The 144,179-nt window shown below is 41.7% G+C and overlaps 3 protein-coding genes across 11 annotated transcripts in view; all 3 read left to right on the top strand.

The window, feature by feature from the left end:
- Window positions 1-36,195: 36,195 nt before the first annotated feature.
- Window positions 36,196-70,367, top strand: LOC134508547 (long-chain fatty acid transport protein 6-like). Of its 8 annotated transcripts, none has more exons than XM_063320344.1 (13): window positions 36,197-36,487; window positions 37,086-37,127; window positions 40,643-41,121; window positions 42,037-42,249; window positions 43,347-43,505; window positions 45,202-45,326; window positions 48,837-49,031; window positions 50,372-50,462; window positions 52,648-52,846; window positions 53,231-53,328; window positions 55,166-55,296; window positions 63,896-63,991; window positions 64,918-70,367. In XM_063320344.1, the coding sequence occupies exons 3-13, from the start codon at window positions 40,644-40,646 to the stop codon at window positions 64,975-64,977; spliced, it is 1,845 nt and encodes a 614-aa protein (XP_063176414.1). In that variant the 5' UTR covers window positions 36,197-36,487; window positions 37,086-37,127; window position 40,643; the 3' UTR covers window positions 64,978-70,367. The 8 variants fall into 8 exon arrangements, with proteins under 8 accessions (XP_063176409.1, XP_063176411.1, XP_063176410.1 ...); XM_063320346.1 differs by having other exon boundaries at window positions 36,198-36,487; window positions 64,539-70,367; XM_063320345.1 differs by having other exon boundaries at window positions 36,198-36,487; window positions 69,426-69,452.
- Window positions 70,368-79,226: 8,859 nt separating this feature from the next.
- SLC27A6 (solute carrier family 27 member 6) lies at window positions 79,227-121,139 on the top strand. The gene is made up of 11 exons (XM_063321103.1): window positions 79,227-79,746; window positions 80,079-80,660; window positions 89,694-89,900; window positions 92,087-92,245; window positions 93,272-93,396; window positions 104,086-104,280; window positions 112,987-113,077; window positions 115,026-115,224; window positions 115,827-115,924; window positions 117,918-118,048; window positions 120,065-121,139. Exons 1-11 carry the CDS (start codon window positions 79,692-79,694, stop codon window positions 120,239-120,241), a joined length of 2,019 nt encoding a protein of 672 aa, XP_063177173.1. The 5' UTR covers window positions 79,227-79,691; the 3' UTR covers window positions 120,242-121,139.
- Window positions 121,140-139,324: 18,185 nt separating this feature from the next.
- ISOC1 (isochorismatase domain containing 1) overlaps window positions 139,325-144,179 on the top strand; it is a 16,141-nt gene continuing 11,286 nt past the window's right edge. Inside the window, exon 1 of one of the 2 annotated variants that reach the window (XM_063320736.1) lies at window positions 139,325-139,857. In XM_063320736.1, the coding sequence (XP_063176806.1) occupies window positions 139,561-139,857 (297 nt within the window). In that variant the 5' untranslated portion in view covers window positions 139,325-139,560. The remainder of the gene's footprint in view (window positions 139,858-144,179) is intronic. The other variant, XM_063320735.1, reaches the window with a different exon arrangement.

The following is a 144,179-nucleotide window of genomic DNA, read 5'->3' as shown; positions in this document are numbered from 1 at the left end:
GGGTTGCGAGGCTGGAGTGCTGAGAAAGCCTGGGAAGTGGTGCCTCACGGGGGGAGTTGTCTCGTGCAACTCTCCACAGCTGACCAGGAGCCACCCGAAGACTTGCCCCGGCCCTGCCAGGTTCCGGCAGCCGGGGCACCCAGGAGGCACGCTCGCAGCGGCAGAGGTGAGCTGGGAGGGGAAACCTCAGCCTGGGCAGCTGGGAGGCTTTCCTTCTTGGGGGACCTGGGCATTTCTTCCACCCCGGCCCGGAGCCAGCAACTGACTGTGGCCTCTCTTCCTTTTCTAGCGTGACACCGGCTGCTGCAGGGCCAGTGGGCAGGGGCAATTTAACATCCTTGGCTCCCCCCAGCCCACCGCAGAGCGTGGAGAGCATGGCCACGGAACTGGAGGACCGCTGTCCCATCTGCCTGGGCAGCTGGGAGGAGCCCAGCTACGTGCTGCCATGCCTCCACCGGTTCTGTTACACCTGTATCTTGCGGTGGGCTGAGAACAAGCCCGAGTGCCCCCTCTGTAAAAGGAGGGTGAGATCCATCTTGCACTCGGTGCGGGCGGACGACGACTTCCAGGAACATGTCATCTCACCTCCTGTGGCTCCATCAGTCGTCGTCCGCCACCAGCGGGGAGGAGCGTCGGCACAGGCAGCCGCCCACCGCCCCCGTCACCCGGCAGCACCCCGGCCTGCAGCTGCGTCGCCGCTGCCCTGGGCTCCAGAGGGGGGCTTCCATGCCCTCCTCTTCCGCCTCTACCCGGCTGCCCTCCAGCCCCTGCTGCCCTGGCTGCAGCAGGAGCTCGGGCAGCTCTTTGAGGACGCCCAGCAGGCAGCAGCAGTGCAGAGCCTCATCACGTCCAGCCTGCGACACCTTGGGCTGGATGAGGAGGCTCTGGCCCAGCGGCTGCAGGCCTCCCTGGGCTGGCGCACGAGGGCCTTTGTCAGCCGGCTGATTGAGGCCGTCGTGCGCCGGTGCAGTGGGGTGGCCCCACGTCGCGTGGGCCTGGGGGTCACCCGTGCTGCCGGGGGGCGGGAGGACAGTGCCACGGCTGCCCCTGTCCCCGCTGCCTCCCCAGGGGAGCCTCCTGCCCCCAGCCCAGCTCCCCGTGGGGGTCCCGGGAGCCCCCCCTCCACCACCGTTCCCACCCACGGGGAGCAAGAAGAGCAGCCGGAGGAGGCTGTGCCAGGGCCCTCCAGCCACAGCCAGGGCACGGACCGCTCCCATGAGGAGCCCCGGCGAGCCCCGAAGAGGAGGGCCGGCACCCCTGAGGACCCTTCCCAGCCCCCCAGGAAGCCACCCCGCCATCGGTGAACCTGGGAGGGTGCCTCAGGGGCTGCCAAGGCAAGGCCGCAGCTGGGGGACGTGCTGACACCTCTGCGGCAGAAGAGCTCCCCAGCACCTCATCGGCTGCTGTTGGTGGGGGTCCTGCCAGCACCCCCGACGCCCCCGTTCCCACCCACGGGGAGCAGCAAGAGTTCCCAGGACTCTTTACAGCCACCCGAGACCACGACGCCCCGCCAGCAACACTCGAACCAGGCCCCAGGAGCTGCCACAACCGGGGCCAGGCCAGCAGCTGGGGCACGTGTCAGCTCACAAGCCAATCGGCAGGCAAGTGCTGCTCAGCAGTCAAGTGCCCGAAGGCGGGACAGTGTCAGATGCTCTGCATGCCTCCAGGTAGATGACCTCTGTTGCTTTCCCCTTATTCACTCAGGGTGCAGATAAAGCAAGGCTGCAGCTGGGGGACGTGCTGCTGAGGAATGGGAGGAGAGCCCCGCGGCTGCCCCCGTCCCCGCTGCCTCCCAAGAAAAGTCTCCTACTGCTCGCCTCACCCACTCTGACAGCGTGGAAGCAATCAGCATGGATGACCTCCCCGGCACGTCAGCAGCTGCCCTTCATGGGAGTGCCACCAGCACTCATTCTGCCCACGTTCCTGTTGCTGGGGATCAAGAGGAGCCCCAACAGGAACCCGAGGATGCCGTGGCAACTCCATCTACTTCCCGTGGCGGCAGGGAACGCTCCTCTGCGGGGCCATAGTGTTCTCCGAAGAGAAGGAATGGCAGCCCCAAGGCCTCTAACTCTAATTAGCAGACTGTAAAGCAAATAAAGGCCTTAAGACTGCAGAAGATGTCTTGGTGCGTCACTAACTGTACAGGTGGCGTTGCTATCCCCACCCGTGTTACTTTCTACCCCTTTTCCTGGGGCTGTGCCCACCCTTTCCTGGGTGGACAAACACTGCAACAGGCTTCCTAGGGAGGTGGTCCATGCCCCCAGCCTCTCAATGCCTTAAAAGGAGGTATTTGGACAGTGCCCTTAACAATAGGCCTTAATTTTCATCAGCCATGGAGTGGTCACGTACTTGGACTCCATGATCCTTGCAGGTCCATACCAACAGGAACTCCTCCTTTCCATTCCATTCCATTCCATTCCATTCCATTCCATTCCATTCCATTCCATTCCATTCCATTCCATTGCAACCAGTGCTTGTGAAAGCTGCTGCACCAACGGAAACAGGAAAGTGGTTTTTTGACATTGCAGCTTAGGGAAGCTGCTGCACCTTTAGAAACCTTTGCTCCCTTTCCCACTGGCAATGCGTCTCTGCCAGTACTTCAGTGAGCATCCCTTCATGGGCTTGTGACAGTTGTGCTCCGGCTTGGGGACACTCAGGTCTTGAAGACCTCCAGGCTCTGGGATCCCACCTCCTCTCGGGGCAACCCTCTCCAGTGCTTCACGATCCTCGCAGGGATTTGGAGGTTCATTGCTTATCTCCAGCCTGAACCTCTCCCGTCTCAGGAGGTGCCACTGTCTCTCACCCTCCCTCCAGACAGGGCTGGCAAGCGCCTGTGCCCATCCCCTTGATGCCTTCCCCATAGGCACTGGGGTGCGCTATGAGGTGCCCCAATGCCTTCTCTGCTCCATGCTGAACCAGCCCCAGCCCCACAGACCCTCCTTGCCTCCCATGAGCCTCCCCTCTGGCTTCCTGGCCTCCCTCCTGCCCAGGACCCCAAATGTCCTCTGGCTAGGGAAGAAAGAGAGGAGAAAACCCATGAGAGTGAGCCAAGGGCTGCCTGTGTCCCAGCACGGGAGGAATCAGGGCAGCCCAGAGGGCTGGCCAGCAGTGCTGCGGTGTGGGCAGAGCTTGTGGGATGTTGTCCTGCAGCCTCCCAGGGAGGCACGAGGTGTCATCCAATGAACCCTCGTGCCACGTGTGCCTGGAGACATCTGCCACAGCCAGAGCTACCTGAGGGTGACCTGGGAAGACATGGCTGAGGCCTTGGTGACTGAGCGATGGGTTCTGATGTCACCGAGGGCTGAACTGTGAGGTCAGCTAGTGATGGATTGTGACCAGGTGCCCCTCACTGCTTATATGCGGGCACCGAGGCCCAGCCAGCCGGTTTGTGCCCACACTCCAGCTGAGCAAGTTGGCGAGGCCGGAGTGTTGAGGAAAGCCTAGGAACTGGTGTCGTGCTTGGGGAGTTGCTTCTTGCAACTCTCCGTACCTGACCCAGAGCCACTCAAGGACTTGCCCCAGCCCTGCCACGTTCCGGCAGCCGGGGCACCCAGGAGGCACGCTCGCAGCGGCAGAGGTGAGCTGGAGGGGAAACCTCAGCCTGGGCAGCTGGGAGGCTTTCCTTCTTGGGGGACCTGGGCATTTCTTCCACCCCTGCCCGCAGCCGACAACTGACTGTGGCCTCTCTTCCTTTTCTAGCGTGACACCGGCTGCTGCAGCGCCAGCGAGAGGGAGCCACTTAACATCCTCGGCTCCCTGCAGCCCAGCGCAGAGCGTGGAAGGCATGGCCGCCGAGCTGGAGAACCGCTGTCCCATCTGCCTGGACAGCTGGGAGGAGGCCAGCTACCTGCTGCCATGCCTCCACCAGTTCTGCTACCCCTGCATCCTGCGCTGGGTTGACACCAAGCCCGAGTGCCCCCTCTGCAAGAGGACCATCTGCTCCATCTTGCACTCGGTGCAGACGGATGACGACTTCCAGGAGCACGTCGTCACAGCACCTGCGGCACCACCTGTCGTCGGCCACCAGGCAGGAGGAGCTCCTGCACATCCAGCTGCTCACAGCCGCGCAGCAAGAGAGCAACAGCCTGTGGGAATGGTGCCCGGGGCTCCTCTGGGCGGACTCCAGCCCAGCACATGGGCATCCCTCTTCCAGAGGCACCCAGCTCTCCTCCAGCCCATTCGGACCTGGGTGCGTCAGGAGCTGCGACGCATGTTTGGGAGCCGGCGTTCACGGGCAGACATAGCGGAGGACATTCTCATGCCCTTCCTGGCCCTTTTTGGCCTGGATGAAGACATGATGGTCCAGCTGATGGAAGCCTGCCTCCAAAACTACGCGGCAACATTTGTCCGACGGCTTATTCACGTTGCCGTGCAACGGTGCAGCGGGGAGGCCCGCCGTCTGCTGGGCCTGGACAATGGCCATGCTGCGAGGCAGCGGGAGGAGAGCCCCACAGCTGCCCCCGTGCCCGCTGCCTCCCAAGAAAGGTCTCCTACTGCTGGCCTCACCCACTCCAACAGCGTGGAAGCAACCAGCATGCATGACCTACCTGGCACGTCACCAGCTGCCCTTCGTGGGAGTGCCACCAGCCCCCTTTCTGCCCCCGTTCCTGTCCCCGGGGATCAAGAGGAGCCCCAGCAGGAACCCGAGGATGCCGCGGCAATTCCATCGACTTCCAGCGGCGGCAGGGAACGCTCCTCTGGGGGGCCACGGTGTCCCCCAAAGAGAAGGAGCGGCAGCCCCGAGGCCTCTTCTCCAGCCAAGAAGAGGCCACCCCACGGGAGGCACTAGCAGAATGCCCCAGGCACTGCCGATACCACCACCGGACCAGCAGCTGCGGCATGCGCTGGCCCTCAAGGGCCCCTGGCCCTCTGAGTCTAAGTAGCAGGCTCTAAAAGCAAATAAAGGCCTTAAGACTGCAGAAAATGTCTTGGTGTGTCACTAACTGTGCAGGTGGCCTTGCTATCCCCACCCGTGTTACTGTCTACCCCTTTTCCTGGGGCTGTGCCTACCTTTTCCCGGGTGGTCCAACACTGGAACAGGCTTCCTAGGGAGGTGGTCCATGCCCCCAGCCTCTCAATGCCTTAAAAAGAGGCATTTGCACAGTGCCCTTAACCATAGGCCTTATTTTGGTCAGCCATGGCCTGGCAGGGAGCTACGAGTAGTACCTGCTCGGCTTGTCCCCCTGCCAGTGCAGGAGGCTGGCCATGGAGAGGGCCCGCAGCCGGTCGCCGCAGCACCGCTACGATCTGCGCAGGCGGCCCACCGACAACTAGCCCTCGGCTGGTAGCAGCGGGCCTGCCGGGACCAACCGCACAGCTCCCAGCAGGCTCCCGCACCCAGCACTTCTCAGGAGCCAACACCGCTGAGCGCAGGAGTGCGCCCACCTGGCCCTGCTCCTGCTCCGCACACAGGCAGTGGCACAGTGTGGCTGTGGCCCCTCACCATCCCCCTCTGGCGCCTCCAATAAAGACCTCGATGCTTTCCAGGGCGTGTGTGCGTGTGTGTTTCTCGACCGCAGAGCAACCTGATGATTAAGGAGCCGGAGCATCCTCTGAGCAAAGGCTGAGCGAGCTGGGACTCTTTAGCCTGGTGAGGAGAAGGCTCGGGGGGGACCCCATCGATGCCTAAAAACGCCTGAAGGGAGGCTGCAGAGAAGATGGAGCCAGGCTCTTGCCGGTGGTGCCCAGCGACAGGAGACGGCATATCGAAGAGCACTCTCGACATGATCCTGGATAAGTGGCTCTAGCTCAACATCAACAGCAAGATCTCCCATCTCTACTTCCATGATTAGAAATACTAACATATCGAGGCCAGCCGCATAAGCTGTTAAGAATGCCTTTGGTACAGACGATGTCTATTTCTCTGGTATACATTGCTGACAATCCACTTCTGGAAAAACAGTTTCTCATATACTTCCTCCCATCCAAAAAGAAGTTCTGTTCACTGGTTCAGTTAGGGATGCAAAGGCCGGGATTCCAAATAAATTGTGCGATTATGACTGTATACATCACTTAATTCGAACCCGTTCTGCATTTGTGCTGAGACAGCTCAACTGCATCAGATAGTGATGTCCTGCTTTTTCTGTACTCTAGAGAGACTGTGGGTGTTAGAGCACCATGGTGGGTTTGGCCAACTAGCTTGATACTAGTCGCACGCACCTGCCGTACTTTTTGTAAGGCAGTTTTATAAATGCTCTCATAAATATAAATATAATGCTCTCTCATAGAAATGCTGTCCAGGAGGTCAGACCGTGTGGACAGGCCCTGTGGCCTATGCTAAATGGTCCAGGCCACGCCTGGCATTGATGCTTGCTGGTGTTTATTTCTCAGCATTCAGGTATTATATATTCTCACCACCAGTGCGACGCAGTGCAAGAAGCATTCGGCCTAGGTTCGTGCCCAGCAGATCGATATTTGGGCAACGTTTGTCAGCGGTTTACCCTCAGTTTGTTTGACTTAACTTGTAACGGGACTGTAAAGAATGGGTGACTACACATTTTGCTACGGACCACTTTTGATAACAGCCTGGCATGCACGCAATCGAACACATACTGAGAGGTCCATGTCAAGATATGCACACGAGAATACACCCTATAATATATTTGGGTTTTTAGCACCAAGGTTACGCACTTCAATGTTCATTGTGATGCCTCCGTAACTTTGGAACACTTACTCTTTTAACTTGCTTTCCCCCCCAAACTCTGTACATATTTTCACTTCAAATAGTGCGGCCTTTCTTCTCGTGTGGAGCTATTAAAAAGAGAAAGAAGAAATACTGAATCGGGAACTTCTCTTGCTAGTCCTGTGAAAAGGCTCTGCAACCTTAAAAAGGAAGAAGGACCGTCCAGAATCTGGGAACAGATCCCACAGACATTCCTACTTCGTGCACCTGAAGACGTTTCCTGCGTGATTTTTCTTTACGTGTGAGAATCAGACTGACTATCAGGATACCCTTCCCTTCTACAGATTGGCACTGGGATCAACTGCTTTCTGCAGTCATGCTACATCTCTGCCTCAATGTTCGCGCAGGCCTGGATCCCATAAACATGGCTCCATCGTGGGTATGCGTCTTTCCAGTTTATAGCTGAAAACTACGCTAAGGAAACTTGGCAGGTTAGCAAAAACATACACACGTTTCTTGTAGTGACAAGGAAATGGCAGGTATGTACTTCGATATAAAACGATAATTCGCTATAACAATGACAATGAGAAAAAAGCACGAACCAAATGCCACTCCTTGACCCTAGCACCCAAAGTGACGCTTTCAGAAATTGTGTCTTTTTCCCTGCAAGCAGATGTATGTCTGTGACTAACTGACCCTTCGAACCAGTGTAGCTCCAAAGGGGCGCAGGACTGGATACGTATTCGCAGAGATGTGTGCACACAACACACATGCATAATTTTGGGGCCAGGCTCAAACGGCATTTTCCGACTCAGGGTACTTCTAAGTGCAAGCATAGTGGAAGAGTCAGTTCCAGGGTATTACAACCTTTTGCATCGTCCCATACCTATCTTTGCTGAAGTACAGCTCCTGTACTTGCACAAAACCAGTAGACCATCAGCCATCAGGTGAGACGTTTTACAGCCCCCAAACGTGAAGGTTTATAAATTAGATGCATTTCTATGCAACTGCAGAGAATAGTGAAATATCCTCCAGGACATTATCTTTTTGAATGGGAGGTGTTGTGGTTGAAGCTATTCTTTTTAATCAGCTGAAGGAAAAATTTGTTTGTTACTTGTAAAAGTGCCTAGATCATGCTCTGGAAGCGAAACGGTATGCAGAGCTGAAATGCACCCCCTCATCAGAGAGTGTTCTGAGGGCCCCGCAAGCGGCACCACTCACTTTTGAGAGGACTGAAAGCTGGGAAACTCTTTGTCGACATCGAGGAAATACTGCCCTCTTCTGATTCCATTTGATCTAGAGGTGGCTGCACTTGCGACGAGAGAAAAGAGATCTGAAAAAAGAATAAGCGGACTAGAGATGTGGCTTGGCAAAGGGATGAACCTTCTCCAGTGGTTGTTTAGCGGGGAACCTCCGCCATTTCTGAGTGGCAAAGACAGCATCAAAGCAAGGGACATGCACAGCCTGGATAAAAGCCACATGCGCTGCGCCTGTACATTCTAGGATAATAGCGTAATGAAAAGAAAGGTGGCGTGAAATGCAAGCAGCCGACAGATGAGTTAAAGCAAGGAGGAGGAGGGGCTCCTGTAAGTATGCAATGGAGCTTCTTGCTGCCCAGTTCTGCGCATACTGAGCTTTTCAAATGTTCAAAAGCAAGGAACCCAAGCCCAGAAAGAAAAGCACGTTGGAGAGCTATCAAACATCGAGACACATTCGGGAAGCCTCGGAGCTGCAAACCCCTGAGAGAGTGTGCTGCAAAAATATCACCATTTGCTTCCCTTTTTCTCGTGCCCTTTCCTAGATATTCTCTGCTGGCAACTGCCACTGGCTCCTTTCTGGTATCTTCTGGGCTCTTCTTGGAGAAGCATGCCATCTTTAAGTGCAAAGAATGAGCTTCACACTAGCCACCAGGTGAGGCATTTTGCAGACCTACAAGCAGAAAAAGCTCCAAAAATAAGAGGCAGTCGTAGGGAAATCTGGACACGGTGAACCACTTGTCTGATTAGTTTGACCGCTTCTACGATAACTTCCTTACAGAGAATTTCACACCAGAATGATACGCAACCTTCTCCCGGCTGCAAACCGCCACACACTATGAAAATCGCATTGCTTTTCAGAGCTGTCACAAAGGAGACTGGCACAGAAGGATCTTAGCTTCATCGAGCATCTGCACAGCTAAAAGTCTGGGAAAGAGCTTTACCCGTTCACAAGATGAGGCCTAACCCTTCTCGCGTGTCCTGCAGCTTCTGCTGCGTGGATGAAAAGTGCTCTTGTTCATGCTTTCCTTTTTTTTGATTTGTCGACAATCCCATGGAGAGAACTGAGGAAGTAATCCTTATGCCCCCGTCCTGGGAAAACCCACAGCCCCATTCAGCTTTTACACGCGTGCAAAAAAAAAAAAAAAAGAAATCACCGTTTAGGGAAATTTCTGCTTTCTCTCCACCACCGTGGACTAGCATGGATGCAAATTCCATTTTGACACAATTTTACAAGTGAAAGAATGCTCAAACACAACCAGTTGACAGACAACAAAAATGGTTTGGTACTGAAATAATTTATTTGTGTTTGTACAATTGTATTGTAACAAATCGATCTGTAAAATACATGTACCGAACAAAAATTTAAATTATAGAAATTGTGTCACGTTTTAATACCTGTCAAACTCAGTGCACTTTTGTGCAGAATGTGTAACAGCAGGTGATCTGCTGTTCACGTGCATATTTCTTAATTGTGTCTTATAAATTTAAGTGTAAGCAAACCTCTTCCCACTGGAAAAAAGAAAGAAAAGGAAAAAGGAAGGTTTTTGGAAAGTAACATTGTGAGCGACATGCTCCATTCCGCCCTCAGGTGCCCTGTTGTGAGTGAGAGCAGAATTCCCATCACAGAATTTTCAGAGTCGGCTTGGTATGAAAGCTCACTTGCAAAGGAGCCAACCTAAGTGGCACCGTTCGAACCACTTCCAGGAAATGCCACACAAGGAAGAAATATTACCTTGCACCCAGCTACGTTTCATGAAGTGGGCACTTAAGAAGGTCTTGTGTGTCGCGTTAGAATGATCAGTTACAAACCCGTGAAAAAGATGTTTTGTGGCCAAATGTTGTCAGGGTAAAAGAAAACCACGAAGCTGTTGAGTTAGGCTTTTGTAACTTGGCGTGAACTACTACGCTTATAGTCTACACTGGAATATTGAGACCTTAACTTATGGAACGTATGTGTAGAATATGTGTGGCAGTCTAAAATATTCCATGAGATATTCCAGCAGTAGCTCCTAGGGGAGATGGGAAGAAGAAAGCGTCAGTGTTTCCCCAGGCCATTCCTGAAATGCACGCCATGCAATTTAACCGGATGTCCTATTCTTCAAGGACACATAAGCTTCCTCAGTTTTCATTTTTGAACTTCAGAACCTCTGAAGTTCTGACGACTCGTGGATATTTGAAGAAACTCATTGTCCTTATACGACGCAACTCGCGGCCTTCTTATGGGTACACTGCAATCTCTATCTCTTCTGTCAAAGGGTCTACGGGCCCGCCGTATCCCCCAACAATTCCCCCTTCTTGTATTTGTGCTACAAATGCCGCCCCCATCACCCGCTGCAGGGCCCTTTGCAGTAGGGAGATGAGACATGGCACCATCATTAGCACAACTACGACTATCAACAATATTGTTAATCCTGCTTTGACTATTGAAACCAGCCATCCCGAGAGTCCCCAGTTTTTGCAAAAGGTGATCAAGAGAGAGGAACCCACCCTCTTCCTTTAACTTTTTCGTTCGTTCTGTCAACTCTTGTATGCGTGCATGAATAGATCGAGAGTGGTCTGATAAATTCATGCAGCACATCCCATCAACATCTTGGCAGCCATGACCTTGAGCCAGCAACAAAAAATCTATTGCAGCTCGATTCTGCAGTGTGGCATGTCTAACTGAGTCTACATCTAACAGTAAACTACTCAAAACTGGAGAAGTAGCATTAGATTGCTTAGCCAGCCGACATCCAAGCTTGTTAAGCGTAGCGAGCGCTTTAGCTGACGCCACCCCGGGGGCTAAAAAGGATGCCGCAATTATTTCTCCAGGGTTCCAAAATTGTACATTGTCATCGCAGCTATTTCTGAATGCGTGAGCACTTCCTTTTGGGCGCCTATAGCGCTGCGCAATCATAGATGTATTTGGTGTTAGTAGGGTTAATCTTCCTAAACTACAGGGGCCCCCTTTAATGTGAGAGGGGATACCAGGCCATGCCCTATCTCCGCAGATGAGAAAGCTTCCTGCTGGCAAGCTCAGAGGGTGATTAGTAGATTTAGAGACATTGGCTGATGTGTAGGTGCAGCAAACACATTCATTTCTATAAACAATCAGGCTAGAATTAACACATTGAATGTTTGACTGATTTTTGCCACTATCATTAAAATATAAGCACTAATCCATTTCAACAGAACCCAGTAATTCTAGTTCTTGTGGTTCGAGGTTACTGTGTTGCAGATAGGGTACCCAAGCATCCCAATTATCAGCTACCTCACCCCCTTTTGTCAAGTGCTTCTGAAACTCCGGCACAGGCCAGGCGTCTAAGGGCTGTCCCACCAGACACGTTGAGAATGGATTCTGCGGTGATGAGGTTGACAAACAAAGCGTGTCCTGGCCCGTTAAGTTAGCCAGGGTGACCCATACATTATTCTTTGGTTGAGGTGGAATCCAAACCCTTGAGGAGAGTGCAGTAAATATCTTAAGGCAGATGGTGAGCAAGATAGCCGGACTCATCATGCCCGTTCGCTTTGTTCCCCCGTCCCGGTTATCTTCAAATACGGGCGGACGTATCTTGCGGGCACCCGCCGTGGTCCATGATCTGTGGAAACACAAGCATAGCCCCTTCCCCACGTGACCAAGTCACGCGGGCCCAACCACTGTCCTGTCCTGAGGTCCCGCATCAGCACTTCTGCTCCAGGACCCACCCGTTCCTGGCTCACAAGAGAACCAAAGTGCCGAAGGAGGGGTGGCATCGCAGCAGCAGTATCATCAGCAAGCTGCAAAAAAATTCAAGACATATACAGCTTTAGCTAATCGTGCTTCAGGGGTTTCCCCTAGCATTCCCCCTTTTTGTTTGTGTAAAAGGCGTTTCAGGGGACCGTGTGCACGCTCAACAATACTCTGACCCGTGGGTGAGTGGGGGATGCCTGTGACATGTGTCACGCCCCAGAGTTGTAAAAACAAGCTACTTTTTGTGATACATAAGCAGGACCATTATCAGTTTTGATCTGTTGTGGGACACCTGAAACAGAAAATGCACGCTGCCAATGGCGTAGGGTGTCCCGAGCTGATTCTCCAGTGTGAGCAGTGGCAACGAGGGCAGAAGAAAAGGTATCAATTGATACATGTGTATCCCTCAAGCGGCCGAATTCAGTAATATGTGTGACATCACTTTGCCAAAGCTGTAAAGCACGTAATCCTCGTGGATTGGTGCCGTAATATACAGGTACTTGTTGATCTTGACAATCAGGGCAGGCTGCAATAATATTGCGAGCCTCAGCGCTACTAAGATTAAACTGACGTTTTAAAGCACGCTATCCCTGATGACAAAAACTATGCGATGCTATCGCTTGCTGTTTAACATTGGGCACAGGTCCCAGGGCCACTGCAGACACTAAAGCATCAGCTTGTGCATTGCCTTCTACAATAAATCCTGACAACCGGGTATGACTTCTAATATGCATGACGTAATATTCTTGCTGTCGCTTTTGTATTGTTATCCCTAACAGTTTCAATATGCCAAACAGCAACTCACTGGTTACACTCCCTAAAACAGCCTTATCTAAACGTTAGTACCAGTCCAGCCACAGAAGCCGAATCTGTCACAATGTTGACAGGGCTGGGGAAGTTCTGAAACACCATGGTCTTCGCCCGTAATTCTACGACTTGGGGCAAACCTTCTTGATGTTCGATCTTATGCTGCCATTGTGTTCCTTGTCTCCAGACAATGGCAGCTTTTCCAGTTTTTCCTGATCCATCTGTGAACACCGTGGGGCCCTCCACTGGGTTTCTGCAACTGAGATTTTTCCGTGCAAAGGCCATTTGGGTGCCCAATTTGATCAGTGGGTGTGAAGGCAAATGGTAGCTCACCTGCCCTGTATAATTGGTCGTGGCTGCTTGTAGGGCAGTGCTGTTAGCTAAGCACCGTTCAAAACAATCACTCTGTACAGGGACTACAATCTGTTCAGGGTCTCTTCCCATCAGTTCTGAACATCGAGTTCTAATTTCTATAATAACTTGTGCTATTAGCTCAAATAGACCAGGGGCTGTTTTCTTTGTCTTGTTAGGCAAAAAAAATTCATTCTAAAACACGTGAGGGATCATCCCATTGTTCACACCATTGAGCAATCATAGCAAATGGCACTAATTGATCTACTAACACAAAGGCCTGCACCGAAACCGTTAAGTCAAGTCTCCATACATGTTTACTACTAATAGCTTGTTCTATTTCAGCTACCACTTTTTTTGCTTCCTCAGTTAACGTTCGTGGGGCTAAAATGTTAGTGTCACCTTTTAATAGCTCAAAGAGAGGTTGTAATTTGGTAGGCTCCATGTTATTCACAGACGGAACAGTAAATGCAAATTTTTCTTTGTCTTGTTCCGCCAGAGGGATGGTAAAAAAACAATCTTTTAAATCCATTACAACAATTTCCCACCCCATAGGTATCAGAGTAGGCGAAGGTAATCCCGGTGCTAGTGCTCCCATTGTTGCCATGACATCATTAATCTTTCTCAAATCATGCAACAACCTCCATTTCCCCGATTTCTTTTTCATAACAAATACTGGGGCATTCCAAGGGCTATGTGAGGCTTCTATGCGTCCTGCAACAAGTTGTTGCATTACCAGAGACTGCAGGGCCGTTAATTTCTCTTGGCTAAGGGGCTACTGACCAACCCACACTGGTTTTTCTGTTAGCCATTTTAGAGCTAAAGTGGGCCGAGAAACGCCCCGCAATACAGTGGCCCCGACTAAAAATCCGTAGTTATGCGAACTCCCCATTGGCCTAAGCAGTCCCTTCCCCAGAGGTTTAAAGGAGTTGAGGTCACATGTGGCCGCACTGTAGCCCTTTGCCCTTCTGAGCGTACAATCACAGTAGGGTTAGTGGACATATAACTATTGGCAACCCCTCCGAGTCCTGCCACTCCCAAGGCATTGGAGGTTAATGGCCAAGCAGCAGGCCACTCCCTTAAGGAAATGATCGTCACATCTGCTCCAGTGTCTAATAATCCAGACAGTCGGACCTTCTTGGGAGTGCCAAGGGACCTTCTTGCCACATGTGCCTGGGGACATCTGCCACGGCCAGAGTGACCTGAGGGGGACCTGGGAAGACATGGCTGAGGCCTCGGTGACTGGTGTGAAACACTGATGCCGAGCACAAGACAAGGGAAGAAGGCGACGGATGGAGCGGGCAGTGGCACTGCAGTAGCCCCAGACGTGTGTGCTGTGGCCACAGCACTCCTGGGGTGAGCACCATGGTCGAAGATGGCCTGCTGCAATGTCCCTGAGTGATGGGTTCCACTGTCACCAAGGGGTAGACTGTGAGGTCACCTAGTGATGGAATGTGACCGGGTAACCCTCGCTGCTTATATGCGGGCACCGAGTCCCAGCCAGCCGGTTTGTGCCCACACTCCAGCTGAGCAGGGTTGCGAGGCTGGAGTGCTGAGAAAGCCTGGGAAGTGGTGCCTCACGGGGGGAGTTGTCTCGTGCAACTCTCCACAGCTGACCAGGAGCCACCCGAAGAATTGCCCCGGCCCTGCCAGGTTCCGGCAGCCGGGGCACCCAGGAGGCACGCTCGCAGCGGCAGAGGTGAGCTGGGAGGGGAAACCTCAGCCTGGGCAGCTGGGAGGCTTTCCTTCTTGGGGGACCTGGGCATTTCTTCCACCCCGGCCCGGAGCCAGCAACTGACTGTGGCCTCTCTTCCTTTTCTAGCGTGACACCGGCTGCTGCAGGGCCAGTGGGCAGGGGCAATTTAACATCCTTGGCTCCCCCCAGCCCACCGCAGAGCGTGGAGAGCATGGCCACGGAACTGGAGGACCGCTGTCCCATCTGCCTGGGCAGCTGGGAGGAGCCCAGCTACGTGCTGCCATGCCTCCACCGGTTCTGTTACACCTGTATCTTGCGGTGGGCTGAGAACAAGCCCGAGTGCCCCCTCTGTAAAAGGAGGGTGAGATCCATCTTGCACTCGGTGCGGGCGGACGACGACTTCCAGGAACATGTCATCTCACCTCCTGTGGCTCCATCAGTCGTCGTCCGCCACCAGCGGGGAGGAGCGTCGGCACAGGCAGCCGCCCACCGCCCCCGTCACCCGGCAGCACCCCGGCCTGCAGCTGCGTCGCCGCTGCCCTGGGCTCCAGAGGGGGGCTTCCATGCCCTCCTCTTCCGCCTCTACCCGGCTGCCCTCCAGCCCCTGCTGCCCTGGCTGCAGCAGGAGCTCGGGCAGCTCTTTGAGGACGCCCAGCAGGCAGCAGCAGTGCAGAGCCTCATCACGTCCAGCCTGCGACACCTTGGGCTGGATGAGGAGGCTCTGGCCCAGCGGCTGCAGGCCTCCCTGGGCTGGCGCACGAGGGCCTTTGTCAGCCGGCTGATTGAGGCCGTCGTGCGCCGGTGCAGTGGGGTGGCCCCACGTCGCGTGGGCCTGGGGGTCACCCGTGCTGCCGGGGGGCGGGAGGACAGTGCCACGGCTGCCCCTGTCCCCGCTGCCTCCCCAGGGGAGCCTCCTGCCCCCAGCCCAGCTCCCCGTGGGGGTCCCGGGAGCCCCCCCTCCACCACCGTTCCCACCCACGGGGAGCAAGAAGAGCAGCCGGAGGAGGCTGTGCCAGGGCCCTCCAGCCACAGCCAGGGCACGGACCGCTCCCCTGAGGAGCCCCGGCGAGCCCCGAAGAGGAGGGCCGGCACCCCTGAGGACCCTTCCCAGCCCCCCAGGAAGCCACCCCGCCATCGGTGAACCTGGGAGGGTGCCTCAGGGGCTGCCAAGGCAAGGCCGCAGCTGGGGGACGTGCTGACACCTCTGCGGCAGAAGAGCTCCCCAGCACCTCATCGGCTGCTGTTGGTGGGGGTCCTGCCAGCACCCCCGACGCCCCCGTTCCCACCCTCGGGGAGCAGCAAGAGTTCCCAGGACTCTTTACAGCCACCCGAGACCACGACGCCCCGCCAGCAACACTCAAACCAGGCCCCAGGAGCTGCCACAACCGGGGCCAGGCCAGCAGCTGGGGCACGTGTCAGCTCACAAGCCAATCGGCAGGCAAGTGCTGCTCAGCAGTCAAGTGCCCGAAGGCGGGACAGTGTCAGATGCTCTGCATGCCTCCAGGTAGATGATGTCTGTGGCTTTCCCCTTATTCACTCAGGGTGCAGATAAAGCAAGGCTGCAGCTGGGGGACGTGCTGCTGAGGAATGGGAGGAGAGCCCCGCGGCTGCCCCCGTCCCCGCTGCCTCCCAAGAAAAGTCTCCTACTGCTCGCCTCACCCACTCTGACAGCGTGGAAGCAATCAGCATGGATGACCTCCCCGGTACGTCAGCAGCTGCCCTTCATGGGAGTGCCACCAGCACTCATTCTGCCCACGTTCCTGTTGCTGGGGATCAAGAGGAGCCCCAACAGGAACCCGAGGATGCCGTGGCAACTCCATCTACTTCCCGTGGCGGCAGGGAACGCTCCTCTGCGGGGCCATAGTGTTCTCCGAAGAGAAGGAATGGCAGCCCCAAGGCCTCTAACTCTAATTAGCAGACTGTAAAGCAAATAAAGGCCTTAAGACTGCAGAAGATGTCTTGGTGTGTCACTAACTGTGCAGGTGGCCTTGCTATCCCCACCCGTGTTACTTTCTACCCCTTTTCCTGGGGCTGTGCCCACCCTTTCCTGGGTGGACAAACACTGGAACAGGCTTCCTAGAGAGGTGGTCCATGCCCCCAGCATCTCAATGCCTTAAAAGGAGGTATTTGGACAGTGCCCTTAACAATAGGCCTTAATTTTTGTCAGCCATGGAGTGGTCAGGTACTTGGACTCCATGATCCTTGCAGGTCCATACCAACAGGAACTCCTCCTTTCCATTCCATTCCATTCCATTCCATTCCATTCCATTCCATTCCATTCCATTCCATTCCATTCCATTCCATTCCATTGCAATCAGTGCTTGTGAAAGCGGCTGCACCAACGGAAACAGGAAAGTGGTTTTTTGACATTGCAGCTTAGGGAAGCTGCTGCACCTTTAGAAACCTTTGCTCCCTTTCCCACTGGCAATGCGTCTCTGCCAGTACTTCAGTGAGCATCCCTTCATGGGCTTGTGACAGTTGTGCTCCGGCTTGGGGACACTCAGGTCTTGAAGACCTCCAGGCTCTGGGATCCCACCTCCTCTCAGGGCAACCCTCTCCAGTGCTTCATGATCCTCGCAGGGATTTGGACGTTCATTGCTTATCTCCAGCCTGAACCTCTCCTGTCTCAGGAGGTGCCACTCTCTCTCACCCTCCCACCAGACAGGGCTGGCAAGCGCCTGTGCCCATCCCCTTGATGCCTTCCCCATAGGCACTGGGGTGCGCTATGAGGTGCCCCAATGCCTTCTCTGCTCCATGCTGAATCAGCCCCAGCCCCACAGACCCTCCTTGCCTCCCATGAGCCTCCCCTCTGGCTTCCTGGCCTCCCTCCTGCCCAGGACCCCAAATGTCCTCTGGCTAGGGAAGAAAGAGAGGAGAAAACCCTTGAGAGTGAGCCAAGGGCTGCCTGTGTCCCAGCATGGGAGGAATCAGGGCAGCCCAGAGGGCTGGCCAGCAGTGCTGGGGTGTGGGCAGAGCTTGTGGGATGTTGTCCTGCAGCCTCCCAGGGAGGCACGAGGTGTCATCCAATGAACCCTCGTGCCACATGTGCCTGGAGACATCTGCCACAGCCAGAGTGACCTGAGGGTGACCTGGGAAGACATGGCTGAGGCCTTGGTGACTGAGCGATGGGTTCTGATGTCACCGAGGGCTGAACTGTGAGGTCAGCTAGTGATGGATTGTGACCGGGTGCCCCTCACTGCTTATATGCGGGCACCGAGGCCCAGCCAGCCGGTTTGTGCCCACACTCCAGCTGAGCAAGTTGGCGAGGCCGGAGTGTTGAGGAAAGCCTAGGAACTGGTGTCGTGCTTGGGGAGTTGCTTCTTGCAACTCTCCGTACCTGACCCAGAGCCACTCGAGAACTTGCCCCAGCCCTGCCACGTTCCGGCAGCCGGGGCACCCAGGAGGCACGCTCGCAGCGGCAGAGGTGAGCTGGAGGGGAAACCTCAGCCTGGGCAGCTGGGAGGCTTTCCTTCTTGAGGGACCTGGGCATTTCTTCCACCCCTGCCCGCAGCCGACAAATGACTGTGGCCTCTCTTCCTTTTCTAGCGTGACACCGGCTGCTGCAGCGCCAGCGAGAGGGAGCCACTTAACATCCTCGGCTCCCTGCAGCCCAGCGCAGAGCGTGGAAGGCATGGCCGCCGAGCTGGAGAACCGCTGTCCCATCTGCCTGGACAGCTGGGAGGAGGCCAGCTACCTGCTGCCATGCCTCCACCAGTTCTGCTACCCCTGCATCCTGCGCTGGGTTGACACCAAGCCCGAGTGCCCCCTCTGCAAGAGGACCATCTGCTCCATCTTGCACTCGGTGCAGACGGATGACGACTTCCAGGAGCACGTCGTCACAGCACCTGCGGCACCACCTGTCGTCGGCCACCAGGCAGGAGGAGCTCCTGCACATCCAGCTGCTCACAGCCGCGCAGCAAGAGAGCAACAGCCTGTGGGAATGGTGCCCGGGGCTCCTCTGGGCGGACTCCAGCCCAGCACATGGGCATCCCTCTTCCAGAGGCACCCAGCTCTCCTCCAGCCCATTCGGACCTGGGTGCGTCAGGTGCTGCGACGCATGTTTGGGAGCCGGCGTTCACGGGCAGACATAGCGGAGGACATTCTCATGCCCTTCCTGGCCCTTTTTGGCCTGGATGAAGACATGATGGTCCAGCTGATGGAAGCCTGCCTCCAAAACTACGCGGCAACATTTGTCCGACGGCTTATTCACGTTGCCGTGCAACGGTGCAGCGGGGAGGCCCGCCGTCTGCTGGGCCTGGACAATGGCCATGCTGCGAGGCAGCGGGAGGAGAGCCCCACAGCTGCCCCCGTGCCCGCTGCCTCCCAAGAAAGGTCTCCTACTGCTGGCCTCACCCACTCCAACAGCGTGGAAGCAACCAGCATGCATGAAATACCCGGCACGTCAGCAGCTGCCCTTCGTGGGAGTGCCACCAGCCCCCTTTCTGCCCCCGTTCCTGTCCCCGGGGATCAAGAGGAGCCCCAGCAGGAACCCGAGGATGCCGCGGCAATTCCATCGACTTCCAGCGGCGGCAGGGAACGCTCCTCTGGGGGGCCACGGTGTCCCCCAAAGAGAAGGAGCGGCAGCCCCGAGGCCTCTTCTCCAGCCAAGAAGAGGCCACCCCACGGGAGGCACTAGCAGAATGCCCCAGGCACTGCCGATACCACCACCGGACCAGCAGCTGCGGCATGCGCTGGCCCTCAAGGGCCCCTGGCCCTCTGAGTCTAAGTAGCAGGCTCTAAAAGCAAATAAAGGCCTTAAGACTGCAGAAAATGTCTTGGTGTGTCACTAACTGTGCAGGTGGCCTTGCTATCCCCACCCGTGTTACTGTCTACCCCTTTTCCTGGGGCTGTGCCTACCTTTTCCCGGGTGGTCCAACACTGGAACAGGCTTCCTAGGGAGGTGGTCCATGCCCCCAGCCTCTCAATGCCTTAAAAAGAGGCATTTGCACAGTGCCCTTAACCATAGGCCTTATTTTGGTCAGCCATGGCCTGGCAGGGAGCTACGAGTAGTACCTGCTCGGCTTGTCCCCCTGCCAGTGCAGGAGGCTGGCCATGGAGAGGGCCCGCAGCCGGTCGCCGCAGCACCGCTACGATCTGCGCAGGCGGCCCACCGACAACTAGCCCTCGGCTGGTAGCAGCGGGCCTGCCGGGACCAACCGCACAGCTCCCAGCAGGCTCCCGCACCCAGCACTTCTCAGGAGCCAACACCGCTGAGCGCAGGAGTGCGCCCACCTGGCCCTGCTCCTGCTCCGCACACAGGCAGTGGCACAGTGTGGCTGTGGCCCCTCACCATCCCCCTCTGGCGCCTCCAATAAAGACCTCGATGCTTTCCAGGGCGTGTGTGCGTGTGTGTTTCTCGACCGCAGAGCAACCTGATGATTAAGGAGCCGGAGCATCCTCTGAGCAAAGGCTGAGCGAGCTGGGACTCTTTAGCCTGGTGAGGAGAAGGCTCGGGGGGGACCCCATCGATGCCTAAAAACGCCTGAAGGGAGGCTGCAGAGAAGATGGAGCCAGGCTCTTGCCGGTGGTGCCCAGCGACAGGAGACGGCATATCGAAGAGCACTCTCGACATGATCCTGGATAAGTGGCTCTAGCTCAACATCAACAGCAAGATCTCCCATCTCTACTTCCATGATTAGAAATACTAACATATCGAGGCCAGCCGCATAAGCTGTTAAGAATGCCTTTGGTACAGACGATGTCTATTTCTCTGGTATACATTGCTGACAATCCACTTCTGGAAAAACAGTTTCTCATATACTTCCTCCCATCCAAAAAGAAGTTCTGTTCACTGGTTCAGTTAGGGATGCAAAGGCCGGGATTCCAAATAAATTGTGCGATTATGACTGTATACATCACTTAATTCGAACCCGTTCTGCATTTGTGCTGAGACAGCTCAACTGCATCAGATAGTGATGTCCTGCTTTTTCTGTACTCTAGAGAGACTGTGGGTGTTAGAGCACCATGGTGGGTTTGGCCAACTAGCTTGATACTAGTCGCACGCACCTGCCGTACTTTTTGTAAGGCAGTTTTATAAATGCTCTCATAAATATAAATATAATGCTCTCTCATAGAAATGCTGTCCAGGAGGTCAGACCGTGTGGACAGGCCCTGTGGCCTATGCTAAATGGTCCAGGCCACGCCTGGCATTGATGCTTGCTGGTGTTTATTTCTCAGCATTCAGGTATTATATATTCTCACCACCAGTGCGACGCAGTGCAAGAAGCATTCGGCCTAGGTTCGTGCCCAGCAGATCGATATTTGGGCAACGTTTGTCAGCGGTTTACCCTCAGTTTGTTTGACTTAACTTGTAACGGGACTGTAAAGAATGGGTGACTACACATTTTGCTACGGACCACTTTTGATAACAGCCTGGCATGCACGCAATCGAACACATACTGAGAGGTCCATGTCAAGATATGCACACGAGAATACACCCTATAATATATTTGGGTTTTTAGCACCAAGGTTACGCACTTCAATGTTCATTGTGATGCCTCCGTAACTTTGGAACACTTACTCTTTTAACTTGCTTTCCCCCCCAAACTCTGTACATATTTTCACTTCAAATAGTGCGGCCTTTCTTCTCGTGTGGAGCTATTAAAAAGAGAAAGAAGAAATACTGAATCGGGAACTTCTCTTGCTAGTCCTGTGAAAAGGCTCTGCAACCTTAAAAAGGAAGAAGGACCGTCCAGAATCTGGGAACAGATCCCACAGACATTCCTACTTCGTGCACCTGAAGACGTTTCCTGCGTGATTTTTCTTTACGTGTGAGAATCAGACTGACTATCAGGATACCCTTCCCTTCTACAGATTGGCACTGGGATCAACTGCTTTCTGCAGTCATGCTACATCTCTGCCTCAATGTTCGCGCAGGCCTGGATCCCATAAACATGGCTCCATCGTGGGTATGCGTCTTTCCAGTTTATAGCTGAAAACTACGCTAAGGAAACTTGGCAGGTTAGCAAAAACATACACACGTTTCTTGTAGTGACAAGGAAATGGCAGGTATGTACTTCGATATAAAACGATAATTCGCTATAACAATGACAATGAGAAAAAAGCACGAACCAAATGCCACTCCTTGACCCTAGCACCCAAAGTGACGCTTTCAGAAATTGTGTCTTTTTCCCTGCAAGCAGATGTATGTCTGTGACTAACTGACCCTTCGAACCAGTGTAGCTCCAAAGGGGCGCAGGACTGGATACGTATTCGCAGAGATGTGTGCACACAACACACATGCATAATTTTGGGGCCAGGCTCAAACGGCATTTTCCGACTCAGGGTACTTCTAAGTGCAAGCATAGTGGAAGAGTCAGTTCCAGGGTATTACAACCTTTTGCATCGTCCCATACCTATCTTTGCTGAAGTACAGCTCCTGTACTTGCACAAAACCAGTAGACCATCAGCCATCAGGTGAGACGTTTTACAGCCCCCAAACGTGAAGGTTTATAAATTAGATGCATTTCTATGCAACTGCAGAGAATAGTGAAATATCCTCCAGGACATTATCTTTTTGAATGGGAGGTGTTGTGGTTGAAGCTATTCTTTTTAATCAGCTGAAGGAAAAATTTGTTTGTTACTTGTAAAAGTGCCTAGATCATGCTCTGGAAGCGAAACGGTATGCAGAGCTGAAATGCACCCCCTCATCAGAGAGTGTTCTGAGGGCCCCGCAAGCGGCACCACTCACTTTTGAGAGGACTGAAAGCTGGGAAACTCTTTGTCGACATCGAGGAAATACTGCCCTCTTCTGATTCCATTTGATCTAGAGGTGGCTGCACTTGCGACGAGAGAAAAGAGATCTGAAAAAAGAATAAGCGGACTAGAGATGTGGCTTGGCAAAGGGATGAACCTTCTCCAGTGGTTGTTTAGCGGGGAACCTCCGCCATTTCTGAGTGGCAAAGACAGCATCAAAGCAAGGGACATGCACAGCCTGGATAAAAGCCACATGCGCTGCGCCTGTACATTCTAGGATAATAGCGTAATGAAAAGAAAGGTGGCGTGAAATGCAAGCAGCCGACAGATGAGTTAAAGCAAGGAGGAGGAGGGGCTCCTGTAAGTATGCAATGGAGCTTCTTGCTGCCCAGTTCTGCGCATACTGAGCTTTTCAAATGTTCAAAAGCAAGGAACCCAAGCCCAGAAAGAAAAGCACGTTGGAGAGCTATCAAACATCGAGACACATTCGGGAAGCCTCGGAGCTGCAAACCCCTGAGAGAGTGTGCTGCAAAAATATCACCATTTGCTTCCCTTTTTCTCGTGCCCTTTCCTAGATATTCTCTGCTGGCAACTGCCACTGGCTCCTTTCTGGTATCTTCTGGGCTCTTCTTGGAGAAGCATGCCATCTTTAAGTGCAAAGAATGAGCTTCACACTAGCCACCAGGTGAGGCATTTTGCAGACCTACAAGCAGAAAAAGCTCCAAAAATAAGAGGCAGTCGTAGGGAAATCTGGACACGGTGAACCACTTGTCTGATTAGTTTGACCGCTTCTACGATAACTTCCTTACAGAGAATTTCACACCAGAATGATACGCAACCTTCTCCCGGCTGCAAACCGCCACACACTATGAAAATCGCATTGCTTTTCAGAGCTGTCACAAAGGAGACTGGCACAGAAGGATCTTAGCTTCATCGAGCATCTGCACAGCTAAAAGTCTGGGAAAGAGCTTTACCCGTTCACAAGATGAGGCCTAACCCTTCTCGCGTGTCCTGCAGCTTCTGCTGCGTGGATGAAAAGTGCTCTTGTTCATGCTTTCCTTTTTTTTGATTTGTCGACAATCCCATGGAGAGAACTGAGGAAGTAATCCTTATGCCCCCGTCCTGGGAAAACCCACAGCCCCATTCAGCTTTTACACGCGTGCAAAAAAAAAAAAAAAAGAAATCACCGTTTAGGGAAATTTCTGCTTTCTCTCCACCACCGTGGACTAGCATGGATGCAAATTCCATTTTGACACAATTTTACAAGTGAAAGAATGCTCAAACACAACCAGTTGACAGACAACAAAAATGGTTTGGTACTGAAATAATTTATTTGTGTTTGTACAATTGTATTGTAACAAATCGATCTGTAAAATACATGTACCGAACAAAAATTTAAATTATAGAAATTGTGTCACGTTTTAATACCTGTCAAACTCAGTGCACTTTTGTGCAGAATGTGTAACAGCAGGTGATCTGCTGTTCACGTGCATATTTCTTAATTGTGTCTTATAAATTTAAGTGTAAGCAAACCTCTTCCCACTGGAAAAAAGAAAGAAAAGGAAAAAGGAAGGTTTTTGGAAAGTAACATTGTGAGCGACATGCTCCATTCCGCCCTCAGGTGCCCTGTTGTGAGTGAGAGCAGAATTCCCATCACAGAATTTTCAGAGTCGGCTTGGTATGAAAGCTCACTTGCAAAGGAGCCAACCTAAGTGGCACCGTTCGAACCACTTCCAGGAAATGCCACACAAGGAAGAAATATTACCTTGCACCCAGCTACGTTTCATGAAGTGGGCACTTAAGAAGGTCTTGTGTGTCGCGTTAGAATGATCAGTTACAAACCCGTGAAAAAGATGTTTTGTGGCCAAATGTTGTCAGGGTAAAAGAAAACCACGAAGCTGTTGAGTTAGGCTTTTGTAACTTGGCGTGAACTACTACGCTTATAGTCTACACTGGAATATTGAGACCTTAACTTATGGAACGTATGTGTAGAATATGTGTGGCAGTCTAAAATATTCCATGAGATATTCCAGCAGTAGCTCCTAGGGGAGATGGGAAGAAGAAAGCGTCAGTGTTTCCCCAGGCCATTCCTGAAATGCACGCCATGCAATTTAACCGGATGTCCTATTCTTCAAGGACACATAAGCTTCCTCAGTTTTCATTTTTGAACTTCAGAACCTCTGAAGTTCTGACGACTCGTGGATATTTGAAGAAACTCATTGTCCTTATACGACGCAACTCGCGGCCTTCTTATGGGTACACTGCAATCTCTATCTCTTCTGTCAAAGGGTCTACGGGCCCGCCGTATCCCCCAACAATTCCCCCTTCTTGTATTTGTGCTACAAATGCCGCCCCCATCACCCGCTGCAGGGCCCTTTGCAGTAGGGAGATGAGACATGGCACCATCATTAGCACAACTACGACTATCAACAATATTGTTAATCCTGCTTTGACTATTGAAACCAGCCATCCCGAGAGTCCCCAGTTTTTGCAAAAGGTGATCAAGAGAGAGGAACCCACCCTCTTCCTTTAACTTTTTCGTTCGTTCTGTCAACTCTTGTATGCGTGCATGAATAGATCGAGAGTGGTCTGATAAATTCATGCAGCACATCCCATCAACATCTTGGCAGCCATGACCTTGAGCCAGCAACAAAAAATCTATTGCAGCTCGATTCTGCAGTGTGGCATGTCTAACTGAGTCTACATCTAACAGTAAACTACTCAAAACTGGAGAAGTAGCATTAGATTGCTTAGCCAGCCGACATCCAAGCTTGTTAAGCGTAGCGAGCGCTTTAGCTGACGCCACCCCGGGGGCTAAAAAGGATGCCGCAATTATTTCTCCAGGGTTCCAAAATTGTACATTGTCATCGCAGCTATTTCTGAATGCGTGAGCACTTCCTTTTGGGCGCCTATAGCGCTGCGCAATCATAGATGTATTTGGTGTTAGTAGGGTTAATCTTCCTAAACTACAGGGGCCCCCTTTAATGTGAGAGGGGATACCAGGCCATGCCCTATCTCCGCAGATGAGAAAGCTTCCTGCTGGCAAGCTCAGAGGGTGATTAGTAGATTTAGAGACATTGGCTGATGTGTAGGTGCAGCAAACACATTCATTTCTATAAACAATCAGGCTAGAATTAACACATTGAATGTTTGACTGATTTTTGCCACTATCATTAAAATATAAGCACTAATCCATTTCAACAGAACCCAGTAATTCTAGTTCTTGTGGTTCGAGGTTACTGTGTTGCAGATAGGGTACCCAAGCATCCCAATTATCAGCTACCTCACCCCCTTTTGTCAAGTGCTTCTGAAACTCCGGCACAGGCCAGGCGTCTAAGGGCTGTCCCACCAGACACGTTGAGAATGGATTCTGCGGTGATGAGGTTGACAAACAAAGCGTGTCCTGGCCCGTTAAGTTAGCCAGGGTGACCCATACATTATTCTTTGGTTGAGGTGGAATCCAAACCCTTGAGGAGAGTGCAGTAAATATCTTAAGGCAGATGGTGAGCAAGATAGCCGGACTCATCATGCCCGTTCGCTTTGTTCCCCCGTCCCGGTTATCTTCAAATACGGGCGGACGTATCTTGCGGGCACCCGCCGTGGTCCATGATCTGTGGAAACACAAGCATAGCCCCTTCCCCACGTGACCAAGTCACGCGGGCCCAACCACTGTCCTGTCCTGAGGTCCCGCATCAGCACTTCTGCTCCAGGACCCACCCGTTCCTGGCTCACAAGAGAACCAAAGTGCCGAAGGAGGGGTGGCATCGCAGCAGCAGTATCATCAGCAAGCTGCAAAAAAATTCAAGACATATACAGCTTTAGCTAATCGTGCTTCAGGGGTTTCCCCTAGCATTCCCCCTTTTTGTTTGTGTAAAAGGCGTTTCAGGGGACCGTGTGCACGCTCAACAATACTCTGACCCGTGGGTGAGTGGGGGATGCCTGTGACATGTGTCACGCCCCAGAGTTGTAAAAACAAGCTACTTTTTGTGATACATAAGCAGGACCATTATCAGTTTTGATCTGTTGTGGGACACCCGAAACAGAAAATGCACGCTGCCAATGGCGTAGGGTGTCCCGAGCTGATTCTCCAGTGTGAGCAGTGGCAACGAGGGCAGAAGAAAAGGTATCAATTGATACATGTGTATCCCTCAAGCGGCCGAATTCAGTAATATGTGTGACATCACTTTGCCAAAGCTGTAAAGCACGTAATCCTCGTGGATTGGTGCCGTAATATACAGGTACTTGTTGATCTTGACAATCAGGGCAGGCTGCAATAATATTGCGAGCCTCAGCGCTACTAAGATTAAACTGACGTTTTAAAGCACGCTATCCCTGATGACAAAAACTATGCGATGCTATCGCTTGCTGTTTAACATTGGGCACAGGTCCCAGGGCCACTGCAGACACTAAAGCATCAGCTTGTGCATTGCCTTCTACAATAAATCCTGACAACCGGGTATGACTTCTAATATGCATGACGTAATATTCTTGCTGTCGCTTTTGTATTGTTATCCCTAACAGTTTCAATATGCCAAACAGCAACTCACTGGTTACACTCCCTAAAACAGCCTTATCTAAACGTTAGTACCAGTCCAGCCACAGAAGCCGAATCTGTCACAATGTTGACAGGGCTGGGGAAGTTCTGAAACACCATGGTCTTCGCCCGTAATTCTACGACTTGGGGCAAACCTTCTTGATGTTCGATCTTATGCTGCCATTGTGTTCCTTGTCTCCAGACAATGGCAGCTTTTCCAGTTTTTCCTGATCCATCTGTGAACACCGTGGGGCCCTCCACTGGGTTTCTGCAACTGAGATTTTTCCGTGCAAAGGCCATTTGGGTGCCCAATTTGATCAGTGGGTGTGAAGGCAAATGGTAGCTCACCTGCCCTGTATAATTGGTCGTGGCTGCTTGTAGGGCAGTGCTGTTAGCTAAGCACCGTTCAAAACAATCACTCTGTACAGGGACTACAATCTGTTCAGGGTCTCTTCCCATCAGTTCTGAACATCGAGTTCTAATTTCTATAATAACTTGTGCTATTAGCTCAAATAGACCAGGGGCTGTTTTCTTTGTCTTGTTAGGCAAAAAAAATTCATTCTAAAACACGTAAGGGATCATCCCATTGTTCACACCATTGAGCAATCATAGCAAATGGCACTAATTGATCTACTAACACAAAGGCCTGCACCGAAACCGTTAAGTCAAGTCTCCATACATGTTTACTACTAATAGCTTGTTCTATTTCAGCTACCACTTTTTTTGCTTCCTCAGTTAACGTTCGTGGGGCTAAAATGTTAGTGTCACCTTTTAATAGCTCAAAGAGAGGTTGTAATTTGGTAGGCTCCATGTTATTCACAGACGGAACAGTAAATGCAAATTTTTCTTTGTCTTGTTCCGCCAGAGGGATGGTAAAAAAACAATCTTTTAAATCCATTACAACAATTTCCCACCCCATAGGTATCAGAGTAGGCGAAGGTAATCCCGGTGCTAGTGCTCCCATTGTTGCCATGACATCATTAATCTTTCTCAAATCATGCAACAACCTCCATTTCCCCGATTTCTTTTTCATAACAAATACTGGGGCATTCCAAGGGCTATGTGAGGCTTCTATGCGTCCTGCAACAAGTTGTTGCATTACCAGAGACTGCAGGGCCGTTAATTTCTCTTGGCTAAGGGGCTACTGACCAACCCACACTGGTTTTTCTGTTAGCCATTTTAGAGCTAAAGTGGGCCGAGAAACGCCCCGCAATACAGTGGCCCCGACTAAAAATCCGTAGTTATGCGAACTCCCCATTGGCCTAAGCAGTCCCTTCCCCAGAGGTTTAAAGGAGTTGAGGTCACATGTGGCCGCACTGTAGCCCTTTGCCCTTCTGAGCGTACAATCACAGTAGGGTTAGTGGACATATAACTATTGGCAACCCCTCCGAGTCCTGCCACTCCCAAGGCATTGGAGGTTAATGGCCAAGCAGCAGGCCACTCCCTTAAGGAAATGATCGTCACATCTGCTCCAGTGTCTAATAATCCAGACAGTCGGACCTTCTTGGGAGTGCCAAGGGACCTTCTTGCCACATGTGCCTGGGGACATCTGCCACGGCCAGAGTGACCTGAGGGGGACCTGGGAAGACATGGCTGAGGCCTCGGTGACTGGTGTGAAACACTGATGCCGAGCACAAGACAAGGGAAGAAGGCGACGGATGGAGCGGGCAGTGGCACTGCAGTAGCCCCAGACGTGTGTGCTGTGGCCACAGCACTCCTGGGGTGAGCACCATGGTCGAAGATGGCCTGCTGCAATGTCCCTGAGTGATGGGTTCCACTGTCACCAAGGGGTAGACTGTGAGGTCACCTAGTGATGGAATGTGACCGGGTAACCCTCGCTGCTTATATGCGGGCACCGAGTCCCAGCCAGCCGGTTTGTGCCCACACTCCAGCTGAGCAGGGTTGCGAGGCTGGAGTGCTGAGAAAGCCTGGGAAGTGGTGCCTCACGGGGGGAGTTGTCTCGTGCAACTCTCCACAGCTGACCAGGAGCCACCCGAAGACTTGCCCCGGCCCTGCCAGGTTCCGGCAGCCGGGGCACCCAGGAGGCACGCTCGCAGCGGCAGAGGTGAGCTGGGAGGGGAAACCTCAGCCTGGGCAGCTGGGAGGCTTTCCTTCTTGGGGGACCTGGGCATTTCTTCCACCCCGGCCCGGAGCCAGCAACTGACTGTGGCCTCTCTTCCTTTTCTAGCGTGACACCGGCTGCTGCAGGGCCAGTGGGCAGGGGCAATTTAACATCCTTGGCTCCCCCCAGCCCACCGCAGAGCGTGGAGAGCATGGCCACGGAACTGGAGGACCGCTGTCCCATCTGCCTGGGCAGCTGGGAGGAGCCCAGCTACGTGCTGCCATGCCTCCACCGGTTCTGTTACACCTGTATCTTGCGGTGGGCTGAGAACAAGCCCGAGTGCCCCCTCTGTAAAAGGAGGGTGAGATCCATCTTGCACTCGGTGCGGGCGGACGACGACTTCCAGGAACATGTCATCTCACCTCCTGTGGCTCCATCAGTCGTCGTCCGCCACCAGCGGGGAGGAGCGTCGGCACAGGCAGCCGCCCACCGCCCCCGTCACCCGGCAGCACCCCAGCCTGCAGCTGCGTCGCCGCTGCCCTGGGCTCCAGAGGGGGGCTTCCATGCCCTCCTCTTCCGCCTCTACCCGGCTGCCCTCCAGCCCCTGCTGCCCTGGCTGCAGCAGGAGCTCGGGCAGCTCTTTGAGGACGCCCAGCAGGCAGCAGCAGTGCAGAGCCTCATCACGTCCAGCCTGCGACACCTTGGGCTGGATGAGGAGGCTCTGGCCCAGCGGCTGCAGGCCTCCCTGGGCTGGCGCACGAGGGCCTTTGTCAGCCGGCTGATTGAGGCCGTCGTGCGCCGGTGCAGTGGGGTGGCCCCACGTCGCGTGGGCCTGGGGGTCACCCGTGCTGCCGGGGGGCGGGAGGACAGTGCCACGGCTGCCCCTGTCCCCGCTGCCTCCCCAGGGGAGCCTCCTGCCCCCAGCCCAGCTCCCCGTGGGGGTCCCGGGAGCCCCCCCTCCACCACCGTTCCCACCCACGGGGAGCAAGAAGAGCAGCCGGAGGAGGCTGTGCCAGGGCCCTCCAGCCACAGCCAGGGCACGGACCGCTCCCATGAGGAGCCCCGGCGAGCCCCGAAGAGGAGGGCCGGCACCCCTGAGGACCCTTCCCAGCCCCCCAGGAAGCCACCCCGCCATCGGTGAACCTGGGAGGGTGCCTCAGGGGCTGCCAAGGCAAGGCCGCAGCTGGGGGACGTGCTGACACCTCTGCGGCAGAAGAGCTCCCCAGCACCTCATCGGCTGCTGTTGGTGGGGGTCCTGCCAGCACCCCCGACGCCCCCGTTCCCACCCACGGGGAGCAGCAAGAGTTCCCAGGACTCTTTACAGCCACCCGAGACCACGACGCCCCGCCAGCAACACTCAAACCAGGCCCCAGGAGCTGCCACAACCGGGGCCAGGCCAGCAGCTGGGGCACGTGTCAGCTCACAAGCCAATCGGCAGGCAAGTGCTGCTCAGCAGTCAAGTGCCCGAAGGCGGGACAGTGTCAGATGCTCTGCATGCCTCCAGGTAGATGATGTCTGTGGCTTTCCCCTTATTCACTCAGGGTGCAGATAAAGCAAGGCTGCAGCTGGGGGACGTGCTGCTGAGGAATGGGAGGAGAGCCCCGCGGCTGCCCCCGTCCCCGCTGCCTCCCAAGAAAAGTCTCCTACTGCTCGCCTCACCCACTCTGACAGCGTGGAAGCAATCAGCATGGATGACCTCCCCGGTACGTCAGCAGCTGCCCTTCATGGGAGTGCCACCAGCACTCATTCTGCCCACGTTCCTGTTGCTGGGGATCAAGAGGAGCCCCAACAGGAACCCGAGGATGCCGTGGCAACTCCATCTACTTCCCGTGGCGGCAGGGAACGCTCCTCTGCGGGGCCATAGTGTTCTCCGAAGAGAAGGAATGGCAGCCCCAAGGCCTCTAACTCTAATTAGCAGACTGTAAAGCAAATAAAGGCCTTAAGACTGCAGAAGATGTCTTGGTGTGTCACTAACTGTGCAGGTGGCCTTGCTATCCCCACCCGTGTTACTTTCTACCCCTTTTCCTGGGGCTGTGCCCACCCTTTCCTGGGTGGACAAACACTGGAACAGGCTTCCTAGAGAGGTGGTCCATGCCCCCAGCATCTCAATGCCTTAAAAGGAGGTATTTGGACAGTGCCCTTAACAATAGGCCTTAATTTTTGTCAGCCATGGAGTGGTCAGGTACTTGGACTCCATGATCCTTGCAGGTCCATACCAACAGGAACTCCTCCTTTCCATTCCATTCCATTCCATTCCATTCCATTCCATTCCATTCCATTCCATTCCATTGCAATCAGTGCTTGTGAAAGCGGCTGCACCAACGGAAACAGGAAAGTGGTTTTTTGACATTGCAGCTTAGGGAAGCTGCTGCACCTTTAGAAACCTTTGCTCCCTTTCCCACTGGCAATGCGTCTCTGCCAGTACTTCAGTGAGCATCCCTTCATGGGCTTGTGACAGTTGTGCTCCGGCTTGGGGACACTCAGGTCTTGAAGACCTCCAGGCTCTGGGATCCCACCTCCTCTCAGGGCAACCCTCTCCAGTGCTTCATGATCCTCGCAGGGATTTGGACGTTCATTGCTTATCTCCAGCCTGAACCTCTCCTGTCTCAGGAGGTGCCACTCTCTCTCACCCTCCCACCAGACAGGGCTGGCAAGCGCCTGTGCCCATCCCCTTGATGCCTTCCCCATAGGCACTGGGGTGCGCTATGAGGTGCCCCAATGCCTTCTCTGCTCCATGCTGAATCAGCCCCAGCCCCACAGACCCTCCTTGCCTCCCATGAGCCTCCCCTCTGGCTTCCTGGCCTCCCTCCTGCCCAGGACCCCAAATGTCCTCTGGCTAGGGAAGAAAGAGAGGAGAAAACCCTTGAGAGTGAGCCAAGGGCTGCCTGTGTCCCAGCATGGGAGGAATCAGGGCAGCCCAGAGGGCTGGCCAGCAGTGCTGGGGTGTGGGCAGAGCTTGTGGGATGTTGTCCTGCAGCCTCCCAGGGAGGCACGAGGTGTCATCCAATGAACCCTCGTGCCACATGTGCCTGGAGACATCTGCCACAGCCAGAGTGACCTGAGGGTGACCTGGGAAGACATGGCTGAGGCCTTGGTGACTGAGCGATGGGTTCTGATGTCACCGAGGGCTGAACTGTGAGGTCAGCTAGTGATGGATTGTGACCGGGTGCCCCTCACTGCTTATATGCGGGCACCGAGGCCCAGCCAGCCGGTTTGTGCCCACACTCCAGCTGAGCAAGTTGGCGAGGCCGGAGTGTTGAGGAAAGCCTAGGAACTGGTGTCGTGCTTGGGGAGTTGCTTCTTGCAACTCTCCGTACCTGACCCAGAGCCACTCGAGAACTTGCCCCAGCCCTGCCACGTTCCGGCAGCCGGGGCACCCAGGAGGCACGCTCGCAGCGGCAGAGGTGAGCTGGAGGGGAAACCTCAGCCTGGGCAGCTGGGAGGCTTTCCTTCTTGAGGGACCTGGGCATTTCTTCCACCCCTGCCCGCAGCCGACAAATGACTGTGGCCTCTCTTCCTTTTCTAGCGTGACACCGGCTGCTGCAGCGCCAGCGAGAGGGAGCCACTTAACATCCTCGGCTCCCTGCAGCCCAGCGCAGAGCGTGGAAGGCATGGCCGCCGAGCTGGAGAACCGCTGTCCCATCTGCCTGGACAGCTGGGAGGAGGCCAGCTACCTGCTGCCATGCCTCCACCAGTTCTGCTACCCCTGCATCCTGCGCTGGGTTGACACCAAGCCCGAGTGCCCCCTCTGCAAGAGGACCATCTGCTCCATCATGCACTCGGTGCAGACGGACGACGACTTCCAGGAGCACGTCGTCACAGCACCTGCGGCAGCACCTGTCGTCGGCCACCAGGCAGGAGAAGCTCCTGCACATCCAGCTGCTCACAGCCGCGCAGCAAGAGAGCAACAGCCTGTGGGAATGGTGCCCGGGGCTCCTCTGGGCGGACTCCAGCCCAGCACATGGGCATCCCTCTTCCAGAGGCACCCAGCTCTCCTCCAGCCCATTCGGACCTGGGTGCGTCAGGAGCTGCGACGCATGTTTGGGAGCCGGCGTTCACGGGCAGACATAGCGGAGGACATTCTCATGCCCTTCCTGGCCCTTTTTGGCCTGGATGAAGACATGATGGTCCAGCTGATGGAAGCCTGCCTCCAAAACTACGCGGCAACATTTGTCCGACGGCTTATTCACGTTGCCGTGCAACGGTGCAGCGGGGAGGCCCGCCGTCTGCTGGGCCTGGACAATGGCCATGCTGCGAGGCAGCGGGAGGAGAGCCCCACAGCTGCCCCCGTGCCCGCTGCCTCCCAAGAAAGGTCTCCTACTGCTGGCCTCACCCACTCCAACAGCGTGGAAGCAACCAGCATGGATGACCTACCTGGCACGTCACCAGCTGCCCTTCGTGGGAGTGCCACCAGCCCCCTTTCTGCCCCGGTTCCTGTCCCCGGGGATCAAGAGGAGCCCCAGCAGGAACCCGAGGATGCCGCAGCAATTCCATCGACTTCCAGTGGCGGCAGGGAACGGTCCTCTGGGGGGCCACGGTGTCCCCCAAAGAGAAGGAGCGGCAGCCCCGAGGCCTCTTCTCCAGCCAAGAAGAGGCCACCCCACGGGAGGCACTAGCAGAATGCCCCAGGCACTGCCGATACCACCACCGGACCAGCAGCTGCGGCATGCGCTGGCCCTCAAGGGCCCCTGGCCCTCTGAGTCTAAGTAGCAGGCTCTAAAAGCAAATAAAGGCCTTAAGACTGCAGAAAATGTCTTGGTGTGTCACTAACTGTGCAGGTGGCCTTGCTATCCCCACCCGTGTTACTTTCTACCCCTTTTCCTGGGGCTGTGCCCACCCTTTCCTGGGTGGACAAACACTGGAACAGGCTTCCTAGAGAGGTGGCCCATGCCCCCAGCCTCTCAATGCCTTAAAAGGAGGTATTTGGACAGTGCCCTTAACAATAGGCCTTAATTTTCGTCAGCCATGGAGTGGTCAGGTACTTGGACTCCATGATCCTTGTAGGTCCATACCAACAGGAACTCCTCCTTTCCATTCCATTCCATTCCATTCCATTGCAATCAGTGCTTGTGAAAGCGGCTGCACCAACGGAAACAGGAAAGTGGTTTTTTGACATTGCAGCTTAGGGAAGCTGCTGCACCTTTAGAAACCTTTGCTCCCTTTCCCACTGGCAATGCGTCTCTGCCAGTACTTCAGTGAGCATCCCTTCATGGGCTTGTGACAGTTGGGCTCTGGCTTGGGGACACTCAGGTCTTGAAGACCTCCAGGCTCTGGGATCCCACCTCCTCTCAGGGCAACCCTCTCCAGTGCTTCATGATCCTCGCAGGGATTTGGAGGTTCATTGCTTATCTCCAGCCTGAACCTCTCCTGTCTCAGGAGGTGCCACTCTCTCTCACCCTCCCACCAGACAGGGCTGGCAAGCGCCTGTCCCCATCCCCTTGATGCCTTCCCGTAGGCACTGGGGTGTGCTATGAGGTGCCCCAATGCCTTCTCTGCTCCACGCTGAATCAGCCCCAGCCCCACAGACCCTCCTTGCCTCCCATGAGCCTCCCCTCTGGTTTTCTGGCCTCCCTCATGCCCAGGACCCCAGAAAGGCATGTAGTGCCTGGACGAGGCCTGACGGATGCTGAGAAGAGATGATCTCCGTTACAGCTTCTTGAATATTTTCCTCCAATCAATCAGGATGATTGTCCATTATTTCTATAAAGTGCCAGTGTACCATACGACCAGCCCATAATTATGTCCTCCAAAGAGAGTAAATATAATAAAATATTTATTTTGTGATTCGAACAATGTTTGTAAACTTAAATAATATATTCTAATTTAATTATAGAATAGAATCTATTAAGTATTCAATGAAATAAATTGTATGAAAAAATGGCTTACAGATTTTCTGAAAAATTAATACCATATTTATGCCTCAGAAAGTATTCATGTAAATACAGAATACAAATTTTATAAAAAATTAATAAGTACAAAAAAGGGAATTCAGCCAACCCACGTGTATTTCATAACTTTTTTAAAAGCTATTCAGCTGGAAATTTTAAGTTCAGAAATTAAAGGCTGGTTTCATATGATTGAAATTTTAATTAGAAGCGTATATGCCTTCATTATATTCATATAATCTTATCTTCTTCTTCAACCAATGAGGCAGCCAGTGACACATATTACAGTGTCCTTTTTCAGCATTTACATTCTATAACAAGAATGTACTCTGAGATTTGGATGACTAAGCTTAAAAAATCTGTTGATCAGAAAATATTATTCAATCTAACAAGGCCTTTGTATGTATTCCAGAGAATATATGACAATGTGAGATAAATGCTATAGAAATCACAGAATCACAGAATGGTAGGGGTTGGAAGGGACCTTTGGAGATCATCTAGTCCAACCCCTCTGCCAGAGCAGGGTCACCTAGAGCAGGTTGCACAGGAACGCGTCCAGGTGGGTTTTGAATGTCTCCAGGGATAGAGACTCCACCATCTCTCTGGGAAGCCTCTTCCAGTGCTCTCCCACCCTCAAAGTAAACAAGTTCCTCCTCATGTTTAGGTGGAACTTCCTGTGTTCAAGTTTGTGCCCGTTACCTCTTGTCCTGTCCCCGGGCACCACTGAAAAGAGCCTGGCCCCATCCTCCTGACACCCACCCTTTAAGTATTTATAAGTGTTGATAAGGTCCCCCCTCAGTCGTCTTTTTTCCAGACTGAAAAGATCTAAATCCCTCAGCCTTTCTTCATAAGAGAGGTGTTCCAGTCTCCCAATCATCTTTGTAGCCCTTTGCTGTCCCCTCTCCAGCAGTTCCCTGTCCTTCTTGAACCGGGGAGCCCAGAACTGGACACAGTACTCCAGGTGCGGCCTCACCAAGGCAGAGTAGAGGGGGAGGATGACCCCCCCTCAACCTGCTGGCCACACTCTTCTTGATGCACCCCAGGATGCCATGGGCCTTCTTGGCCACAAGGGCACATTGCTGGCTTATGGTCATCCTGTTGTCCACCAGGACTCCCAGGTCTCTTTCAGCTGAGCTGCTCTCCAGCAGGTCAGCCCCCAACCTGTACTGGTCCATGGGGCTATTCCTCCCCAGGTGCAGCACCCTACACTTGCCCTTATTGAACTTCATAAGGTTTCTCTCTGCCCAACTCTCCGGCCTGTCCAGGCCTCTCTGTATGATGACACAGCCTTCTGCTGTGTCAGCCACCTCTCCCAAACTTGCTGAGAGTAGACTCTATCCTCAGATATATCAAATGTTTGCGGTATACTGAATGTATTGTATTTAGGAGTATACAAAACATCGCTAAGCTTCTTCTGTTACACTGAAACAGTCGCTTCAACAGATTAGTAATTTCCTTGCTCTATGTCTTGCTGCTTATGGTCCTTTTAAGCATATAAACTAGCAGACAATAACTGACTTCTTTCTCTTTTAACAATTAACTCTCAATACAGTCAGCGAACATACTGTGTTCCAAGATACAACGTCCGATTCCTTTTCAGTCACATGCTCAAAGATAGCAGCAAAGTTGAGGTACTGGAGAACAGGAGACCTGGGACATCCACGAGACAGAAAGGAGTCTTCAGTTGTATGTCTAGGCATGCAATCACCAGTCAAACACCATGGACATGGAGCTTCAAGAGAACACCTGCATGGATAAAATGAACATACTCAGATCACCCATGCAACCTTCCTATGAGTGATACACAGAGGCAGAAAGCATCCAACTGAACACAGGACACAAATCAAAATATAAAATCAAAAAGTTGGTAAGAAAATATTTTTTACTTATCATTCAGATGCTGGAAAAAAGCACTGGTTATGAACTTAGCTAAATTATAATGTTCAAATTTCTTTTCTAGGTAATTTCTTTTTACACAAAACAATGTTCACTGTATGCATCTGAAGCCATATCAGACTGATTCCTTAGTTCGCTGGCATTATACTTTTCTGAAGTTGTCTTCTCTGTCTTCTCTGCCTCAGTCAGATAAACATCTTAATCCATTCCTATTAATTAAACAGTGTGGCGAGCTTCACAACTGAACTTTTGCTGACCAGTGATTAGATCGTTTTTAGCAAAGGTAGCACATTGTTTTACTGAAAAAGCTGGTAGATTACTTGGAAAACAGAATATTCACTTAAATTCTTAGTGAAGGTTTGGGTTCATTGTATTCAGAAACTTTTCCTGTTTGTCATTATTCATGTTGTTGCCCAAATACTGCAAAATAGTTAATCCTGCATTTCCATACCATTGACTGCTTTCTAAGTCTTTTGTGTTTTACTTCAAGCTCAACTCTAAATAAACAGAGATACTTAAGAATTTCAATTTTTATTAAAAGGAAATGTTTTCAATCCTTGTGATTTCAGAGGAAAAGCTGAAAAGACACAAAGAGGAACAAAGCAGAGAGAGTAAGTAAGCAAACCTCCACATTTCCCCAATTTCTGACTCCATAGCAAAAAAAACCCCAACAAAATCAGTGAGTTTGGTGACAAATTTTCTTGAATTCAACTACAATTTTTTACTTCCAAATTTCAAAGCAGAGGCTATGGAGCAACTGTTGAAAAAACTAAGGCTATTAAAAGGCTACTTCTGTCTCAGGTATTTCAGAGACACCTCAGATACCTCACAGAACTAGGACATGAACTTGACATCAGGGCCAACACACAGGCTGGTTACATTCCCCTGGAACTGGAGAACATGTCTGGATAGTCTTGCCTCCTCTTTAACCGACTGCATGCCCCCTGAGTTCTTTCTCTCTCCAGTACGTCCCCTGCCTCCCAGAGCATGTGCCCAAAAAGCTGTGGATGTGTAGTAGCTCTGTGTCTGAGGTGGCAGCTCTGTTGTTTTGTTTTCCCTTTTTCTAAGAGAATAACCCCAGACCAGAGCCAGGCAAAGAGAAAAGGCGTTCAGACTGAGAAGAGCTAGCAGTCAGTTTTCATTAGAGTAGTACTTTTTGGCATAGAATGACTCTCATCAGATAAACAAATGAAGACTGAGGACTGGAAATACCAGTTTGCTCATTAATTAAAACAAGGCTGAAGGAATTACTCAGTTATTTCAAGCTAATTGCTTGAGATATCTTGTAGAGATACAAATCTAGATACACAGGCAGCAAAATTCCACTGTGTCAAGCTCAGTGAAATGAACTCAAAGGAGAGATAACACAGTCAGATTTCAAGCACTTATCTTTTCCTTTGACAGAAGACCTTCACAAAGAATACCCCAAACCAAACCATGACAAAACTTGACAGTAGATGATATTGTAGGAAGAATACAAAGGTTTTGCTTGGACTGCAAATTAAGCATGCATTTGATAAGATTGGTAACAACTGAGTTGTTTCCATTTACAGCTAAATTCCAAGTTATTCATCACAGTGTATAAATAATTACTTTTTTCAAAATGCCTTGAGTTTGTCTAGATTTAAGAAAATATTTCACTCTTCTGAGCAGCTCCTTTGTTTGGAGTGTGGATTAAATTCCTGTGCATGTGTCCTTTTGGGAATGTTTTGGAGAATCTTAAAGTCCAGTATCAAAAGTAAGCTAGGTGGTGCCGCCAGGGTACTGAAGACAAAAGCAGGTGTCAGGCGTAGGGCAGGTCACGGCAGGATGGCTACAGGACTGCAGCTGACTGTACGTAGCCGCGCTCAGAGAGGTGCATACTCTTTCTTAATAGTCACTTTTTCCTAATATTCATTCCTTCTATTGAACATTCTAATATTAGAAGAATATTCTAATGAATATTCTTCATTTTTTCATTTCCTGTGTTTAAGTTACATTTTTCTGTCCCATAAACAATATTTTGCTCGAACAATTCTAAAACAACGGATTGGTGGGCCTTTCCGTGCACATTCAAGTATGAAAAGGGTGAACCTAAATTAATCCTGAAATGACTCTGCAGACCAAAACTCTTTCATGTAGCCTGTGTTAGTCTTTTGTATGTTTTATTCTACTATGTGTTCTCACTTATCCACCATGGCTATATTTGGCAATAGAAGTAATATAAGAATGATATAACCAGCCTATTATTTATGGAGTTTACTTCTGTTCTTGCCTAAAAGAAAACTAGGGCTGAGCCAAGTCTTACATCATCATCCTTTTTTTATTATTATTTTGTTTTCTCTTAAGAGTATGCCTATGTGTTTTTTGGTTCTGTTTATAAACTCTGCCATTTAGACTTCCCCTAGAGCTACATTTACTGTGTGGAGCTACAGTGAATCTTGCATGCTTGTACATGTGGCAAAGAAAAACTGGTAAACATTTCCAAGTCATAGTTGAGAAGAATTTAATACCCACGAAAGTCATGAGGTCTTCTGTTTGTGCTCTCGGCCAGTAAATAACATTCTGAGAAAGCTAGAAAGTCAAAGAGGGAGCCATATGCAGTGAAACACAAGGTATTTTAATGACACATCTATTGTAAGAGTAAACTTGTAGCTACCTTCATTTTTTTAATATATGAAAGAAAAAAAAATTGCCTGTGACATGACATAATAAAGATAAATAAGATGCTGACTTCAGGATAACTAAGAATGTCACTTTACAAACTAGAGAGTTCAGAAAGTGATGGGTTTAAAAATTTTGTTTAGAATGTTAAAATCTCAGGCATTACATACTTTAGCCTGATTTATACATTTGTATACAATTAATGCTACAACGCTTTTGTTTTTTAGCTGCTTTTTTACCCATACAATATTATATATGCTTTACAGTACATACAAGTTCCTCCTTGCTGCAAAAAATCCACAAGTTAGTATATTTACTGAGTATTGTTAAAAATGGAAACAAGCTTGATGAACATACCACAAGTACAGCTTGTCAGTAAAATATTTCTAAACAACAGTGGAGGCAACATCATTTAGAAAAGCCTCCCAGACTGCTGAAGTGTTGCTGAATCCTAGATTGTCACATAAGATGTTTCAATTATTTGTAGTAATGATGGCTGAAACTTTAAAAAGGAGAACAGTCAATGTTACACATATCAAATTGCAGGGATCCTGCATGATCTTCACAAGTTCTCCTCTATGACCATTTGAAAATATGGCAATTAATGGTTGCCTGAAATACATTAACAAGGCTAATAATTGTTATGCTAGAAAGGCTTTTTGACAAATCTTAGTAAGTGCTTGTGCATTTTGTTTGAGACTTCAGGGTATTGTTGTAAATAATGAAAATAATATAAATAATGCAAAGTTATTAAACATTATTTATTGCAAATGCCAAAAAATACTAAGGTGAAAACTGTCTACTTCAGAAAATGCAGAAGGTTCACACTAATTGCCTGAAATTTGTGTATGTTCATCAGACTGTTCAAACCTATAGAGGATTAGATGATGGTCTCAAATTCTATTGGACCAAAAAAACAACTCAGGCAGCAACGAAAAACATATTTGGTGCATCTTACAGATGCATGATATTTAACACACTTTCATAATATACATACAATACTATACGATTTAATTGTTTGTTTCCATTTTTTTTAGGATTTGTCATAGTACAATAAACAATCTAGCCAAATTTTTTACTCCAAGTTAAAAAAAGTGCCAAATTGTTTCCTGCATTTATATCTTCTTTTCTTTGTTATTTGTATACTTTTTAAATTTCTAAATTTCCTTCTTGTATTTAATTGTCAACGTCTTTTTCATTCTACTGTCATCCTGGACACATTCTTTACTCTGAATGAACTCCTCTGTCCTTATGGACTGCACAATCTTCTTTGCTCTTCACTCCCTTTTTCTTTTTCATATTGTTCTGGTCCTTTGTAGTCTAGTAAACTTCAACATGGTATTTTTAAAAGTTCTCAGATTAATTGGTGGAAATGTAATTAGCTTATTAACTTCCAGTCTCTGTCTTAAAAATAATTATTAATTATATTAATGTACTGTATTTTATATCTCTGAAATACCTAATCTATTATTTCCCCCCCAAGCATGCTATGCACGTGGCTTTCGACAATTGCTGGAGGAATAGTGGTGCTGTGTGTCTCTCTGAAGATCTTTTTCCCGTATTTCTGGGAAGATCTGATTTACTTCTTGAGGCGGAAGAGATTAAAGGCAATGGTAAAGAAACGGGCAAGCCATGGAATTCTCTCCATAATTGACCTTTTCATGCAGAGAGTGGGAAAGATTCCCCACAAGCCATTCCTCATCTACGAAGGGAAGGTGCACACCTATCAGGATGTGGACAGGAGGAGTAACAGGGTAGCACAGGTTTTGCTACACTATGGGAATCTGAAAAAAGGTGACACTGTGGCCCTGCTGATGGGTAATGGACCTGACTTCATCCACGTCTGGTTTGGGCTGGCCAAGCTGGGCTGTGTGGTGGCCTTTCTTAACTTCAATGTGCACTCTAGATCTCTCCTGCACTGCGTTGATACATGTGCAGCAAAAGCATTGGTGATAGGAGAAGGTAAGTTCTGTACCATGTTTGACTTAATACAGAATTTCTACTGCCTTATGCTTTTTATCAAAAATGGAAAATCAGAGCCATTTAAAGCTGCAAGCACTTCATATATACATACGCAGATGCTGGCTAAAACAGTTCTGTTTAAATTTCAAGTGTATCTGCACCAAAAATATGTGGAACTAATTAGTATAATAAAAGGGTTAAATCTGAAACTCTCCAAATACTGGACAATATACCAGCAGAGAGAGTCATGCATCAGCAAGTGAGCAGCCTGGGGAGATACTTTAGAATTATCTCATTTCCATCTATTGGCTTATGTAGATACAAACCACTGACTACATGAAGACTCAGATTCCCTTTCTTGGTGGTGATTTCCTTCAGCTCAAAATTTTCACATGCAAATTTATGTTTACTTTTTAACTACTTTAAAGTAGTGGTCCCAAGGTAGCATTGCTTGGAGGAGGGAACAGTGTGCCGAGCTGTAATTTTGGCCCTCTTACTGGCATATTATGTAATACTGGGAAATTTAATCAATCTTTCTCCTCCTCTTCTCCTATCCTTAATGCAGGTTGGCAATACTTCCATAATTCTGTATGAACCCATGAGGGCTCATCAGTTGGTATGTGTACCAAGCTTTAAAATGTATGTTGTAGCATACCAATTAAATTAAATCCTATATATTAGTGTCACCACGTAAGATCAGGGAGTTTTACCTATTACAATTAAAGCCATGTGAGAAGTATAGGGAAATTAAACATCGTGATTTTTTTTTCACTGTCCAATAGGTGTGTTAGTCCTGCTGCAGGCTGTGATAGGTTCACTGTATGCAGTGGTAGGGTATATAATTCCAATGTAGGCAATCAGGTCTTTAGTTCTAATTATTTTAATATTAAGCATATATTTTTTTTAACTTGGCAGATTGTTTGGCATCAACAGAGAAAGAATTTATTTTTCATCTCTTGGAAAATAATGTTGCTGTCTGGCTGATGAGCACCAGTTCTCCTTTCCAGCATGTTCACACTATACCAGACAAACTAGACAAGGTGCCAGACCACCCTGTTCCATCTCACCTTAAAGTTGTCACTAACATAAGAAACACAGCTATGTATATCTTCACATCTGGAAGTACAGGTGAGGATGTGTACTAACAAAGTACAACTGCAGCTCTCTGAAAACAAAGGTGGTATAAATCTAGCAATAAGGCAGGCACACATACAGGCAGAAATTTAATTTTTAAGTTTAGATAAGGAGGAACTCATTTAGTTACAAGCGTAGTACACTTTAAACCATTTTTGCCTTGTCATAACAAGGACGTAATTCCAGTTAGCAAACTGTCACATAGATACTCCATGGTTGAGCTTTATTTCTTAAATATAAGGCCAGTAAAGTCAGCCTCTAACAGCAGATCAGAGTCCACAGTGACAGGATTTTACAGGTCTATCCTAAAAAGAAATATGGCCAGCACAACTGCTTGGGCTTTGGAAGAAAACTTTTCCTCTGAGACTGGTGTGAATAATGAGGTTTCACCTTCCCTCACTGGGAAAAAAAGGAGAATCCTTCCTCTAGCCAAGCCAAACAACCTTGTAAAAGTCATTCCTATTGCAAATAGATGAGTGGAACAGTGGCCACTCAGAAGCTTTCCCATTCTCACTTTGTGGCAAGGGAACACTGTGTGCACAGTCGGTCTGTGCTCGCCAGTGAAGGGTATGGACTTTCTCCTCAAGATGACGCAGAAAAGAAGATTAAATAGAATCATAGAATCACAGAATGTGTTGGGTTGGAAGGGACCTCTTTAGATCATCTAGTCCAACGCCCCTGCAGCGAGCAGGGACATCTTCAACTCGATCAGGTTGCTCAGAGCCTCATCAAGCCTGGCCTTGAATGTCTCCAGGGATGGGGCCTCCATCACCTCTCTGGGCAACGTGTTCCAGTGCCTCACCACCCTCATTGTAAAGAACTTCTTCCTAATGTCTAACCTAAACCCACCCTGCTCTAGTTTAAAACCATTGTCCCTCGTCCTATCGCTACATAAATAGCCTTACAGGCAAAAAGACTGAAAAAGCTGAGAGACTAAGGAGCTATACTCGTGAGATAAAGACTGAAGGACAGGACAAAGACTCAGAAGAAATGACATTTCTCCCTGTACATTCCAACCATAATACTATTTGCAATAAAATGATTAATGCAAGCAGTACATTTATAATTTTTTGCTCTTCTCCCTTTGACAGGTTTCCCAAAAGCTGCTATCATCACTCATCTAAGAGCTCTATCTGCCAGCTTACTATTTACTCAGTGTGGTGCGGTTTCTCAGGATATTATGTATCTCACTCTTCCCTTGTACCACATAAGTGCTTCTCTTCTTGGCATCAGCGGATGCATTGAATTAGGTAATATTTACCTTCTAGTGAGGTTTCATTAACTGCAGAATGCTGTAACATTTTATTATTTGGTGAGTAATTCCATTTGGTGAATAACTCAAATATTATGTCTACCAATAGACTTTTGTCATGTTCTCATTTTTATCACCTTCTCCAGCCTGCAAACAATATCTAAGATATATGCATAATTTTTGAAGCTTAGAACAGACACCAATTGTTGCATAGATCCAATATAACATGACTTGAGGTCTGTGTATCACAAACACCACATATGTTCTGTAGGCTTAACCTGAAATCACATCTGTATCCTACACCAAGAGTCTAAAAGGGCATTCCCATAGGCATCTGAGAAGTCCAGCTTGATGTCAGAAGGTACAAATGCATTGTGGAAGCTCTAACTAACCTTCAGAATAAAGTTAACTAAAAGTGTTTTGAAGCATTTTGAGTCACATATTTGAGCAGCACATACAGAATTAGATTCATGATATAAAATTGAAGGAAAGGAAGAATGATGTAGCCTCCCTATTTGATTCTGATAATGGGAGTTACTTGTAGAGGGCTAACAATAAGGTATTTTTTCAGATATGTCCTCCTTTCCCGTTTTTAGAGCCTTACCCAGATGTTGGTTTTGGTATGATAAGTATATACCTGGACTGTTTTAAAAGCCATTTCAATGCTTTGTTTCTTCAGGAACAGCATGGGTAGGCATGCTGGGCTACAGCAACTGATAACAAGACTGCTGCTGCCTAACAGGAACAAAAAAGGGATGGGAATAGTAGTGTATAAAAAGGTTTGAATCTATGATTTGTCTTGGAAGAGAAAATGTAGAGTAACAGCTTTCTTGGGTGGGCCATTGAGATGGGGGCTCTGGGGAGCCTGAGATTCAAATGACAAGGCTTGAGGTGAGTGAGGCTGAAGAGCTCTTGAGAGGGCTTCAAGTCTTGCATAAGACAGTACGTGGGTCAGGGAGGAACTGGCAAGCTAGGAACAAGCAGACCAGAAGGGATTCAGAACATGGAAGGCACTGGTAAGCTTTATGTGGGACAAACAGGAGGATCCAGGCAAAAACGAAATTTTGGAAAGAATAGAAATAGGGAAATTTGTAAATTCTTGGCTGACTTATAAAGTTTTCAGTTTTTTCATTTATAAAAAACTGTGAAAAAGGGACAGGGTGGCAGACAGGAGAGGTCTAGGATGTGGTGACTTTTAGAATGGAAAGGTCTGAAGGAACTTCAGGGCCACACAAACAAAAGATTGAGGATGATGAGTTGACATGAAACCGTAAAAGGGGAGTGAGACAGACTTTGAGCCGGTTTCCCTTCCACCACTTCTCACATAAGTAGAGGAGCTGTGAGCTCCATCCGAAGCTCTCTTTTTTCAGAGTTACAGCAGTCACCATCTTGACAGAAACAAAATGGTTAGGCTTTGCCCTATTCCTAACAGCTGGAGATGACTAAAAGGTTTGCTTCTGCTGCTTCTGATACTTTAAGTTACTATTCAGAAAAAGAAGCAAGGCTCCATTGTGCTAGTCACACTTAGCAGAAAGATCTTGCCAGAAATAACTTACAATTTATTTAAATAGCTGAATTTATCATTAGTTGAATTAAGAGAAATACAACTTCTTTTTTTTTTTTTAACAATAGTGGTAAAAGATAAGAAAGCTTTTAAAGGTTATTTTGAATTTTCTTGTGTTTTCATCACCTAGGAGCAACTTGTGTTTTGAAGAAGAAATTCTCTGCCAGTCAGTTTTGGAATGACTGTAGAAAATACAATGTTACAATGTTTTTGTACATAGGAGAACTCTGTCGCTACCTCTGTAACCAGCCCACTGTAAGTTATTGTTTGCAAATGCTGCTTGAAAATACAGCAAATCTGTATTTTATAAGTCATATAGATTTATCCATTTCCCAATTATATAGTATGTTTAATGTTTGACAGTTTTTTTCCAGTGTATGTAAAATTCAGGTCTTGCGTTCCTTGTAGTTCTATGATAGCAATCAAGTTTATATCAGCAAACATAGTGGTTACACAGAAATAAGCATTGTAGGATGGGACAGCCATGCCCAAACAATAACAAAAATTCTTCTGTAAAGCCAAGATTGTTTGCTTTTCATCCTAGTGATAGGCAAGACGCAGGTCAGCAAGGAAAAGCTATAAGCAGTAAAAGATTTGTCGTACTCAATGATCAAACAAGAGCCTGAGCAAGATTAAATGATTAACCACCACCACTGTACTGTTCCAAAGTAGTTACTTATTAAAAGAGACTACTCTATTCAGTACTTAATGGCTGATAATTAAATTTTGTATGGGTCTGAAACTGCTGAATTCGTTTTTGTTTGTTGAAATTTTTTTCTGAAGAGGTGTTCCAAAGGCACATTTTGGTCCATGGCTGTGTATATGACGATAAAATTACCTGTATAAAGCCGAAGTACTTTGGCTTTACACAGATACTTTTTTTACTTTTTATACTTTGGCTTATCTGTATGAAGCCAAAGTACTAATAGTGTGGTGCAAAATCTTGGTCACCCATGGGATAACAGTCAGAAGAACACAGGAGCTAAATCATGATCAGATTTAGGGCAAAAGCAAGATGTCACCACACGGAGCCGCAGCAGACAATCAAGTCTGAAAATATTTATTATATTGCAACACTTGTTTTTCGATCGTGGTAGAAAATGTTGGTTAATTTTCTTAATTTTATACTTGGGAGTTAGGAAGTTACTGAAGGGAGGCGACAAGAAGTATTCCCACCTACCACAGAAAACATAATGTACCACAGAAAACATCGTGTACCATAGAAAACAAGGTTCAAACTCATTGACCAATGCTCCAACCACATTGGTCAGACATTGGCGCAAGAACTAGCAACAAGGGAACATCTGAGAGAATCCACCAGCTGGTTTGAACAGAGACCTATTACTGTGTGGTCCGGACGTAGGAGAGGGGTCAAAGACAGAAAGGTATTAGAGGGAACAAGCCAGGCAAGCTGTTGGCCAGAACTCAAGTCTGTACAAACATTATGTCAGTAGTCCATGGACCAAAAACACAAAGGAATAATTACCTAGGCCAAACTAGTTGTGTAAAGGTCTCTCCTGCAGTAAAAGGCAGGAAGAACTTTGTTTACTTGGCTAAACAACAAGAATTTAACAGAGAAGATAGTGATATTTAACTGGCAACTCATATGATGAAGGAAAACCAGAAACATGGCCTAGCTGAGTTGCGGAAGCTGAGGATGCCAACAGAACCGGATCAGGATAAACGCGGAGGCCTGTTAAGATCAGATACCTAACTGAAGTATAACATATATAACCTCTAATGTACCACACAGGTTCTTCCACAGTGAAAGAAACCTGTGCAGGCTAATAAGCCAGCCAGCTACATCTCACCCGCACTCCTTGTACTGTGGCATGCTAGAGCACAGCAGTTCCGGTCTCGCCCAGGACTAGGGCTACCTAGGATGAGGGACCTGTTGGAGTATGACCTGTTAGGTCATATCCTGGATGTCTGTCCTTACCTCCTTTCACAGAGCATGCCTAGGTCTCACATTGAAATTGAGAAAGAACATGGATTTGGGAACTAGGAGACACTCCTGGATTTCTTGATAGACAGAAACTCTAGACACTGCTCTCTGACTAAATGTGTCAACAGGAAGCCTACCCAGCATCCGTGTATCTATCAAAATTAAATTTTAAACGTGGTACCCCATAGAAGTTAATAAACAAAACAGAATTTATGTCAAGGAATGTTTTTAAAGAGAACCACACAACTTCTAAAATGAAGATATTTTAAAATTCAAGGTAATGCAGGGAAGTCCTGCGGATTGTTATACCAGGGATGAAACAAGGTAAGCATAACAGTTTCTCCTACACTTATAAACTCTGAAGCTCCTGAGATTTACTCTAAGTCCAAGAGTCTCACCAGCTGTTTTGAAAAAAAAAACAACAAAAACCAACTGAAATCCATTATTTCATCCTGAAGACCAAGTGCTGAAGAAGGGACAATATTAGGCTTGAAGTAACTCTCACAGTCACCCTCCCAATCAGCCTGTGATCATATATATACATGTGATCAAACCATGCTATTTTGGTTTACCATTAAAACTACAAAAGAAAACAGAGCTCATTAACCAGAAGCAGGGAAGTCTCCACTCTTGTTTTTATCAGCTGGAGTTTAATCTGTATTAGAGCCGATCCTATTGTGGTAAGTAATTTATCTGCCATAAAATGGAGCTCTGTATCGAATGAAATTGTCTGTTTGAATCCAAAGTTCACAAAATAATTTTATGTGGTATTTTTAGAAGTGAAAAAGTCGAAACACTGCTTCTGCTAAAACATTTCAGTGTAATTCTTACGCAGTGTTCCATTTTGAAATCATTTTAATATTACATAGAAATAAAATATATTTTTACAATTTTTAAAGTTTAAAATAACACTGAAATGGAAACAAAATGCATTTATTTGGTTTGAAGAAACCATTCCTGTGGACCTGAAATAATATTATTTTCTGCTGTCATTCAGCCATGGCAGTAATTTAATTACTCAGTCCCAACTACTCAAAAAAAATTGGGGGCTCTTCCATAGGCCGAGTCTTTGACTATAGGCCTATATATATGATGCTAAGCAGTCTGGCCCAATGCAGAAAATATTTACGTAAGCAAGTACTTGAGTAGTTTGCCACAATAATGACATAACTGACATGTAACAATGACAAATTAACAACTACATTTTAACTGCAGATTTCATTACCATCTTTTCTGAATTTGGATTTAAGATTAAAAACTGCACCTAATCATATGAGATATGGTGAGGAGCTTTAAGTCATTCTGCTACTTTTTCAGGTTCTTTAGGCAACCTGTCAGATGTGTAAAATTTACTACCAAATACCATTACATGTAGAACTGACCATAGCATATCACAAGCGTTTTCTAAAACATGATTTTATTTATGCAGAAAAATTTCTTTCTTTGGTTCAGAACGGAATTTCCATTCTATGGGAAATGGCACTCATTTAAAACCTACTTATTTACATTTTTAAGATAAATTAATTATTTTAAACTTTGTAATATATATCTCAGTTATAGAACTTAGAAGTGAAAACAAAAAGAACTACAGAAATAAAATTTTCACCTTATAAAAATCCTTCTACCTCAGACTAACAAGAATTCTAATGATTATCTGTTTGATTTTTACAAAACAAATACCATTCTGTGAAGCATTTTAGCCAAAGTAGCAGTTTATAAAGGAAAATTGTTCTAATAGAAAATTTTAGATCAACTCAAGGTTGAGTAGGTTTAGACCTACTTTTCTCATCTGCAGAATGTTTCTTTTTGGCTGTTCACAGAAAGAAGAGGACAGAGTTCACAAAGTGCGCATTGCTCTAGGAAATGGTATCAGACCTGCTGTCTGGAAAGAATTTCTGATGAGGTTTGGCCCAATTAAAATATTTGAATTCTATGGATCCACAGAAGGGAATCTTGGTTTCTTGAACTATACTAATAAAATAGGAGCTGTGGGCCGTGCTGGCGTCTTCTCAAAGGTAAATGTAATCAAATCAACCAACCAACCAGTTAACCAGCCAACCAAAAAAAAGCATATGAAAGGCAGAAATTATAAAAAGCAGGAAAGTGTACGAGGAAGAACCTCCTTACTACAGTCCAGATGTAAAAAAAATTGATTCATGGAAACAGAAACCTTATTAGCCTCTTACTTGACTCTATTCACTGTACACATACTGTGAAGCTAGAATAAATACACAGAACAAGTCCACAGAAACTGAAATTACTGCTTCGTGTATGCAACTTTCCCCCCAGAATATAAAAAAAACCCAACCCTGACTCTGTATAAGTGCCTATCCACAAGACTAATTCATGATATTTTTGTTGAAGTTTACTTATCATTCTGAAAACTCACAGATGTTGTGATGAGGCAGAAATTAGTTTTGATTTTACTTTTATTACGTTCCAGAGCAAATTTATTCATTGACTGCATTTTCACTCATTAAAACCAATGTCACACTTTCTTCTCTGAAATAAACAAAACAAAGAAATTCAAAATTCTCAGCAAATAAAGGAGAAAACTAAAAATCTCAAGATATCTGAACTATAAAATTTATATATCCACCCATAAAAATGCCTTGACAGTCTCCAATGTTTTTCCTATTTGTACAGGTGCTTTGTGAATCATGAATATTATACTACAATAAAATACTGTTCAAATGTTACTAAAGATTCAGATCAGTTAACATCAAAACCAGATTGATTACTTCCAAATGACTTCTGCTTTTAATCTGAGACACTGAAAATGCCTTCCCATGGCCATAAAAAAAACTCTGCAATGCTTTTCATCTTTTAGCAATCTTAACTATGCGGACAGGGGATGAAGGGAGGAAAGCCTAAATCAAACTGTTCAGTTGTAAGTTTCCACTTGGATGTGGCTGGAGTAATCTTTGAGATGTCTGTAAATTTAATTTGGATTTTTTGTCAGAGAATCTTCTTGATTTGCATTCCAGTAATGCCAAGCCTCTACTTAGAAATGTATGGTAGTTTTAAAGAAAAATTGACAATTTCATCAAAAGCACTGTTTCGGTTTACTTTATATAAATTATTTGAAACTGACCATACTCTAAAACAATGGGTTTCTTTTTATCAATAAAGGAGATGAACACTTCACCTCTATATGTATACTTAGTGTTACCATGGTATGAACACTTTCTGATAATTGCTCCTCAGGATACTGTCAGTATATTTCAGGCTCTTCCAAATCTTTCAAATTCAATTGGGTCCTATCCATTAATTCAAAACAACTTTAATCAGAACAACTGAAAAGTGAGTAAGACAGTGCGGTTTTTAAGGATGCATATGCACTTTCTTTGTTTAGTTCCTACATTCTTTTGAGTTGTTGAAATATGATGTCTGGAAACAAGAACTTATGATGGATGAAAACGGAAGGTGTAAGAAAGCACCCACAGGTAAGAAAAAATATTAGTTATCTATTAACTAACAGATACCTCAGTTTAGATGGTGATATTTTGTGACAGGGATTAACGCTCTATTCTGTGAACAACAGGTTCTTGATATACGCTTGGAACTTGAAAATGACACAGGAAAAATATATGATCAATATCCAAATATGGATCTACTGCTAATATATCCAATAACCTATCCAAATATTTATAATAGACAAAAATATCCCAAAATACAACAATATAAGAACAACATCAATATTCTGGGCTAAGAATGTTTTTATTCTCACCTGCAAAAACTTGTTCACATTCCTGAACAAACCCGATTTCTTAGTGCTGCTTTTTTTGCAAATAAAATGGACACAGTAATTCCTAGATATGCTGTGTTCTGAGATTAGGTGTTTACACATGCTTTCTGAATTCCAAATTTCAAGTTCCGAGGAAGAACAGTACCATTTCAAAATCTGGATAATATTTTTCATATTTTTACATGTAGTGACCAAAACAGATTTAACTATTTAGTACCTAGAGTTGCATAGAATCTCTAAATTCCTACTTAGAATGGAATACTCTACTCAAATTGCTGAAAGTCCCAGGCTGAAAATAAGATGGCTTCACAGCTGAGAATATCTTTGAGACAAATCCTGAAAAGTGACTCTCACAAAAGGCATAGCGCTGTATTTTTCTAAATATAAGATAATAAATGACTTACTAAAGTCACATTAAATATCTGTGTGTCTGGGCACACAAACATGAATCCATGGGTGTCAAAGTTAACAGTTCTGGGAAAAAGGTCTTAAACATCGCTAGTTTTAGCATGTAGATTTAACTATCATCGAGACAAAATTCCAGAAAGCAAAAAAGAGGTTTGTACAGCTGACTAAAACAATAATATTTTTCATGCTAATGTCAGGTCTCAATGACACATAGCAGTATTGGTCACCAAAGCAGCAATTATTATTACTTATTTCTGAAAATAAATTATATTCTGGTAGTAATACTGGAATATAAGTACCAACTATTAATTATTTCTAATAATACATTATGTGCTGATAATATCTAAATCAAGCAAAACAATGATATTTTTTTTCTTGAAAGAAGCTTGCTTCCTCACTACAGTTAGATTATAAACTGGACAAAAATTCTTGGTTTTCAGGGAAATTGATAAAATGCCTTGTTTCATGACACAATTAGAAAAATTTTGCAGGTTGTTAAACATTTTTTTAGATAACTCTGAAGCCATCACTGGATGTAATGTGAGACAGTAATGACACCAAATTCCCAAATTGGAATAGAGAATCATCCTGTAACATTGACTGGGGCTTAGGACAATTCTCTTTTAAAGTCAACATTTTGGGTTGCTTTTTCTTTTCTTATAAAGCATGCATCCTATTTGCAGCAATGCCATCTCCTCTTCTGAAGAGTAACTTGAGCTTTCATTCCACATTGGAGTTCGAAACGATAAAGAGGATTTAATAGAAGAGGCAGACACACAGCTATGAAGAAAACTATTTGTTTGAAAACATCTCCATACCTCTGTTGTAGGAAAGACAATAAAAATCTTTAGAAGATGGAAATGTCATTTAACCTCAGGAACAGACTGAGTAATAAGCAAGTACCTATCATAGATACAGAATAATAAAATAGCATTTTAAAAGGGCATCCTGAGCCAATTCCAACGAAGTCAATGGAAGTTTTGCCCTTGATATAAATGGGACTTTTACCGTCAGCAACAAGGAGTGATGGCCAGTAGGAAAACTCCAGGGACTCCTTGATGTTCAGAGGCCCAGGCACATTATGGCTTACAAAGTGCATTTCCACACCAGCACAGAGCTGAGATCAGTAGCAATCCTGACCTCCAGAAAAACAGAAAGCACCAGAGGTTAGGCACTGTGTTTTTCCCCCATGTGTATTGGTTGACTACCAGCACCTTTTTAAAATGACAAAATAGTCACCCTTTCATTTGGCAAATGCTTTTTCAGGGTAAGTGATGTACACTGCACTGCAAAAAGGTCTAGCTTTTCAGAAGAGAAGGAAGAAAAATTATGTGTTCCCTCTTCCACTCACCTATTTCTGCTGTTCAGGAAATAGTTATGGAAATGTAGCAATAAGATTTTTAATATGATACTTTATGTTCTAAATAGTTCACTGTATATATGGGTTTTTTGCATACCCGTTGCATGGCCTGCAGGTAAACCTGGTCTTCTAGTTGTCCAAGTTACTCAGGATGCCCCATTTTCTGGATATGCTGGAAATAACGAAGCCTCAGAGAAGAAACTCCTGCGTAATGTGTTTGTGGAAGGAGATGTGTATTTTAACACAGGAGACCTCCTAGTGATGGATGAAGATGGCTTCCTCTACTTCACTGACCGGGTGGGAGACACTTTCAGGTACGAAACAGAGTTAACAGTAGATCCAGTGAACTTGCAAGAAATCATGCATAGGAAGGACTGGATGACATGAGTCAGACTTGAACCTGGTAAGTATTAACTTTGTTTTAACAGAAACATTAAGGATTGCAATCAAAGTCCACCAAAGGTCACACCAACACAGTAGAATTTTTTAAATTCGAGTCAAGTGGCACTTTTGTTTCTTTTAAGTTTGTGGTCTCAAATGACATGGCACTAAATCAGAAAATAATTTATCTGTCTAGACTCCTCAGTTAAGAATAACAGTAGTCCAGATTAAAAGTAGTGCTCCATCACATAAAGCCATGTATAGAATAAAAATTTGTTAGCTAATATCTATGTTATTTTAAAAAATATTTTCAACAGGTGGAAAGGAGAAAATGTTGCTACTGTAGAAGTCGCGGAGATCATTAGCATGATGGATTTTGTCCAAGAAGTTAATGTTTATGGTGTAAGCATAGAAAGTAAGACATTCCCTATAGTTTGAGAATACAAAATGAAAATAGTAATTTCATACTCTATCCTTTCTGTTATTGCAACACAATGCATACTTATATATAAGGAAATAAATGGTATCAACTTGGCAATTCAGGCTTTCCTAGAACACTTTGAAATTTCAGTTTCAATAAAATGCTTTATTTAATAAATGTGATATGCTGAAATTTTGTAATGAATGGCAGAAACATCAGGGTGAAATAAAACTCGTAACAGACGTGACAAGCACAAAGATAGAAACTACACAATACTTCTCTTAGGCTACAGGCTTTCATCTGAAAAATAGAAAATGGGGCATAATAAAAGATGCCACATCTGAAAACACCTATCACTATCTTGTAAGAACAGTCCTAGAAGATATGTATTTTTTCAGAATTGGAATGTTCCAAATTACATATGGTACTTCATAAAAATATATAATACCATGCTGAGCAACTGTACCAACTAAATTACAAGATGAGGCAGAAAATTGCTCAGAAGATGCATCCATTGAGTGAATGGGTTGAGAAAGGCAACCTTCTCAGCTGAATAGCTGTTCTATGTTTCCTTTGGATAAATGCAAACAAAGCCTAGTATTATTAAAAGAAACTAGTCGCATGAAGAAGAAGCTATCAAGAGACAAGCTGCTACTTAGCACTAAGAGATGAAAGACAATGGATTCAAAGAAAGAGGAAATATGAAAATAAATATGAAAATAAAATAAACAAACGGCCATAATCGGAATGGTTGATCAGCAGTTGCTGTCAAATGCCAATATGTTCATTTGTGGGAGATAACATCCTCAAGGGCATGCAACTAAAACTGTAACCTCACATGGAAAGTATATCTCATTCTCATCTACAGTTGGAGCTGACAAGAAGGGCTACTGCAATCTCAGGCAGCGAATAGCACATCAAAACAAAACCTCAAGAGATTAAGAATCACATTCATTCTTGGTTGTAGTGTTAATAAAATCTAAATAGCATAGTCTTTCATATTTCTGAATTAATATTGCCAAAACAAACTACATAGCATATTACCAATTAAACAACTGAAAGTTAATTTTCATGAAGAGGGAACATCCATATTTTATCTTCCCAGTGTTGTGGCCACACCTCAAAGCTTCTCTTTCATTCTGGACAGATTTAACTGTGGCAGCCCATTTCTTCTAATTCAGATGTTTTGTCCATTTGGAATTTTCATTTGTGTTTGAATAGAAAAAGCAGGAACTATGTTTGATACGTCTTTTTTAAAAGAGTTTTGTTTCTATTTTCATGTCAAACATAATTTGCTGCTTGTAATTTACGAAGAGGCACTTCCCCTGTTTGTCACTAATTTGTCTGTGGAATAGAGCAGAAAACACTCAGCACTGCTTATACAATGTACAATAGCCACTAGACTTTATACAGACAGAGCACAGTCTCATACATGTCTATGTCCATCTTTCGCACGAGTCTTTGTGCAGGTGCGTTCAGCTTTTTATGGAACTAATGGTCACTCCGTATTTTATTAGACCACTGTGTTACCAATGTTAAGATAGAGCAAAGCAGGAAGAGAACCTAGCAGCCAGCTCCCAGCCATACAGAATTCCTAATAAAAAGAGGTCGGTGACATTTTTAAAATTGAATAAAAACACTGAAAGTAACTTCTAACATAATGTCTTCCAATATACTGTGTATCTTATACTCAGTGATGTCTGAAGGGATAGGGCAGGTTTCACAGTATCAAAATATTTGCTCTGACCAATACTAAATCCCTCCAAATGTCATATGAGACTCACATACACTCTTGTGTATACTTGTCGTATTATTTTTAATTTTTGTTTAGACTATGAAGGAAGAACAGGGATGGCAGCTATTGTGCTTAAACCTGACCGATCTTTTGATGGAGAAAGACTTTACAAGCATGTTGTGGACTTTCTTCCAAGTTACGCCCAACCACGCTTCATAAGAATCATGGTAAGACAATCAGTTGCCTCCTGCGTGTATTTATCTTCTGTCTGACCTGAAAATTGGTCCTTATAATCATGGAACGCATGAAGTAATTTACAATCAGTTTCAAGAATAGAAACACAAAAGGTAATTAACTAGTCTGAATTATGGTTGCTTTTATAATTGTAAATTTAAGCAAATACTTGATGAATTGAACTTATATTCTGCTTGAAGGATCCATTAATACCTAAAAATCCTAGATGTGATTAATAACTTGGCAAATTTGCATATTTTGTCAAAGCTCTTCATCTTTAACAAGTGTGTTCTTCCAGCCAGTGAAAGACTAAGCAGATGCACGTGGGTAATATTACACATAAACGGCATCCTCTTATAAAAGGATGACATGGTCCATTTAAAACCTTTTCTTAATATGGCTGTTTTTGAAGGGATTATTATTCACTGTTACTGACAAAGCATCAAAGAAATATCTAGTTCTTTGTAACAGATAGTAAGATTAATACTTTACAGCGAAGATCTCATGATCTGAGAACTAAAATGTACCCACATGCTTTAGAGTACAAAATCAGAACTGGGATACAATTCTTTTTAACCGTGCACCTTAAAAGTGCAAGGATTACACCCCTTGTGTACTCCCCAAAGGATCACCTTCTGCAACAGGACATAAGAGCATGAACTGCAAAGAGCAGGAAAGGTCCCCATATTACATCTTCTGAAAGTTTGTAGCAGATGATAGTTTTCTGCTGTTAGGGAATGCCAAGAGGCATTCTGCAGCTTTGCCTCTCCCTAAATATTGACAAATTGTCTGAGAGGCACAAATTTGTTTGAGAACAAGATGGGAACACAATAGAATGAGTGAGGCTGTAGAGGAAGAGGAGACAAAGAATGTATACATTTAGAGAGAATTTAAATTTTTAAGAGAGTTTAAAGAACTGAGGACAACATTTTTTTCACTACTAGGTTACTTGTACTAAGTAAATGTATCTTAAATGCAATTACCATAGGTTATATTATCTATGGTGCCTCAGGAGAGCAGTGCCCTCTTCTGGGAAAAACCTTTGGAACAGATTTGTGTTTATGGTTCCACTAGATGGAGAAAATCTATATGGAGCTCTAGAGTCTATATATGTGGAACTGATTAAACCTATTTGCATTTATATCTTCTCTGACTAAAGCTTTTCAGCTGATTGAAGGGAGCTTACTACCAAAGATACTATCAGTACTAATTAATGAATATTTATACATGTGTAAATTCTTATTAAAGGAGATAAAACCAATTTTATAAAAAAATCAAAATGATAAGAAACATGTTACTTTAAAAAAAATCTTAGGGGAAGATAATAGGATGAATGTTGAATTCACAATTTTCTGAGTGAAGAGAAAATGAAATCCCTTCTGAAAAAAAATACACGTCTTGAGAAAGAGTTCATCCTAATCAAGAGTGACAAACAAAAATATGAAATTCTCACACAAAATTGGATTTAAGATAAAATCAGTTTTGAAAATTTTTCAGCAGTCCATATGTAGGCTCTTTCTAACATAACTTGCAGCCATGGTTGACTGATTTTATGAAAACCAGACAGACTGAGAGTTGTTCCTCTCAACCTCTCCTACTTGAATCTGGAAGAGCAGAGGCCCAGCAACAATGATCCAAACAACCAGGGTACTCTGACGCTCTGAGATAGTTTTTTCACTGGACTTTTGCTAAATTCATTTCTTCTTTGCAGAAAGATATTAGGAAGACGTTTCTAACATCATCTAGGGAGTGATTTCTGTTTTGCATTATTTGTGTTCTGCTCTGTTTCAGGGGTTTTGTTTTTATTTTGTGGTGGTTTGTTTTTTTTTCAGAACTCATATTTCCATGCAGAAAAATATGACTTTTTAAAATAACATCAGGGAATCACTTAAATAGAAAATCTCAGCAATCTGTATTCATAATACACATTGAAAATCTTTAATATCTGTCTTTATTAAACTTTTAATCTTATAATTGCAACTTTTTAAATAATTATGAAGACAATTTCGTGCTATCTATTCAATTTGAAGCAATCCCACTTGGTAATGATTGAACACTATTACCATCTGGCAGCTATTTACTGTGTGTGTGAAATGACTTGGTGGTCTAAGTGTGGTTCCTATCATAACTGCTGCCAAAAGAGAGAATGAATTGGCAAACTTACTAGGAGTCTCAGCTCAGAAGCCAAAGACTAAATGATCTGGGAGTTGTGGAAATGGAGTACCAGTGTGAAGAAGAAATCAGGCATGTTACAGATCAAGAGACAAAAAAAAAGAAAGAACTGAAAAGTAGCCTGCTTCAGCATGAGAATTAAAAGAAAATGTTGACTACATTAAAAACACTGTACAAGTAATAACAATGCTTGAGAACAGTGTGCTTTAAACTTTTCCCTTAATGTGACCCACATTTTAAATGAGATTATTTTATATACCACTTCTGCTCTCATACAGTGACTATTATTGTGTGTAGACCAACTTGTTCATGAATTGGCATTTGAATAACTGCTGTACAGCAACTGCTTACACAGAAAAATAACACAGGAAGGCATTTAACATATTTGTATTTAATGTCTTAAATGAAGTTCAGCAGTTGGAAATCAGAGGAGATCCAGTACTATAAAATCAGCCAGCTCTCTGCAGAGCATCACCAAGTGTCCCATAAACTACAGATTTTGTGATCAGCTGCATGAATGAAAGTTAAAGAAAATGCTTTTTTTGAAAGAGAAATTTGCAAGCCTGCATGTGGCTTTGATAGAGAAACGAATTAGAAATAAAAATTCCATTTAAATTTAGGTTTCACTGCACCTGTGAATCAGGTCATTCTGTCTAACTGAAGATATTCTATAGTAAAACTGTATGATCCATTTTATTCAGCAACTGCATCATATTTTCACTGATATAGGCTGAAATGTCATATAGCACTTTAATTATGTCTTTTTTAGGATGCTATGCAAATTACTGCAACTTTCAAGCATCAGAAAATGCATCTGGTGAATGAAGGATTTAATCCAGAAACTATATCCCAACCTCTGTACTTCATGCATGAACCTGCACATTCCTATATTCCTTTGACAAGAGAGATATACAAGAATGTAGTTTCTGGTGAAATACGTTTATAAAACACACAAATAAACTTAGTCTACAATACAGAAAGTAAATTTCAAATATACTCCTGCCATTATTTCAACAAAAGCCAGTATGTATCATTTGTTCTAAAAACATAAGATAATCAGATTCATCTTGCTGTGATAGAATTTGTCTCTTCGTAAGACAGAGACACAACTCTGCACTGCATCTGCTCATATTACTTCCAGGGCTCACATATGCAAATTTTTATTTTAAATTTCTCACTGATCCAAATTATTTTTGTCTAAGACACCAGTATCTTAACTTAGTTGAATATTTTACTCCTTTAGATCAAAATACTGATTCTGCTTCTAGAATGTATAAATGATTAGATGAATAATGTCATAAGCATTAATGAAATGTAAACTGGGCAGTCAGAAACACAAGCAAAATACTTCACAAGCACTGCATGTAAACTTCAGTTCAATGTTTGTTAATTATATTATGTAATATTTAATTGCAGTATTTTAGGAGATGGTCAATTTCAGATTTTTATGGAAAATAAACATTCATCATTAAAATACAGTCGTAGTTCTCAGTGGTCATTAGTTTTCACAATTTATGCTAGAACTAATACAGGTTAAAAACAGTTTCCCAAGTTCTTACTCTTAAGATTTGGCTGCTCATGGACTAGGAGAAATACTAAGCACAATATGGGTTTGAGGAGGGCCCAAGGAATTCCAGTGGTGTGAACTCAAGATGTGACTGTCTGTAGATCACCCAAAGAACTCTTTTGACTGAGGCAATGAACTTCTTACGGCTTGCTAAGAGCTCTCAATTTCTGGGTATCCTAGTGTCAAGACAGGAAGGGATCAGTTACTCATGACTCTTGAATATAGTGGTTCCTCCAACTACTTCTGCTTTGGTCTTCTAACACACAAAACAACAGGGCGCATCTACAGCTCATCTTATAAACTGTGACCTTATTTCCAAAATGTCAGTAATTTTCAGATCATGACATGGTATGGAAACAGCTCTGAACTGGCTATTGTAAACAAAATATTTGTATTTTTCATACCACCTAAAGTTTTATATAAATACACACACATGCACCCCCTAAACATGCATACTATTAAGCTTTATGATGACTAGCCCTATATAAACTGCTGATATCAAAACACTCAATTAAGTTTGCAACATATAGAGAGCTCCCGAAGGCTCAGACAAAAGTCTTGTCACCAATCTGGCTTTGTTTTTATCATGAAGATGAACTACAGAACACTGTCTGTTATTTCCTCCTTTCTCCCTCACCCTTTTCCTCTGCACATTCAATTCCTTCCCAACATTTATTCTTCAGAAAAAATTAAGATAAGGAAGAGCCCAAGACCACAATTCCATCCCTGGCTGCACAATTAAAAGTCAGTAGCTTATTCACTTGCACATATGACAACCAGAAAAAAGTTACCTAATAGAACTGACCATAAGCATAAAATATAACTGGAAGTATTCACACAACGTATCAAATAAATGTTTCGCAGAGAGATACTTGAAGGCCTGTGACATATTTGTAGCCTGATTTTAAAAGAACAATAATATTTATTACATTATTCATAGAAACTTGCTATAATTGTTTCAAATAAACTTGCTATCATCATTTACTAATCTCAAGAAAAAATACTTCAAGGTCTACAGGTGACAGTCATTTTTAAAAAGTAGGCATCATTTTGTGTTTATGAAGCTATAGAAAAAGCTTCTAAAGTAACACAGTTTTGTAGATGTAATAAATGATAAATAGTGCATCTAATACAGCATACTGCTTTCAATAAACTATTCTGCACATTAAGCAAGTCAAACAAATGGCCAGCATAATAATTGTATATTAACTATAAATCATATTTACCTGTAATATGTTAAGGGCTAGGAAGATGGTAAGGGGATTGGAACACCTCTCTTATGAAGAAAAGCTGAAGGATTTGGGTCTCTTCAGTCTGGAAAAAAGACAACCGAGGGGGCATCTTATCAATGCTTATAAATACTTAAAGGGTGGGTGTCAGGAGGATGGGGCCAGGCTCTCTTCACTGGTGCCCGGTGACAGGACAAGAGGTAACGGGCACAAACTTGAACACAGGAGGTTCCATCTAAACATGAGAAGGAACTTGTTTACTTTGAGGGTGGGAGAGCACTGGAAGAGGCTGCCCAGAGAGGTGGTGGAGTCTTCGTCTCCGGAGACATTCAAAACCCGCCTGGACGCGTTCCTGTGCAACCTGCTCTAGGTGACCCTGCTCTGGCAGGGGGGTTGGACTAGATGATCTATAGAGATGCCTTCCAACCCCTACATTTCCGTGATTCTGTGATTCTGTAATATTAGAAGCTTTTGGCTTAATTTTCTATACATTGTAATCAAGAACCTCAAACATATTGTAAAATACTTTTTTAATTATCTTCTCTAATGACATAAAGAAAATCTCTCTAGTAACTGAGAACAATAATGTAAACAGATAAAGGCATAATAGTGACCGAGGAAGTGATACTTAGAACAGTCAGATGTCATTTGACACCAAGGCATGCTGGTGGAAGAATAAAATCAATGGGGACAAAATCTTTACCAAGCATTATAACAGACATAAGCTGCTATTAAGTCCCTACATTCATATTATCATGTAATGTTAAAAGGAGCACATCAGTTGTAAGCTCTCCACAGCAAAGAATCTTTTTATTCTGCTTTGAGGGTCTTCCTGAGGGTCACAGAACCCTTCAAAACCACCTTTTGTTTCATAAACAAGTCCTTTATATGCCACTAAGCCATAGATCATTTGTAATCTTTACAATAATTTGTTGCAAAGTAATTAGAAGATTTTTCATTTCAAAACCAAAACAACCTAATCCGATGAAATAAATTACTACAATGGTACTAAGGAATCACAAAACTAATTTGAAAGTTTGTTTTAGCAGGTATGTAGACACTACATGTCATTATATGCTATGTGGGTAAGGAGCTGATTGTGCAAGTGCTATCAGTATATTCGGTCATTTCAAGCACCACAAGATGGTAGCATTTCTGAACATTACTGGTACTTGGTTTCTTCTCTAGTGTTTCAACGCACAGAATTTTACAAAGCAGCAGTAGTCTGATTTTTAATCACAGAATGGTTGAGGCTGGAAGGAACCTCTGGAAGTCTTCTGGTCCAACCCCTCCACATCAGCAGAGATGCCTAGAGCCAGCTGCCCAGGTGGCTTTTTAATATCTCCAAGGAAGGAGACTCCTCACCTCTGTGGGCAACCTGCACCAGTGCTCGATCACCCTCACAGGAAAAAAGTTTTTCCTGATGCTCAGAAGGAACTATCTTGTCACTGGGCACCAATGGGAATAGCCTGGCTCCACCTTCTTTACACCCTGCCTTCAGGTATTTATACACAGTGATGAGATCTCCCTTTTCCTCTCTACATTCAATTCCTTCCCAACATTCATTCTTCAGAAAAAGTTAAGGTAAAGAAAAGCACAAGACAACAATTCTATCCCTGGCTGCACAATTAAAAGTCACTAGCTTATTGACTTGCATGTATGTACAGGCAGCAAATTATGTTCGGCTTCACTCCACCTAAAAGTGTTTATCCTTAATGTTTTCTAAAAGCCCTGGAAAATAAATAGAATTTATTTCATTTCCAGTTAAGTTCAAAATTGTAATTTAATCTCTGGTTTAAGGAACAAAAGATATACTCCTAAATTTCTCCCATCAATGGTGGAGCTACCAGTACTTCTTTAGCTACCAGTACTTTTTTGGCTACCAGTACAAGCGGATTGCAAAATAGTCTTGATAAACTGCAGAAGCAGTAAGATAAAAAACATGTAAAGAACTAAATGCAAGAAGGAATGAATTGTACCTACACAAAAAGAAAAATACTTAATCAGCAACTTTTTGAAGAGGATGGTGTATTGGTTAGAGTGATTATATCAAAGGACATGCCTTCCAAAGTAGGTACAAGCAGACCAAGGCTGTTCATTCCCCAGCAGGCCATGTAAAGCAAGCTCCAATCAAAAAAGCATTCAGGCTACTCTGAGTACAAAGCACAGTGGCCAAGATAATTTCATCTGCATGAAAGCTTGTTCCTTCTGCAAGGCTAACATGGTTACATCACTTCCAGACAGCTCAGAGCACAAAGGAATTCAGCTACGAAGATCCAACCAAAAATGCTACAAGGCGATTGTAATGACCTCTAGCACATATCACCCACCTAATTAAGCATGCAAGCTGCCTCTGAAAGTGCCTATCTCTTCCTACTAACAATAAAGCTTTCAAACCTGGGTGCTTTGAGTTGCACCTAAATTAGATGTGCACAAAACAGTGAAGTAAAAGTCCTCTTTAAAATGACTTAATTTTCACGAGTGCCCCTTCATTTTCCCCTGGCCCTGCAAAGCCACGGAATGAACACACACTTTCATGAGCAGTAAAACAGCGGCATAGAAGCTACCTCTGGGTGAAGAGCTCTCAGTGCCTGAACACTGAACCAAATGCTGCTTTCAAAGTGAGAGAAGAGGCAGCTGGGTATTACAAAACCCTTTCACATACTAATATAAACTGGTAGACTGATGAGGAGGCTGTGAAATATATGTTGTTGGAAGCTTTAAAAAAAAAAAAAAAGCTAAAAAAGCTCAGATGTGCCCTAAGCTTCTGGCCAGGGTATTTCCAAAAGCTTGTTAGGGATTTACTTGAGATTATTACACTATGACTCAAAAAAGCAGCCATCCAGCCATGATGAGCATTCACAGGAGATCATGTGTCTTCATACAGGCATGTGGCGTATCTTATTCTCATAAACTGTATCTCTTAGTGAGATAAATGTCAGGAATACTTTATTTACAGTTGAATTTGTTTTAAAGTGAAGATGTACTAGATCACAGAATGGTTTGGGTTCGAAGGGATCTTAAAGATCATCTAGTTCCAACCCCCCTGCCATGGCCAGGGACACCTCCCACCAGACCAGGCTGCTCAAAGCCCCATCCAGCCTGGCCTCGAACACTTCCAGGGATGGGGCATTGACAGCTTCTCTGGGCAACCTGTTCCAGTGCCTCACCACCCTCACTGTAAAGAATGTCTTCCTGATATCCAATCTAAATCTCCCCTCTTTCAGTTTGAGGCCATTACCCTGTGTCCTATCATTACACTCCCTGATAAAGAGTCCCTCCCATCTCTCCTGTAGGCCCCCTTTAAGTACTGGAAGGCCGCTATAAGGTCCCCCTGGAGCCTTCTCTTCTCCAGGCTGAACAACTTCTTGGGGCATCTCCCTGCTTTACGCTTTGCAATTTTTATTCAAAGACAGGAGGAGTTTTATCTCAGGACTCTGTATGCACCAGTAAGGTCTGGGTGACCTGCCAAAATTCAAGATCTGTAAGGTTATTGTGGTAACAATAGAAACAGATAGCAGAGTCGGTTACTTTTCCATACGCTTTGATCTGCTTCACAGTTCAAAGCCTTTAGTCATCTCTTCCAGTGTTAACCTTTCTTTCATGTTTTTTGTTTCTCCTTAGGTACTTTCCACGATCATATCAGACTTCAGCATCTTGTCTGTTTTCTTGCATTGTTTCTTTCTCGTATCAGCAAACACCCAGTTGAAAACAGTATCGGTAACATCTCTTCATTTTGTTATTTCAAATTCCTGTATGGATGACTTTGCTTATGTTTTGGAGGAAGACATGCACTCAATTTTGAAAATGATATTACCTAAGAAACTTACTTTCCTAGAATTCCACTAGGGACTGTACCGCAGCCTTAAACAATGACAACAGCTGAAACTCAGTGTTTAAACCAGAGTCAAATCACCATTATAAAAATTTATTTAAAATAATACAAGAATAATTTTTAGTACAGAAAAGCTTTTAAATATATGATTTATTAACGTATGTCACAGACAGGTATAAATGAGTGACCTATAGAATAAGAAGACCCTTAAAGAAATAGAAAGACAGAATATTTCATATGCAGACCAAAATGTTTCTAGCAATAGGAAAGAAATCCTGTAAGAGACAAAAAAAAATCCTTAACACATTAATAATTTCAACAATAAATAGAGAGGGCACTAATTTCTTTATTCAAAACCTGTAATCCTTTTAGCTGCAAGGATACCAGGACTTTTATTTGCTGGTAATGCTCCTTTTTTAATTTTTTTTCAAGATTTGAAGAAAGTAGGTGATACTTACATGTTTTTGCCATGCTAGAAGCAGAAAGAAATCACCTCTGGAAAGAAGTTCAGAAGACGGTGTGTTCATATATGAATGTATGTGCTACAGCTCTATTTGCACAGAAGTGTACATACATACTACAAGTGATTAAGTTTGTATAGGCTTGATGCTGCCTTGTGTTAATGCTGTGTACCAGTAAAAAGGACACAGAGAGATATCTATGATTTGTATGTAAGTAAACTATTTGGCAAAGACATGCATCTTGTAATTTGTTTACACTTTTGAGATATAGAGCTTGTTACTGTCACTGATCTTTTTTCTCCAATATAATTCTTGGGCGCTGATCAGATTCTGTGGTCTGTTCCACACAGCAGCTGAATACATTTCTTAACATCAAGGATCGGGCCCATGTTGGGTGGTCACAAACATAACAGTCCTTCAGCCTCCAGAGAATGTTTCTACTGGCCTGATGTACAGCACCACAAATTCATCATTCTGCTGTTCATGTACATGATTTAACTTGTGCAAGAACCTACCTATGAATAAATCTGGGTTTTTTTTTTAGTTGAAAAGCAAGTTAAATATTCAAAATATTCCCTGTGAGACCAGCTCAACAAGAGAACACATACGGGAGGGAACTCATTAAAAAGAAAACCCAACCCTCCCACTGCCTCTTTTGGAAGAAATCGAAGTAGAAGTTTCTTGATATTCAGCCACAAATCTTTGGAGTCTTGACAGCTAAGAAGCACAGGAACCTGGAAACCTTGCACATCCAGAAACCTGAGAAGTTTTACCCTGTGAAGATAGCAGGCAGTGCAGGAGCTCCAAGCCTCAGGCAGGCAGGTAAACAAACTGCCAGAAAGCAGCCTGAACAAACATTCAGGGGCAACTGAAGCATTGCATGACATTCTAACTCACATTCTACATGCTGATTTTAAAATGTCGCCGTGGTTCTACATGGCACTGCTAATTTTATCTGGCATCGCTAGTGTTCTCTTAGACTTAAAAGCACTTGTTTGTATGTTTTCTTTGATAGGACTAGATTAACGATAAAATTTTTAGACGTCAAACAAGTTTGACATCTTGTAATATTTTCTACAAATAGTGATTTTAACTAAAATAACACAAAAATCAAATTACCTAATTCTGTAATTGTTGGCTTATTACACTAAACACCCTGCTTTAAGTCAACAGCAACAAAAATACAGACCATTTTACAAGCTTAAAAGAAAACATAAATCTCATTAGCAGAAAAAGGTATTTATATTGAGAAGAAAAATCTAAAAGGTTCATTTGCATCCAGTTAAAAAAAAATTATAACTGCTGTTTTGAAATATACAAATAAGGCAAACTTTAACACATGCATCATGATTAAACTTCGACAGTCGACAACAAAGGAATGTCACATCTGCTGAAAATATGCTAATATCCTTCACACACAGCAGAGAGGGGTAAGCAAATTTTAGTCCAAGTAGTCTGAGCTGCTGACGAGTCCTCATGCAATATAGCAACATGAAGACCAGAGTCTGGTACCTAAACATACTGAAATTAGACAAAATAAAGAAATAAAAGTTCTAAGATGAGGGATCATCTTTGCTTAATTGCAGGAAAGATTGGCTAATCCCAAATGGACATGAAGAAAAATCTTTCCAGTTAAAGTCTTTGATATTGCCTTACTTTAGTTTGACTTTTATTCAAGAATCATATTTATACTATCTTCAGAGGTCTTACAGATAAATCAAAATTCTCAGAGGCCTCAAGTCAAGGAGAAAGGAAGGTGCTTACAAAAAAGACTAAATGAGAGTTTTAAACTGTTTCTTGGGATCTTAAATAACAGATCTCTAAAAAATGAGTGAAGCAAAGTGTTATGAAGGAATTTATAGCCTTTTCAATAACAGAAATATGATAACAACATAGCTTCTATTACTTTTTACTACACTGGTATATTGACAAAAGCATTTATCCTTTTCATAGGAATTATAAAATTTCCCTAAAACAGCGACTTTCTGAAAGCAACACTGGTGCCAACTTAAGAAAGTCTGACAAAATAACTAAATTAATTTCAATTGTTGTCTTGACCATTATCATCATAACAATTGTCGTATGAAGGTATGGGCCCATTTAATAACAGATACTGGTACGGTCGTTTATATTGTCTGCATCTTAGAGCTCATTCATTCCCGCATATGATGACAGTTGTAGCTCTTCAAATAAGAGCACTGAAGAAATCTAGATTATGTTCTAAAATAATCTCCAGTGTAGGCTGCTTCTTGATCTAAGACACATAATACGCTACAGTCCACAACTGAACTTTAAAGAATAAATGGAATCACAAGAATTAGCAGCCTGAAACTCCCTACATTTAAAAAAAACACCTGTTCTTTACTTGTACAAAGTAGATGGTATAAAATTTTCACCTGTTCTCACTCTGTATGTATCCTTATTTTTTTACATACTTTTTTCTTTCTGTTAAGTGGACATCTACACTGACACATAAATACTAACAATATGTATGCATTTCACATGAATTACAATATAGAGAATCCTTATCCAAATTCCTCTGTACTTTTACTCCAGGACATAAGTAAAGCTAAAGCTATAGGATTGATCTACTTTTCTCAATAAGGAAATCAGGAAGATAAGAAGATAATAATGAGGAAAAATGTCAATATCAATAAATTGGGAGTCTCAGCCACCTTCCCCAAAAATGACAGAAATACAAGGACCCAGTAAAAATGAACAGAGTTAGATAATCTTAACACAAGTACCACTTCCACTGTAAAAACCCCTAAACATTCTATAGTATGCCTTGAGGCCTGGGTCTTTTTTTCAGAAAGAAGAGCAACAACAATATGGCAAAGGTATTAAAGACTTTCAGGGACAGAGATACTAATGCAGCCTTACAGGGGTGTTTGTGAGAGAGCTGAAAGGGACAATGATTTCTGTGGTATTCTGCTTCTGAATGTTAGAGACAGTAAAAGAACAACTGAAGTCTGCCTTTTGAGAGGAAGAACAGAAAAAGGTATTCTGTAGCAACAGGTTTTTATAGTAATTTTTTTTCTGCCAGCCCTGTCAAATGGCTTTTCTACACATACAGCAGTATTTAGCAATTTCGACTGACAATACTTTAAAAAAAATGCTACGTTCTGCGTTGAAAAACTGTTTAAAAGTAACAGAACTCTTGATTGTGGTGGAACATTTAATGGAAAATTCTATTAATTGGTTATTCTTTTACCTAGATTATACTTAGCGATACCTCTCATATAATTTTTCTGATCTGTTTTTGAAATTTTAAGGAGATGATTCTTGAATTTTTACTAAAAATCAACTATGGCAGCCTTTCTCAAAATACTTCACTAGCCCGTAATTTCTGAATATGCCATTTGCAAAGCATGCAAATTAAGTAATTTTGTTATTAAATAAACACAGATAAATATGGAGTAACCAAATACTGAGTATTCTCAACAATCATTCAGAAATGGATTTTTAGCAACTCCCAGATGGAACCTTTACTCCTTTCCAACGTAAGAGCCCCAAATAAGTAATAAGGCTCTAAAATCCTTCATAAAAACTGATATGAACAAAGAATGTATTTGTTAAATATTTAGGCATAGCAAAGACTTCTGAACTTTAACTTCAGAAAAACAAAGAATCACAAGTGAGAGTTACCATCAGGTCTCGTGACACGTACTGTGGTGTGTTGCTTCTCTCCTTACCAGCACAGCATTTCCTCAACCTGTGACAATGCAAAGAGCATATACCCACCTTTGGAAGCCACTGTAGTGCTGCGGGACAGGAAGGGGACAAGATAAAGCGTGCAGCATGTCATTGGCCTCTCTATCCTTCCTGCTACCCTTTACCCCACGTCTGCCTTCATTCTTTCTTGCCACCATTGCCAGAAGAAGTCTAAGGCAAAAAAACCCCAACCCTTGCTGTTTTACTGGGTGAGAGATCTTCACTAAGCTACTTAGAGAAGAGAGTGCATGCGAAAAGTGACTTATTGCCATGCCTGAGCCTGTGCTGTCTAGGCAGATTGCTGCAGTCACTCCTGTCACAAATGTGAAATTCTTCTGCTGTCTGTGTTTTTTTCTTCCTCCATCTAGGCAATTCTCTGCTTTGCTTAGCCCCCAAGCTAATCAGGCTCAAACCTTCCTGCCTTGGCATTCTGTAGCAATTGCAAAAGCAACTCTTAAGTTCCCCAAGTTGTTATTTTTCAGCTATCATGGTTTACAGACACAGGGAAACATAGGAAGCCATACTAACCACAAATTATTCCAGTCAGACCATGTTGGCTGGTCATCTTTGCACATCTCTGGATGGACAGCTGACCTTCTGAAAGCTTCCAGAATTCCTTTTGCTTTCAGTCGTAAGCGGAGCTGACTTCCTCATGTTAAAGCAATTTTCAGTGCTGTCGGCACAGCAGCACCTGAGTAGACAGTGTGCTAGCCCAGAAAATACAAAATGGGAGTACCTCAGCATGTATTAGTACTTCACTGACCACTAACACTCATGCATTAAGGGGATTGTTAAGACTGTTGAGCCAGGACTACGAAGCTGCAATATGTTTAATGGACTAGTGTACAGTACAGGTTACTAATGTTCGTTACAGTAAGCCCTTTAAAAAAAAAAAAAATTGTCCACTGTACACAGACATATCCTTGAAAATTACTTTTTCAACACCCTGGCATGAAAGTTACATTTTGCAACAAGATCATTCATATAGATATAAAAAGTTATTAAACTGCATCCAACTGAAGTTTTTGGCAAGGAAATCCCTTTCAGAAACAAAAGCATAGTTATTTGCTCACATAAGGCTGATCTTTTATAAGTGTCTGTACTTGCCTTGTTGTTACTACTTTCTTTTTTCTTTTATTGCCAGGCCAGCATTTGAAGATACCTACATATTTACCACCCCATTTTTAAGATAACCACTTAATAACATAGACACACCCCAGGCAGCTAGAAACTACGAAAATGGACAATTTGTCTGAAATGGTCATGGCTTACAGCTTAGAAACACCACAAAATGACAAACAAAAATTATTTTCTCTGCATGTAGTACTGACTATATCAAATAAATGCAAAGTTAATGACATTAAACTATCTTGATTGAGTCACCTTATTCGTTCCTCATTAACTTCATGAGGTTTATCAATCATGGTGGCTATCAAATCAATGTTTTCAGAAATCTGCTGAAGACATAAGGCTCCAGCTGGAGTCAGAGTGCACTGCAGCATCTTAGAACCTGTGAGAATCAAGTCCCAAGTGTCACTAGCTGGCCTTAACGGCCCTGACCAACAGGCACCTGGGATCTCCTCCCCTCCACCCAAAGGCTCTATTTAAGCTCAGGCCTGGGCAGCCACTCCTACCTGAACTATGCTGTTCTGTGGATGGACCTTGGTGTATCCTCATCTCTAGTCTTACCTCTGGCCTCATCTCCTGTCTGGACTCACTGGATGCAGCCTGGACCTGATTCACCCCTGTGCCTTGTCTGGAACTGCTGACAGCCCCTGTGTTGATGTACTCCAGACCCTGGTGTGTTCAGGTGCAGCAGGACTGCTCTCTGGTCAGGGAGGGCGCTACCACCTGTGTTGTGGGCATCCTCAGCACCTGTTTTGTCCCACAGCTTGTTGGATAGCCCTTCTATTGCTTCTTGGTGACACTGACTATATGAAATACAGCCACAGTAATGTGAAGTGTGAGTTTTCTCTTGAGTCATCTCTCAGAGTAAGCTGCCTTGTGAAGGGGGAAAGGAGATTAGCAGGAAAAAAGGGGAACACAAAGAGCATGTCCAACATTGCCTCAGGCAAGCCTGAAATTCACGTGTTAAAAAACCACGCCAACTCAATTCAGAAGACTTAATAGAAGAACAATTTGCCTTACAATCGCATTTACCAGGATCTAGGTAGAAGATGCTTGAGGAATGAGTCTCTTGCACCACAAAATGACTGTGGTTTCAGGATTAAGAAGAAATGGCCCAAACATGTGCAGAGAAGTACAAGTACCTGTAACTCTTAAGCGTCTAAAATTCTTTTCTCCCTTGCCCATTCTAAGTTGGTTCTTGGGCTTTCAGGAGCTGTTTTGCCTCTTCATTTCCATACAACAGAAAAGGAGCTGGCGACGAGAAAACTAAGAAAACAACCAAAAGTTTTTGGTACTGAATTTAAAGAAATACAGCCCAGTTATACTAGATGACAAAGTATTTCTGAAAGTGGTGTTCCATATAGAAGACACAATTTGTTAAAACATAGGGACAGATTCAGAAATGGGAGTACAAGTACTGCTAGCAAGAAGATGCCATAGTAACAAACTGTTGTATCAGCTAACATGGATAATACTATCTCCAGAGTCATCAGGTAAAATTTCTAATGCAATCAAAGTACAAAATAATGAAAGCACAAAAAAGGGACAGATGTTCTCTGGCATACCGTTTAACTCTGTGATGGAAACATGAAAGCTCAGAAAACAGAGGCAAGTTGAAAACTATCTTAGGCATGCCTGAAGGCACAGAAGGCAAACACCCTGTTCTAATTCTTTGAAGGATAATTCCGGCAGCCCTTTCACCTAGAAATTCACAGGATAATAAAAAGACTGAACACTTCCCACAGGTAGCTATTCAAAACACCCTGATTAGAAAGATTTATTTTTTTAAGTTAACTTCGGTCTCCCTAGCACATACCTGCAAAGCAGAAGCAAACAGAGTAGAAATGGTAGGTATCTAGCTCAGAGATGATTTCTTAGAGACAGTTTGTTATATTTACTCATCGTAGCAGTTTTGCTCAAGATCCTCATGCCTTAGATCTGCTCCACACCGTTTTGACACAGGCCAACATGCCAGACAATTTCCCTGGTGATCACTGGAAAACTTTCTGCCAGACTCCTGTGTTATCCTATTCCAAGCCAACATAAGATGACATAGAAGTATGTTTTTCTTATTTGACACCTCTTAAAAAAATGGATTGGGATGCTATGCTCTGCATTAGCAGTCTAGAAAAACAATTATAAGAATAACCAAAAATAAAGGCGCAGAATGCCTATTTGTTAGATACCTTCAAATCACCCACAAGTTAAGTCAAGTTAAACTAAAAAACGAATAAAGAATCTATTTAAAGGATGTGAAAATGATGGCACTTCATTCTAAGAAGTCCGTTTCCTTCTCCATTCAGTTCATGTCCTGAGTTTTCCCTAGGCTTTAAAGACTCAGTCCTCTTGCATACCTTACACCTGAAACTGCACCAGAATATCCTCTACAAACAATTAGCTATCCTCAAGAGTCAAGTAAGCTAAGCGTTCCTTTGACAGGTCAGTACCATTCCCTATACTTGATTAGCAAGGCAGGAGCTGTGTAAGGAGTAAAGTCAAAAATGTTGGCTTGAGTCTATCAGAGTAAAATGTGAAACTCTTCCATACCATTATTATATTTAATCTCAAATGTATAAACTGGCAACTAAACAAATTTAAAAAAAAAAAAAAGAAAAAAAGTGGGATTTATATTCACAGGTTGCTATCGGTTCTTAATTCAGATCACTTCTATATGACAGTGAGACTGAACCTCAACTCTATCTTTGCAGGATAGAAAAAACTCACCATTTTGAGCTTATTCCATCAGCAGTCAACAAAGTTGTTCAAGGAGTGAGAGAATCTTGAGTATTTCAGTTCACTTCTGTGGGAGGTTATGGCTAAACTTTACTGGAGTACTAATACATTAGCATAATATAAAGGCAAATGGCTCCTAGTGTGAACACAGTTTCATGGATTCAGGCAAAACTACAGATTTACCCATACAGCTAATTAACAGACAACAATAAAGTGGTTGTGTTTTTTTTAATGATCTACTATATTAATAGTAAAGCTTTCTGTTAATAAAATTACATTTACCGGAGACGATATTTCTCTACATCCTTGAAAGGTTGACACAAGTCTGCAGTGTTGACATGCTGTAATGAATGACTTGAGACAAGACACTTCATGTAATATAAGTATTTTAAATGAATGTCCTCATAGAGCTATAGAATAAAGAAGCATTCCAAAATATTATAAAAATGATTTTTCATTTCTTATGGATTGGAGTCCTAGACGATTTCCAATGATCAAAAACTTCCATAATATCCTATCCCTGCCACCACAACTTTAGTCTTTACCTCCTCAGGTCCTGCCAATAACTCTAGTATGACTACACCACTCATTACCCAAATCCCCATGTGACGTTATTAGTCAAGAATTAGTTTTGTGTGGCTGTTCCAGCGCTACAACTTGCTGACTGGGCCACTCAGCCCCCCATTCTTGGTTTCCTTATTACTTTTCTAGTTTTAGATTTAAGATTTTAGACTTTGCTAGACATAAGTTTCACAAATAAATGGTGAAAATTAAGAGACACGATTACTTAGATATAATTATGTTACTTTAATGGGGATGTAGTTGAATAGTGAGATGTGAAGAGCTGGGAACTGCATTTTCAAGGTATGCTTATTTTTATATAGATTTTCAAGACTATAGGTTTCTATTTTTTAAAATATAGAAGAAGATTCAGATACTAAGGAAGAATTCAATAGTGGGGGACAATCTGCAAGATGATCTTCAGACTATGAAGCTATTTTCTTCCTTTTCTATATCACAGCATAATTTGACAATCTAAAAAGCTATCTGTCTATTTTTAAGTCATGGACACTCTCATCTTCTAGGAATTTCTATTTCACCTTTTTCTGCTGTAAAATTCAAAACTTCTATTCCAGAAGAAAAGCCACTACTTTAAAATTACTTTAAGAAAAACTTGAAATAAATAGATGACACTTAAAAATTTATGCTATTGTTTTCCCTGGGAAAAAAACTTCATACATATAAAATACTGAAATGACAAGTCCTTTTTTCCCCAAAATCAGAGTATTTAACTTTGTTGACGCTTACGCTACTAAAATAGCACAAGCTAATTCCCTTAGGCATATTAATCAGGTTCAGAGTTAACGCAAATATACTTGCAGCACTATATTGTGTTATCTGGATATTGAAAGGCATAATATGTCAAAATTATAATATTGAAACTATGTGTTTTTTACACTACAGAAGCATTTCAGTAATTTGTGTCTATTTTCTTGCTACATTGAGATGTTACAGGGAAATGTTGTACTTTTATGTAATCACATTTTTTCAAAAAGAAATTTTTTTTCCATCTGAGTTCCACCAGAAGAAAATTAAACTCCTTTATACTTCATTATTGGGTCATACCATACTCTCGGGCATCCAAATGTTTTCTGTTGAAGGGAAATTGAGCAGAATAATTACAGCATACTAAATAATTCAGGGCTCAGTGCTTTGTCTGTGGTATGAGTTTATGAGTTCTACGTAACATCAAGAGTAAATTCCAGCTCTTGACATGCAAGAAGAGGAGGATTAACGGGTAAATTTCTTGCTGTTCTTTTGGGGGTTTATTTACTGAAAAATAAATATCACTACACTTAAAATATAAGGTGCTTTAGAGTTTTTTTAGAGTTAACCTTTGGAATAGCCTTAATGAAGGTTTCTTCACAATATGAATTTACCATTTGCAAGTATGTGTTATGTTAGTAATTTTAATCTCATAATGACATACAATTTTTCCCAGAAAACTAGTGCTTTATTCCATGCACACAGTAGCTCATATTTACTTAACAACAGTTCAGTAGTTTGTGTTACACTCATTGACCCATGCATGCAGAAAATTTTATCTTCACTGCTGATACTAAGTAGTTAACATGAAATAAAATTATTAATTTCTTTGTGAACCTTTCAAACCTTATGCTATTTACTTTAAAAATATTAATAATTGTGCATGTATCTCCATTGGAAAAAAAAATGAAACTATAGAGACCAAAAATACTAAGGGTAAATTTAGCTCTCCTAACTTTAGGGGCTAGACCAGCTATAGAAACTGAGGCATGTAAGTGCCACTTGGGATCCCTAAGACTGGCAACTATGACTCAGAAGCTCAGCATCTTCTCCAGAGGCACCTAAAGGTCAGGCATTTATTGCCAAGGAATATAAAACAGTACTAGATCCCTAATCATGGGCAACTGATTCAAGCCCACCGTACAGAAAATGCCTGTATATAAGCTGCATTCTTACACTGCTGTTACAGTTAAGTTGAGACCTTATCAGTATAGTCAAGCAAGCAATTCAACTCATCCCAAATTAGACATCAGCATTTGGTCAGACAAGCAACCCTAAATTCCCTTAGTCACACTCAGTCTTCTTTGGTGCAACCTCCAATTATAACCAATGCTTACATCTAGACACCCATCTACCTCACAGATACCTATGAGCTGAACCTGACTTAGAATAATTAGCCAAATATACTTGGTAATTTTTAAGGGTTCAATTTTTCACCATTCCACTTAGCATGGCATACAAAGCATGGCTCCCCATGTCTTAATCTATAGTTGTTTGAGTAACCACAAAATCAAGAATATAAGAGGATCTTAAAGTCTAAGGTAAGGCATAGAGCTTGCCCAAATCACCCAGTTTGGGGAGGGCATGATTAATCCAGTATCACACAAGAATTCCGGAACAGGCAGGGATCAAATCCGATTCCAGTATTGCTTCACCTGAATTCTGTTACTCTTTCATTGTCTACTGAAATTTCTTGCCTCAGCTTATCCATTTTTATAACAAATGAGAAAATTACTGAAAAACAACTCACACACCATAGAAATTTTCTTCCTCCCACAAGGAAGACAACAAGAAGTAAATTAATGTTAATTTTACAAAGAAACTTGGATATGAGTACAGAGGATCAATATCATTTCTGTGCACAGCTGAGAGGAACAGGGACAATTCAAAGATCACAAAACCACAGTTTTCCTTTGAAACTGAGTATTTCAGAGTATCAGAGTTTTTCTGTTAGGATCTTGCTCATCATTTCTGTTCTTTGGAATTAGCAACGCTGATAACATCTAAAGCACAAAATTCTTCCTTTCTGTTCTCATTGACTGATGTCTTTGGTGATGTGCTAGTCGTTAGTCACCTTAGTAAATGCAATCTCCTGCTCATTTTCCTGTCTGATTTTCAGCTCACAGCACAGTATATTGAAAATACATCTCTCTCATCCACAGGCCATTCTGTATTTACCTTCCTTTTGTGCTCTATCAATTATCTATCACCTCCTGCTTTTCCTTTCACTCTCATCAGTATACCCTGAGCTTTTCATAGATCTGACTCTTCGAGTATTTTTGTTCTCATTTCTTGTCACATCTGCACTTCAGGGCAGAATACTTCTCCTTCTGCTTTCTTTCTGCCTTTTTCAAAGTAATTCTTGCAAACAAGAGTATCTTTCAACCTCCCTCTGTCTTCTTTCAAATCAACATGTAAGTATACATCTTCCCTAAAGCTCACAGTCTTTCCTGTTACTCATTGTTTATGCATTTACATAGCAGTTAACAATGCCAAACTCCAGTCAACCAAATAACTCTATAGTGTTTCTTTTACATTACTTTAAGTGCAGACTATTGTAGCATTTAATTTACTTATTATTTATTAAAAATAAATTAAGTTACCTTCACCTAAGAAAAGCAAGCTGAAATTCTATCTCCTCACAAAATGTCCTTCTGGAAGAAGAGATGCTCACCAGCTGAAAGACTAAATACTTCTGTCTTCCTGTAAATGTATACCTATATAGGATACAACATATACAGATACCTCCATTGCACCTTACAAGTAAGGAACACTACCACATCAATAAAAAACTATCAGCCTACTGCCACTATCGCCTTTAAGGAGACATGAAATCTATCTGTAATCTAGTTTTGCACTATTTAATTTGCTTGAATTTGTTTCCAATGGACGTCCAGCCAGTAGTCATATAACAAAGCTGTGTCTCTGTGTATTCTTAACCTAATCATGCCTCCGTGTTAGTGGTAAACCACAAAAATAACAGTACTAGAGCTAGCGGAGAACACAGCTCAACTCTTCAAGCACGTGTTCTCCTCCATTCCTTCAAGACAAAGCCAAATGAGTTAGCCTAGATTAAAAACTTTATGATAAAAATTAGTCAGAACCATACATTTTTGAGCTAAACTGATTGTCTCTGCAGATGGAGGTGACAAAGACCGCTCATGATTTAACATAGCTTGACTACGCAACAACCTAAAGGAGAGATGTCCCACTAGTAAGAAGCATTCTTAGTATTGAAAAGTGGTGTAATAAGCTGCTGCCTGCCACTTCTCAATGTGTTTGTTGCTGCCTCTGCCCACCTTTTTCCCTGATCCTCTCATGCAATTCTCAGTGCATATGGGGCCACAGGAAAGACAGTTCATGAGATTCCCTGGGTTTTAAGGCAAGAGCTAAAAAATATTTCAAATGGCATGAAGAAATAAGCTTGAAGCTGAGCTTTGGCTTGAGTCAAATGTTCAGAAATAAATTTCCATTACTCCTTGTGTTTCTCAGTTTCAGGGGCAGAAAAAAAAACCCCACAAAACCAACCACAAAATAAACTGAACTTCTCCTGTTAAGATTAGTGGGGTATTGGTACAAGATCTACCTTCAAAAGCTCTGGATGAATCAAGTCTTTTCACTCAGCAACAAAGTACCAATTCTCCAACTGCACGATGTGGAACATATACCAAAAAGCCTGAGAAATCAGTGAACTGTTGTTTCCATTATTATCTTTCTGTAGTCATTTTTTCAAACACTGAGGAAGACAGTGTGCACTGTGATTTAGAGTTCGAGTTTGTAGAACAGAAATCTGTATCACATTTACCGTGGAGGGAAAAGTCTTCTTGTAATAATACAATAATTTGAGGAATCTATTTGCAGCATTTGCGTTACATCTCTTGAGTTCTTTATTAGTTCCTTGAAGGTCTTCCTACCCCCTATTGGGAAACAGGACAGCAATGGCATATGTGATATGCTGCAACCTTGTTGTCATCCTCCTCTGGTCAGAGGGCAGGTTGTGCTGTGGTTTAATCAGAGCGTGAGCCTCCTGGGTTTGCCAGAAACAATACATTCCTCAATTTGATTGCCTGGAAACTGCATTCTTCATTATCAGTATGGATCATCCTTTCAGATCTTTTGCAGCTGTTGCTTCCTCACCCATAAATTTCCATTGACACTTCACTGATACCAACTTTCTTGCTTTTGTCACAAGCCTCTAAAAGAGCTAAGAAGATCCTTAGACATAAAGAGCAACACTTGGTCAAAAGAGGGGAAGAAGCTGACAGGAGTTTCTTGCTGAGCTTAGCTAAGAAACCCACAGAAGTTAGACAAAGCAAACTTTGCAGGAAAAATGCCATGGTTCAAAATAAGTTATAATTTTTATAAGGAGCCTGGACAAATCTAGGTCATTTGCTTAACATATGAAATGTTTAAACTGCAACTGTCACATGTATTTCCAATATTTAAAGGTTTTAAATTGCCATATGCAAATTGCCTCTGCCCTAGAAAGAAAAGCTGTATAGCATAGAATGATTTACAGGCTGAAAGAGTGGCTGATATTCATGCAGAAGAGAAAAGAAAGGGGGTAAAGGAAGGGAAAAAAAAAAAGAGAAGAAGCTGTAGACAGTAGCAAAGGGGAACAGCTGGGGATTTAGCAGATGAGCTCACAGGGCCAATGGGCTAGATGCAGGCTGGATGAATGGGATATCAGGTAAGTGTTTTAGAGAAGCAAAGGTCTGTCAGGGCTGTTACATTCTGAGCATGGAAGCATGAGCAGTGACCGGAAGACCTGCAGAGCAGAAATTGTGAGACGCTGCCTGGATGTAGTAAGGGAGGATACTAGAAAGAACGGAGTAACAAGTTGCTTTTACTGTTCAGGGTTTCTACTGACACTTGTGCTAGACAGTCTTAAAAAGAAGGTTAGCGTATCCTTTCAGATATGGGATTCCCTCCATGCTATTCATAAAACTCAAGATGAGTCTAGAAGAAATATCCTCTGGTATGTAAATTTTTTCTTTGTCCAGAGAAGGAAGACATTCCTCACTGACTCCAAAATGCACAAATGACACAGCAGACTGGCCTGGTATCTGAAAAAGACAATGGAAACATGGGCTACACTGTCAGATCTCACAATTAAGATGTACCATTTTGGGGAGGAAAAAGATTTGAATATCAAGTGCCAACTGGATGGATGAGAAGTATTCTTGCAGATACTGAAGGAATTCTCTGGAGCACTGGCCCAGTCCATGAGGCAAACAATAGAATGGGGTGTGGAACATGACAAAAGGCTAGATTATTCTGGTGTGTTATTAGCAACAGGCAGATAGAGGAATTCACACTGTAAACTACCAGTGCTTAGGGTCTTACAATTTTAGAAAATTCAGAAGTACTCAAAAGCACATTCATATCCTGTAAAAAAAGAATGCATTTACTACAGGCTACAGTTTTAATATAAGTAAATACCTTCTGATTTTTTTGTCTCAATGCACAATGTCATGAATTCAAATTGTGGCGAACACAAGGGCAGAAAATGTGTCACTCATAAAATGACCTCAGTTTCTCACGGTCCATGTAACTCCAGCCTCAGCTGCACCAAAACACATGACCACCACATTATGCGCCTCACCAAGGGCAACGGCAGCGGATGCCTTTGGATGGCAGGGAGCCATCAGTGTGATGAAGTGCCTGGGGTGACAGACCTCAGCAGCTGCAGCCAGATCAGCACTGCAGCCCGGTGTGGCTGCTTTTTGTCAGCGTCATCCCTTCAGCACAAAGACAAGATTCACATGGTACCCTTGACGCAGCACCCAGCATTCAAGTGGACTGAACTGGTCCTAGAGGGATTTCCCAGACCTGGGCTCGTTGCAACACCCATCTCCCCCGTCTAAGACCGCTCCTGAGGCCAGAGGGTGTGCGAATGCTGGCAGCAGGCTGGCCTGGGCCTCTGTGATGGCAACAGGGCCTGGACGCCGAGCCCTGCTCGACGCCTCAGCGTGGAGCCCAGCCCCAAGGACCAGCGGCGACAACTGACTTTCTGGGGACGAACCGCTACAAGTACCGAGGGCACAGCCCGGCGGGGTGGGGGGCTACCTGCCTGCCTCGGCGCGACCCACCGTCCTACCCGGAGACTGGGCCCTCGCTCTGCCGTCCCGGGGCGAGGCTTCCTGCGCTGGGCCGCCGCCTTACCCAGGAGCCAACCTCCCGGGCTCCCGCCCCGGCGGGGGCAGGCAGCAGATCGCGCCTTATGCAACCGGCTCAGGGGAGCAAGCCGCCGCCCCGCCAGCAGCTCGGTGGTGTCCGTGAGTCCCGGGGCCGAGGGGGGGGCTCTCGCCTCAGCCGTGGTGAGGGCAGAAGCTCCCGCCCTGCCCGCCGGGGCGGTGCCGTCCCGCAGGTGCGGGACCCGCCGCAGGAGGGGGGAAGCTGAGACAGGCGGGCGGACGGCGGCCGTGCCGGGGCTGAGGCGGGAGGCGGGGGCGAGGTGCGCGGCCGGCCGTCGGCTGCTCGGCTCCCCGGGCCCCGCTGCTGCCTGAGCGGGGCTTGGTGCCGGACTCCCCGAGGCGGCGGCGCGCCTCGCTGCCGGGGGGGAAGAGAGGGTGGGAAAAGCCTTGGCCCTCACCGGCTTTTTCTGCAGAGTCCGCACCCGGCCCGTCTGCTCCCCGCGCCCCGGCTCCGTCTGTCAAGTCGCCTGGCCGTAGGAAGATGAGTCGCTGGAGCCACCTTTATCCACTCCCGATGCTGCCCTCCTGGGTACCGGGGGCTGCCGTCGGTGTTGTCTCCTTGCACCTCATCCAGAAACTCCTCTTCCCCTATTTCTGGGCTGACCTGAGGTACCTGCTGAAAGTAATGGTGTATGGGGTGACGGTGGAGGTGTACCGGCTGCAAGGGAGGATTGTCACCGTCCTGGACAAGTTTGTCAAGCTGGCTGAGAAGCAGCCCCACAAGCCCTTCCTCATCTATGAAGGGATGGTGCACACCTACCGGGATGTGGACAGGAGGAGTAACAGGATAGCACAGGTCTTCCTACAGCACGGGGCTCTGAAGAAGGGTGACACGGTAGCCTTGCTGATGGGCAACGAACCGGACTTCATCCATGTGTGGTTCGGACTGGCCAAGCTGGGCTGCGTGGTGGCTTTCCTCAACTTCAATGTGCGCTCCAGGTCTCTCCTGCACTGCGTCAGTAGCTGTGAGCCCAAGATACTGGTTGTGGGAGCAGGTAGAGTATACGCCTGATTCATACATCCAAAGCTTTTAATGTCACACCATGCCGGTGTGTGTCCATCCAGCTCCTTTATTGAAAACCTGATTTTCAGGTGTTCACAGAATGAAAGAAACCGAGGGCTAGAAGCGGCTCAAGAGATCATAAAGCTTAAGCCTCTCAGGCAGAGTCAGGTATATCCATGCTTTGGGGACATCCTTTTAACCTTTTCCTGAAAAATGTGCATTGCAAGAAAGTTTGCAATGTCAAAGTACAGCCTGTTCCAAGCATTTAATTACTTCAGTAGATGCTTAATGTGTCTCAGAAAAGATTAAAATGATCTATTAAGAATAATTTCCCATTCATTTCAACTAGTCAATTTTAATCTTACTTAAGTCATGCACTTTCTTATCCTGTACTATCTCCGCATCTTTCTAGAAGGTCTAAGCTCAGACTGTACAACCTCTGCTGTAAAACTGTTCACAGAGGTACAATAGTCTTCCAGGGACTAAAATTGAGGGTTTTTTTACAGGTGCAGCACATAGGACGTTGATTTGTAATAACCAGCATACTATTGTCATTGGATTGTGGAAGAAATTGCTGTGTTTGAGTAGGAGATAATAGTGTTTGTTGTGTAATTTTATGAAGTATGACATTTTTATTAAGTGCTTCAAAAGATTATAAAATCTTGATGTAAGCCTAGTGTGCATTGCATATTCAAATTGGGCTTCAATTAGAGATGTATAATCTGAACACAGATCCAAAAACTAAACTTGCCTCAGTATTTATGATCAAATGCAAGTGAACCTGCAATGCTAAAAAACCCCACACAGAACCTTGACATTTGGTTGGAGGAGGATGTTTCAAAATATTAACTACTAATGTTGTCCTTCCGTTCTAAAATTATAATTTCAAGTCTACTCTGCCTTACTTCTATTTCACAACTTCTTGCCTTATTTGTATTACACAGACTGTAGGGTTTTGCATCCATGACACCTAAATGGTGGAATCTCCTTCATCTGTTCTCTGCTGCTGCAAATTTGTGCTTTCAAAAATTGCATATTTTTAATTATAAATTTTGTCATTCTAATTGTATATGGTATGCTGGTTTCAGACTGCTTGGTAATTAAAACAAGCTAGTGAAACAAAAGCCAATTTAAATATAATCCCAAGACACAGCTTCTGAATTGACAGTTTTGCTGTCTTAATAAAAAAAATCTCGTTTAATACCCTTTCATGAATATGTGATTTTGAGTGTATGGACTGGGGAGTGGAATTAATGTTTAGGATATTCTTGCTCATTGACTATGGTGAAGGAGAACTTTGGATCAAAACTGCCATCTAAGAGTAGCCTTTATTAAAAGGAGATATTAACTAATGAATGAAAAGAGCATTTGAAAAGCAGGAACCGGGTCTGTGTTTCTCCACTCTTAATTTGTTACTAGCAGCTGATGGTAAGAGCGCCTATGTTGAACTAACTTGTTCAGGGTCTGCCTCTCCTCACAGAAGAGGAGCTATGTGCAGACAGATAATGCAACAGAGATACCAACAAATTAGTCTCTGAGCAGGTCTTTTACGTGTTGGTTGTCTTACTTTATCCATGGGTTCTAGTCTCTGCAGTAAGTTTGTCAGTCCCTTGAGCCTGCAAGGCTTCACAGTGTTCTTCTTTGGGATGTAGAGGTTTGGTTTTTTTATTTGTATCTGTGAAAGGAGTTGAAGTTCTGTTATGTCCTTTTTTATTGACTACATCATATGGAAAAGGAACCTCTCCAAAGGACTCCAGGTTTTGTAACTGAAGGTTCATATACCACTCAGTGACTGTGAGAACTAACTCCTACCACGCTTGAAACAAAAACATATTTTACATAATTATGGTACATAGTAATTTCCTCCTTATGTTTACAAAAAATGCAGGGCATTATTTAAAACTGAGGTTACACAGTCAGATACTTCTCAGAGGTCTACTGAATATCTTTTTGTCCAGTGTTAGTGAGTGTTTCAAGGGATTCTTCCTTATCTTGGAAGCTATGGCTTACGATACCTTTAAGTCATACCTAGGTATGACTTAAACTTTCTTGTGTTTTTTGCTCTTCTGGCACCATTTTCCACAGGATTGTGCGTAGCTTGAACATTGTATACTTTTTTGCAAAATATTTACCCTAAAAACAATCAACCTGTGGTCCAATATCTATCGTTGTCATAGTCAGGCATCATGTTTGGCAACCAAGATTGTTGTTTTTTTTTTAACCAGAGATTAGTATGTAGTGGTATTATTAGTGTACTATTTCTGCAGAGTGGAAATTCTAATTTTCAAAAATATGTCGTTTTTTCACCCTCCACAAACAAATACAGGCTTGAGTTATCAATTCCATTTCTTTTAACAGTTACAAAACTATCTTTCCGATATTTTGGATAACCTTCAAACTTGTTCATATATTACAACATGGCAGAAATCATCCCCTTAACAATTTGACTATTAACTATCTGTGCTGAACAAGAACAAATTTATTGTTGATATTCTTGTCTGTAATGGCACCGGGAACCCGTATTCAAATCCGCTTAATGTTAAGATTTTATTTGTGCTGAAGGGAACCTTCCACCTCCTGCTAGTATCTGGAACAGTTCCCACAGATAATTGTTTATTGCTAAATCTTCCCTGCTCAGAATGGTGCTGTAGCTTTCCTCTTCATGAGATGATTGCATCGTGTAATTTCCTTTGGTATATCTTGTAATTTTTCCAAAATGCTTTTATTTTCTACAAATGTGATACCTCTATCCAAATAGGCTGGGTGCTATTTACGGTTCCATTTTCTTCCACGCCTCGTTCAGTCTTTCATGCTGCCTCTTGAAAGATCACTCTCATTTGTGGAATTTGTACTCTTCAGGGTTTTTTTTGTGCCTGCGGATTTTTCAGAGGTTGTGGTTTGGTAACCTGGTCCAATTAGTATCATCTTGTCTTTCATTCAGCACTTACAGTCAGACTTTCTTCTGGTCTGACAATTCTCTGATATTTTGGTTGCTTTTTCTAACTTCAGATAGGAGTCTTCCAATAGTACTTAAGTTTTAGGGGTTTAGTTTTGACTTATATATGCTATGAACTCTCGTCAATTGAATGTTTTATTCTTAAGCCTCGGATATGTTATAAAAACTTCAAAATTTTTCCCTCTTGTCTGTTTCTTATATGAAATGGATATCTCTAAAAGGTTGAATTTTTTTCTATGACAGCAATTTTCTTTTAATTTATGTAGCACCACCTAGTAACTTGTTTTTTTCCTTCTCATCCAACCACAGGCTGTAAGGCAAATGTAGACTCTCTGATTTGCTAATATTTAGACTTTGTGTTCCTTTCCAGGATTTCCATTTGCCTTTTGAGGCAGAGAGAGAATTTTTGCATTTGTCTGCTGTGTTCCCAGAGCACTGAGCTCTTGCTTTAATTTGTTGTGTAACATTCTCACACTTCCATTCCCAGAAACACTGTCTACCACCACTCCCATTCTGGGGAATGTTTGTTGAAAGAGATTCAAAAGTTGGAGTTTAAAACTGCCTTTTTAATAAAACAGCCGTTAACTAACATGTAAGTGAAGGAGGAACTAGTAAAGGAGAAAAAAAGAAGCTGTATGCCCTTCCCTCTATCAGACTGCCAGCATTAGCTTACTCTAAAAGCAATCTAACCCATTGAAAAGGTGTTCATCCTTACTATGTTTGTTACCAGATTAAGCAACCCTTATTCATTTAAAAAATACTGATTTAACAGAGCAGTAAGGTAGTGCTTAAAATGAAGGCACCTTTTAAGGCACTGTGTCCTTTCTAGTGAATATTTCTATTCATTGGAGTCTTGCTTGAACAAGGGATTACGTTTTATCTTTTGGACAGTACCTGTGTAACGGCAATACTATTAAACAACACTTAGAATCTCGTGACGCCCCAGAAAGGTACAAATGGAATTTGCCAGTGCATTTATAGTGTGTTGCTACTCAGAAGAGTTCAGCTCTTAGTAGGACATCCCCGGTTGCCATCATGACTTCTGATGCAAGGATTCAACTGTGAAATGATTGCTTTACTAAACTCCATAAGATTAGCCGTTGCTGTCAGGACTGATGTAAACTATTTGGGGAGTGTACCTGCTGCAGCATGTGGGCAGCGGTGTGTGCAGCGTCCTCTGTGTGGGCCTGCTTGAACAGGGGTCTTTGGCCAAGATGACCTCCAGAAATCCCTTCCAGCCACAACCATTCTGTGATTCTGCAGTTCTGTGCAGAAGTACATCTCCCAGCTGTGCACGTATAGCATTTTCCTGGCTGGGATTCTTTACCTTTGAGGCACCAGCAGTGCTTTCTGCTGCTGCTGAGTGCATTTTGAACTTCTTGCCATCTGAGCTCAGAACCAGGGTTTATACTGGCAGGAGTACAGTTCAGACAGAAGCGTGTCTACATCCTGGAGAAAGAAAGGAAACAAACTCTTTTGGTGTTTGTGAATTAAGGTCATATGGTATTATGCACAAGTAGCAGTATCATCTCTCGTATGTTAGTCACTAAGTGAAAAAAAACATTTTGTCAAAAACATCTTTTTTTTAACTATTTGAAATAAAAAGCTATTTAGACGTAAACATTGAGGACAAGGAAACCATAGAAGACCTGAAGAAGACACTCTGCTCTATTAGACACTGTATCTCTTTGATCACTTGCTTTTACGCAGTCTGTGTTTGTCACAGATGGCCTTTGAGCAGAAAACAGTGCCAACTGTGATTCCCAAACCATTTTCTGTTTTACTGCCTTTACTGTTTTCAATGGCATTTCAAGATACCAACACTTACCCTTAGCCCCAGCTGACTTGTAATTTCTGTTATTATTACTTAGTGAGAATAAGTGCTGAGCATAAGGAGTCACTTGGGGGATCAAGTACAAATAACAATTATTTTCTAAGGCCAGACAGTGTGGGCAAGATTTTGGACTTGCCATAGCTTACTGAGCATGTCTACCAGGGTGCACATCAAAGTTATGTAAGAGGCATTTCATACAGTTTTCCTTCCGAGTAACTTTCTGTTCAGTACAAGTTGATCTCATAATCTGATGTATTCCTTTCATCAGTGTAGGACTGTGTCCTTGCCAAGAGGCTGCATTGTTTCTTTGCTAGAAAATAACATAAAAAGCCTTTTGTGCAACTTGAAACCTAGGACTGTAGTTCAAAGCCAAAACATATTTTCCTTGCTTTCTCAAAATATGTAACTGAGTTAATGTGTTCATTTAAATTGAATGTAATAGTTTCACAAACTTTTGGATGAATAACGAAAGGCTTTAATAGCCCGGGGCGAGAAGGCAAAAAAAAAAGTGGAGAAGCATATTCATCTTGACCAATCACAGATATTTTTTTCCCAGTAGAAGCCAAATAGTTAGCAAATTGTGAATATTCATATACAAACTATGTAAACAACGCACACAGAACTGCCGACTACATTGCCAAACTTCAGATAAGCCACCATTTCTTCCAAAACAAATAAACCAAAACCTGAATATATTTTTGTAGTGTAAAAAGCAAACAATTACTTGAGACAAACCACAAGCTTAAATAATTAAATTGATGTACTATAATTGCTTTCCTGTATGGTAAAGTACACGTACCAGGTACTTCCAGAAATCATCAACTTTAGGTCCTCCAAGAGGCCTGGTTTTGCCTGACATATGGACAAGACGCTATGTAAAGACCGATGAGTCCTACACAATGTCTGGCACAGAAGTTTGTTGTTCATGGCACAAAACATTACTTGACTATCATTAGAATTATTCTTTGGAAATACATTAGTACAACTGAGAGTTATCTTCAAAAACCCCATGCTCCTGTGTATTCCAGAAGTAATTTTCAGTTTCTGGCACCTTGAATGCAGCTGTTTTAAATTACCCTTTCTTATTCAGGAAATCACTTACTGTTTCTGTTGTTCTCTGCTATCTAACTAGAAATTTCTTTCAAGATAACGTATAATTACAAGGTGTTCACATATTCTTCCAAGTACTAGATTCGTGAGTGCAGAAGAAAAATTCTATTGTATAATAGATTCATAGTTCCATAGTAGTTAAAAAACCAAGCAAGTCTCTGTGCAACAAGAAAAAACATAGGTTTTCTGAGTGTTTAGAGAAACAATAAAGATTGTGTATGTTTAATTTGAAGATTAATCTTAATTGTTTAGAGTAAATATGTTTCAGTCTACTAAATGCCATCCTCACATTCTTGACTCTTAAATGATTGTGTTTGTAGAGTTGAAATTAATAGTTGCCATCTTTCTTCCTTTGAAGGAAGGAAAGAAAAGAGGGAAAAGTAAAAAGAAGAGGTAAGTCCTCTTCTTCTCGACAGTCTTGCATTTTATGTTACGCAAATACGCAGAGAACTTGGTGCACATCTTATCTAGAACTTCTGAATCCTAAAAACTTATAAATATTTGTGAATTTCTTCCTGTAGTGCAGTCCTAAACAAAAGTGTCTTCTGAAGAGAAGTTAGGAGTTGGTAGGTAATACAGCTTCATCTTCATCACTTTCAAAACTGTAAAAAGCAAAACAATTCAAGGAAATGCAAGAAGGAATTAATTTATCTATGGAAAATAAGGAAATGCCAAAATGATCCATTTGGTATCTGCAGTACTTAAAAAGGGTAATACTCACTGAGGGGTTTTTTGACAGGCCTTTTGCAAGAGGATAGTTTTCAATTAAACAATAGTTGAAATTTCATTTACAATTACACTTTAATTGTTCAGGATAATTTTGCCTGATGACTTGTATCGGGCTGTTTTTCTCAATATTTGTAAGTCATGTTTGTTACTTGGAAGGGACACTACAGAGGATGGACAGCTGAGTCTGGTTCAAAGGAAGCTAGAGGAGCCAATAAATTCTTAACAATCCTTAACAATTAACAATACTTAACGTTTTGCTGGCACTGTAGTTGGAGCAACTGCACCAATAAAGAATGACAGAGTGTGCTATGTTCTTTTACTATTTTTGAGAACAGAAATGGAGCTCCAGCCACTTCTGACACCTGTGTTTCTTTTGCTAGGTTCTCAGCCTAATTTGTACCTACACAAACTATCATTAGTTTATTTAGGAGACATATATGTATATATATGCAAATAGGAAGACAAAAATCAGTATTAGAAGGTAGTAAGAATATAGTTATTCTGTCTCTGTAAAGCTGAAAACCTAAAAAAAATCTGTCTCTGTATTCTGTTACTCTGTAAACCAAGTAAACACTTGGTTTACTGGTAGCAGTTTTTCATTAGAAAGCACACTGTGGAATTTTCATATATATCACTTGAAAAATATACCCTAGTTTTATAATATGACAGCAAAACAAAATTAATATGCCAATGAACCTTTACTTGCAGTCTGTCAGATCTCCTACAGTTAATACTATTGTCCTTAACATTATTTTTTATTCACATTTTTTCATTCTATTACTACGTATAGTGAGAAGGGACTGTACTCCAATGATTGAAAAAAGGACTATCTGTTAGATTTTCATTATTATTTGGGTGATTCCTTCCTGAAACCATTTTGCAATGCAAGGAAGGTAGAAAACAAGAATTTTAATGTCGTGCTCCATCAGATCTATTTGCTAATCATTCAGAAAATATATAGAACTTGTACTTAGTAGGCTTTAGGTTTGTAAGACATACGTTTAGTTGGCGACAGTAGGCTGTATCTCTGTTATAGTAATAGACACTAATATGTCATTCATTAAAATATATACAGCAGTCTGTCATTAGGGAAGTAGTTTTCTGAAAGATTAAATATCTTCAGTTATTTTGGTGTAAAATTTATGTAAGGGTATTCTGTTAATGGTGTCCGTATTTAATATTTGCAAAATGAGCTTGGAGTTGACACCAGGATTTCAAATGCGGGCTCTGGCAGTACCTCGGTATGAGGTTCTTGGTGAGTCATGTCAACTTTGTTTGTTTATTCATCTATAAAAACTGAGATAATAACATAAATTTATACCCACAGGGATATTTGCAAGATTAATTACATAGGCTGAGATCCAGCAAAGCACTTAAGTGTAAATGAGTCTTTAAGTATATGAATAGTTCTGTTGAAAGCAGTATTATTCCTATTCTTGAGAATTTTCCTGTATTGGTACTTTAATGCCTGTGCAGTGTTCTGAAAAAGTGACAGATTGTAAAAATGCTTAGAAATATAAATACCAAATGTATTACTTAAGGATTGGCCTCTATTTATATTTTTTTCTTTTTGTGTAATCCATCTCTCTCACACAGTTTCTTTCTTAATAAGCAAACAAAATAGATCTTAGTTATTCATCTGTTTTTATTTTATAAAAGTGATTTTGTATGTACATTCAGGTAAAAGCCAATAGGAGGAATGGCTTTCAGTGAATGAACATGCGATTATGAGAAAATAAAATTGTCTGACATACCCAAAATCAGATTCTTTAAGGTATCTCAAACACTCAGAGCACTACATAAACAGGCACATGGCTCTTTGGCAGTGTTTGAATAAGCCATGGGCCTGTGTCGTATTTCTATTCTGTGAAATTCAGGTGCCTACATACATGATACAGTTTTTCATTTGTGTGTTTGTTTTTAAATTAGTCACTTCGGTGCTTTTGAAAAAAATACTGTTTGATGAGAGATTGTTGTTGAGGGCATCTAGGGAAACCTGCAGTGTAATTACCAGCTATGTATATATATATTTGCCTTGCATCTTCAACAGATTTCTTCATGATTTATTTGAAGCTGAAGCTTAATTACACTTCATTCTGGTCTCAGCAATGATCAAGGGTTACCCAGAATGAGGTGGAAAGCAAGAGCTAATAATCAAGGCTCACCCATTTGCCTTGAGGGCTAGTTGACAATTAGACCTTGTGGGGTCAGCAGTATTTTTACCACATTATATCCCATTTTCAGTGAATTTTAATTCTAGTTCATCATTATTTTATTGAATTTATTTATGTCCATATTTTTATTACAGGAAGTAAAACTTTCAGAGGAAAAATACTTTATTCACTAGTTTTGTGAAGACATAATGTAAGTAATATTATTTTATGTTTATTTTTAAGATTTGCTTGGGACACTGGAAGAAATTCTTCCTAACCTCCAAAAAGACGTTAGTGTTTGGATAATGACCAAAGATTCCACTTTTCCAAGCGTGCATACCCTTTTAGACAAAATAGAGGCTGCATCTGAAGACCCTGTTCCAGTTAATCGACGCTCTGCCAACAACCTCAAGTCAACTGTTTTATATATATTTACTTCAGGAACAACAGGTACAGGTCTCCTAGAGAATCTATATTTTCCTTCAGTTTTCATCTAGAAACTTAATTTTTCAAAAACTCTACTTTTTTTGGTTCATCTTTTCATAGTAGAATAGAATATTTCTTTTCTAGAAGCATTATGGTAGAAAATAAGCATGTTTCTTGTCAGTGACCGTTTATATTCAGTGATTTATGGGCTTCTCTTCTTTTTTTTCCTGACACATTGTGCAACACTATGGCCTCTTGTTATATCACAGTTAAGGTGTTTTTATAAAACATTTTGCTTTTTCTGTGGATTTACAATGATAATAAATATTATTTTGTGATCGCATACCACAGTGTACCTAATATATCTAACATTGTATGTAGAATTTTAAAAAACAATCTTCAAAGAAGCAAATAGATATTTTTTTTTTTCATTAAGTCATGTTGTATGCAGGTCACTGTAGAGACAGAAAATAGGATTAAGTTACTAGCCTTTTAGTTTAGAAACAGATGGCTGAATTTATTACCAGTGCTCCAGCAGCTAAGAAGCTAAGACTTTGAAAAAACTGATCACTGACATGAAAAGCAGCATGATGTCGTTAAGATAAGCAGATTGGCATTCTCATTCAGCTGAACACAAGTTTTAGTCACAAGAAGATTTAAAAGAAAGGTGTGTTTTTTGGCTTTGTTCCGTCATACAAATAATTATTTAATTTATTTCCTGCGGGTTCAGGGGGAAAATTAGGAAATAAAAATGTTAGTCTGTAATAAAAAATAAAAAAACCGAGGAAGGTATAAATATTGTCAAGAGGTCAGGTATGTTTGTAATACTATTAATATAAGTATGGTTGAGCTTGCTGGTTAAAAGTAAGGCATTTTAGCTAAAAAAAACATTATAGAATTCTCCAGGTGGGAGGATATTGTTGTTATAACTACATTCAGAATATCTGTGTGAAGTCTCGAATTTTAGTTATATAGAATTTAAAACATTTTTGAGTGCTTGTATGTACTACATTAATTTACATTGGATTTCTTTTATGTACTATGTAGCTAAAATAACAATGTTTGTTAGTCTGAAGGCTGTGGAGTAACTAATTCTAATTTAAAGTAACTGAGCATTTTTACACTTTTTAATAAAACAAGACCATAGAGTTGCTCCTAAAATCAATGACTGATAAACTTAGTTAAAAGAAAGAAGTATCTTCCATGGTCTGTAGTTGGCTGTCTGTAAAGGCAGAAGGAAAAATCTCAGGACTCTGTAGTGCACTTCTTGCTATAAGTGGTTCATTGGCAACATAGGCTTACTGCGTTTTCTCTTTAGCGTGATGGATTTTGGAATAGCTGTGATGTGTAGCTAGCATCTCCATAGATCACACTTGCAGTTAACACCTCTGGTTAAGTCTTCAAATAAACGCTAGCTTTGCTAGAATAGGAGAGAAGACTTTCTGTACCATTACATTTTTTGAGATTGTTAACAGTTTTCACTGTTCATGATCAGGACTAAGACTGTGCATGTATGTGAGAGCATATATGATGCAAGAACACATGCCCTACTCAAAATAACAGGTGCCAGAGCAGTAGCCCAAGAAGCTCTTGCGTGTGAGTCCGTGTGTTGCTGAACAGAAATACTGCGCTGAACCTGAAGAAACTCATTAAGAACAGCTTAATTGGAGGGGACTTTTTCATGGATTTTTTCTGTTTAAATTCTTCCTAGTCTTCATAGCGTTCTAAAACAAAGAGGTAGACTTACATGTACACATCTTAGATAAGCACCCACTACGTGATCTACTTCATGTAGATTCCATACCTTTCTTAATTATGTTACAGTCGCTATGGCTCTTGCCTGAAAGAGATCTAGTGTGTTGTGTCGTTATGTTAAAGGGTCCATATGTACAGTAAATGCTTTTGGCCCTTTGTTGCCTCTAGATAATTTCATAGGGTGCTAACCATGTTTCCACCTATTTGAATTTAGTTGACATCAGATTAAATAACTAACAGACAAGGTTACAAACTGGCTTATGTATCTTTATGTGTACAGAACAAACATGCAATACTGTATTAAACAGCCAGTTGTCTATTAACAGCCATCTGAACAGATGGCTGAAAATTTGCTTAGGGAAGAAAGAATAGATTCTTCTATTTTCTTACACATGAAAAAAAATTGGGTTTTCTTTAAGAGAAGCTTTATGCATGGTTTTGTGTTTTCATTACAGGTCTTCCAAAGGCCGCAGTCATCAGTCACATGCAGGTTCTTAAAGGCGCTGCTGGACTGTGGGCTTTTGGTGCTACTGCAGAAGACATCATTTATATTACTCTGCCGCTTTATCACAGTGCAGCATCTCTTCTTGGCATCGGTGGATGCATAGAATTGGGTAGGGCTTGTTTCATTTAATTGTGTTGCTAATAGAGAATTAATTATTGTAAAAATGTATCAAACACACTTAGGTTCACTGCCATTAGGGAAGCTAATGCTTTGCTGCAATCAAATGAATAGTCTTTTTGAAATAGCTTTACATTTCTGTATTTGGGGATGTGGGGTCTTATAATAGCGAAGGAGCTCTTACAAGCTGTCTTTGTGGTACTGGAGAAGAATTAGTTACAGTCACTGGTGTCACAAATGTTTTTACTTTATTTTATATTTAGGTTAAAAGGAATTTAAGGACATAGGTAATATTTTGGCAGTGTGTACAGTGCATTAGTATATGTACAGACTAAGCATTGTATGGTGGAATAGAACTAAAATATATTTTGGTGAACTGAAAAAGACTGACAAGTACATTTATAGTAAACATTCAGCTTTGTCATAGATCATTAGATGATATGTAACTTTTTTTCCATTTTGCTGTTTTGGCATGGACAGTAAAATACATATTTTACTGAGACAATGTAGATGTCCTTAATGACTCTTATAAAAGATTTATTTGGAACTTGATGGCAAATACTTCCTGTCTCCTGAAGAATCAAGGACAAGTCAGAGCAAGGGAAAGATCATTGGATTATGGGTTAATTCTGTCTGAATTTGCATTGATGAATACTTGCTTTGTTGAAAAATGAGGTTTCAGTGATACCCAAATGATTTGCTAATTCAGGCTGACTTTTCTGGGTGTTTTCAGTTAAACTCTTTTGAATAATGTTACAACACCAACAAAGAGAAGGTGTCTTCTTGCTTTTAACCTCTTTACTGTCTCACCAAGGAGGAGGCTGGGTTCATCTCCCTTATTTGTCTACCAGGTTTGAACACACATCTTCTAATAAAGCAGCTTAAATACCGTATAGTTCTCTGAATGAGGCTGCTCTTAGTTCCGCTTATGTCCTATTTTTTAGAAATAGTGAACACAGCTAGCTAAGCTGCCATATAGAGAAAATGCTTAATTTCCTTTTCTGCTGTTTCCATAAAGGTGCAACCTGTGTATTAAAAAAGAAGTTCTCAGCTAGTCAGTTTTGGAGTGACTGCAAAAAGTACAATGTGACTGTCATCCAGTACATTGGAGAACTTTGCCGTTACCTTTGCAGCCAGCCAGTGGTAAGCGGAACCAAAATGATGGTTATTCGTCTGTAAGTGATGTGTACATTTATTGTTCTTAATGTGGTTGTGTTAAAAGGGTAACAAAACTGTACTGAACCTGTCCCTCAGCCCTTCTTTTTATGTGAGGTTCTTAAAATATTTGGTGATCTGTAGACTGTAAAAAAGCCCAAATGGCATGAATCAGGAACATGTTGAAGTGTTAAAAGAAAAGATTTCGACACTAAAAACTGGATCAGTATCATTTGGTGAAAAAATATTCTTTCAAAGTTTCACAGTGTAAATTCAGAAAAACAGGACTACTGTTCAATGTCTTTTCAGAATTTTCAAAACTTTGTTTCTTGGCACATAAGTATATCAGAGGTCTCAAGTTTTGTAGTTGATGTTTTAGCGCAGTTTTGGCTTGTGGAATGTGCTTGTTTTGAGACCATCTAAACCATATTTTAAAATTTGAAAGGGGTTTTGCCTAGGTTAGCAGCTCAAAGGACGAATGCCTTTTGTTCCAATTAGGAAGCTATTCCAGACAACAAAGCTAGTTGTCAAAGTGACATTCTTCTCTGCAACTGTGTTAGCCCTAACTTGAAAATACTTCTTTTCCCTTGGCAGTCCAATGATGTGATGGTCTATCTACATGGTATCAAGTATGAAGTATGCTGAACCTGTTGTAATTACCAAGTATAGCTGACTGAGGTTAACTGAAATAACTGGCTGTTAACTGATAATTAACTGGCTGTTTTCTGATATGTTTCTGTATCTACCCATTGATGATAGAGAGAGCCCAGGATGTTTAGGCTAAGCTAAATGTCTAAAATTCATTGGAATGAATTGAAAATGTAGAAAATAATATTGACAGGATGGATATACCCTGTTGCATAGCACACCTAACGGACTTTCTATCCTCAAATGCTTGTGCTAAATGTGTCAAAGTGAATATGGAACAAACATAGTCCAGTATGAACTAAAAGTCATTTTGCTAATGCTGGCAGCTTCCAACCATTTATGAGCTCCAGGTGTTCCTATTGTGTTTCAATAATAAATCCTAAGTGTTACATCATATATTATCTTACCCGATTAAGCATTTTAATAAATGACATTACACAGTTACTTATGATCATAAACAGCTTTTATTTTGGATACTAAATAAAAATAAATAAAAACTTCCAAGTACTTCCATAACTTTAAGCAAAAAGAACTGTAACTACCTTTAATTTAACAAAATGTTCAGGAGAACACAAAGAGATTTGTGAAAATGTACGAAAGCTGGATGCAATTGTTATCTCTTTGAACATTCTCCCTTTGCCTCTATCGTAATTTCATTTTGTGATTTCAAAAAATTAATCAGTGTTTGACTTCCTTGTCAATGAATTTTATTGAATTGACTCATCTCTTGGGAAATGGTGTCAATAATTCAAATTAATTAATCTGAAAATTCTTTTCTAATCCAAGTCCTCGTTTTATGATTTTCCAGAAAAACCTCCTTAAGCAGTTCTTATAATTCGAAGACAATGCAAATCAGTCTTGTTTTCCAGCAGAATAACAATTTGCATTAATATCTCAAGTTGCTGACCCAAGAATGGAAAAGGTCAGTGTTCATAAGACATTGGATTTTTTTTTCTCCTGAAGATTTTTAGAAACATGTTCAAGTAATGTAGCGGTGGGTCATAGATCCTACAGCACTATCCATGCATGCCTCAGCAAGGAGAGTGTTGTTGAATTAAAGAGGGCATGGCTGACGTCCCACTGACCACCACTGGTTGTGATGTGAAACCAAAGTAGGAATACCTTTATCTCTCTCTTTCTTTTTTTTGGTTTGTTTCTTTGGGTTTTTTGTTGGTTTTTTTTTTTTTATTATTTGTTTGGTTTTTAAATTTATAATAAAATAAACAAAAAATTACAGGGTAACAAAAAATCAGAGACCATAAGGAAAATCAAAACATACGAAGGGCCTAGCTTTTACAAACTGGGCTTTTTTCACTGCTGGGCTAACATGATTTCCCCAAAGTCATCTTGCTTCTCTCCAACACTTGCCAACTTTTGCTGTGTTTGCAGCCTCAGATGCTAATTGCTCCCCTTTTCTGTCCTTTAACTGCACAGTTAGAGCACGACATTTTGTTTTGCCCATTTTATCCAGTTCAGTATCCTGAAGCAAGAATGATAGATTGATATACTTCATTTTCTAAAACAAACTCTCATTTTTAAATCCATATCAAGCGATCGTAGAGTTTAAGAAGTTTTAAATAAGTTTAAGAAGTTATTTATACCATCATTAACTGTTTATATACTATATTCGTATATATAGTATTTTTGTATATAGTATAGTATATTTTATAGTATTTGTATATATAGTATTATATAGTATATACTATATTTGTACCATCATTAACTATTCATTAACTGTATAACTATTCTATTTATTAATTTATGTGCATACTTTCCAGGAGCTGGCATGTCTAAACTCTTTGCTCTGTGAGTCTATGGGGTTTTTTTGGTTTTGTTTTGGTTTTTTTTTTTTGCTAGCTGGCTAAAGAGAAAAGTAATGTACCTCATCAAGAAAAATTAAAATTATAAAATTAATCAGTTTGACAGCTAGGTACTTGAAGAAAAGTAGTAAGTATTTTTCATGTTAAGACTGGAAGAGAAACATGTTCACACAAATAAGTGGAACGATTTCAAATATGTTATGCAATCCATTATTATTTTTCAAGTAGGTGAAATAATTTGCCCAGTTGTTATCTCTCTTTAAGTTTCATTAACTAAAAAGCACTATATGTACTGGCAGCATGAGAAAGATACAGCTAATGCAAGTTTTAAAGCTCTGCGAAGATATTAGGTGGGCAGTGTTCTCAAGGTTAGAGTACCATACAGCCCTTCTAATGAACATAGATTAAAACCACAGTAATTACCTTAAGTACTTCGTTCATTTATTTAATGCTAAATTTGAAATAAATGGTATATTTCTAATAGTTGGAGGCCACATTGTGGCCTTTTATTTCATAGATTCTGAACAGAACTTTTGGCAAGTCTCTGTAGCATATAGACTTTTGGCTTAGCTTTTCGTATTAGTTTTTTCTTGTTTGATCTTTCTGCCTCCCACTCACATCTGCAACAGCTCTTGAAGACTCTTTTGCAGTAGAATTTTTTGAAACCCGTTCTGCATCCAGTTCGGTTTAGTAACCTGTTGTCTGGAAAGAACATTTGTTAGAAAAGGAAGTTGTCTTTTTTCCTTAAGTACGAGTACAAAGACTTTGTATTATGTGATGTTCATAGATTTTGCTGGGCTCCTAAATAAGTGAATAAACTTCATGCCTGCCCTCTTCCAAGCTTTTTTTCTGCAGTCTTTTGATTACAGTGAAAGTACAAGAGCCAGCATTGATGGCTAGTAGCCATCAGTAGCTACAAAATGGATTCCGCTCTAAGATATTAGCATGATTACTCCAGTGAAAGAGAATATTCAGCAAATTATTAACTTGGTCTTGCTGGCTGACATTGCTCAAAGCCTGTATTAACAGTGATCTATGAAATTTCAGAAGTATGGCATAGCGTAGCTCCTTATTTCCTCTCCAGGCAAAAGCCTTGGCAATATTTCTCTACTAATCTGTGGATACATTTTACTTCAAAGGTTGCAACACATTTAAAATTTAACATTTAAAGTGTATACAAAATCTTCCTAATGTACTTGCAGATTCATTTCGAATTTGAAGTAATGAGCTATTTATATAATGCATAGCGTCCTGAAGCTTTTGGAAAGATATGAATGGTAATGCAGCACGTCTTTCCTGCTTTTCCATAAAGGAGACGTAAATCCTGAAATGATTTACAAACAGAGGCTAGAAATCAGTTTTCTTGATCACTGTATCCTGTCTTCTACTCTCATAAGCTGTCATACATTATGACATTAATTGTATAATTTATGATACTTTGCATGAACTTGGTAAGCTCTTTATTAAAACAAAAGTTCACTTCTACTTGTATTCAAATTCTATTTCGCAATTAATTATATCATTGCTTAGAAATTTTCTTTCAATAGCTGTCCTGTTTTATGTCTGTTTGGTATTGAGCCAATGTTATCCTTTGGCATCAGTAGCATTTCCTATTTCCTTGGGGTTACCTCAAGCGTATAAGACCATGTATATCAGCTTTCAGACTTTATTTTGCTAAGCTGAAGCAAGCCAGTCTCTCTACTAGATCCAGTTTGGTCAAGGTTTCTTTGGATGGGATTAAGATCTCTGAAGTGACTTTAGAAAAGATGCTTAAGGATTTATTTTATTAAAACTCTTCTGTGTTAGAACAATTGTAATTCAGAAGGAGGAAACAAGGAAGTCAATGCTGCTGGGATAAGCAAAGAGAATGAATGCTTATTTCCCTGCTGTTGACTCTAGTTATAAGGGGTGTAAGAATGGAGTTTATATATGTTGGACAGCACTCTATCCCACCTAGAAGAAAGCTTCTTTGAAGGAAGGGAATTTGATGGTCAGGTAAGGAAGGAAAAATGAGTCAGCAGGCACTTCTCTACAATGCAGATTTTGCTTGGCATCACATTTTATTCCCCATTAAAGTTTAGCTCAATTTATGTTCAGTACTGAAAATTGTTCTTTCCCTTAACCATTAAAACATGGAGTGGAAATTTGTCAAGCACGTTGACGGTTTTCAGCATACACATTTTATTAAATACGCCAAACCACTGATGTGTCACAGCTACAGGCAACCACATCTGTGTGTTCCATTTGAAGTCTCTGAATAATCTCTATATGTCATTAAAATGTTATTTACTGGGGAGAATTTTGCAATTTATTTATTGTTCTGGTAACCTGTGGTTTTTTTAAAAAATTCTGCAAGCACTTGCTTGTGTCGTAAGCAGATATCATTATTAATCCAAGTTGTTAGTGATTTACCACAGTATTAACAGTGCCTAAAAGTAGAATTGAGCATTCATTGTACATGCAGTTAGAGAAAATGGATTTTTTAGACTACAAACATAGTCAGCACATCTGAGATGAAGTTTAGGAATGGAGCTGGGATTTGGAAGCTTATATTTTTTTCCCTCCAGACTGTATCAGTTGATCTAATAAAAAAGTATACTGTATATCACACCAAACTCTGTGCTTTAAATTGCCATGACTACAATAGTGTTATTTTTAAAAAGTGGGTTTAAGGAGAGATTATAATCCCGTCCATTTTGGCTGCTGTCTTCTGATGTGTGTACTGGCATATCTCTCATGGACTCCATCCACATAATGATTCTGTGTTTGTTTTCTCATTCTTCCCACTACTAATGGTAAAGGTTTTCAGGTTTTCTTCCTGAAAAAGTCTTCTGTAATGTTTGTAGAGCTCCTGTGGCCTTAGGAAGCATTGGTTTTCCATACCCAAAACAGCACTGAAGGCTAGTTGCCATGTCAGCTATTGGTTTTAGCATGGTGGCTCAAGACCTCTCTCAGTCTTTAACAGGGCAGATAAATTGACCAATTTCCTTCCTTACAGCTTCTTTTCCTAGATACTCGTCTTTTGTGTTAAGATAGTGGAATCATGCAGAAAAAGACCTGATAGTGAAGCCTAGAAATCACAGTCATACTTTTAAAAGGGAAGCTTCATATTGCTCACAGAATACTGCGTGCAATATGAAGTGCAAGAAATAATCTGTGCGTGCTTTAATTCTCTGAATTGACCTTTGGATAATTTTGTGTAATTTGTTTTGACTTGTGGGCTCCTGGGGCAATCACCAAAAATACAACAATCTACTTCGTATCACTGGGTGGAACACAGATAGAAGTGACTTTATTTTGTTGGTAGATACTTTCTGAGGAAATAGAAGTACAACTAAGAAAGTATTTCCTATTAGAAGAGCTAAAGGAAGAAAACTCCTGTCAGAATCTAATCCTATTAGATTATCAGGAGGCTGACTAATGAAAGTGAGCTGTGCTAAATAGTAAACAACCAGTTCCTGAACTAGAAGGATGTGTGCTGTTTCTAAAATTCCCATTCCTTTCTTACGGTGCATCTCTTCAGTGCCCTTCCTGTTTTCTTTTAATTGTATTTTTAAACTTGGGTATGTATTTTGCTCAGAAAATCTAGTGCAATTTACAACTGGGCATTACTGAGAAGTGAATGTTAAGCACGCATCTTGAAGAATTTATTACATCTGTCATCATAATGGCAGCAGGACATCTCTCGTCTTACAGTCTCTCTACTAACTACCTAATGTCCCTTTTTTCAGGGCTAATGTGTCAGTAGAGAACTGGTGAATGTGTTGCTACATGCACTCCTTGTAAATACGTGAATGGAAATCCTGTCATGGTCTGTCCATCATATTTTATATTTAACAGATGTTTGCATTTCTTAGGCTCTGAGATCGCTTTTAGTTTCATCAAGGCCATAATACAGGAAACATTTCATGCCTCCTTTGCTTGAAGTTGCCTTTGCTTCTCTCCATTTGGCTTTTCCTGCTGCAGAAATGGTAAAGTAGGACAATGAACCTGTTTTCTTGTATTCTTTTAAAGCAACTGCTAAGTACATTTTTATATAGCTGCAGTCATGAATCCTTCCCGTACCAATTAATATACTGTTGATAGCACTTTAAAAGGCATTTCTTTTATCAACTACTTAATCATGTAGATAGTGCACATAGTTTACAAAGAACACTTAAGGAGGAAAGAGTGGCAGATGAAAAATCCCAGGTATGTGGTATTTAGTGTAATAGGGCAGATCTTGACTTGTCAGTTAATTACTATACAAATGAAACAAGCACTCAGAATGGAGAAACAGTGCGTCAGAAACTTTATGATGCATGCAGACATTTGGCATACGGTTCAAAGATCTCAGCAGAATTAAGAAAAGTCCAGGTGTAAGGTAAGAACAGTTCTTCCCTATTAATGCTTCAAAAAGGCATTGAAAAAAAATGTTTCACCTTTACTGTTAGAAATAAGTGGGTATAGACTGAATCCCCATTTTATTTCACATTATTTGAACTTACTTATGGTGGTTGACAATGGCAAGGCACTGAATCCTTCATATATGAGATATTGTGAGGAAATACAGCTTTTAGTGAAGGAAGTATTAACTAGGTACTATGCTGTTGCAGTAGGCTGACAATACGCATGCTGGCCAGCTGCATGCCAAATGTTGCACGGTAACTGGCTGACGTGCCACAGCTTGTTCAGGTGTCAAGAATGGCACAGGGATAGTAGACCTTGTCTCCCAGAAGAGATGACTCTAGGTAACTAGGTGACTCCTTGGAGTTCCTCCTGCTCTTATAATTCTGTCTACTGTACTGGAGGGAAGCTAGTTGATGAAATGCCATCTGAATATGGCAGAAATTCAAAGCATGACTGTTTGGTGCCATAGTCTGTTTAAAGAATAAGTTCCTGCATACTTAATTTATTTCAATTTTCATACATTAGGACACCCTAAGTGTGCATCACTCAACTATGTTTCTAGAACTTGTTGGAATTATCATCGCTTTACCTTCCCTTCTCTTATTTATTGCACTTTATTTACTGCGTAAATTTTCAGCCAGAGTGCCCATGGATACCAACACGCCTGCCCTAGAGTTGGACTCTGGCAGTGATCTGGAGAGTAGTACAGATGATGAATATATAGATCAAGTCATGAAAAAGGTGTTAAAATAGCTAATTCCATTTTATTTACTGTGATTCACTTCCCATTGAAAGTTAGTTACACGTAAAGTCAACATGAATTAATGTCATATATTATACAAAGGTTTAGATAAAAACATGTAAAAAATAGCTATATGAATTCACTTACATGTAAAACTAATGTGAATTATCACTGTTCAAAGTTTCCCTCATTGTAATAATTTTCTTCATACTTATTAAACCTGCTGGGAGATTAAATTACGTATAATTTCCATTCTTACGGTTGAAAGGCTGCTAAATGCATGACAGTTTTAATGCCTTTTCCCCAGAAAGCCCTGCAGTGGGAGTCTTGTATCAACAGATGGGTAGAGCTGTGGTGGAACTGACTAAATCACAAATACGGCAGTTGCAGCAAAGCAGTCGAACAGAAAATTTACCTTAGTTATGAAGAAGTGAATTGCTGCCCTCTCTTTTTAAGAAAATTCACTTTCTGTGATGAGTTCTTGATGACATCATACACCTTCTTTGTATTTTTGCAGGAGGGCTGAATGCCTTCCAAGAATACTTCCTAAAGTGAGGTAGTATTGTTGACAGGTGTTAACATTGCAAGCACAGTAGAATGCTGACCTGTCAGGTTTACTCTGCGTCTTTTCCACTAGAGAAACAACTTCGTGCTGTAGTAAAATAAACCAGCAAAAATATTCTTTGAACCTGCGCTGGCCGGGGGGTTGGACTGGATGATCTCCAAAGGTCCCTTCCAACCCCTACAATTCTGTGATTCTGTGATGCTGTAACATGAGGAATTGACGGTATTGAAGTAACTGCACTTATAAATGATGCTGTATTTGTCCTTTTGAAAAAAAAACACACAACATAATCCATTGTTTTCTGGTTCATCCTAGTTTGTGTCTTTTCAGCAAATAGACTTAAATGCGTTTATTTTTTTAAAGTATAAATAACAGAAGCAAACTCACCTGCTTATTAACTTGGTCTCCAGAGATTTTGAAGGTTCTTAGCCTGATTAATGACCCACTTAATTAGTGTGTGTATAGATACGCACATATTTGTCTCTTCTGTTCATTGTGGAACAAAGGATTTTTGTGAAAGAATCTCTAGTGCTATTTTTCATATCTCAGCAAAGGCAGTACATTTGAATAATTCAGTGGCGTCAGCAAGGGGTAACTACAGTTCAGTTACTGACATGTTAATTTCAGTTTAGCAATGAAACTGTAATGGAAAGAACCCACTTTGAAAAGTTTTAAGTTGATCTGACTGGAATATTCAAAAGATGGCAGACAGTCTTCTGGGGGAAAAAAAAAAGAGTTTATAGCTTTCCAGACAAAGTTCAAAGTAGCACTGAAACGCTTTCTCTTTTTGCATCTAAAGTAAGAGGTGAGAGAGAGGGAGAAGGAAAGTATTGGGTTGTTGTGTAAAAAAAAAAAAAAAAAAAAAGGTTAGTGAGGCGGTGAGTGATGTAGTTTTGAGGTAAAATAGCAGGAAAATGCCTCAGATTGTAATATGCCAAGAGCTACCAGCAGCTAGTGAAATAGGTGAATCATTCCAGCAAGAGGGACTTAACTTCCAGAAGAAAGACTCTGAAGCTTAATAAAGGAACTTTTTATCTCTTTATGAGTTATTGGTTTTGAAGAGGGAAGAACAAAAACTCGGTTCGTCTTTGTGATTTAGGGGAGGAACTTAAAATTTTACTGTGCTTGCAGTTTTTGTTACACAAGTGAGAATTCACAATCCTCATGAAAAATTGAATTTGGCGAAGGCATAACCCTCGGAGGAGCAGTCCTGTCTATATACTCAGTAGAAGCTTCACTGGTTTTAATATCCAAAATACTTAAAGATTCCTGTTTTAGTCAGCTGACCAGATCTCATCTTCACAGAAATAATTTGCTGTACTTTTATGCCACATTAAAGGTGCTAAAATGGATTTTCACTCTAAAGACATACCTAATTCATACTGGATTAAAGTTGGAAGGGGAACTTTAATAGAACAGAAAATAGGGACTGTCTGCTTTCTTTAGTATATGTATGTGGATGTGTGTATATATATATATGTACACAAAAATATATACAGATATAAAAAAAGTGTGAATATATGTGTATAAGTGTATATGTGTTTGTATACGTTTGTATAAGTGTACATATTTAGAGGTATATACAGACAGTGTTGCAGTACCAGAGTGCTATGCAGTTCTAAAGGTATGTGGTAACAAACTGTACCTGTGTTTATTTTGTGCTGTCTCACTTCTCAGGCATTCTTCATTGCCATTTGTAATGATTAAAAATGGAGCCTTATTTTAAAATAGGTGAAATCAGAAAAAAAAACCAAAAACAACAAAATAACATTTTAGCTCTTGTGCCTTCTGATACTTTGATTTAAATCGGATTGTATTTTAAAGGTGCTCCACCCAATCGCAAGGTTTAGGCATGTATTCATAAAATTAGAGGGTCTCACTGAACAGGCTGGACACAAACTATTGTGTTTCTTGTAATAAAACATGGGAGTTGACAACAGTAAAGCCTCAAGATCACCAAGAAATAATGTATTCCAAGTAACATTGAACAAAACCTTGCGAGTCTTAATATTGAAAGAAATACAGAAGATGACTCATATGTAATGTGTGGGAAGAAACAGATATTACCAATGTGTGAAATCTGATTGTTGCTTATAATCAGTCTGAAGACACAATAAAGTAACTATTAATCTATGCAGACTTCAATCCCTTGACAGAAATAATTCCTGCTTTTCTCTGTTCTTCCCAGTTTTCTAATTCGTCTGAGTTAAAACAGACTGAGTCGATACAACTTTTAAAATGTGGAAGTGTTTATATAAATTAATGTAGCCATTATTCAGGAAATAATTTGCTTGTTTAACAAGATAATAGTTTTTTGATTGCAGTTTGCTACATTGTAGCTGTAGGCGAGCTATGCCAGCTTTCTTTAACTTCTTAATTTCTGTTTTTCTTTTTTTGTTGTTGTTTATACTTTATGTATTTAAAGAAGGTACATTTTCCCCACAATATATGCAACAATCAGATGCATTTATCAGTATATTATATTTTAAATTATTTATTTCTTTTTTTAACAGAAGGAAGGAGAAAAAAATCACAAAGTCCGATTAGCAGTTGGAAATGGAGTAAGAATTGATGTATGGAGAGAATTTTTAGACAGATTTGGTGCTGTTAAGATCTGTGAGTTTTATGGTGCTACTGAAGGAAATATTTGTTTCATGAACCACACAGGAAAAATTGGATCTGTTGGACGCACCAATTTCTTTTATAAGGTGACTATTTGTTTACATTGTACTTTGTAAAAGGGAGTGCTGAAGGTAAATGTGTTTCTCAGTTTGACCACAGAACATGGGGCTGCAGTCATAAATCCAAGGCAAATTTTCTAACTTCGTTATTGCAAGTTGAATTGACCTTTTGTAAAATCTTGGCTGCCAAAGTATTGCAGATAGTGCTTAGCACCCAACCCAGTGATACTTTCAGCAGTAATGCTTAGATTTTTCTTGAAGTTCACAAGTCAAAAGGCCTTGCCTTTCTTCTGACAGTTTTGAGTAGGTTCCGAGTGTCATTTCAAATCTCTACTATATTAAGGGACAAAAGAGGAAGTCGGATTTGTTTTATTACCAAAGGACTCATTATCTGTGAAATAAACATACAAGTGTCCTGTTCTGACTTGGTGTTCTATGCATTATATTTAAAACAGTTTTCAAAGAGTGTATTTATATTGCATTTTGCATATTGCTATGCAAATATTTGGCATAAATGGGAATTAATAGTACTTAAAATAAAGTAACTTACAGGCAGATATAACTTTAAGAGGTATTTTACACCTAGGTGCAATTAAACATAAGTAACACAAACTACATCTAGTGTGTATCATTATTCAGAAATTTCAAAGATATCACAATACAAATATAATCACTGTTAAGTAATAGTGACAGAGAATACTTGCCAAGGATGTTAATTTAAAAATTCTACGCCTCTTTATCTACCAAGTCTGCTATATTTATTTGGTTCATTCTATGTTACTAAACCAAGAAAAAAACATACCTTTTTTTCACTGCTTATCCAATAGTCTCTGTTTTGTATTTCATCAGCTTTGACAATGGAAGTTATATGTCTTGGGGAAGAGGAATACATATTATTTATATCACATACATTGGCTTTTCCTTCATCCATCTGAGTAAATGAAGAAGAATTTATTTCAGCTTGAAATTCAGATAGATTTTTTGCCTTGGGTCCTATTAATACCACCTTTTAAATGGTTTGAGAAGTTAGTAAGTAACATATGTCCCAAACTTAAGCTAATAATATGAAAGATTACTTAGCAAGGCTTTCTAGCAAGGAGACTAGATATTTAACATTATGTTCTTTTTTTTGCCAATTTTTACTCTTCTTGAAATAAATAGGGCTACACACATTACCTAGAATGTGCTAATTAACTGAGATACTTATCCATACTGAGATAACTGTCTATATATACAAATCCTGCTGACTTAACTGGCATTTGTGTTCCTGAGGAGAAATGATAGTAAAATGTCCAGACAAAACTTTTTTTCAGAGAATGATGTAACACTATTGTTTGGAAATACATCAGAGAGATCTTCTGGTGACATGCAAATAGGTTTCTGGGCAGCATACGTTCCAGGGTCCACAACTTCAATACAGCATCACCACATCGTGATCACTGCAGACTACTTTACAACTTGGGGCCAGAGAAATTCTTCGTTTCTGGGATGGGAACCCAGACTGCAGGGAGGAACCTGGAAACACTCAGAAAAACACCACAAGAGCGAGTGTGTTTTTCAGAAACTGTTGAGAGCTCAGGAATTTAAGCAGACTGGCTCTGCTGGATCTCTGTTCTGCATGATTGATGCTCTGTAGTACGCACAGTGGACATCTGGTGCTGATGGGTGTCTCTAGAAGGGTACAGAACCACTACAGGAAATCAGGAATCTGGAATTTAGGGAGTAGTAGGTGCACCAGGAACCTTAGAGCCCATGTTAATTTTTGTTTCAGACTTTTCTAAGTCACATGCATTAATTATTTTAAACTTTTTAATCTTATGAAATTTTAAATTTGTTTCAAACCTGAGTAAACTTGTTTTCAGTATTTCAGAACTTTTGACAGAGTTTTGTCATAAATCATTAACCTTTTGGTTATACAATGTAAAGGTTACAGCAGATAAAGGACTAGACTTGAAATCACCTATTTTTTGATTTAATTATCTGCATTTTTAATCAAGTAGTGTGGAGGTTTTGCATTAATCTATAGTGGCACTTCATATGTCAATAACATGCTGTTTCTGTTTCCAAAAGAAAATATTATTATTTTGGGGTTTTTTGCACATGAAATATCCTACTTTTTCTTCTTTAATGATTGGACTTATGATTTGAGTTAGTCACTGCAGATTAGGAGAAAAAATAGCTCATGTAAACTGCAATTAAAAAACAAATGCAGTTGTAACTGAATACTTGATCTCACTAGACATCATTGCTATAATTTATATACTATTCCAAGTTGGAACTGTTATAGTCTGTGGAAACGTCAGTATAGTCTGCTAAGATAATTATGGATTCTCCCCTTGCTCACTCAGTATGAATATGGAAAGACCATAAGATATTTTATGAACCGGAAAAAGACATTCATTCCATTTGGCTTGGCTTGAAATCAGTTTTATTCTGTCTTTTTCAATGCTCTCTTTTCCCTAGAAATAAGTCTACAGTAAGTCTTCAGTTATTTCTGTAGTTTCCGTCATAAGGAAAGTAGCTAAAGCACATTATTTGTGAGCAGGCTCAATATCCAGCTGCTACCATTCTCCAAGGGCCCTGAGGTCTATTGGCTCCTAAGCCTTCCCCAGTGCATATACATTTGGTGTTCTATGACTAGAGTTTGAGGGGAGAATGAAGGTTGTCACCAAAAACCAGATTCAGTGCTGCGACAAACCTCACCTTGGTTACATTGGCAAGGTATGTCTAGCCAGGTCAGTGGGTGGATCATATGACCCATTTTATGTGGAAATAGAACGGCCCAAAATCTCTTCCAAATCAAGGATGTTTCAAGAGACTCCTCCATCAGGAGCTTTTCCGTAAGTAATATGTTTTTATCCAGAGCATTTATGGTTGTGCAATGCACATGGTCTCTTTCTCTGAAGGAACTTGTGTCAGTGGAACAACACTGCGTATTAATAATATTACAATAGTTACAGGTCTCAAATTAACATTTCTGCAGTCTGTTAGCTACTGGGGCTCTGCTTCTGCCATCGGTGCGGTTCCTCTGGATGGCAGTTCCTTCAGCCTGCTTCAGGACACTTGTTTGCAGGAGCAGCTAGCTCCCTTGTATGCCGAAGCAGAGTAGTGTTGACATGAACAAGGGCTTAGATACAGTGCAGTTTCAGAAAAGTCTAGAAGAGGCTGAGAGAGAAAGGAATGTTGAAAATATCATAAGACATACTTTTTAGTGATTTTATTATTTTTTTTTTAAAAGTACATATTTAAAGAAATGCTTAAGTTTGGGGTCCTTTCATACGTATTTTTGATCACTCCACAATCTGTGAGTATTGTGACACAAACTATGTATTTTAATGCCGTAGATAAGTTCGTTTTGACTTATTTAAGGCATTTGCCATGTTTGGGGTTTTCTAAATACATTTTACAGGTAACAGATTGTTAAACAATGCATTCTGAAGTGTAGCTGATGTGTTCGTTTTACTTCAGTCTGAATGACATCTGCTGGACATCTCGCAATATGTAGAGGAGAGCAGCTTCATTTTTGATTTGCTGACCCGTGAATGATCTGAAGTTGGAAAGGGAGACTCTTTCCTGCTGGAAAGCAGAGAATAGCACTGACAAGGCCCAGCCATCCAATTCCTGTTTTTTTTTTTATTTCCTCAAGGAAATCCTACAACTTTTGAAACTTTATTCCCTTGACACATGGGATGACACGAGGAGATACCCTTAGACGTACTCTCTAGGGATTTCCTAAACACCTGTTTCTTGAACTGGAAATAGAGAGAGAACTGAGAAAGGGGAAGAGACTTGTGTGTTTGTATATGTGTTACAGTAACGGAAAAGGAAGAAAATTACTCTCTCTACTGGCATAATTGCAAGTCAGAATGAAGTAAATGCAGTATAAAAGCCCATACATACAGATACTGAGGTAGGTTCAAAGCATAATATTTTTAGCAGGGAAAAAGGAAAAGAAATACGAAGGAATTTCTGTTGTAGGTAGCGGGAATGGCACAGTTTCTAAAGGTGAAATGCAGGCAAAAGTTACAGCTTTAAAAAACAAATTGAGCTCTCAGAATGAGCAAAGTAACTATCTCATCAGTAGCTGCCACGGGTTGGAGACAAATACTTGTTATAAATATTAAGGTTCTACATAACACATTAATTTTCATAAATACTTTGGAAGACACAAGTTAATAGGAAGAAACAAATGAATGTTACAGCAGTTGCCAGACATCCAAGAAGCCACTGGGTGCGAGATGTTAACTTGAAGCACTGCTCTTCTTTGCACTTACTTATTTTCATTCTATACCCTTTATATAAGAGGGGTTGGTTCATATGCTGGAGAGTGTCACTGTGGTATATGAACAAATCCTTCAATAAGGATGTTCATATAAAGTCAATGACCAGAAAAGTAGAAGCCTGTGAATAGCTTTTTAGTTGTTAAAGCTTAAAAATGTTTTGCAAAGAAGATAGTGTATAAATTAACATAGTAATATAATAAATTACTGGTTAATATGTGCATCTGACATACATATGTATGTAGTTAACATTAATTATTAATTTTATTATATATGACATACATTGTGTGTGTGTGTGTGTTTATATAAATGTGGTATGGGAAAACTCTGTAAGACTCTCAGTCATGTTAGCAAATATATATCTAAATCTCTTTCTTACACCGAAATTCTCACAAAGAACATGCAATAGGAGAATGGGACTAACAAGATCCAAGGAAGCTTGTAAGAAGGGTTAAAAATAACCCATGGCAAGTTAAAACTCACGGCACCTGAAAAAAAACAGCACGTAAAAAAAATATTCCAAACTTTATTTGTACATGTATTTTTTGATTATTTTAAGCATACGTATTCCAACCATTACAGGAATCTCAATCTCTCTTACTCAGAACTGCATGGATCAAAATTAGCTTGGAGCTGAGAAACACTTAAATCTTATAACAAATCATAAATCATTTCAACATATAAAGTATTCTGTCTTTCACACAGCAACTCAGAATTAGTGTTATGCACTTTTTTCATACAGTTACAGAACTTAAGTGTCAGAAGAGATACTTTTTAGTTTAGAAGTAAACAAAGTTAGGTTTAAGCAAATCTTAAGACCCTGGAAAACTGGATTCACAGGAAGAACATTGATGTGTTACTCCAAGCAGTGGAAGATCTTCGTTCATTGGCCAATAAAAATTAGTGTTGTTTCACTTTTTTGACTAGTTTTGAGCTAAAATAATCTAAGGTATCTAAAATAATCTAAGGTACTTCAAGTGTATTCCAAGGTATTTTATTATAATATGTGGTGATTCAATTAATATCAAGCATAGTTTTAATTTTTTTGTTTTGTATATTTTTGCTAACAAAACTATGCAGAGGACCTATACATCTACTCTTTAGAGCATAAATAAGACATTACAAATATATTTTTAAAACATTTATAAGATGTGATGATACTATGCTCCATAATTATTTTTTTCTTACATTTCAGTTTTTTAAGATGCTTGGAACTAACTATAGTAAATGGAATCACAGAATAGTTTGGGTTGAAAGGGACCTTTAAAGGTCAGCTAGTCCAACTTCTCTGGCAATGAGCAGGGACACCTTCAACTAGGTCAGGTTGCTCAGAGCCCCGTCCAACCTGACCTTGAATGTTGCCAGGGATGGGGCAGCTACCGCCTCTCTGGGCAACCTGTGCCACTGTTTCACCACCCTCATTGTAAAACATTTCTTCCATATATCTAGTCTAAATCTTCCCTCTTTTAGTTTAAAGCCATTATCCCTTGTCCTATTGCAATAGGCCCTACTGAAAAGTTTGTCCCCATCTTTCCTGTAGGGCGCCTTTAAGCCTTCTCTTCTCCAGGCTGAACAACCCCAACTCTCTCAGGCTGTCCTCATAGCATAGGTGCTTCAGCCCCCTGATCATCTTTGTGCCCTTCCTCTGTACTCACTTCAACAGGTCCGTGTCCTTCCTGTGCCAAGGACGCCAGAGCTGGATGCAGTACTCCAGGTGGGGGTCTCTCTGGTGTGACCCCAAATGGAGTAATGGTTTGTAATATAATGCTTTGTTTTATAAACAGATATTCTGCTACAGAATTCAACAATATCTCATCTCTAAAACAAATAACTAAATAAAAAGCAATAGCTTGTGATCTTTGTTCTCTGATGAAGGTTCTGCAAGCATTTACTAAAAGTTGAAACTTTAGGAATTTCAAAACTATTTTCAAAACAATATTTAAACTCACACATTTCCAGTCAATTAAAAAAGAAAGGAAGGGGGTGGGATGCTGTCATTAGATAACATCCAGGAAGCATACTAACAGGCAATAATGTTGCAGTTTAATTCATTTTAAGTTTCGGTTAGATAAATGGTGCTTTTTGTTTGGTCCATTTATGTGGTGCTTTAGGGAGTAAAATGTAGATTAAAATGATGAATGCTGCATGCAGTACTCTGTGAAAATAATATCGTAATGCTTCAACAGCTCAGGCCCTCTTTTCCAATAAACTTTAAATAATGAGATAAAATAAATGTAGGCCTGTACCCAGACTAAATGCTTTGCTCTGGAGCTTTCATTTTCTAGTACTTAATATGAAAAGAAAGCTGTTTGCGCAGCAGCAGCTGTTTGCACAGAATGTATATTGGCATAGTTTCATTATGCGTGTCTAATGCAATATGTGGTGTTTTCACCTTTTAATTATGTATTTGCTTGACTTATTTCAAAAAGCTAAGTGGCATGGGCATAGTTAATACTCTGAAGTTGGAGGCACTAAAACATGTATGCAGCAACAAAAATATAGTAAAAGCCTCAATGGTTTTTAGATCATGTCAGACACTTAAAGTTTCTGAGTACTTATAACAACTTAAAATGATGCATCATACAGCCTAATATGTTGACGAGATACGGCTATTGAGCTCTGGAGGAATGAACAGATAAAAATGGAACTGAACAGGGCACACTGCTGTTCTAATCAAACACAAAAATATCAGAATAACATTTCATTTTATACCATTTCATTCTTATTATTTGTATTATTCATTGCATTTGTTCTGTCATATGAAGCCTATTAAAGTATCTATATAAAAAATAAGTGAAAAAGAACAGCATTAAATGTAGACAGCCAAAAGAAAAGACTCTAAGAAAAAATGACTTCTGTTTATTATGAATACCTCCCATTCTGTTCATCAAGAATAATACAGTTATTGTCTAACTAAGGTGAAGTTTTTTGGCCCAGAAATTCTTGATTTTGATAAATGCTATAATCTGTAGTTATTAAAAAAAAGTCTTCACTTTATTCAAAAAGCGTCCAATTCTTGGACCATGACTTAATTTTGCATGCTATGATCTTGTTCCTTTGATCAGCTGTTAAAAGTATCTTTTTGTTTCATACTTGGGGTAGAAGGAAAAACAGTGGTGAACATTGAAAAGACTCGGTGAAACAAGTTTGTCCATAGGAAGCTGAAATTGTGTGCTTGATGTTTGATTCAGGTTGCTATTTGTTCAGACTTCTTTGAAAACAAAATGATGTGCTGTAGCTACAGAAACAATTCAAATTAGGATAAAATAATTATGCGACTCTTCACCAACATTAGTTGCAGGAAAGCAAAAGGGTTTGTTCTGCCTTTTACTTCAGTCACTTTCGTAACACCATCCTTAAATTATATTGCACTTCTGTATTGTGAAGAGTGCAGGTGTATATTCATATGTTTTTAAAATTTTCTCTGCTTGCCAGGATTTCTCCAAGAGAAGATAATTGTATATCCGTGGTTTGACTAGCTGTTAAATAGATTGCTGATATACTTCTTTATGAAAAGTGAAATCAGAATTCCTAGCTGGGTAAACTGAAGCCTTAGTATAATAACTGCAAACACAGTGATCCATATAGTACCAGACATACGATGTTTGTCAGCATCTCTCAAGGGTCTAATTTGGATTTATGTCACAGTAGAAAAATGAAGTGAAATAAGAATCAGACCCTGTATACTGGAGAAAAAAAGTATTGCAATTTCTGGCATTGATAAGGGTATCTTGCCCTCTCCTTCGGCTTACTCGGAGCCACGTTCTCTGTGATCCTTACACAAGAGGAAGGTTAGTTGCAAAACATAACTAAGAGGTAAGTTAGGTCAGCAGTGTCAGGACTCAAGGGTTCGCAGTATTTCAGAAAAATGCAGAACTTACCCTGACATAACTGTGGAACATGCACAGCTACATAACCATGTCAGACGATGTGGGACTACATATCCTCTGGTGCTCGTGATAAGGCTTTCCACTATACACCAGCCTGAGAAAGCTTGAGGCTAGTTAAACAAGAGTAAAGCCCAACAGGAAACAAGTTTCCCTTTGTAACGAGATTAAGGCCTTTGCTTTGCCAGTTTAGATGTCAGAAGACCCCCAAAAACACTTTTCATATTAGCCACCACCATTAAATGTCAGCTAAGTTCCAGATATCCTGACTCATGTAGGCTCTACCACTGACATGTGGATCCCATACCTTATTTATAAGGAAATTAATAAAATTACAGTTAATTCACCAAGTATTTTTGAAAGTTACAAGATTTGAAAAATGTTTTGATGTTGCTTACCTCCAGGAAATTGTGTAAGTCTACGTACAGAATGTTTTCAGTTTTAAATGAAACTACATTCTACTTGTAGATGAGCAGGACTTGAGTAAGGGTTTCCTTGCTTATATTTGCTGCCACTAGGTGTCACTGTGTAGATGAATAACTGATGACCCTTTTTCCCTTTTTTAGCTTTTTTTCCCATTTGATTTAATCAAGTATGATTTCCAAAAAGATGAACCAATTAGAAATAAGCACGGTTGGTGTGAAAAAGTTAAGAAAGGTAAGTATGTATTTTAGTAGGCTATAATGGCCTTTTGATTGTAATGCAAATACTCCAGAGAATTTTTTTAAGGAGCCTTGCCATTGTGTTACTGTACTATGCCAACATCAGCTATCACTCTTTGCTCTAACAAAAGTAATATTAATTTTTGATCTAAGACAGAACATCATGAAACATACCAGTGCTGACACCAGAAAAACTTAGAAGATCTTTGGATATATTCACAGAAGAGCAGTGTACAAAAGTGATGTGATACTATGTCAGAACATGTAGATAATGACCTCTGTGTTTTTTAAAGGAGGTTAATATAGTGAGATGGCTGTCTAAGAGATCTACAAGAAAGACTGGTGGATTAGAGTAAATGCTTATCTTTTTGTTGTTGTTGTTGTTAAAGAGGTTATATGATTATAGCTGTCTTCAAAATACTTATCAGGTATCTTGTATCTCTCGATTATTCCTATTTTCAAAGTGTTTATCAGGTACTGAAGCATCTCTGTTGTACTGTAGGAACGCAACAGCTGTAATTAATGCCTAGAAGATGAAGTGAGAAAAACTGATATTAAATGTCAGGGCAGCTGAAATAGATTTTTCAAAGGACTTAAGAGATTCTCTAACAGTTCTTAATCAGAGATGGGCACTTTCAGGAAAATACAGTTCCCAAAACGTGAAAATTTTTAGGAAGTTATCTCTAGGGATGTCAGACTGACCTGTGAAGGGAACACATGCACTAATTATACACCTGGTCTATTTTTTTTCCAATTATATCAGTCAGTCTAATAAAAAGTATTATCTCTATCTATAAGACTTCAGAGCATCATGGCCACAGTGCCACTACCAGTGAACTAAATGCTTTCACCATAAACACAACCAATTTATGGAAAAAAGGCATGGTTCTTTTATGAGAAGGCAGTCTTAAATTAAAAATTGTGCCTACCTTTTGACATATTTTTATTTTTAGATATTGTCATATTTATAATCTTTCATGTAATGTAACTCTTAAACTTTATTGTTCAGAATGTGCTTACAAAATGTTAGGAGTACATACAACTATTCCACTTTCAGCAAACGAACAATCTGATGCTCAATATACATAACAGGGTAATGCTATCCCCATCTCTCCTTATTTTTTGAGAAAAAAAAATCAGAACTTCTATATTTTGCTCCAAAAATAAAGCAATGAGGCTGTATCACAATGAAAATTCTTAAGAATTCTTAAGAGTAGGTTTAGGCTGGACATTAGGAAAAAATTCTTCGCAGAAAGAGTGGTTAGACACTGGAATAGGCTGCCCAGGGAGGTGGTGGAGTCACCATCTCTGAATGTGTTTAAGACTCCTTTAGATGTAATGTTAAGGGATATGGTGTAGGGGAGAACTTTGTATAGTGGAGATGACGGTTGGACTCGATCCCAAGGGTCTTTTCCAACCTAAATGATTCTATGATTCTAAGAAGTGTTCTCAGAACTTCTGAAAGGAGACTAAATAGGGATTTAATGCCTGGGTTGAACACCTGCTTTTTATTAACACTAGTTTTTCAGTAGGAAGCTGATAAAGTTGAGACCTATCACTGGAAATTCAGTGAGGTGTGGGGAGTGGGACAGATTATTCACTTGAAGTGTGCACTTTGAGAGCATAGTAAACCAACTAGTGAACTCACAACTGATAAATGACAGTTCTGGGAGAAAACTGTTTGATTAATTGTCAGGAAGAAACACAAAAGACTGGGAATGTCAGTGAACAATATTATTCTGTGTCTTTATGGTTACTTTGCATGTAGGAATTGTAAAGCAGTAGAAACAGTTAAGTTTTTATTATTGGGAATTATGTACTGAACCCTGCCAGACTTGGTTCCTGGTCTTGCAAAATCATATGTACCAAATTAATCTTAATGTGTAGTACAGGAATTGTGCAATGATACCTTAGGTTTACATTCTTTCTACTTCTCTGTATAGGTGAGGCTGGTCTTCTCATTTCCAAAGTCAATGCGAAGAACCCTTTCTTTGGTTACGCTGGCAGTAAGAGACACACAGAAAAGAAATTGCTCTGTGAGGTATTTAAGAAGGGAGATCTTTATTTTAATACTGGAGATCTAATGGTTCAAGACCATGAAAATTTTCTTTATTTTTGGGACAGGATTGGAGATACCTTCAGGTATAATCATTGTTTCTTTTCACATTTCTTCATTAAAAAAACATGGGCATGCAGAATAGAATAATACCGTTCTATTTGTTTTCAGCCAGGAGTGTTCAGTTTATTACTATTGTGATGTAGTTTATAATGATCTTGAAGGGGATCACCGGGGCTTAATTTTGTAAAAAGTGTTCCCATGGAGCTGGATAGCTCATTTCCAGAATGTTTTGTAGGAATTACAACAGTCCTTCCCATGAGCATAGAAACTAGCGATGGTTTTGCTCTGAGCAAGGAAGTTGGATACTGAAGTGGAGAAAAAAGTGCCAAATAGTAAAGAGTGGTCACATTTGATACATTTACATACATGCCAAAATTTTGAAAACTATTATATCAGATTATGATAAGCTTTCATCGTGCTTTATAGTGATAGCTAATATGCAGCACCATTTGAATTGCAAGCGGCCTTCTGGTGATCAGATCAATATACCAACGTGACGAGTGGGAACAAATTTGAGGTGTTATTAGCCTGAAATGAATGGAGTTACACTGAAAGTTAATGTTTTTTTGAAGAGGAGGTGTCTGTATGCTTTCATGGGATTAAGTTATTTTTTCACATGTTTTAGATGGAAAGGGGAGAATGTTGCAACTACAGAAGTTGCCGATGTCATTGTAATGTTGGACTTCATACAAGAAGCAAATGTGTATGGTGTATCTGTGCCAGGTAAAAGAAGCTTCAGGTGTATTTTTTTCTTCCCCTAGGACAGTTCTTAACCCTCATAACTCTTGTATTTCATGCTTTAAAGCTGTAAATCACTTCTGATTGAGTCATCTGTTTAATACCTAGCTAAAATGTAGATGTAGATAAAGAAAATACCACCAGATTGTGAATGAGACACTGAATCATGCATTTTTATGTGTATGCAGTGATGCGTATTTTTGAAAAGTTACCTTTCGTGAATTTGTGATAGCTACATAATCTAAATTAAATTTTAAAGATCTATTAAATTCACATCCATGGAAAATCCACACATCCATGTGTCAAAATAAAATGTCAACAAGGTAAGAATTAAAGTAACTCTAAAGGAAAGTGTACGAAGACATTCTTCCATTTTACTTCACTTTTCACTTAGCCTCATAAACCATATGTAAACAGGTATATTACAAGCCCAAGGACTAGGTAAAAAAAGAGAATGAAGAGAAAAATAAATAAATTATTTTTAAGAACCCATTAATTTCTTTTTAATAATTTTTTGGTGTTAATTTTCATTAGACCATCTGGTATTGATTCCCATTCATGCTAAATCTTTTCTAAAATGTGTATAGGTCTGGCTGGGATAGAGATAAGTTTCTTTATAGGTGTCCGTAGCGTGCTATGCTTCATATTGGTGGCTAAAACAGTGTTGATAACTTAACAAACACTTGGCTTTTGCTGAGCGAAGCTTGCACTTTCTCCCTGCAGCGAGTATGCTGGGGGTGGGCCAGAATGTGGGAGCAGATGTAGGTGGGACAGCAGGCCCAAACTGACCAAAGGGATATTCCATATCATATGATACCATGCTCAGTAATAAAAGCTTGGGGAAAAGAAAAGGGTGAGACGTTTGTGGTTGTGGCGTTTCTCTTCCCAAGCAACCACCGCATGCGCTGAGTGAGGCCCTGCCCTGCAGGAAGTAGCTGGACATCTGCCTGATGGTGGGAAATAGTGAATGAAGTCCTGTTTGTACTTTGCTTGTGCATGCCGCTTTTGCTTTCCCTGTTAACGCACCATTATCTTGATATATCGGTCTTCTTGCTTTCCTTCTATTCCCTTCCCATCCCATGGGAGAAGGGAGTGAGAGAGAAGCTGGCTGGATGCTTGGTTGTTGTCCAGCGTAAATACTGCACAAAATGATAAAAGGGTTAAAAATGTGATAAAAGGTGTCACTTAACTCTAGTTTAAAGCCATACAAGAAAGATTGTAATAAAGAAGGCTGACTGAAAATCAGAGCTTCTGCTTTCCTATAAAACATTTACCTGCAGATTCGTACCCAGTTTATGTGACTGCCTTGATAATTGCACTTAAACATAAACAAATCGAGTTCCTCACAGATTTTGTAGCATTAGCAAAAAAAAAAAAATACAGAAAGGAGAAAAAAGATAAGGTTGGCAGAATGTCTCTGCTGTTATTACTAGCTGATGATTAAAGTGTGCAGTTATTTTTGATTGCTGAAGTTCATTGCCTTTATATGTCTTTCCCATAGACTCAAAGTGCTCTCTCTTTCCAGACAAACCAGTAGGAACTTCTAATCTCTCTCTCTTTGTTAACAACATTCAGATCCACAGTTTTGAGAGAAGATACTGGCAAGAGAGAAAGGCTAAAACTGAGGAGAAGACATAAGTGGCTAAGCTGGGCAAGAGGGTCAGCACTCTCGCATTTGTGAGAGGAATGGTGTTGATGTTTATACACATTTATTGATTAATATTGAGCATGGGACTCAATTTACTCTAACCTGCCAAACTCATTTACAGCTTATTGCTTAATTGAGCACTTGAATGATCTCCAAACGTATGTAATACCCTATATAATATGAATGTAATCTTCCAGCTTTACTGAAACTCAGAAGATGATATATGACTGCCAGTTTATTAATGCATTGCAGTTCTTTTTTTAAGGTTCATCACTAAAATGTCAACTTTATTCATGTTTCAAAATTCTCATCTCGCTTCCTTTCCCCCAGATCATGAAGGAAAAGCAGGAATGGTCTCTCTTATTTTAAAGCCAAATACATCATTAGACTTGGAGCAAATGTATAAGCAAGTAGTGACCTATCTACCAAGTTATGCTTGTCCTCTTTTTTTAAGAGTCCAGGTAAGCTGCATTATTGCACGGGGCATACAAATATCTACATCATTTGAACACAGAGATGGCTAAATGAACAACAAAAAGTGCTTGTTCATATATCACTTGATTGGTTTTAGAACTGGTCCTATTTGCTGTCTTCATTAATGGAGTCCTGGGAAAGGAATTTCACAAAAAGTGAATACAATTTGCAGATTATGTTAAATGGGAGGAATTATGCAAGTAAGGATAAACATCATCCAAAAGGATTTAGGGAGATTAGAAGCATGAACATGGCAAAACAAAAAGATTCAGATTAGTAAAATGTGAACAATGGCTTCTAGAGAAAATAATCTAAAATCCATTTTCTTCAGTGGAAATGAGAGAATAGATGCAGGAGACTGCACAATAAATGAAATGTTATTTGCTGCAGTGTAATGACAAAAATTAAAGCATTTTAAAAGGTACTAGGTAAATTGAAAAGGTCAATTAAAAATGTACGTTATTATGGTCTCTACCATAATCATCTGTCATCCCTATTTGTGTACTGGTACTTTATTGTAGTAACTGTCCAATTTTGGAAAAAAATATAGTCCCTCTCCCAAAGAGTTAAAAATGTAAATGTAATACAATGGACTACATATGGCTAGGAAAAGTGGGAGAGTACCTAAAACATACAATACTGATCATCATGGTAAGTGAAATCTGATGAACATCTTCATTTCTGGTGTTTTGAAAACATCATGAAACAAGCAAACAGAAAAATGTTTTTGAAGGTATTTATGAAAGAAGTCTCCTACATCTGAGGAGATGATAAAAAAAAATAATCATTGTTTGAAAAGAGAAGATAAGTTCTGGAAGGTGGTTCCCTGGGCCAATGAGAGATTGAATGCTGATTCAGAATAAAGGGGAGCAAAGGAGAAGTCTATGTAGGACCTTGAAATTGAAATTTATATATAAGTATATATATCTGTCTCATAAATCCAGGAAGATACCTTTTGCAGCAGCGTTCTGATACAAGCAAGCAAGATTACACTTCCCAATGTTGCAGTAGTCAGTTTACGAAATCATGAAAACCTATTGCTATATAGGGGTACAAAAAAGCCTTTACACTGGGCAACAGGAATCTGAATCTTCGACGTAGGCTGGATATGAAGTATCTGGAATTCAATTAGAATTTAAATGCCTACATTACAGATGAATTGCTGTTGGTACTGTTGTCATTAACCAAGAGAGAAGGTAGCGAGTGGAACTTCAAGGGAAAAAATGAAAAACCTATTGAGTTTGATGTGACATGTAATCACACTTTAGAAGATGTCAGAATGTTTCCAGACCAACAAAAGCAGGTAGATACAATCTGGAGGTATATCTGGAGTAGATAGAATAGCTGAGATAATACTTAATTTTTTGTTTTCGGAGGTTGTTTGCACATATATAAAAATGTAAAGACGGGAGAGGAGATAATGGAGAGAGGTCATAAAGTGGGGCTGAGAAGGGGTGGGGAGGACAGAGAAAGGAGTCTCTCTGGAGATTCCTCACACTACTTTTTCCAAGGGACACAGTGACACTGAAAAGAAGCTTGAAAACATAAAATGTGTGGTAAAGATCCACCTTTATTTGGACCTGGCTGAGTATGAGTATGGTTGATCTAGTATGTGATTCTTTCAACCCTTTATTTAACGTGGCAATAATCACAGATACAGAAAATTTCCTGAGTTTTATCATTAAGAAGTTCTTGATAATGCAGTTTTTACTCTCACATTCCTTACAATGTGTAGGTTTATGATGTGCACAAATGAAAAAGCTAGATTGTCTCAGGCAGGCTGGGGCTGCACCAAATGAGACACTGCACAGCGATACAGAAAGCAATGGGCCATAATTTTTTTCCACCGTGTCTCCGGGTGTGGGGCCATAGCAGCACAAAAGTTCTAGTTTTCCAGCGTAATGAGAATAAACGTATTAACCTTGTATCAAGTAAGATTTTCAAAAACGAACGTGGAAGTGAGCACTCTTCTCTTGAATAATAAATCTTTCTCTTTTCTATAGGAAAAAATGGAAATGACTGGAACATTCAAACAACAAAAATTTCAACTGGTGGATGAAGGTTTTAATCCATCTACAATTGCTGATCCTCTTTATTTTTTAGATAATTCTAAGAAAGCATATGTCTTGTTAACCAAAGAAGTACATGAGATGATCTTATCTGGGAAAATGAAACTTTAATTAACCTAATAATAGGCTATTAAGGGACAGTCTCTACAAGCTGCTGTAAGAGAAAACAGTAGCATTGATTATTGTATTTATACGTAGTTATCCAGAATAATATTTTATGTACTTGATACTTACGTTCAGATGTATGTTGTATCTTTCCTCACTTGATCATTATTCACTAATAATTTTTTACCTCTTGAGACCAATTTCTAAGTAAATTACCTACGTGACTGAAAATGTGTTCTGAAAAATGTGACTGAAATCTGTTTTATCTTAATTTTGGAATATAAATGCTGAGTCTGGTAGTTTCTCATAGTAATAAGTGAACATAAATGATATGTGTTATAAAACAAAGTAAAAAGAGACTCGACATATAAAGGTACCGTGACACAAGTTGTTGTTTCTAGAGAGTGAAAATATGCCAGGAACATCTTTTTTAAAAGTAGTTTACATTTCATATATACATCTGAATATATTTTAAGAAATGAAGATTTGATAGTGGTTGGAAGAAAAAAATCTGCAGATGACTTTTCTGATGGAACATAAGATGAAAAAGTGTGAAGCAGAAGCCCTCCAAACACAAAACTAAGAGGTTTATACTAACATCACTGCTGAGATTTTTTTGCCATAATCTGTGCTCCTTCATTTGTTAAACTGGCTGTTTGGAGTGTCAAATTCTGAAGACAGAGCAAACTTTTGTGAAATGTTTAGCATCAAAACAACAATAGGCAGAGAAAATGTGCACACTTAATGGGGAAAATCACTTATATAGCATAAATAGATTTATTACAGCACTTTGTCATGCATATTGACTAACAAATAGCTTCCTTACTCGTACTAATGACTGCCAGAGATTATTATTTTATGAGTATAAAATAGAGCAGAAATTTTAAAATTCTACATCGTATGTTCTAATGCATTGCTTTTAAAAAGTTTTTAAATAAAGTATATGATTATCTAAACCAAATTCTGTACTGTCTCAGTTTAAGTCTGATTGGGTAAAGCCTGTTTTGTAGCCTGTTTGGAAGCACTACTTGCACAGTGTCCTCCTTTAATGGATTGTGATGCCAGCTTTGATCAGCTGGAAGCAGTATCATAGAATAACTGAAAGGGTGACTCTCTTCAACACTGGGCATCAGAAGTCTCTCTTCTATCATAACTGTGGTCTTAAACCAGGCTCTTATGAAAGAGTAGGATGTAACATACTTAAAAAAAATATCTTTTCTTGTTCCTTTCTACTTTGTTCATCTAATGACATTAGAACTTGTGTCAGCTTTTGATCCTCTGATTATCATTTTCATAATTTTCCTCTAAAAACCCAAACCAAGGATGCAGTAAAAAACAGACGAAGATTCATAGCTTGGTTATATTTCTGAATAAGCGAGTTTGCAATTTTGTGATTTACAAAGCAGCAAGACCAAACAGTACTTACGCCAACATCATGCTTTATGTTGGCGTAGATGTTAATGTAATTGTTAAGTACATAAAGGTGAAAGGAGAGGACTGCTGGGTAAGGATGGAAGGGATCACGATGGTCTAGCAGTTCCTGAGCAGTCCCACTTTTCATACCTGTTTCTTTATGTAGTTCCCAAAATGGTTGTCTATGACAGAAAGCTGGGGGAGGTTTGCTGCTTATTCAGACAGAGGGAAGTACCATTGCTCTGTTCTGCAGATGGTTGCGCTTTCCTAGTCAATAACTGCAAATTTAAGAATCAAGTATTTACCATAAAGTTAAACCCAACTTTGCAAGTTAGTTTATAATTTTGAGCAAATTTATGCCAATCTTACCATAAGTGTGTGCTGAATATACTTCAGGATCCCTTTTCTTTTATTACAACAGTAAAAATTATGCAGTCCCTATGGCAAATAATTTATTTTAAAAATCATTTAAAAAAAAAGTACCCTGAGCTCCACAGTGGCATGTTTAATCTTATAATAGAATATAAATTAATATAATGAAATCAAATGCTTAGCTTGCTTGCATATCAGATTTACAACTTTTTTGAATTTATTTTGCTTTACAGTATTTGATACTATTTATGACTAGTGAAAAGGTTCTACCACTTAGATGCAGCAGAAATGAGAGGGGGAAAAAATGAAAAACAAATAAGGAAACAAGCAAATACCTTTCCATATTTAAAAAAAAAAAAAAAAAAAAGGAAACAAAAACATGTTCATGAGTGTCACCATTCAGTGGCTTATTTTGTAAAGTACCTAAGATGAAGAAGATGGATCCTGTGTGGAGTGGTTAGGGAGGAGAGTGCATTAGAGGAAGAAAACTGCACGTGTGCTAACTTTCACAGTCGGTCCACTACTAGGGCAGCCAGTCGGTGCTTCTGAGCTCTGCGGTGCATTTCAGCAGCAGCAGGAATCTTTTAACTTGGCTGGCTTGAGCAGCCTACAGGTGTTTGTTTCCCAGCTGTGACCACTAGAGAAATACAGAATTCCTTAGTCCCATGCACTGTCTCAAGAGACAGGATGCTTATGACATCAAGGAAATAATAAAGGGAAAATCTACGGACCCATGGGCTCTGTATTTCCTAAAGGGAAAACAGTGTATAATTGTCAATCCAGTAGTTTCCTTTCTCTTAGCCAGTAGGTTAGGTGCCAGCAGATGCACTGGAGCATGTTGCAGCAAAACGTCACATTTCCCATGGATATGTAAATTGTTGAACAGGCACTGAAGTTAGGCTGAATGGTAATGATGTTCACATCAAACACCAGAAAGGGCCTTCCTTTCAGAATGAGAAAATATTTGGACCAACCTCTTTGTTTCCTACCCTCATACCCCAATCAACACGTGGAGTGGCTGAGGACTGATGGCTTGAGTGTCGCTGCAAAATTATGCCCCAGTATTTGACCGTGAAGTTTCATTTCATGTCGTTAGGGGTAAAGAAGCAGCTGAAGGTGGCTGAGGTGTGGATGGAGAGCTGCACTGCTAACCTCACATATTAAAAAATGAAGAGACAGGGAGATTAAAATAAATAAAAGCAATTATTTTTGAGATTTAGTGCTGTGAAGTTTTCCTCTGCAACTGGGGATGGTTGATGATGAAAGAAACATTTATTTTAAAAAAAATGAGATTGGAATTCTCATTTAGGGAAGGTAAAATTCTCCAAGGGTAAACACATATCCACTGTCTTGTCCTAGTGAATCTGGTACAGTTAATACAGTTATAGCCTGGGTTATTTTTCATAAATCATTCTCAGGTTCCCCAGGAAACTGTAAAAAAATGCAAAGTTCCTAAGCAGATCATGGCCTGAATTTTATTGTCCTCAATCAAGTCAGGCAGATACAGCTTTTCAAGTGATAAAGCATCTAAACCATCCCTCACACTTCCACCAGCATTCCCACACCTGTAACAGCCACCATAAAGAATGTATTTCAATTGACCTACAAATTTCCTGCAGACAACATACAGAAAATGTCTTCTACTCTTGGTTTGGCATATTATTTTTTTTTGTGGAGGAAAAAGGAGGTAAAGGAAGGAGCAATCCTGTTTGCATTTTTTAAATTAAAAGATACTGGGTGGCTAAGGGAGGAAAGACAAAAAAGACAAAAAAAAAAGTGATGATCCATTTTCAGTAGCCTGTCCCCAGCTAACAATGCAGCCGTGCATTGCATTCTCACACACAACAGAAATTATGACACATACCTTATTCATTAATTCAAAACTACTTTCAAGTAAATAAGGTCCTTCTGTGTAAAATTTTCTATCTCAAAAAATGCTATTTATTTTAGTAAAATTAGATTCAAAGATTCAGTAGACAGCCAAAGAAAGTTGTACATGAATAGTAGTGATTTTAGGAACAAATTTAATGTGATGTATATTATTAGCAGTACTGTCAGTAACGGACAGCATAGTCTGATAATTAATTTCATCATAAGGGTAACATCAGAAGATCATCCGATTGTGTTCTGGTATTCAGGACATAATACCTTACACACTACACCCTTAATTGGACAACTAGATTATATGATGTAGATGGCAACGGTAGTTTTAAATAAAACAGGTTATTATCAGAGTGAAATGAAACGTCTGTATCACTAACAAATCCACAAGTTCTCCACCGTCTGAGAATCTTTTACCGAAATAGTCTTCATTCAGTTTCTACAAGGACTGCATCAGGCACAGTTCAAATTGAACGGTCAGGAATTGCTTTTGCACTGTAACAAAGCAGTCTTCATCGCTGCCATATTTTGACCTATTTCCTTCTGGACCTGTTGCTGGCACCATGAGGTTTGCACAGCTCCCGTTATTGCACAGTCCTGCATTACAAGTCTGGGAGCGGGGAGGGGTGCGGTTTGCATTATGTCAGCTGCACCATACACAGGAATAATTCCTATAAAAAGAGCCCTTGGACTGGCAAAAAACACACTTGTTGTCATTGTCAACTTTTCTTCAAGTTACTGATCCTGCGATGCTGACAAAAATAATAGTTCTTGGAAGTATGTATGGACAGTGTTATCTGTGTAGGACTGGCCAAGTCTGGTAAGTTGCTCTTTGTGGTGGTTCTGGGTTTAGAAGTCAACTAAATGGCTCAGTTCACCTTAAAAACAAAACAGAACACAACAAAACAAAAAATACCCAAAACAAACAAAAAGCCCCAAAAACAAAACCAAAAAACCCCATGTTACAACAAGTTGAGCACAGAGTACTCAATCAATTATTTGAAGCATATTTTGCAAGAACGGATTGAATGCCTTGATGGGAATTCTAATATGAAAAGAGTCCTGCTCATTCAGAGCAACCTGCTGAGTACAGATAAACAGAGCTGTCTTTTACAGTGCTCACTGTATAAGAAGGACATACTTTTGTTTTTAAAATACCATCTGAAAGAGCAGATTTGGTCCAAAACCAGAAGGCTTATTCTGGTATACATTTATTTGTCTGGTAAAATTTATTACTCATCTTGTTTTTCCAGGTATTCGTGCATCTTTGCTAACTATACGTGGCCAAAATAGACTCACTGGTTCCCAAATCAGACAAGCTCATTTAATCTAGTTTACATGGACGGTATGTGTAATTGGCAAATGCTGACACTACTTATGTTAACAATAATTAATCAGGCAGTTATATACAGGTGCAGATCTTTACAGCTTTAAAGATGAAAGTGTTCATGGGCATTAAGATAATATTTTCTGATTAAAGTTACTCAACCTAAACAAATACTTATGTAAAGAGCAAAAGGTTCCTGTACAGAATGATGGATGGCAGAGAAACTAAATGATGACTTTGTGAGTAATGCCAACTAGACTGTTACTCATGATTCAAGAAAAACATGTAGTGATTAGCACAATTTCCATTCAATTTTCTTTTTATCCTTCCTTTCTCATTCTTTCTTTTCTCCTTGCTAATAACAAAATATACTTGCATCCTTAATTTTTTTAAAAACTGGTAATAGTAAGTTAGGACCAGAGCACACTAATGCTGAAACCGGTCATGTCACAAGGGAATTCTGCTGGACCCAATAATGAGTACTGACCTTAGTAATCTGGACACATTCTTATACCAGATATGTGAAAATGTACTCGGGGTTTTTTTAAAATAAATTGGACTAGTTAGGTTCGTAAAAGCACAGAAATTAAGCACACAGACTACCAAGTACCTGCCTTTGAAAATCTGGTGAATGACAAATTTTTCTCCAAATGCAGGACATAACCACACTAATTTAAAAAAATATTATTGAATGCCAACATAACTAAATAAAATTTAGGTAGCTATGGGATCATTAAACACTTGCCTAGCTACCCAGATATTTCCAAAATGTTTGGGTTCTTTTCTGAAGACATTTCTACTAGGGACCTTGCAGTACTTTTCTAACAATGTATTAACACACCTGCCTTCCATCATATGCTAACAGTTTCTCCACTGAGTGGACTGCACTTTACTAGTAAAAGACTTGATCTATACTACTGCATTTTGGTTTTGTTTTAGGGGTTTTTTTTTGCACTGGACATGCTTTTCTACACAGCTTTTCCAGCTCAGGTAGAAACACCTGTGCTACACCAGTTATACCTAGCTCATGAGCAAACCGCGGAGAGGGATTAATTTGTGCCAAACTGTACTCTCCATGTATAAGGATTCATTTTTACTGGAATTGTAAAAGCATGAATTTGAACGTAGCTCTCCAGAGAGGAATGCCTGAGCATTAGCTCATTCTACCAGCTTCTTGTCCTAAAGGTACGTAGGAACAGGATGCTACGCATACACATTTGCGTTAGTACATGAGAGCCCTCTCAGATCTATATTTCAGTTACATCTGAATGGTAAGATTTCTCAAGAAGTTAAAGAGTATTCATAGGCAGCAAAACTGACATGAACAGCAAAATTGTCTTCTGACATTTAATTTTTTTATCAAGGAAAACTACCAGCTATCACCTTTAGTGGATGCTGAAAAAGCTAATGCTGTCATTAATTCAAATGTCAAAGTAGAGCTTTAAAATTAAAAGGTATTTAGGCCTGTCAGCTCCAAAAAACAGCATGCAGGAACTGTAGATTGCTTTCCACTTCACTAACATTACAATGAAATTCAATACTTCTAGAGTATAATTCTATTGTAGTTCTAATTAAATGAACAGCGTGTGTGTAGCTGAAAAAGACACCACTTAAATATCTCCATTAGGTGCATGTCATGGTGCAAACATATGATACCTTTCCTACATTTTTTAAAATAAAGTTGTTAAGGAAGCTGCAAATTGGCAGTCAACACGGTATATCCCAAATCAGCCACTGCAAGTTGGGGAACTGGAGGTGATTAAGCCAATCGGATAGAGTGAGATACAGGGAGGAAAAAGGTGGTTTCAAACCCCTTACCATTTTCTGGTAGAGACTAGCACTTACTCCTGGCTGTGTAAGGTTTCATAAGAAAGTGGGATGAAGTCCTTAGCCTGTGAAAATTCTTCAAAAAAAACAAGAATGAAAACATTAGATATGAAAAATTGGTCTGTACCCTGGATTTGTAAGTGGATCCTTATTTCCATAATAATCCAAATCAAAATCTTGGATACAAAGAGACTAAGAGACTATCATTTTGGAAAAGTTTGCATCAAATTGCAAGGGTGCAGTGCATTTTGAAGTCCTACTACTTGGGGCTGTTCCACCTATAATCTTCCAGCTTTACCATCTTTTTTATTGTTTTAAGCATATCTTCAAATACGTATCTTTTTATATATACATAAATATATACATATATAAAAAAAACCAAGAGAGATCTGAGTTCCTACTTCATTTGAAGCCATCACACTTAGAAGCAAATGATGCTCATTTTTGAAGCTGAATAGCTGAAGGAAATGGGGTTGCTACAGGGATTGTTTCAGTGCCTAGCTGAAGAGCTCAGATGCTTAGTGAAATCCGTCCATCCCATTGGATGACAGCGCCTTAAAAAATCTAAGGGGGGGGGGTTATATCCCTGAGAATAGGATCCACAAAAGTCAGCTCAAAGAGCAAGAACTGCCTAAATCAACTACTGGGGAACAGTGAGAAGAGGATTATGTCTTAAATCCATATCCTGCCAGCACATAGGAATCTAATTCTCGTTTGCTGGGAGCACAGAGATATTTGAGCTCTCTCCTGGAATTACACAAAAACAATTCTTTTGCAAATGCTTCTAATTCTACAGATTGTCAGCAAAAAGATAGCTATATGTATTCAGCTCAGTTTCTAACCAAGCATTTCATTAGAATTATAAATTAAAGATAGGAGAGGAAATTATTTATTGATGGCATGTGAAAGCACTATAATCAGTCATATATCACTGCAGGAACAAAGCCATATTGTGTCACAAGAGGAGGAAAACCTCTTTTGAAGTATAAGCAATATGACTCCATTTCTATTTTGCTGGCCACAAAAATCCAATTTTTGTGAAGAGAGGCTTACATCTACCCAAATACCTGTAATCTGCCATTAACAAACTGGTTTTGTTGGGAAATTCATCATTCAAAATAACATTAAGTATGACTCACCATTGTCTTAGTCCGTTTTTATAATGGCATGTCCGCTACAATGAGGAGTCCCTGTGCCATTTGTCAGGTATATTCTGAGCTAGCTGGAGGTAGTAAGTTTTCTCCAGATGTACAGACTATTTTTAAAGACCTTTTGGCTTCCTCTTGTGCTATATTAAAACTAAATTTATTTAGAGAAATGTGGCATACAAGAAAGCAAAATATTGTCAAATACTTTTGAGATGACTCATTTTGTTCAGCTGGATGACAACATTAGACGAAGAGAAGCCCTCACTAAAATGTTGATCTTATGGTCTGTATTTTTCGTGACCCTCTCTATGTTGTGTTCAGCAGAATTATTGTTCTTCTTAGACAACACGTGACCTAGTTAAGATAATCTCTGCCTTGCTTTGGTAGACAAAGACTAGCGTCAGAAAAGGAGCTTCTAAAAACTCTTTCTAGAGAAAAACAGTTTCCAGGACTAAATGAGGACTGCCAGTGAATTACCAGTAGCTTTTTCAGGTGAGTCTTCATTTACACAGCCAGGCACTAGATAACAATTACCCTCGTGTTAGCTGCACTGTACATGTCCTGTTGGCAATTCCCACAATTACGTTCAGAATCTGTATATTCAGGGATCTGCAGGATTTAAATGGAAATCATTCTCTTCGCATCCCATAAATCACAGTATCCTGCCTTGTTTCACCACCATCCTGTCTCTGTTTCATATAAAAAGTTGTTAGGTATTCTCTGTACAGGAGCCAGCAGGACCTTGAAACAGTGAAATCAACTGAAGCAATATACCAGATAGCATGGGGCCTGCCGCATTTAATAAAATATTGAAACACAAACGTATGACTCATTTTGATGTCATTCTGTTGAAAAAATAGTTCTACATATATCTTTCTTGAGCTGCAAGAGAATTACATATTTGCTGTGACATTAAGACTGGAGTCACCCAGAAACAGTTACTTGAAAAATGTATGTCCAGTTTCCATAACTGCAGGCTTTTTTAATCTTACTACAAGTTTTTCTGAATTAGAATTTGTATTACAACTGCTTATTCACGTTATCTGGCAGCTGCTGGTCATCGTGGAGCTTCTCTCACTGTAAATTCTTACAGATGATAGGACATTGCATCTAGCAACACGGACGGCTCAAAACCATAGTCCTGCGGTTGGCACTGGAGTTCTGCTTTCCCTTTTCTTTTCTGAACCCCAAATAATGCACGTGGTCATTCCCCTTTGAAGTAACCCCCAAAATTTATTAGGAAAAATGGAAAGGATTTCAGCTATTGAAATTCTTAGTAATACTGCCAATGCCGTTCAGTTGAACCCGCTGAAAACATGCAGGGAATAATTTTCCATCGCATCATTCTTTATTAATAAAACCATGTTCAAATTACTGATTTTTTAGCCCCAGCTTTCAACGACTATTCATTTTACAGCCCAGCAACAAATAGTCACGCAAACCCTACTCTTAGTGGTATATATCCCAAAAAAGACAAATAACTTGGAAAAGAGAAAACACCCTTTTTTCCATCTTTTGCTTTCCTTTGGATGGTACAGCACTAAATTCTGACTCAAGAAACAGTTTTGTAACTACTAAATGTCTCAGACACATTTATGTATTTGTTTGCAAAATAGGTCAATTGCCACTCAGCTTTCCTGTAATGAATATAATCTATTAATTGTGCAGGTGTCGCCAGACCTGGAGTGATGATGAGGCTATTCATTCTGGTCTCTCAAAGATACCGACAATAGATTCCAGCTAAAAATGTCTGTGCTCTGGAATTCTTCTTTCTTCTATGTTCTGTTATTCCATTAAAAAAAAAAAAAAAGTTGCTAATTTTAAGGAAACAGGAGGCAAGGGATAATTCTTTACTTCATGCAAAATCACTTATGGATTAAGGATTCCTGGAATTAAACCTATGAATCTCTTGAGGAACAAAACCCACATTTCATTCAGTAGCTGCTAATGCAGAAGTTTGTCAGGCAGATGTTCCAAATGACAGTAATCAAGTTAGAAAGCTTTTGAAAGAGCTCTTGAGTTAGTAAATTACATCCTCAAAATAAAATATTTAGAACTGGGGAACTGAGGACCGGGGTGATTGATTTAAAAATAGATACAATGGAGATGGATGCTGACAGTGAAAGAATAGACAGAAGATATTTCTTTTCTCCTTAAAAGTCTGTAATAACTTCCTCTGTCTTATAGTTTGCTGATACACCTAATAAGAGTGGAACTACATTTTCCAGCATTGGTCAGAAAGCACGCCAAACAGAAAAGCATGTCAAAAGAAAATGCAAAGGCAAAGCGTGATAGAAGCACCTACTTTTCACACAGAGAAAGGAGCAGAGAGGGCAAGAATTTGGTTGTATTTAAATTAACACTACAGAGTGTAGCTCTAAATAATCTATTCATATTTTTCAAGGTTAAAGGCTAACTTGCTCACCTGATGATATATCCACCAACGCTAGGCTTCATGCTCTGTGCTACACAATTACAGATGTCAGCTCAAAACCCTGCCTGCACCAAGAGCCTCTGCAACTTGAAGCCCCCCCACGGCTAGGAGCCTGGCTGCCTGTTCTGGTGGCCACCAGCCCTGGCACGCTGCAGCCACTAGGGCTTGCACCAGGCTGTGGAGGAAGCCTCAAGGCTTGCACCAGGCTGTGGAGGAGGCTGCAAGGTACCTCACCTCTGCCAAGGAGCTGCTGCTCACCTCAGGCCTTTGAGCTACGTTACAGGCATCACTGAGCACAAACAGATACATTGCTGATCCTATACCTGACCTGCTGTGCCAGCTTTCCTGGCTTGACCCTGGATCTGTCTCCTTGATAGACACTTGGCTCTTCCTGATCTGCTCTGCTTTCCTGGTCTGACTGCTGCAGGACCATGTTGCCTCCGACTGGCTTGCCGCCACCCCCCAGCTCCTGGGCAATTATTTCCCTGGTGGAATAGCCCACTTGTACAGAGCAAACCCTTCTCACACACAGAGTTATTTCTACAATCCCGAAACAGACAGCTCAGAGGGTTTTGCAGCCTATAAAGACAGGTACATTAAGAAAAATAATGTTAGCTATTATTCCTTGAGGCTTCTTTTAATTTAAATATTGCCATTGGCTGATTTTAATGTCTTCAGCAAGCTGACTAAGAAGAACTATGTAATACCAGAAAGAAAACAGACCGTTACTGCAAGCTCATTTCTCTTCTCAGAATGTGACAACAGGGATGATTTTGACTCATCTTCGATAGCTTAATAAGTGTTTCATTGCCCTGACTATTAAAATGCGTCAGATGCTTTCCCTTTTTATCAGTAAACTGTAAACTACTGCTTTAGTTATTACAAAAAAGTCATACACTTTACAATTAGAAGCAAAGTAGGTCTTAACGTAATAAAATAGTGATTGTCTGACAAAACGAATAGCATTTGCAATTCCATGCACATCAGTTACAAAGAATAAACCATACAGTACAGTTCAAAAAATTGAATTACTCCGATTTGTGGAAGAAGCATCACATCCTACCAAAAGTCCTTGAGCACAATGTGCACCTTCGAGTGTGGAAAAGGCTGCCACAGTGTACTGATGGGCAAAGGCCGGCCCTTCTGCAAGGAACCAGGCATCTCACCATAACTCTTCCAGCATAAATGTGACCTGCTCTGTCTGCAATCCTTCCTCCTGCTGGGGGAAGCCCTCTCTTCCTCCAGGGTGATGTTTTAGCACCCCTGCGAGTCACAGGTGAACTTCCATGTGCTCATGGTTTGCATGGTCCACACAAAAGACTGCACAGAAAATCTCACCCATCCTACCAGAGCTACTATCAGCACCTATATATATAATATACACATCACATATCATATAATCACATAATATACACATCAAGTGAGTACTATTAGATGTGAGTAATATGAACACACACATATACATTTATTACAGCTATTGTGCAGAAAAGCAAAAGCCAAGATAGCTGGGGACAGAGGCAGTATGCCAAAGCATGAAGTCAACAAAGGATAGTGTAACGGCACAGATGGCAACCGGGAAGCAAGCTCAACTCATTCAAGGATAAACAGCTCATTTGCAGGAGAAAAAATGTTCAGACTTTGAAAAACCTGGTTACTTGTGGAACCTAGACTTGTCTGGTTGCTCTCTAGATCTTTGTCCAACCAATTAGACAAACTGGAAAGGTCCGTCACGCTAACAACATGAAAAGACAAAGGTGCCCCTTTAGATATATGGCTACAGGAGAAGATGCTGCCTGCTGGGTAGTGTACAAACTCTTAGGAGTGCGAAAGACTTGAGATTGTGGAAACTCTACAGATCCCCCAAACGCAACTTTTTATAAAATATTTCTGCCTTATAAACAAAATAAAGAAAGAAATTAAGTGACTTCTGAATAAATAACAAGATTACAGGAACTAGAAGAGTTATGCTGAACTGGAGAGAAACTACACAATCCAAAGAAGGACTTGCATAGAGAATTCTTTCAAAAGTAGCTTGTGACTAACGCTTACTTGATCCAAAAATGTGCATGTCATTAAAGACGTAAACATAAACTGTGGGTCAAGCAAAAGGCACAGTACAGACAACACTCAAAACTATCTTCACTATGGCAACTGGTGTCCCATACGACCAAAAATTATTGATTCAAAGGAAAAATTAAGTAGAAACATTAAATATCCCACAAAACCTAGTGTATATAAAGATGATGGAAGAGTAACCACCAGAGGTGCAGATCAATTATTTCACAAAGGAAATGCTATAAATGTTCAGGTTCATGAACCTTCAGTCAACAAAATGGATTCTACCAGGTACAATTTAACATATCTACCACTGTCATTAACCAGCTTGAAACCAGGAGATTAAAAAAGCCCTCTCCCATTTGGTGAGATTCTGTCTGACTGGCAAAGCATATGTTTGTACATTTACATTAACAATTTAAAAAAAATTTTGGGAGTAAGCCTGTCTCAAAACAAAACTTAACTGACATTTTGGACCAACAGCTGGTGTAATTCCAAGTAATGCTGTGCCCTGAAAAGACAGGGCTTAATCTTGAAGAAATAATTGCTAAACGTTGACAGCTTTGTCTGTTGTACTTTGTGAATCAGATGAAGGTAAAAGATAATCAGATCATTAAGAATGTGCATTAACAGAATTACCATGACACATTTAATGCCAGTAATGAAGAAGGATGTAATTATTAATATTGGTAGAAAAGTGAGGACTACCATATCTGAAAAAAGATCTAAAATATTTTATTTTCACATATCACAGAGAAAACAATAATAAGATTATTCAGTGAGTAAGCTCTTTATATTTCTTTATCTTTTATATTTATGTATTTTATCAATATGGTTACTGTTGTTACCTTTTACTATCCTGTTCCAACTGCTGTTGTACATGAAAGGAATTTAGGGTAGCAAAATACAGCCTAAGTGACATGGTATTGAATTGATTATTAGCAGCGGAGCTTTAAAATACCTATTAATCTTCAAAATCAGATGGTGGCAGAGATTTGTCCCAATAGTATGCTTTTTACTTTGAGGTATCATTATGTAGTGGGCAATCTTAAAAATAAAGAAATAAAGTAGTCTGATAATTCTTGATAAAAGGGGCAACATGGGCAGATGATATTAGAAGTAAAGCCAAAAACATTGTCAGTATTAACCCATTTCCAAACCTTGCAAGGAAGCAAAACTGACCAGGCGAAGAGTGCTTTATTCTTCCGGGAAATTCTAGGAGCTCTTTGCCAATCACACCTATTTCCATCCATACTCCTGCAAAAACCTGTCTGTCACTCGAACATGCAGCACCAACACAGTCACAAGCTGATTAGCTCCCATTCGGGCAACGCTTGGGTTGTGTGATCTCAGGATCAGTTTGACACCCAGAATGCCCAAAGACTCCACTGCTCCATACACAGATTACCACTACAGGTAACTGCAGCAGAAACATAGACTTCTCTTAAAAAGGGTTTTGTGTGATGTCAATACAATGTTCCCGCAGATGAGATAAATGGAAGTGGCTGTGCCAAGTATGGGGTGCGGAGGCAAGTCCACACTGCAGTTGGCACGACTCTGAAGTGCAAAGTACGCACCTGAAAAGTCCTTCCCCCCCCACACAGTATCAGCAGAATTACCACAGAGCCAGCGCGAGGGACACTATCTCAGGTATGTAGCATGGATAGCAAGCAAACCTGGCTGTAAGCCCAGTGTCAAGGGTAGCTTTAAACCACAATGCAGATCTAGCCAGATATACTAAAGTCAACAGAGACTGGAGCTGGGACTGCAAAGCCAGGACTGCAAAACCAAGCGATCTGTGCCAAGCTGCATGATAACGTGGTTACATTGCTACAACAAGGTAGCTTAATACAGGTTTGCAGAAAAAATGCAAGATCTAACAAAGGTTTTTGTGGCAACGCTATTGCTTTAACAATGTAATCTGTGACATGCCCTCATAGGGAATAAAAACAGTAATTTGGACATGAGATGAAAATAATTCTGAAATATCACAGGGGAACTGAGTAACTGAAATAATAGAAAATCAATGAAACTGCAGAGAAAGGCAGTGTATTTATGCAGTTTATGAAGTGTAGTAGTATGGCTGTTCCCTTTTCCTTGACTTCCTATTGCAGATGTATAAATTTCAGGCAGTTGCTATGCCAAAGAGGATTTTGAACTATAAGAAATCTGTCTGCTCTCTCCAATTTTTAAGTTGCCTGCTCAATTTGGACTTTCAAAGCACAAAACTGTTAACTGCAGGACATGCCTCACCATTCACATTTTTCTTACTGATATAGAGGGCATCACCAGAGCAGTAAATATTTTTCTCTAGGGCTTACTCTAGATATGATTTTACTGTAATTTTCAATGGAGTACTTTGGGGAGTATATAATTTTAGTAGATTCAGTACCACATCGTGTTTCATTCTACAGATGACAACCATATAATAGGCTTTCAGGCAGACTGAAATAAACAAGTAAAATGAATCAGGCAGAAAATAAACTTCTGAAACATTAAACTGAGAAACTAAAAAGCCCTTGTCCAAAAGTTAGAATACTGAATTGGTTTTGTCTCATAAAAATGTAAATTCTTTTATCTTTACATACTAAGAAGCTTACATTTTAATGCCCTGAATTCCAACCTTCAATCTGAAACCTAAGGCATACCTCTTTTTTTAAAGTGGACATAGCATGAGCTTCCATCTCTCTCACCTTATCCATCCTAGCTCTTGATGGTCAAGTGCTCCTTAACTGCTGAAAACAAACAAACAAACAAAAAAATGCTTTCCAGAAGCTACAGATCAGATGACCTTCTTCAGTTCTCCTGCAGGAAAGGAAGGCCCATGTGGCAGGCAGAGCCTCGTGTCTGAGCAGAATGGACTTGTTAGTAGGAACACTAGATATGGACAGAAATTTTCCAGAACTGGGCTAAGGAAATTTAGCCTTCACCTAAAATCTTCGATACTTCAGTAGTTTTCAACAAATTTCTTTATAGTGTGGTGTTGTGTGTACCACCCAAGAGGCATATTCGCTGTGATTATATACCCTTTTTATGACTTTGGCAGATACTGAGCAAGTGTGAGATTGGCAGCACCTTAAAAAAAACATGGTTGGAGATTAGTAACACTGACTTTCTAGTAGAAGTTACATTTTTCTTTGCTGTGTATGAGGACTGATCACACATTACTTGCAATGTGAAGTGCTGAAGAGATGCATTACAAGGGTTCTTACGCGCTTCTGCTGTTCAAACTGGGTAATAAGTAAATCTTTGTTTCAGGCCGACGTAATGTCGATCAATGGATATTTTCCCTGTGTAGTGCATCATAACCTCTTTTCTTTCTGTGAAGCAAAAAATGTTATGCTGGATTTTCTAGGTGGGCTAGAGCCTTGTATTTGTGATGATGCCATACCTCTGCAACTTAGTTAAACGCAGCCTCATCTGCCGCTGCCACAGGAGCTGTATGATTAAAAGACACATGAAAGGTCAGTGAATCTAACATATCCGGTTGGTGATACTTGCAAAGTGTCCCTTCCCGACTTTGTATCTCAGTTGGGAGAGGAAAAATTCAGAGCCTGAGATCTGCTTCCATCAGAACTGTCTTCCTCTATGAGACAGTACCATCCAAGCACAGGCAGCTACTCAAAAAGACTTAAGTGCTTTCAGAAGAAAAATTAAACTACATGTGAAAGGACTGATTGTGGAGTTGCTGGGGGAAGAGAGAGAATTCAAAATGCAAAAGCATCCAAGGCAGTACAGTGTGATATGGATGGAGTTAAGATGCAGATAAAGGCCAAGGCTAGGTGTCACTTGGTAAGGACAGATGGATTGCATGTTAAAGAAAGCAGCTATTAGCCTTTACCTTCATACGTGAGCAGGGATCTCGTGGTTGTGCTCCTCTTCCTGCAAGGCCTTGGAAAGGGAGGGAGGGAGGAAGGGAGGGAGAAGCAGACCCCACTCTCCACATCTTCGTTCGTCCCCCTGCTTGTTCCTTGACCCGAGATAGAGAGGGGTCCATGGTCAGCTGTGGTAGAGGAGCCCCTCCTGGTCCAGATTTTGGATGAATCTGAGTACTGTTTCCTTGCCATGGCAAAAAACTAACCCTGTTGGCAAAAAAAAATTCTGTTATTTAAATAAGCTTGAATATGGCCAACTTACCAAAACATCAGTTATGTATTCTGCATAATAACTGAGTAATTTGTATTCAAATTTATTCATTGTAGACAGCAATTGTAGAAAGGTAGGAACTTGCTATGGCATATTTTGTTAATACAGATAGCCCTATCTTGCTATAATGGAAAAAGGAAGCCCATTTAAGACACCATTAATCAACAAAACCACTACCCATGCTATGTTTTAAAAATATATTGAATTTTAGGACTGCACTTAATTAAATAAAGTACAAATTAGGAACTGGAAACCAATTTAAGTCACAGAAAATAAACAGAATTTGCTGAGTATTCAATTTGTCACCTTTTCTTTTACAAAACTGGAACTGATTCAAGGCAGCTAATAACTGGGCCATAAAACTGTTCACCCTGTATGCCTCCACTGTAACAGCCTTAATGACCAGCTGTATTCATAAATTAAATCAGCAGAATGGTAAGCATGGACAAATAATTTAAAAAAGCCCTGACCCCTGGCTGCTGGCTATTTTTATAGCTGGCAGGTAGAACGGAGTTGTATATGCTTCACTGAAGCCTCTTATATATGTATATCTAGAGGTGAAAATTGCTTTTTTTCCCAGAGAAATATTGTCACACACAGTACAGGACCAAATGTTTAAACAGAACACAGATGGACGAGGTATCTTTCATTTTCACTCTTTAAAAAGTATTTTTAATCACAGAGGTCTCAGTTAGGCTGAATACAATCAGATTAACATTCCCTCCTTTGGAAAGAAGGTGCAAACTCTGTATGAACCCACCGAACTCACTGGCAGTAAAAGAAGGCAGAATCAATGTATATTTGACTTGCAACTGAATCCTTTTAAAAACTTACTTTGTGTAATTTCTGCTTAGACACAGTAAAATTTGCATGTTTTCCCTGTAATGCACAGAAGCCATTGCACATTTGCTTCTTGAGTAGTGTATAAAATAGTCTGCTTCACTGCCTAGTGAGTATATAAGTGTGCAAATATATAATTGTGAAAGGGTCCTTACGTTTGCCATTTTTAAATCAACTCATATCAGCAATGTGTTTTCTGAAAAAAAAATCTACTGAAAATATAACATAGTCATTTAACGTAACAGCGCCAAGTTTCTGACATCAGTAAAGCACAAGAACAACTCTGAGCTTCAGCTTGTCGGTATTTAGCCAGGCAGACGTTCATTAACCTTGGTAATGGTGCCACTGCATTGGATAGCGCGTGAAAACACCCACTGGGTTTTGTCAGAAAGTATTTTCTTTCTACAAGTGTTAACACACTACTCAGATCCTTTCCCCCAAGCACACTGAATTGCAACAGAGTATCTGGCAATTATGGGAAAAATCAGGGCAACATTTCCCAGCTGCCTCCTGGCAAAGGAAAAAAAATAAAGTTAATGAATCTGGAAATTTTGTGGAGAACATGAAGCTGGGAAGGATAAAATCATAGAATGGTTTGGGTTAGAAGGGACCTTAGAGATCAACTAGCTCCAACTCCCTGCCATGGGCAGGGACACCTCTCACTAGACCAGGCTGCTCAAAGCCCCATCCAGCCTGGCCTTGAACACTTCCAGGGATGGGGCATTGACAACTTGCCTGGGCAACCTGTTCCAGTGCCTCACCACCCTCACTGTAAAGAATTTCTTCCTGATAGCTAATCTAAATCTACCCTCTCCCAGTTTAAAACCATTACCCCTCATCCTATTGCTACACTCCCTCATAAGGAGTCCCTCCCCATCTTTCCTGTAGGTCCCCTTTAAGCACTGGAAGGCCGCTATAAGGTCTCCCCAGAGCCTTCTCTTCTCCAGGCTGAACAACCCCAGTTCTCTCAGCCTGTCCTCATAGGTGAGGTGCTCCAGCCCTCTGATCATCCGTTCTGGCCCTCCGCTGGACCTGCTCCAACCGGTCTATGTCCTTCTTGTGCTGAGGTAAATGTGGGGGTACCTCATACCCTGCTCACTTTTCCCCACCTGTGGATGCAACCGCAGGTTCCGAGCGCCGGCGCTGCAGCAGCTCAGGCACCTCGACTTTCTGAAGAAAGTTTCCTGTGAAACTCAACAACCGGTTTTGGTACCGGCAGAGCAAACAGCCCTTTCCCCACCTAGATCTAAGGCCGGGCTGGATCGGGCTTGAAAGAAACCGGGCACCTCCCAGCTCCATCAACAGGTTCCTCCCCCGCTTCCGCGGGGCGCCCGTCCCCGCCGCGGACCGGGCCGGCGCCCGGTAGCCCCCCTCCAGCCCGCCCCCGGCCAGCCGCACCGTCGCGGCCGCCTTCCCGCCTCGGCGCGCCGCTCCCCGCCCGACGGGGCGCCGCGGCTGCCGGGCCCCGGCCACTGCGAGGGACGAGCTGCCCACCGCCGCCCGCCGGAGGTGCCCTTTGCCTCCCGGCCCTCTCCAGCGGACGCGGGCTCTCCCCGTCGGCCCGGGAGAGGGCAGACGTTTGGGTGAGAGGCGGCTCCTCCCGCCGCCCGCACGAGGGGGAGGCACCCGCCCTCCCAGGAGGAGCGGCGGCGGCGGGAGAGCCGGTGCCCGCCCAGCGGAGGCGCCCCAGCGGCGCGCCCACCCCCGAGGGTTCGCGGGGCAGGGCCGGGCCCCATGGCGAGGAGGAGGAGCGGGAGCAGCCGCAGCCGGGATTGGGGGCCGCCGGCGCCGCCCGCCCGGCCGAGGGGAGGAGGCGGCGGGAGGAGGAGCGGCGGTGCGGCCCGCAGCGAGCTGGCTGGGCTCGGCGCGGCTGCCCCTGAAGATGGCGGCGGCGGAGGCGGCGGCTCCGGGCGGCGGGGGCTGCCCGCCGGCGGGCGGCGGCTCGGTGCCCGTCCTCTTCTGCTTCTCCGTCTTCGCACGGCCCTCCAGCGTGCCCCACGGCGCCGGCTACGAGCTGCTCATCCAGAAGTTCCTCAGCCTCTACGGAGACCAGATAGACATGCACCGCAAGTTCGTGGTGCAGCTCTTCGCCGAGGAGTGGAGCCAATACATCGACCTGCCCAAGGGCTTCCTGGTCAGCGAGCGCTGCAAACTGCGCCTGGTGCCGCTGCAGATACAGGTGAGAGCCGGCGGCGGGGCAGCGCCGGCCGCCACAGGTGTGTGTGCGTGCGGGGCGGAGGGGGGGGCAGCCCCGTACCGCCGCCGGCTGCGGCTGCCCCCGCACCTTTCTGGGGAGAAGCGGCGGCCGGGGGGGCCCGGAGCGGGCGGGAGCCGCGGGCCCAGCCCCGCAAACCCGCCTCGGCTTTATTTCTCGCTGGAAACTTTTGTTTTGCGGAAGGAGGTGCGCTCCGCATCGCAGGCGTTTGGTCGCCGGGCTTTGCCTGCGGTGGGTCGGAACTTGCTTGGCTCCCTGAATGGGGAAATAGACCTGTGGCGGAAAGAATCAACACTCCAGCTTTAAAGCGGGCGGCTGGTGCTTCCCGGCCCTGCCCGGGGGTAACGCTGCTCGGTTGAAGCTCGAAGGGTGCCGGTAAAGGGGGTTCGTCCAGAGCTCGGTCTCATGGCTCGTAGGTCCCTAGGATTTCTGTGTCCCTTCTTGCCCCAAAAAGCTCTTCTACGGAGTGGTAGGGGTCAGAAGGGACCTTTGTAGATCATCCAGTCCAACCTCCCTGCCAAAGCGGGTTTGCCGTCCAGTTTACACATTTGTAACCCACTAGTTTTGTGGCCATAAACCAGGGAACCAGACTGCCAGACAGATACAGTACGTGTGTTTCATACTAAGATATCTTTATGCACACTGGAGATTTGTGCCAGTTGTGCTGTAGTAGTTGCACTCGGAGCAAAATTGCTTTTTCCTTTCTCCAGCATCAAGGAAATCAACTTTTTTAAAAAAAAGAGAAAGAAAGAAAATAAAATACATAGCTATTGCCTTAATTCAGTACGTTCTCCTTAATTTATAATTAAGAAGTTTTAGTTTGTTGAGCCAACGTTACTCATAATAGTGCTCATCTTCTCTTTATGTTTCCCGAAACAGCCTAATTCACACTGTTTGTAAACTCAGCTTAATCATAGTGTCTTGAACCCATAAACTCTCAAGGTGGCCTCTTTAACTTAGACTGTACATCAAGATACCTTTGAAGTCTTTGTCCTTTCCTTAACCCTATGTACGGAAGGAGTGGTTAAGAAGACCAAACTAGTTTAGTAACTGATTTTGTTATTTTCTTATTCATTTTGTCATTTGTCACTCATCATATTTGGTTTAATACCTTTCGGCTTTGATTTAAAACCTTTCGGCTTTGTCTGTTGGAAACAGAATGGATGTGGGCACAGCCAGAGAAACTGGAAAGGACAGCCTGTCCAGCTTGCAAAAAGAGTTGGTATGGGTGTCATTTTAAAAACGTAATTTGTGTAGTCTCTGCATGGTACAGTGGTGCAGGTCAGAGTTTTGTTTCTTATTTGTGTATGCAGATTGCTGCTCTGAAAAGACTCTCTTGCAGATGGCTTCTGCACTGACACTGTAAATGCAGACTGAGCATTTGTAGCAGGACGTCTCTCAGTGTAAAAGGTCAGTGTTGAGACATGGAAGGATACGTCATTCCCTGGGCGCAGATGCACTATGCAGCTTTAACTGACTGCAGGGATTCAGGATGAACCAGTATTTAATGCATTAATTGCCTAATTGATTAGCTGCTTTCACCGATACTGGTGGCAATTCTGTGACAATCGCAACTGTTGATACGAAAAGGATGGCACTTGTGTATTATTTTAGTTGCCTCCTTGATGTGCTTCAGCAGCTGAGAATGAGCTGGAGACATCACAATGATATCAGTCAGCTTGCCTTAAGCCACCGGCAGGTGCTCAGAGATCACTTGTTTGGGGAACATTTGGTCTGATGCAGTCACAGCTGCGCTTTTTAAGACCTTTAGGGTATACAGATGGGAAAATTATACTTTCTTTCCGTGTGTTGATTCATCCACTGTTGTGTGCCCTTTTTCCTGTCCCCCCAATGTTTTATCTATTGTTACACATGACATAAGTTTGTCAACTCTACATGTGGCATACAGTCAGTTGAAATAATACCATTTTGAACGTGTCTTGCAAGAGGGACAGCCTTTGGTCACTGATGTGATTAGACTTGCATATTTGGAAAGATATGTTTGGTTTAATATTAAGATTGACAGACACTAGCATCCATATTCCTAGACAATAATTTGGGTATTTTTATGTGCGTGCTTTATAAAAATATATGTATGCTTTTAGTTATGGATGGCATTTTAACTCCTAGGGCAGTAGCGCCCTGGACTCTGGAACAATATCCCCCTGGTTTGATTCCTGTGCAGACCTGTCATGGAAGGATGCCTTTTGTTGCAGTAGCTCGAGAAGAGTCAGCACCAAATGGTGTTTTACTGGGATCTTCCAATTTCCTGTGCATGCAGTTGAGGGGGGCAGCAACCTCATGGAGAAATCAACATATGCTTCTGCCCTCGGAAAGCCGCTCCACGCAGCAGAATTCAAGGCTCGATCTGTACAGGGACATTTGCTCTCCAGTCATATTTGTGCCTTTTAATACTTATATACATGGATTTGTTTGGTTTAGACGTCCTGGCACAAAACCGCCACTGAACTTTTAGTGGCCACCCCAGTGTTAGTCGGGCTGGTGGGACACAGTAAACCCCAATGGTCTGGCTGCTGCTCTTGAAGCTCCTCAGCCACAGACTTGGTGGGACTTTCCATTTGGGCTCTCCCAACTGGTGACGAGGGCATATGCTTGCAACTCAAGGGACTGAGTACTAGCAGAAAGGAGCCATCTGCTTTCCATGGATTTTAAGTGCTTTAAAAAGTTTTAACAGAATAATATTTACATTCGTGGCAGGGAAATGCAGGAACACTTTAACCTCCTCTAGCTCTAAATGCAGTTAAATAGTGCTGCTAAAACTAAAACTGTTGTGTTTTGCTGTAACTGTTGTAGTTGACTTTGGAGGAGAGAAGCAGTAAGGAAAAACACTTCGGAAATATCAGAAGCCAAAACAGCTATGCTTATTACAGCCGTGTAATAGAGGAGATCAGGCGGCATTCGAATATATGCCCGAGAGAGGCTATTTCACAGTTGCTGTCATAACTTCAAGGTGACTTCTCTTCAGCAGTACTTGTACTCTGTATTTACAAACTTGTAACCTTAAGATGCTGGAGCTAAAAGGGTAAAATTATTACTCTACTTCAGGGTGTTTTTTGAAAAGACACATTGAGGTCTCAGGCGTATATTTCTTGCAGAAAGCTGATTGCAGAATGGTACTTAATTGTTGCTGAAAGGTAAGGTAAATAAAATAGAACTATTTATACACAGATTTTCACTCATCTTACACATACTGAATATTGCTACGTTCAGATGCTTTGGAAATAGAGGTAATATTAACTCCGGAGCCTAAGTCCGTTTTCTGGAGACTGGGAAAAGCCGAAGCATAAATTGCAGGATGAGAGGCAGGTGAGGGGAGTTGTTTTTTTGGTTTTTTCTCAAAAGGTGCAATTATAAATTCTGACACATTAGTGCTACAATTAAATACGTTTCTAAATAAATAAATTTTAAAAAACCATCACTTAGAACCTTAAAGAAGGACAACAAAGGACTGAAAATATTGAGAGAGGTTTCTTCAAATCCAGACTCCTTGTTTGTGTGTCTTTACTCTGCAGCAAGCATTTTGATCATTTTGGATTTTGATGAAGAATTTTATACTGTCTTAATTATATGAACATCATGTGCTTATCTAACTAAATCTGTCCTTTTTAAATACTGCATTGCATATAAAAGACTGCAGTTTGGCTTAGCATAAAATAAATATTTATGTTCTTAAGTTGAAGCACTTGTAACCTATTTTTCCCTTGAAATACATTAAACTGAATTCTTCTTTTTTTTTTTCCTTTAAAAGATAAGCAGCAAAGTAAAACTGAATCTTACGGATTTCCTTCTAGAAATAAAGGAGAAGAAAATATGATAGCCAGCTTGTTTTCGTTGTTGTCTTTTTCTGCCATCCTTGAAATACCAAGGCTGCAAGGTCCTCTGCTCTGCCCTTTTAGTGGGTAACCTTGGCAAGAGATTTATGAGGTGACTACTGATGTCACATGGGATTATTTCTCTGCTTCCATTTTCTTGTTCATTACAATACTGGGAGAAAGTTGCATTTTGTACATGTAATGGTTCCTTGAAGTTTGAACAGGGAAAGTACAGATAAAGAGCCAGTATATAAGAATATTTTTGTAAAGCTGCTTCTGTAATTACAGTACTTCATTACAGTCACATTTTGTATGATTAATAATAATCAGCAGAGATGAAACAGATGTGAAAAAACACCTGTCCTTTCCCACCTAGGCCTTTTCTAGAGTAGGATTTAAAGCTGTATGTAACTCGTGACAGCATACCTTTAAATCCTGGTCTGGACGAGGTCC

This window comes from Chroicocephalus ridibundus, chromosome Z (assembly GCF_963924245.1).
Source record: "Chroicocephalus ridibundus chromosome Z, bChrRid1.1, whole genome shotgun sequence".
Taxonomy (NCBI): domain Eukaryota; kingdom Metazoa; phylum Chordata; class Aves; order Charadriiformes; family Laridae; genus Chroicocephalus; species Chroicocephalus ridibundus.
This window is presented reverse-complemented; position numbering and strand designations above follow the sequence as displayed.

Excerpts from the sequence above, each read along its gene's own strand:
- SLC27A6 (XM_063321103.1), top strand. The coding sequence starts at position 79,692 with ATGCAACCGGCTCAGGGGAGCAAGCCGCCGCCCCGCCAGCAGCTCGGT. Across the intron at positions 92,246-93,271 it reads CGGTGGATGCATAGAATTGG|GTGCAACCTGTGTATTAAAA; the intron begins GTAGGGCTTGTT and ends GTTTCCATAAAG. Across the intron at positions 115,225-115,826 it reads AGGATTGGAGATACCTTCAG|ATGGAAAGGGGAGAATGTTG; the intron begins GTATAATCATTG and ends CACATGTTTTAG.
- LOC134508547 (XM_063320340.1), top strand. The coding sequence starts at position 40,644 with ATGCTATGCACGTGGCTTTCGACAATTGCTGGAGGAATAGTGGTGCTG. Across the intron at positions 45,327-48,836 it reads ACCTCTGTAACCAGCCCACT|AAAGAAGAGGACAGAGTTCA; the intron begins GTAAGTTATTGT and ends GGCTGTTCACAG. Across the intron at positions 53,329-55,165 it reads TTATGGTGTAAGCATAGAAA|ACTATGAAGGAAGAACAGGG; the intron begins GTAAGACATTCC and ends ATTTTTGTTTAG.